Source organism: Erythrolamprus reginae, chromosome 1 (genome assembly GCF_031021105.1).
Source record: "Erythrolamprus reginae isolate rEryReg1 chromosome 1, rEryReg1.hap1, whole genome shotgun sequence".
NCBI lineage: Eukaryota > Metazoa > Chordata > Lepidosauria > Squamata > Dipsadidae > Erythrolamprus > Erythrolamprus reginae.
Genome location: NC_091950.1, coordinates 16,388,378 through 16,532,556, shown reverse-complemented (window position 1 = coordinate 16,532,556; position 144,179 = coordinate 16,388,378). Strand labels below are relative to the sequence as shown.

At 43.9% G+C, this 144,179-nt stretch overlaps 2 protein-coding genes across 5 annotated transcripts in view; both read right to left on the bottom strand.

Moving 5' to 3' along the window:
• The window catches only part of PWWP3A (PWWP domain containing 3A, DNA repair factor), a 63,796-nt gene extending 28,359 nt beyond the window's left edge, over positions 1–35,437 (bottom strand). The window contains exons 1-8 of one of the 4 annotated variants that reach the window (XM_070745480.1): positions 35,345–35,437; positions 31,095–31,211; positions 22,347–22,435; positions 18,037–18,107; positions 7,638–8,549; positions 5,606–5,719; positions 4,856–4,926; positions 1,724–1,803 (exon numbers count right to left, since the gene is read on the bottom strand). In XM_070745480.1, coding sequence (XP_070601581.1) covers positions 1,724–1,803; positions 4,856–4,926; positions 5,606–5,719; positions 7,638–8,549; positions 18,037–18,107; positions 22,347–22,435; positions 31,095–31,154 — 1,397 coding nt within the window. In that variant the 5' untranslated portion in view covers positions 31,155–31,211; positions 35,345–35,437. The remainder of the gene's footprint in view (positions 1–1,723; positions 1,804–4,855; positions 4,927–5,605; positions 5,720–7,637; positions 8,550–18,036; positions 18,108–22,346; positions 22,436–31,094; positions 31,212–35,344) is intronic. The other 3 variants (XM_070745491.1, XM_070745501.1, XM_070745510.1) reach the window with 3 other exon arrangements.
• Positions 35,438–47,811: 12,374 nt separating this feature from the next.
• On the bottom strand, positions 47,812–124,253 carry LOC139156546 (calcium/calmodulin-dependent protein kinase type IV-like). The gene is made up of 11 exons (XM_070732319.1): positions 124,002–124,253; positions 108,437–108,515; positions 98,932–98,994; positions 91,647–91,729; positions 84,542–84,614; positions 67,902–67,992; positions 66,593–66,667; positions 63,598–63,673; positions 59,761–59,887; positions 57,580–57,732; positions 47,812–48,396 (listed from the first exon to the last, which is right to left on the bottom strand). Exons 1-11 carry the CDS (start codon positions 124,100–124,102, stop codon positions 48,100–48,102), a joined length of 1,218 nt encoding a protein of 405 aa, XP_070588420.1. The 5' UTR covers positions 124,103–124,253; the 3' UTR covers positions 47,812–48,099.
• Positions 124,254–144,179: the final 19,926 nt, after the last annotated feature.

The following is a 144,179-nucleotide window of genomic DNA, read 5'->3' as shown; positions in this document are numbered from 1 at the left end:
GGGGCGCGTGGGGGGGGAAAAGGTAAAAAACGGAGGTTTTGGGCAAAAAATGGGGATGTTTTTCATGAAAACGGGGGTGTTTTTGCCCTTCCTAGCCCCCAGGAGCAATGTTCCCTCTAATTTTTTTTCGGTGTGGGCGGAAAAGTATAGTGTCTGAGCGGCAGTCCCTTTGGGACTGGGCGGCATAGAAGTATGTATAAATAAATAAATAATTTCCCTTTTTTATTAAAAGAAATTAATAATAAAACAAAACCAAAATCTATTACTATTATTACTATCTTCTCCTCTTTTTCCATCCCTATCTCCTCCCCTCTTGTGTGTATGTGTGTGTGTGTGAACTCTTGAACCATTTCCAATAACAGTTATTGGAAATGGTTCAAGAGTTCACACACACACACACACACACACACACACAAACGGCTGGGTTTTTTTTCTCTGTTATTATTTGGGTGCTTTTAAATATATGCTTTAAATCAAGAATCATTTCTCTCTCTTTCTCTCTCCCCCACTTGCTCTCTCTCTCTCTCTCTGTTTTCTTTCTCTCTATTGCTTTCTTTCACTCTTTCTTTCTCTATCTCCCCCCCTTTCTCTCTCTCTCTCTTTCTCACTTACTTTCACTCTCCCTCTCTCTTTCACTTGCTCTGTCTGTTGCTCTCTCTCTCTCTCTGTCAGCGAGGGGCCTACGAGAGCGCTTTCTCTGAGCGCTTCGGGAACGCCTGCCCTGCCTCTACTGCAGCCCCCTTGCTGAAAGTCTGGGACGAAAGTGCTCCCAGCGAAGGGGCTGCGAGAGGGGCGGGGCGGGCATTCCCGAATCGTGCGGAGAAAACCCACTCTCGCAGCCCCCTGGCTGGGAGTGTGGAGGAGGAGAAGCCGGAGCCACCCCCACAGGAGAAGTCGCGCCCCAAGGCAGGAGGCAGCAGAGGAGGAGAGGGGGCGGATCGGGCAGGTGGGGGGCAGGGCCGAGAGGCCAGGGACGCGAGGGGGCTGGAGGCAAGGGCGGCCGTGACTCCCTTTCCTTCTACTGCTGGTGCCTCCCCGCCCCCGCATCCCCCCCCGTGGGCTGGCAGGGGGATGGGGAGCGCGCGCCCATGGAAAAGGGTGCGTGGGGGGGTATTTTGGAGCGCTTTGATATCAGGACTCTGAACGTAAATCATAGTTAAACGTCTGAGTTAGACAACATCTGAAGGAGAGTAGCTGTGACAACTTCACAGCTACTTGTTAATTGCTTTGAGCTTTTTTGTTTGTTTGTTATTTCATTGCATTCAAGTCTGTTTGCTTTGAAAGTGAACCCTTTGACTACGAAACGGGGGTTTTGCTTCTATTTTTCTGTGGATAAAGAAAGTATTCTTGACTTTTCACGTGTGTTTTTTGGCTACCTTTGCATTTAATTAGAGGCTCGTGCAGAGAGCCGGCAGAGCACAAGGTAAGAGCTGGGAAGATCATTAGCAGCTAGTTATGGCTGGGGGGGGGGGGAAAGAGAGCTACATTCAGAGTATAAGATGCACCCAAATTATCAGCCTCTTTTAGGGAGGAAAAAGTTGCGTCTTATACTCCAAAAAATACGGTAATCTACAGAGCCCCAATTGTGGCCCTACGTCAAGGACTACCTGTAACTCAGCCATCAGGAGAAGGTGCCAGAAAAGGGCTTCTCAACAAATAAAAGCAGAAGGAAAGGAAAGGGAGAGGAGCTCTAACACCAGGGAACTAAAATAGCTTTACTTACCCCTTGGTTTTCCTGGCGTCCATACATTTTTCAATAAGGAGGACATTGGCTTTCTTAGCTTTCCGATTTACCTTTTTCACCTGCCAGGAGACAAGCAGAAACAGCTGAGCAGCTGGGAGGGTCACAGGTTTGCAATCAATGCATCCATTCAAAGGGACAAGTAACACAGACTGGTTGGCCCTGCCTACATCTCTGCAGCTGGCCCTTGGCAGCGCATTATGAGCTAAATCAGGAGGGCAACACATTATGAGCTGGACCAGGGGTGGGTAACTATGGCCCCTTTGTTACCTAAGCCAGGCAAAGTTGGCTCTTCTATGACATGTGGACTTCAACTCCCAGGATTCCTGACCTAGCTTGATTGGCTCAGGAATTCTGGGAGTTGAAGTCCACAAGTCATAGAAGAACTTTGCCTATCATTGACCTGGGCACTTCAACTCCCAGAATTCCCGAGGCAGCATGAAATTCTGGGGGTCAGAGTCTACAGGCGGTAAAAGGGCCATCACAGGAATGAAATCCAGGAGGTTCTGGAGAAGCAGTAGCAGAAATTTTGAGTAGTTCAGAGAAACAGAGTGGGGAGGGAATTGAGATTTTGCAGTATCCTTCCCCTGGAGTAGGGAGGGAATGGAGATTTCATTCATTCATTCATTCATTTATATACTGCCCCTCTCTGAGGACTCTTTTTTTTAAAAAAAATATATTTTATTGATTTTTAAGGAATTTTACAAAAAACAAAACAGAAAACATAAGTGTACCATCACTTATGAGGACTCAGGGCGGCTTACAACATATAACATATTTTGCAGTATCCTCCCCCCAGGAGTGGGGTTAGATTTGAGATTTAGCAGCATCCTTCCCCTGCCATGCCCACCAAGCCACGCCCACAGAACCGGTAGTAAAAAAAAATGGATCTCACCCCTGGGCCATCGTTACCTGTTGGTTATGACCTATAATGCCCTTCATGGCACTGGACCAGAATATCTTCGGGACCACCTTCTGCTGCACGAATCCCAGCGACCGGTTAGGTCCCACAGAGTGGGCCTTCTTCAGGTCCCGTCAACTAAACAATGTCTTTTGGCGGGACCCAGGGGAAGAGCCTTCTCTGTGGCGGCCCCGGCCCTCTGGAACCAGCTCCCCCCTGAGATTAGGATTGCCCCCACCCTCCCTGCCTTTCGTAAACTCCTTAAAACCCACCTCTGCCGTCAGGCATGGGGGAATTGAAACATCTCCCCCTTGCCCATGTTGTTTTGATGTTTGATTGATTGTGTGCTTTTTTTAAAATTTATATTGGGATTGCTTTTATGAATTTTTTAACCTAAAACTGTAATTAGATTGGTAAATATTAGATTTGTCACTATGTATTGTTTTTGCCATTGTTGTGAGCCGCCCCGAGTCTGCGGAGAGGGGCGGCATATAAATCCAATTAATCTAATCTAATCTAATCTACCTCCTCCCTCCCCTGCCCAGGTCATCCCATGTGAGCACAATTAATTAAAAGGAGACCAACACTTGTGAGTTGGTACTTGTGAGCCTCTGAAGAAGGGTGGCATACAAATCAAAGAAAGAAAGAAAGAAAGAAAGAAAGAAAGAAAGAAAGAAAGAAAGAAAGAAAGAAAGAATGAAGAAAGATCTTCAAAGAAAAAAAAACAAATCCCAACCACCTTTTGAAAAAGTACCTTTGGGACTATGTCTTCATCCCCCCTTTTTTTTGCTGATTAAAATGGAACAATTTTTAGATTCCAGGTGTAATTGTTGTACTGTTGTTAGATGTTTACTTTGAAAATTGAAGGGGTCATGTTGTTACTCTGAGCACTTCCTAGAGCAGAGGTGGGCAATTAATTTTGCCATGGGGCCGCATGAGAAATTGGGATGGTTTTAGAGGGCCGGACTAATATAATTAACTCAGTTCTACCCAATATTGTAAAGACCCAAACCCTGGCCTGACCTAAACACCCAGATGCCACTCTACAGACCCCTAATTGTTTGCTTTACTGCAACACGGTGCACCACAGTCACTGCGCTGGAGTGTTTGCGTGGTTTCTGTGCTTGGCCGCTATCGGTAGGAGTTCGGGGTCTGCTCCAGTGCGAGGATGAAAGAGCTCACCGCATCTGCCAGGACTCTTCCGGTTCCTGCTTTCCTTATGATTCATCAGGAAAGCAGGAACCGGAGGAGTCCCGGCAGACGCGGTGAGCTCTTTCATCCTCGCACTGGAGCAGACCCCGACCTCTGTGGACTGGCGGGCTGCCCCTTGCCCAGGTCTGTCCTAGAGTCACAGCTGCAAGATGGACAACTATATTTCTGCCGTACGAATCTCAGCGACCGATTAGGTCCCACAGAGTTGGCCTTCTCCGGGTCCCGTCGACTAAACAATGTCATTTGGCGGATCCCAGGGGAAGAGCCTTCTCTGTGGCGGCTCCGACTCTCTGGAACCAGCTCCCCCCGGAGATTAGAACTGCCCCCACCCTCCTTGCCTTCCGCAAACTCCTTAAAACCCACCTTTGCTGCCAGGCATGGGGGAATTGAGATATCTCCCCCAGGCCTATACAATTTATGTATGGTATGTTTGTATGTATGTATGTCTGATTTATAATGGTTTTTTTTAATGTTTTTAAATTATTAGATTTGTTATGAATTGTTCTATTGCTGTTGTGAGCCGCCCCGAGTCTACGGAGTGGGGCAGCATACAAATCAAATCAAATCAATCAATCAATCAATGAATCTGTATAGTCTGGAGGACAGAAGGAAAAGGGGGGACATGATCGAAACATTTAAATATGTTAAAGGGTTAAATAAGCTTCAGGAGGGAAGTGTTTTTAATAGGAAAGTGAACACAAGAACAAGGGAACACAATCTGAAGTTAGTTGGGGGAAAGATCAAAAGCAACGTGAGAAAATATTATTTCACTGAAAGAGTAGTAGATCCTTGGAACAAACTTCCAGCAGACGTGGTTGGTAAATCCACAGTAACTGAATTTAAACATGCCTGGGATAAACATATATCCATCCTAAGATAAAAATACAGGAAATAGTATAAGGGCAGACTACATGGACCATGAGGTCTTTTTCTGCAGTCAGACTTCTATGTTTCTATGTTTCAATGGCTTCAATAAGTAATTAAATAATTAATATTCTTACCACAGCTGGCCAGTAGGGATATCTTGGGACCTTGCACCAAGCCATCATCCCGACTTCAAAACAACGAGGTTCTACGATACACACAGTTTGGAGAAAAGGTTAAAACTGGAATAATTGTCTTGCAAGGAATTCCTAGTGAAACTTCTACTGTATTGTGCAGCCTTATATCAGAACAGAATGGAATGGAACAGAAATTATATTGAGAATGGAACAAAACAGTATTCTTTGTTGGCCAAGTGTGATTGGACACACAAGGAATTTGTCATTGGTGCATAAACTCTCAGTGTGTACGTAAAAGAGACATTTGTCAAGAATCATGAGGTACAACACTTAATGAGTGTCGTAGGGTTCAAATAAGCAATCATTTCATATGAATTGTCCCACAGTGAGTTGTCTGAGGCGAATTGGCCATGGTGAGTTGATTGTGGTGATTTGTCCCATTTCTTCCACAGCAGGCTTAAATGGGACATAAGGGCCACTGTATCCCAGGGATCAAAGTGACATACACACACACACACACTCATCTTTACTTAGGTTTCAACACCCTTGTAGCTGAGCAGAAGAGGCAGGGTCTTATTGGAGTGGGCCCAAGGCTTCGTCAACCATTGTCATGGAGGTTCACCCCCACCCACCCCCACAATACATTAGGCGCTATAAGGTTTAGTTCAACCACTGCATATTTTAAAGGGAAAATTACATTGATTCAATATTTTGAAGAAAGCCGCAGGGGAAAAAAAACCCAGTACGTACCTTGATGTAAGAAAATGCTGGGTAATTCCTCCTCTTCCTCATCCTTTGGCTCTGGGCTTGGGCTCACTTTCCTGACGGGGCTCAGCTGAAGTGAAAGATCAGATGCCTCATCTGCTAATGAAGGAATAACCGTGCCGATTTCAGTTTTACACATACAGCATTGGAATTCGCACCGACAAATCTCAAAAAAAACGGGCCAAGAGATACTGCAGGCAGTGATCAACTTATGACTGTGAGCAGAGCCCAGAATTATGATCTGAGTCAATGCTGGTTTTTAAGTGGATCACCATGTTAAGTGGATCATCATCAGCCTTCTCCAGGTCCTGTCAACTAGACAATGTCACTTGGCGGGACCTAGGGAAAGAGCCTTCTCTGTGGGGGCCCCACTCTCTGGAATAAGCTGGCCCCCCCAGGAGATTCGTATTGCCCCAACCCTCCTTGCCTTTTGTAAGAACTTGAAGACTTATTTATGCCGCCAGGCTTGGAGTCATTAGATCCCAGCCTCTGGCCACTGAACGCTTAGTATGCTTGGCTTCTGTTTGAGTGAATTATTTTTTTATATCTAACTTTTATAATGTTTTAGATTGACTATTTAATTAATTGGATCCAATTGTATTTGTATGCTGTTTATTGTTGCAATGTTGTGAGCCACTCCGAGTCCACAGAGAGGGGTGGCATACAACAGTGTTTCCCAACCTTGGCAACTTGAAGATATTTGGACTTCAACTCCCAGAATTCCCTAGCCAGCGAATGCTGGCTGGGGAATTCTGGGAGTTGAAGTCCAAATATCTTCAAGTTGCCAAGGTTGGGAAACACTGGCATACAAATCAAATCAAATCAAATCAAATCAATATAAAATAAAATAAATAAAAAATGTGACTGTGCCCATTTTTTAAAACCTTTTTTTATTGGCAATTGTTAAGCAAACCCATTGTCTGCATTTGCCTTTGCCCACGAATCCCATCGTAAATCACATTCCCATAACTCTGGGACGCTGCAAAAGGCTATAAATTTGGGCAGGTTGCTGAGTGCTCAACAAGTGATCATGTTGACTATAGACCCAAGGGGGAGGGCGACCATTGGGGTATCAATCCAAGTTGTGAGTAACCCCAGGGGCCATGAACCAACAACAACCATGGCCAAATTGTATGAATGTCAAGTATGCATGTTGGGTTAGCTTATTATGGCTTTTAATTATGGTTTTGTAATTCAGATTCTATATTTGACTTCTTTTTTTACTGTTTCTGTATTTTATACTGATATAAGCTGCCCTGAGTCCTTCTGCCCAAAGTTACAACATTTATGTTACCGTCTCCTGCCACATCCCTCTCCCAAAGGGCTATTAGATTGCACAGTCCTCATGGTCCATCTAGTCTGCCCTTATACTATTTCCTGTATTTTATCTTAGGATGGATATATGTTTATCCTGGGCATGTTACTGTGGATTTATCAACCATGTCTGCTGGAAGTTTTTTCCAAACATCTACTACTCTTTCAGTAAAATATTTTCTCAGGTTGCTTCTGAGCTTTCCCCCAACTAATCTGATTGTGCTCCCTTGTTCTTGTGTTCATTTTCCTATTAAAAACACTTCCCTCCTGGACCTTATTTAACCCTTTAACATATTTAAATGTTTCAATCATGTCCCCTCTTTTCCTTCCATCCTCCAGACTATACAGATTGAGTTCATGAAGTCTTCTCTGATACGTTTTATGCTGAAGACCTTCCACCATTCTTGTAGCCCGTCTTTGGACCTGTTCAATTTTATCCATATCTTTTTTGTAGGCGAGGTCTCCAGAACTGGACACAGTATTATTCCAAATGGGGTCTCACCAGCGCTCTATACAGGGGGATCACAATCTCCCTCTTCCTGCTTGTTATACCTCTAGCTATGCAGCCAAGCATTCTACTTGCTTTCCCTACCCCCTGACTGTATGGTTCACCCATTTTGAGACTGTCAGAAATCACTACCATGAATCATAGCAGAGCCCACTTTGCCTACATCATGTCTTTTGCAGAGGGACATCCTCTTACCTTCCTTATCCGCAAGCCAGCCTCCTCGGATTCCAGCTCTACATGAATCGGGCTCGCTATTCGGTTCCCAAGCTGCGCAATCCAGAGAAAGCTCCCTGACCGCCACGGGCTCACTCGCGGACTGTGTCTTTTCCAGGGAGAATTCCTGAGTAAACAGGGTCTGCTTTGAGTAAGAGGCTTCCAAGCGCGGTGAGCGCCTGGTGCCCCTGGAGGGCTGTTGCCATTTCTTCCGTTTGCGCGCCTCTCGCTGAGCCGGGAGAGCCTCCGCCGGCTGGGGTGAAAACCCTTCGAGGGTGGCGGGTCCCAGCAAATCCCTTCGCAGTTTCGAGGCAGCCTCGTCTCTCTCCTCGGCTGGCGGAAACCTGGGGCGGGACTTGCGAGACGCAAAATCTGGAGTGCTGGTTCTCATCGGCCGCTTTGAAGGCGCCTTCTTGCCGGATGGACTGCCAATTTGCTGATGCTCTCCGGAGATCCGGGGAGGGCTCTGGGCGAGTAGGGGTGGCGCGGTAAGACTAGGCGGGAGTTTTGGCTCCGGGCCTTTCAAAACTCTGCCAGCCTCCCAGGCTGACTTCCTGACACCTCTTGATGTAGATGAAGGAGGTTTGCAGGTAGACAGGTGGCTATTGTTGCTTCTCGACTCCAAAGGTCTCAACGATGTGGCTGGAGAATCGGAAAGGGTCCTGCTTGCCTCAGGCGTCTTTGCCCCACGGGGGCTTCTTCGGGGAGAAAAAGGTTCCTGGGCCGCCGAGGATTGTTCTTGCCGTCCTTTCCCAGTTGACGCCTCTTCGCTCCGTCGCCCAAAAGAGTCGCGGTCTTTCAGGGCGGCCTGTTCCTTCATGATCTCCAGCAATTCTCGCAAGGCCCGACGGTACGTTAATTCTTCTACCACCTTCTGGCCGTCATTGCTCGGACCTGAGAAGAGAGTCAAGAGTGATCAGCAGGATTGGTGGGTTATTATTTATTATTTGGGGGTTAATTTTTTTTTAAAAAAAATTCTCCACTCAAAAAACATGCACGGTATCATAAACCTTCCATCTGTATTACAATACAATTATTATTATTATTATTATTATTATTATTATTATTATTTAGGTTTGTATGCCGCCCCTCTCCGAAGACTCGGGGCGGCTAACAACAATAAAGAAAACAATGTAACAAATCTAATATTAAAAAGCAATCTAAAAAACCCCAATTTAAAGAACCAATCATACATACAAGCATATCATGTATAAATTCTATAAGCCTAGGGGGAAGGGGAAAAATTTCAATTCCCCCATGCCTGACGACAGAGGTGGGTTTTAAGGAGCTTGCGAAAGGCAAGGAGGGTGGGGGCAACTCTGATATCTGGGGGGAGCTGGTTCCAGAGGATTGGGGCCACCACAGAGGAGGGATAAATTATCCCTTTACTTTTGGTATTTATCTTCTCACAAATGCTGCCTCCCTTTCTTTTGTCACCTGAAAAATCAAATATAAAATTTTCCAACATCCTTATTGAAATTTGCAACGCCATCAGCTAATACATCTCATCAACTACTTTTACAAATCTGCTACATTTGGGCCAAAGAGACCTTTAACAAAGCTAATTTTCAATTTTCATATACAGTGGTACTTCTACCTAAGAATGCCTCTACCAAATAACTTTTCTAGATAAGAACTGGGTGTTCAAGATTTTTTCCCCTCTTCTCAAGAACCATTTTCCACTTACAAACTCAAAGCCTCTGAAACTGTAAGTGGAAAAAGCGAGGAGAAGCCTCTGTGAAGCCTTTCTAGGAATCTCCTGGGAGGAAACAGGGCTGGGAAAGGCGGGGAGAAGCCTCCGTGGGGCCTCTCTAGGAATCTCCTGGGAGGAAACAGGGCTGGGAAAGGCGGAGAGAAGCCTCCGTGGGGCCTCTCTAGCAATCTCCTGGGAGGAAACAGGGCTGGGAAAGGCGGGGAGACGCCTCCGTGGGGCCTCTCTAGCAATCTCCTGGGAGGAAACAGGGCTGGGAAAGGCGGGGAGAAGCCTCCGTGGGGCCTCTCTAGGAATCTCCTGGAAGGAAACAGGGCCTACACCCTCCCTGTGGTTTCCCCAATCGCACACATTATTTGCTTTTACATTGATTCCTATGGGAAAAATTGCTTCTTCTTATTAGATTTGTATGCTGCCCCGAGTCTACGGAAAGGGGCGGCATACAAATCTAATAAATAAACAAACAAACAAACAAACAAACAGGGCTGTGAAAGGCGGAGAGAAGCCTCCGTGAGGCCTCTCTAGGAATCTCCCGGGAGGAAACAGGGCTAGGAAAGGCAGGGAGAAGCCTCCGTGGGGCCTCTCTAGGAATCTCCTGGGAGGAAACAGGGCTGGGAAAGGCAGGGAGAAGCCTCCAGGGGGCCTCTCTAGGAATCTCCTGGGAGGAAACAGGGCCTCCACCCTCCCTGTGGTTTCCCCAATCGCACACATTATTTGCTTTTACATTGATTCCTATGGGAAAAATTGCTTCTTCTTACAAACTTTTCTACTTAAAACCCTGGTCACGGAAGGAATTATGTTCGTAAGTAGAGGCACCACTGTACATCTCTAAATCTTAGCTTAATTGCCCAGGTGATTTATTATTTATCCAATTTATAATCTCACGGCTATCCAACTCTAAACTCACAGTTGGATTATTGCAATGCACTCTATATTGGCCTACCCCCCAGAATGTTCCGAGATTACAGTTGGTCCAGAATGCACCTGCACAAGCTAAGGTACACCCACATTACACCAATCCTCTGCGGTCTGGACTGCCTTCCGATTGGTCTCCAGACACAATTCAAAGTGTTGGTCATCATTACCTTTAAAGCCCTACATGGTTTAGGGCCAGACTATCCTCAAGACCACCTTCTACCACATAGAAACATAGAAGACTGACGGCAGAAAAAGACCTCATGGTCCGTCTAGTCTGCCCTTATACTATTTCCTGTATTTTATCTTAGGATGGATCTATGTTTATCCCAGGCATGTTTAAATTCAGTTCCTGTGGATTTACCAACCACGTCTGCTGGAAGTTTGTTCCAAGGATCTACTACTCTTTCAGTGAAATAATATTTTCTCACATTGCTTTTGATCTTTGCCCCAACTAACTTCAGATTGTGTCCCCTTGTTCTTGTGTTCACTTTCCTATTAAAAACACTTCCCTCCTGAACATAACTCCCAGTGACCGGTAAGGGCCCACAGGGTTGGTCTTCTCTAGGTCCTGTCAGCTAAACATTGTCGGCTGGTGGGTCCGTGGGGGAGGGCCTTCTCTGTGGCTGCTCCAAATCTCCAGAACCAGCTATCTCCTGTAATCCAGACTACCTTCACCCTACTGGCCTTCCGGAAAGCGGTAAAGACCTGACATTCCCGCCAGGCCTGGGGCCATTGATCTGATGATGATAACCATCGAGATCCGGCCATATATGATATGCATGGGTTTCATTGTTCTATATAATACTACTACTACTACTACTACTACTACTACTAATAATAATAATAATAATATTGTGTTGTTTTGTTCTTATTGTTATATTATTATTATTATTATTATTATTATTATTATTATTATTATTATTTATTAGACTTTTATGCCACCCCTCTCCGAGGACCCGGAGCAGCTCACAACACGCAATACAAACAATATGTATAAAAATCTAATAGTTAAAAAACAGTAAACTAAAATCCCATTATATAAAAAACAGCCAGTCTACTCAATCACATCCACACATAAGATTTAATGGTCATAGAAGGCGGCATGATCTAGCTGCCCCATGCCTGGCGACATAGATGGGTCTTGCGGAAGGCGAGGAGGATGGGGGCAGTACAAATTTCTGGAGGGAGCTGATTCCAGAGGGCCGGAGCCACCACAGAGAAGGCTCTTCCCCTAGGCCCCGCCAGACAACATTGTCTGATCGATAGGACCTGGAGAAGGCCAACTCTATGGGAGCTAATCGGCCACTGGGATTTAATTGTTTTCAAACTCCTTTTATAGGGGTTTTAAAAAGTATTTTGGATGTTTATTTTTTGTTGCGAGCCACCCAGAGTCCCTGGGGAGTGGGCGGCATAAAAATTGAATGAATGAATGAATAGGCCACCATCTCACCTGGAGGTGAGTCTAGCTGGCTTACAACCCGTAAAAACCAATTAAAAACATTCATTAAAGCGATAAACGGTAACATTAGTTTAAAATTGAGAAAGGCGGGGAGGAAAGAGATCATCCAAGGGCATGGGGTGAGGTATCATCAATATGCGGATGATACCCAGCTTTACATCTCCACCCCATGTCCAGTCAACGAAGCAGTGGAAGTGATGTGCCGGTGCCTGGAGGCTGTTAGGGTCTGGATGGGTGTCAACAGACTCAAACTCAACCCGGATAAGACGGAGTGGCTGTGGGTTTTGCCTCCCAGGGACAATTCTAGCTGTCTGTCCATCATCCTGGGGGGGGGATCATTGTCCCCCTCAGAGAGGGTCAGCAACTTGGGCGTCCTCCTCGATCCACAGCTCACATTAGAGAAACATCTTTCAGCTGTGGCGAGGGGGGCGTTTGCCCAGGTTCGCCTGGTGCACCATGTATTTAACTATGTATTCTTTTTCTGTATTTGAATTTATACTTTCAAGATGAGCGGGGGAAATGTACCCCCACTATATGTTTAATGTTTGTATGTCTGTACGTCTATTTTAAGAAAATTAATAAAAATACTATTTAAAAAAAAAGAAAGAAAAGTGTTCGGAAACTTCCGATCGTGCAGAATGCAGCTGCGAGAGCAATCATGGGATTTCCTAAATATGCCCACGTCACACCAACACTCTGCAGTCTGCATTGGTTGCCGATCAGTTTCCGGTCACAATTCAAAGTGTTGGTTATGACCTATAAAGCCCTTCATGGCACCGGACCAGAATATCTCTGGGACCACCTTCTACCGCACGAATCCCAGCGACCAGTCAGGTCCCACAGAGTTGGCCTTCTCCGGGTCCCGTCGACTAAACAATGTCGTTTGGCGGGACCCAGGGGAAGAGCCTTCTCTGTGGCGGCCCCGACCCTTTGGAACCAAGTCCCCCCAGATATCAGAGTTGCCCCCACCCTCCTAGCCTTTCGTAAGCTCCTTAAAACCCACCTCTGTCATCAGGCATGGGGGAATTGACACTTTCCTTCCCCCTAGGCTTATAAAATTTATGCATGGTATGCTAGTATGTATGATTGGTTTCTAAATTGGGGTTTTTAAAATTAAGTTAAATATTAGATTTGTTTACATTGTATTATTATTGCTGTGAGCCGCCCCGAGTCTGCGGAGAGGGGCGGCATACAAATCTGATTAATAAATAAATAAATAATAAATAAAGAGCAAGACGCACACGGGGAGAGGGGAGGGCCTCATCCAGGGGTGGGTTCCACTTACCTTCACCACCAGTTCACCTCGCGATATTGCGCGCACATTCCCGCTTCCGCGCACGCTCACTAACCCCATAAGAGCCAAAACATAGCTGAGGAGCGGGTCAGCTGTGCTTCGGGCGAAGAAATAAAGCTCAGGATGAAACCCACGGGCAGGCAGCAGGGCTTTTTTCAAAGTCGAAGAAGAGGACAAGCCATCCGAAGACCGAAAAGTTTGAATGACTGAGCGCTGGAACTCCCCATCCAGGAGTTCAAATGGCGATGGAGGGAAAGAATTGGTCAAAAGAAGAGTTTCTATGTTTGGAGTGATTGACTTCTCCACTCCTTGAGGGCTTTAGATAAAGAAGTAATTAAATAAGATTCAAAGAATGTGTGTGCACACACACACGCACACACACAGAGGGAAATACACACACCACACATACAAGCACAGATTTCTTTAAATCCGATGGTTTACAACAGTCACAACTGCCTTGCAATCCATGTTGAGCAAAGTAAATGCTTTAAATAATGTGACTGGCTTAACTTTGGGAGATATTGTGAGCTCAGTTCTAGATCACAGTAAAAAAGTGACACAAACATTTTTTGTGTGTTTTGGGCAAATAAAGATTTATACAGTGGTACCTCTACCTAAGAAGGCCTCTACTTACGAACTTCTCTAGGTAAGAAGCGGGTGTTCGATATTTACAGTACTATATTGTTTTTATTACTGTTGTGAGCCGCCCCGAGTCTTCGGAGAGGAACGGCATACAAATCTAATAAATAATAATAATAATAATAATAATAATAATAATAATAATAATAATAATATTTTTGCCTCTTCTCAATAAACATTTCCCACTTTTATTTATTTATTTATTTATTTATTTGATTAGATTAGATTAGATTATTTTAGGATGGATCTATGTTTATCCCAGGCATGTCTAAATTCAGTTACTGTGGATTTGCCAACCACGTCTGCTAAACATAAATCCATCCTAAGATAAAATACAGGAAATAGTATAAGGGCAGACTAGATGGACCAGGAGGTCTTTTTCTGCCGTCAGTCTTCTATGTTTCTATTAATATGGATTTATTTATTGAAACACGTAAAAATTAAATAAAAGGTTTGAGGGATGTCTGGAAGAGGGAAGAGATATGATAGATTTGTTAATCACTGTGGAGGAGAAAAAAGGATTATATTTCACAACTTTATTTGTACTTTCTTGCCCTTCTTTCCCTTTTTTTGTTTTCCCTCTCTTTCTTCAGATTTATTTATTTTTTACTTTATGTAAAATTTTCAATAAGTACAAATAAATAAAAGCAATTTGGATGGCTATCCAAGAGGTAGAATGAATTTGTGGGGGAGGGCATTGCACGAGTCAAAAAGAGGGTGGTGAAAATATTTACTGACCCCTCACGTGCTGGACATAAATTGTTTCAACTATCCTCAAAACATTGCTACAGAGCACTGCACACCAAGACAACTAGACACAAGAACAGTTTTTCCCCAAATGCCATCACTCTGCTAAACAAATAATTCCCTCAACACTGTCAAATTATTTAGTAAGGCTGCACTACTATTATTCTTTTCATCATTCCCCGAGTCTACGGAGAGGGGCGGCATGCAAATCTAATTAATAATAATAATAATAATAATAATAATAATAATAATAATAATAATAATAATATAATTCCCATCACCCATCTCCTCCCACTTATGACTGCAGGACTGTAACTTTGTTGCTTGTATCCTTATGATTTATATTGACCGGTTCCTAATATAATTTGATTTCTTATTTGCACCCAGACTATCATTAAGTGCTGTACCTTGTGATTCTTGACAAACGTATATTTTATTTTATGTACACTGAGAGCATATGCACCAAGACAAATTCCTTCTGTGTCCAATCACACTTGGCCAATACAAAAAAATCTATTCTATAAATCTATCAAGAGATTAGAGTCAACTTGAAACAAGAGATGGGCAGTGAATATATTTGATGATGATGATGATGATAATAATGATAATGATGATGATGATGATGATAATAATAATAATAATAATAATAATAATAATAATAATAATAAGTTCCAATGGAGATTTCTACTGAAACTTGTGCCGGAACTACCATTTACCAGTGGCAAAGAACTAGTGGGATCATAAGCCCGAAAAAGTGGTCGAAAATGAGCAAGCAAAACTACTGTGGGACTTCCGACTTCAGACTGACCGAATTCTGAAGCATAACACACCAGACATTGTGATCGTGGAGAAAAAGAAAGTATGGATCATCGACATCGCAATCCCAGGAGACAGCAGAATTGAGGAGAAGCAGCTAGAGAAATTAGTGAAATACGAAGATCTAAAAATCGAGCTGCAACGACTCTGACATAAGCCCGTGAAAGTGGTCCCAGTGGTCCTTGGCACGCTGGGTGCAGTGCCAAAGGATCTCAGCGGACATTTGAAAAGCATTGGAATTGACAAAATCTCCATCTGTCAATTGCAAAAGGCCGCTTTACTGAGATCGGCAAGCATAATTCGCCGCTACATCACTCAGTCCTAGGTGCTTGGGAAGTGCCCGACTGGTGATGAAATACGAAATCCAGCATAGTGATCTCGTTTGCTGTGTTGTACTGACATAATAATAATAATAATAATAATAATAATAATAATAATAATAATGAAGAATTTAAATATGGTGTGGATTGATTGCAAGAAGGCATTTGACTCTTTACACCACAGCTAGATTACCAGCTGTCTGGAAAACTTTGGAATCAGCAAAAATATCTGTATAATTTTGAAAGAAAGTATGCAAAAATGGAAAAAAAGTTCTAACAGCAAATGAGGAGAACATTGGAGGAATCTCCCAGGGGGACTCACTTTCTCCATTACTGTTCAACATCGCCTTAATTCCACTGGAAATAATCCTACGAAACATAAAACTGGGATACCAAATATCAAGCCAATATGGCAAGTTAAACCATCTACTTTACTTGGATGACTTGAAAATGTGTGCAAAAAGCTCCACTCAACTTAATACTCAACACAGTTCAACTTTTCAGTAGTGACATCAAAAGGAACTCTGGACTTAAATGTGCTGTATTATCCATGCAGTGAGGAAAAATGAAAAAAAAAATAGAAGGAATAGAACTGTAAAACGGAAGTACTGTACAGTACAGTGATCCCCCGGGTATTGCGATCCCGATCATTGCGAAATGGCTATATGGCGATTTTGCAACCCGGAAGTAAAAACACCATCTGCGCATGCGCGCCCTTTTTTCTATGGGCACGCATGCGTAGATGGCGCCGGGCAGATCAGCTGCTGGGCGGCTTCCCTAGGTCTTCCCCCTCTTGCTGGCGTGAGGGCGAGCGGCGGGCATCAGCGAGGAGTTTCCCCACCGCCCACGCAAACTCCTCGCTGCCGCTCGCCCGCCCTTCGCCCGCCCACGCCGTTCATTCTCGCCGCTTCCCAGCTGAGTCCTGAAGCGAATTGGCTTCAGGACTCAGCTGGGAAGCGCGAGCGAGCGGCGCCAGCGAACGGCTTGTCCGCCGCCTGCCTGCCCGCTAGCGAGGAGCCGAAGATTGGGGGCCGCGCGGCTGTTTTAAAACGTCGCCGCCGGCATGGGGGGCTTGCCAGCACCCCCCGGACCCACAACCCGGGTTTGGGGGGCTGCTAGGAAGCCCCCCATGCCGGCGGCGACATTTTAAAACAGCTGCGCGGCTTCCCAATGAGTCCCGAAGACAAACGCAGAAGTTCGCCTTTGACGTTTGTCTTCGGGACTCAGTTGGGAAGCCGCGCGGCTGTTTTAAAACATCGCCGCCGGCATGGGGGGCTTCCTAGCAGCCCCCCAAACCCGGGTTGGGGGTCCGGGGGGTGCTGGCAAGCCCCCCATGCCGGCGGCGACGTTTTAAAACAGCTGCGCGGCCCCCAATCTTCGGCTCCTTGCTAGCACTGCGGAAGTAAAAACACCATCTGCGCATGCGCAGATGGTGTTTTTACTTCCGCAGCGCTACTTCGCTAAAACCCGATCATTGCTAGGGGTCCTGGAACGGAACCCTCGCAATGATCGGGGGATCACTGTATAATGAAAGTATAAGGTGTTGTGGTTAGCTCTGGCCCTGCTCCTGCCCCAAGGACTGTGGATGTGGGGGAGACATCCACGTGCTGCAGGCCTGTTTTGTCCCTGGTGGAATCTGCTGATGAAGGCTCCTCTGACCAAGAAGACATGAGTGACAGGAAGGAGGAGAGTGGGGCAGACAGCTCAGAAGGAGGTCAATTATCTAGCTCCTCCTTGGAATCGGAACAAGAGTTAATGATACAGCCACGCATGCGGAGAGCGATGCATAGGCAACAACAACTGAGAGATTATTATCAAAGAAAATGAGGCCACCTGTGGTTGGGTGGGGCTGTGGTCATTAGTGAGGCTGCTATAAATAGCAGCCTGTGGGTTTGGCCATTGTGGAGGATTATCTGATCCTTGTGTTTCGTGACTGCTTTACTGACTTTGACCTTTTGTGTGCTGATTTTTCCCTGCTTTGAAACTAAACCAGGGCAAAGTGTGTTTCACTTTGTGAAAGAAGGACTGTGAATTGCCTCACAGCTGAAAGCTAAGTATCTCAGAACTGATAAGGGACTTGTACAAATTACCAGTTTGTTTGGAGACGAGTGCTCTTTGCTATGCCAAAAGAGGGCTTAGGTTAAGTGACTTTTCATTATAAAGAACATTGTTTTGAATTTTCAAACGTGTGTATGTCTGAAATTTGTACCTGTGAATTTTTGGGAGGATTCTACCACAGAGCCCAACAGAACAAAGGCAAAGTATGATGGTTACAAATACCTAGGCATGTTGGAAGCAGATCACATTTTGAATCAAAGCAAAGGTCAAAGCAAAGCCGGCTTTAGCACTCTGTGAGTTGAAGTCCACAAGTGTTAAAGTTGCCAAGGTTGGACAGCCCTGATCTAGATGACTTAGGGAAACACAGACAACCTGCAAGATTTCATGGGCACAGCTGAACAAATAAAAGAAAAACCTACCCAATTCATCTGCGATATCTTCAATGCTTTGTATTGTCAGAGGCACAATATGGGCAACACGCATGGTAACCCTTGAAAAAGGGAGAATGAAAAGCATTAAACTTTTGGTTTTACGTAGTTAAGAATGTTTAGTTCAACAGCTGTGATATTTTTTAAATAAAGTAGACTTATAACCCTAACCCTCTGCAGCAAACCAACACCACTACATTCCTTTACCTGGGATTGTCTTTGATGGGATTACAACTCTAAGTTGGCTTGTCAACGTTTTGCCAGCCTGTAAATAGCTGTGACTATTCCTAATTATTCCAAATAATATTCCATAAGGAATGTATATGGAAACATAGAAACATAGATGTCTGACGGCAGAAAAAGACCTCATGGTCCATCTAGTCTGCGCTTATACTATTTTCTGTATTTTATCTTAGGATGGATATATGTTTATCCCAGGTGTGTTTAAATTCAGTTACTGTGGATTTATCTACGTCTGCTGGAAGTTTGTTCCAAGGATCTACTACTTTTTCAATAAAATAATATTTTCTCATGTTGCTTTTGATCTTTCCCCCAACTAACTTCAGATCGTTTCCCCTTGTTCTTGTGTTCACTTTCCTATTAAAAACACTTCCCTCCTGGACCTTATTTAACCCTTTAACATATTTAAATGTTTCGATCATGTCCCCCCTTTCCCTTCTGTCCTCCAGACTATACAGATTGAGTTCATGAAGTCTTTCCTGATACGTTTTATGCTTAAGACCTTCCACCATTCTTGTAGCCCGTCTTTGGACCCGTTCAATTTTGTCAATATCTTTTTGTAGGTGAGGTCTCCAGAACTGAACACAGTACTCCAATGTGGTCTCACCAGCGCTCTATATAAGGGGATCACAATCTCCCTCTTCCTGCTTGTTATACCTCTAGCTATGCAGCCAAGCATCCTACTTGCTTTTCCTACCGCCCAACCACACTGCTCACCCATTTCCCATTCGTAAAAACTAAATCTAGAATATTCTCCCCTCTAGTTGGTGTCTTAACCAGCTGTGCCAGAGCTGCTCCTGTAAAGGGCTCTACTATATTCTTACTTTTGCATGTAAGGGCAATGGGGATATTCCAGTCAACATCAGGCATGTTGAAATCACCCATAACCACAATACCTCCCTTAACTGCCATTTGGGTAATTTCATCCACCATCTTGTTGTCATGTTCCTCAGATTGCCCTGGAGGCCTATAGATCACCCCAATTCTAATGACAGAACCGTCTTTATTTTGCATGCAAATCCAGAGGGTCTCCAGATCTAAGGTCGGCCAACCTACTTGGCTGAAGAAGATTTCTTCAAACATGTTATGAAACCTGGCCTCGCCCTTCCATTTCCTAACAAACTTTCCTGTTGTTTTAGTTTTCTTGGACTCAGTCTTAAAACATTACGTGTTCTTTATTTTTTTTAAAAAAATGCTGCTTATTGAAAAAAAGAATCACTTTTACTGCCCTTGTGTCAAGGGTGCAGTGCAGAAATCACAGAGGACATTTTTTTCCAATCCTTATATGACGAGACTCCAAAATCAAAACAATATATTCTTAAAGAAGAGAATCTGTTCTTTCTAATGGTGCTAAATTGAAGAGGATTGAAGCTGTCCCACAGGATCAAACAGGGCATCAAAAATAGCCGAAATCTGACAAAATCCCATTAAATACCAACTTTGAACTCTTATATTTTTTCAACAACTTGAAGGAAAGTGCTGCAAATTGGAAGTCCTCATTGCAGTTGTGTACTGAGTACACCTGCCAAAACTCAACCTGAAAGGCCAAATAGTTTTGAAACTACAGCAGCCTGAAGATTGCTGTAAATTCATTTTTCAGAGGTTTTTTTTTTTGCAAAGTTTGAGCCTGAACCATGTAAAACAAGAGGACTAGGTACATGGGGTTTTGCCAGTTTATAAAGCCTTACAAGGCGTGCAGGTTCTCCAAATATCTCCAACATACTACTGAAACTGCCACATTTACAGCTTTTGGAAATTGGCCCAAAATGTCATTTTTGCTGATTCGCCATTATGCAACCCTTTACTTGAGGTCTCCTAGAACTCCCAGTTTTTAGTCTTTTGAACTAAAATTTTGCACAGCATAGTTTTATATCATAAAGTAACTATGTGCCAAATTTCATCAAAATCTGAGATCCTAAGGTGGGGACCACCGGTCCACTTGACACGGAATGACTCTAAAACATATATGTATGTATGCATATGTGTATATACATGTATGTATGCATATGTGTATATACTATATATGTAGCTCAAAAAAATAAAGGGAACACTCAAATAACACACCCTCGATCTGAATGAAATATTCTCATTGAATATTTCATTTGCACAACTATTCCATTTGCACAACAGCAGGTGAAATTGACTGTCAATCAGTGTTGCTTATTAAGTGGACAGTTGGATTTCACAGAAGTTTGATTTACTTGAAGTTATGAAGTTTTTAAAGTGTTCCCTTTATTTTTTTGAGCAGTGGCTATGTGCATGTGTGTGTGAGTGTGTGTATAAAACATACTTTTGCTGATAATGAAAAGGAAGGGAGACTACTATTGATCTATTTTGAGCTTATTTGCTCTTATCAGGTAGTCACATCCTTACTGGGATTTGAACCTGGGCCTGGGCCTTGTAAGGCAGTGGCCTTAGCCTCTAGACTACAGGCTGGCTTCCTTATCAGCTTATACCAGGGAAGGGTTATGTGTGATTTTTTGTCGAGTCACCCTGGTATATGGGAGGAGCATACCGCTTCCTTTTTGCCTCTCGGCCCCATATTCCAAGGCAGATAAACTTTTTTATAGCCTATAACTATAATCTATAACTATAATCTTATAAAAGGTTTATCCTATAAAACGTTTATTTATCACACCCACATGTAAGTATAACGGTTGATGCAAACCGATGTACAGTGATCCCTCGATCATCGCGAGGGTTCCGTTCCAGGACCCCACGCGATGATCGATTTTTAGCGAAGTAGCGGTGCGGAAGTAAAAACACCATCTGCGCATGCGCAGATGGTGTTTTTACTTCCACTGCCGCCCACCCTTCGCCCGCCCACCCCGTTGCTCGCGCCTGGGGTGCGCGCGCGCTTGGGGACACCCCAGCTCCGCTTCCCAGCTGGGAGGCGGAGGTGGGGTGTCCCCAAGCGTGCGCGCTTTCCCCAGCAACGCGCGCGCGGTGGGGACACCCTAGCTCCGCTTCCCAGCTGGGAGGCGGAGGTGGGGTGTCCCCAAGCGCGTGCGCTTTCCCCAGCAACGCACGCGCGCGTGGGGACACCCTAGCTCCGCTTCCCAGCTGGGAGGCGGAAGTGGGGTGTCTCCAAGCGCGCGCGCTTTCCCCAGCAACGCGCGCGCGGTGGGGACACCCTAGCTCCGCTTCCCAGCTGGGAGGCGGAGGTGGGGTGTCTCCAAGCGCGCGCGCTTTCCCCAGCAACGCGCGCGCGGTGGGGACACCCTAGCTCCGCTTCCCAGCTGGGAGGCGGAGGTGGGGTGTCTCCAAGCGCGCGCGCTTTCCCCAGCAACGCGCGCGCGGTGGGGACACCCTAGCTCCGCTTCCCAGCTGGGAGGCGGAGGTGGGGTGTCTCCAAGCGCGCGCGCTTTCCCCAGCAACGCGCGCGCGGTGGGGACACCCTAGCTCCGCTTCCCAGCTGGGAGGCGGAGGTGGGGTGTCTCCAAGCGCGCGCGCTTTCCCCAGCAACGCGCGCGCGGTGGGGACACCCTAGCTCCGCTTCCCAGCTGGGAGGCGGAGGTGGGGTGTCTCCAAGCGCGCGCGCTTTCCCCAGCAACGCGCGCGCGGTGGGGACACCCTAGCTCCGCTTCCCAGCTGGGAGGCGGAGGTGGGGTGTCGCCAAGCTCGCGCGCGCTGCCCGCCCGCCCACGCTGTTGCCGTCTCCGCTTCCCAGCTGGGAAGCGGAGCTGGGGTTTCCCGCGCGCGTGCCGCCCGCCAGCCCACGGCGTTGCTCGCGCCGCCGCTGGGGTCTTACCGGGGCAAGAGGGGGAAGACCCAGGGAAGCCTCTGCCCGGCGGGGAAACTCCACCATCTACGCATGCGTGGAAGGGCACGCATGCGCAGATGGTGGAGTTTACTTCCGGGTTGAAAACTCGCGATATAGCCCTTTCGCGATGCTCGAGGACGCGAAACTCGAGGGATCACTGTACGCTTATTGTATATGTGGGGAAATTGTACTCCTATTTGTTCGTTTGGTTTGTATACGTGTGTGTTTTATATGTATTTAATAAAAACCTTTTTTTAAAAAAGCAGCGTAAGAGGCTGCAAATCTTCAGAAACTTAACTGTTTATTTTCAGCAATAATTTTGAGCCGAATGGAACCAAGCCTCTCAGGAAGCAGACGCCCTCTGGAACTGTGGGTTGTAGACAATATCTGGAAGGTGGAAGAAAAAGTATGGATTTCTTTTTTCCTTTTAAAAAAAATAAGTCCAAATTCCAAGAAACAGAAAATCCAGAGAACGGCAGCAGAGAAATAGAAACGGACTTCTGTTGCGAGAAATGCACAATACACAGCACTGAAGTTGAGCTTTTGGGGTTTTTTGTTTTAAGGGTTCTTCAGAGCTCTCAAGGCCAAACCTTTTTCCTTCCCATGCAGGTATGGAAGAAAAAAAAGTTCCTGAAAATTGAAACCGCTGGTGAGAAAATAATTAAGAGGTGGGGAAAAGAATATCTCCGGGACCGCCTTCTGCCGCACGAATCCCAGCCAACAGTCAGGTCCCTTCTCCGGGTCCCGTCGACTAAACAATGTCGTCTGGCGGGACCGAGGGGAAGAGCCTTCTCTGTGGCGGCCCCAACCCTCTGGAACCAACTCCCCCCGGAGATTAGGATTGCCCCCACCCTCCTTGCCTTTCCCAAACTTCTTAAACCCACCTCTGCCGTCAGGCATGGGGGAACTGAGACATCTTCCCTAGGCCTATATAGTTTATGTATGGTATGCTGTGTGCATGTTTTTAAAATTATGGGTTTTTAACTTTGTAATATTAGATTTGTATTGTATATTGTTTTCTATTGTTGCTGTGAGCCGCCCCGAGTCTGCGGAGAGGGGCGGCATACAAATTTTATATATATATGTACATGTCACATGTTTTTTTGCTGAATTTGAAAATTAAGGGAGACTAGGATAGATCTATTTCGGCCTTATTCGGCCTTATTTTGGCCTCATCAGCTAGCCATACCCACTGGGACTTGAATCTGCAACCTTTGCCTTGTAAGGCAGAGAATTATCCTCTAGGTCAGTGTTTCCCAACCTTTTTTGAGCCGCGGCACATTATTCATATTTTCAAAATCCTGGGGAACACTGAACCGGGGCGGGGGGGGGGGGTATGGACAAAAAAAATATCTCTCTCTTCCTTCCTTGTGCTCTATTTCTCCCTCCCTCTTTCTCTCTCTTCCTTCCCCTCTTTCTCTCTCCATCCCTCTTTCTTTCTTTCTCTCTTTTTTGCTCTTTCTCTCTCCCTCCTTCCCTCCCTCTATGTCTTTCTCTCTCCCTTGCTCTCTCTCTCTCTTGCTATGTCTCTTTCTCTCTCTCTCTTTGTCTCTCTTGCTATGTCTCTCTTTCTTTCTCTCTCTCTCTCTCTGCCTCTCTTGCTATGTCTCTCTCTCTCTCTCTCTCTTTGTCTCTCTTGCTATGTCTCTCTCTCTCTCTCTCTCTCTTTGTCTCTCTTGCTATGTCTCTCTCTCTCTCCCTCTCTCTTGCTATGTCTCTTTCTCTCTCTCTCTTTGTCTCTCTTGCTATGTCTCTCTTTCTTTCTCTCTCTCTCTCTCTGCCTCTCTTGCTATGTCTCTCTCTCTCTCTCTCTCTCTCTTTGTCTCTCTTGCTATGTCTCTCTCTCTCTCTCTCTTTGTCTCTCTTGCTATGTCTCTCTCTCTCTCTCTCTCTCCCTCTTGCTATGTCTCTCTTTCTCTCTCTCTCTCTCTTTGTCTCTCTTGCTATGTCTCTCTCTCTCTCTCTCTCCCTCTCTCTTGCTATGTCTCTTTCTCTCTCTCTGCCTCTCTTGCTATGTCTCTTTCTCTCTCTCTCTCTGCCTCTCTTGCTATGTCTCTCTTTCTTTCTCTCTCTCTCTTTCGTCTCTCTGTCTCTCTTGCAGCATGTCCAACAGCCACTGTCGGTGCCTCCACCCTGGAGCTCCCTCTCGCCGCCGCCATCTCCCCGCAACTGTCTGGGGTCACTGCAGCCGGCACCTTCCCGCTCTCACTGCCAGTGCCCTCCCGCCGGTCCCCAAAGGTCATTGGTTGCTGCCCCTGCCAGGGAAGCTCCAGCTGGGCGGGGCGCTGCCGGTCCCTCTGTCCTGGAGCTCTTGCCACTGCCATCACCTGGCTACTACCTGGTGCCGCTGCTGATGGCACCCTCCTGCTCTCACTGCCGGTGCCCTCCCGCTGGGCTCCAAAGGACACTTGCCGCCAACGTCAGGGAAGCTCCAGCTGGGCGGGGCGCTGCCGGTGCCTCCGACCTGGAGCTCCCACTCGCAACTGTCCCCCGGCTACTGCCCGATGCTGCTGTTGCCGGTGCTCTCCTGCTGGGCCTCAAAGCAGGAAGGCGGGAAAAAGGAGGCGCGAAGAATGAAGCTCTCCTTTTCCCCGCCTTCCTTCTTTGGGGCCCAGCAGGAGAGCGCCGGCAACAGCGGCATCGGGCAGTAGCCGGGGGACAGTTGCAAGTGGGAGCTCCAGGTCGGAGGTACCGGCACCGGCAGCGCCCCACCCAGGTGGAGCTTCCCTAGGAGCTTCATGGCACACCTGACCGTGTCTCGCGGTACAGTATCCAATCCCTTCAGTGATTCGACACATATATATATATTTGTTTTCGTAGATTTTCACGGGTATATGTATGTAGATTGTTCTGAGTTCGGGTTTTGCCCTGTGTAATATTTTGCATGTCTATGCGACGTTTCGGGGAAATCACATTCACCATCATCAGGCTGAAGTTTCAAGCTTCATGCTGTTGTAAAAATGGATTTCCATTTTTACAACAGCACGAAGCTTGAAACTTCAGCCTGATGATGGTGAATGTGATTTCACCTATATGTATGTAGATTGTTCTGAGTTTGGGTTTTGCCCCGTGTAATATCATGTGTGTGATAATTTGTCCAATTTAGATCCCACAGTGTTGGCCTTCTCTGGGTCACATCATTGACTAAGCAATTCAGTAATCCCTCGCTACTTCACGGTTTATCTTTCACGGATTCGCTATTTCACGGGTTTTCAAAGGGGACTTAAATCCATTAAAAAATTTAAATCCATTAAAAATTCATAAAATTCTTCTACAGTACTACTGTAGTCTATTAAAGAAACTGGTAGGATATCCCATGTAGTTCCAGCTGAGAAACATTATAGAGTGACTGTTTAATGCAAAGGGTGGGTTTTGAAAGTCCAAAGACTCATTAAATATAGTGATCCCTCGTTTTTCGCTGGGGATGCGTTACAAGACCACCCGTGAAAAACGAATTTCCGTGAAGTAGAGGAAAGATATTTTTTAATGCAAGTCGTTCTATAATGCTTCTCAGTTGGAACTACATGTGATATCCTATCAGTTTTTTTAATAGACTACAGTAGTACTGTAGAAGAATTTTATGAATTTTTAATCTATTTAAGCCCCCTTTGAAAACCTGTGAAAGATGAACCGTGAAGTAGTGAGGTATTACTGTACGTTAAAAAATATCTTTCCTCTACTTCACTTCAAGGACCGCCTTCTGCCGCACGAATCCCAGCAACCGGTTAGGTCCCACAGAGTTGGCCTTTTCCGGGTCCCGTCAACAAAACAATTTCATCTGGCAGGACCCAGGGGAAGAGCCTTCTCTGTGGTGGCCCCGGCCTTCTGGAATCAACTTCCCCCCAGAGATTAGGACTCCCCCCAGCCTCCTTGTCTTTCACAAACTCCTGAAAACCCGCCTATATCGCCAGACATGGGGAAAATGATATACCCCTAGCTGTTCTGATTTATGTATTGCTTGTTTGGGTCGCATGATTGTTCTTTATAAGGGTTTTTAAATTGTTTTTAATATTGGATTTGTATATTATGCATTGTTGTTGTGAGCCGCCCTGAGTCTTCTGAGAGAGGTGGAATACAAATCTAATTATTTATAATAATAATAATAGTAGTAGTAGTAATAATAATAATAATAAGGAGGTTGCAGCCATTGTAAATACATGCCAATTGCCCAGGGCTTGAATTCTTATTGAGCTACTGTAGACTTGCTGCAATGGTCATACTATTATTATTATTATTATTATTATTATTATTATTATTATTATTATTATTATTATTATTATGTCAATACAACAGAGCAAACGAGATCACTATGCTGGATTTTGTATTTCATCACCAGTCGGGCGCTTCCCAAGCACCTAAGACTACGTGATGTAGCGGCGAATTATGTTTGCCGATCCCAGTAAAGCGGCCTTTTGCAATTGACAGGTGGAGATTTTGTCAATTCCGATGGTTTTCAAATGTCCGCTGAGATCCTTTGGCACTGCGCCCAGCGTGCCAAGTACAATTATTATTATTATTATTATTATTATTATTATTATTATTATTATTCCCAGAGCCTCTGTGTGAGCCAAAAATCAGCTGGCTGGCACACACATGCACGTTGGAGCTGAGCTAGGGCAACGGCTCGTTTGCCAGCAGATATGGCTCTGCGTGCCATCTGTGGCACCCATGCCATAGGTTTGCCATCACTGGTCTAGTGCAGAGGTCCCCAACCTTTTTTGCACCAGGGACCGGCTTTAAGCTAGACCAGTTTTCCATGGCCCGGTGGGGGGGGGGGGGAGCTAGCTGTCAGCGGCGCCGTAAAAGGGGCGATCAAGAGAGGAATAGGTGAATGAATGGACGGAGGGTGGGAAGGAAGGAAGGAAAGAGGGAAGGGACAGGAACAAAAGAAGGGTGCAAAGGAAGCAAGGAAAGGTGTGAAAGGGGAGAGTAAGAGAGGAAGGAGTGAAAGAAGGGAATGTGGGAGGAAAGAAGGGAGGAAGGAAAAGGAAAGCAAGAAATGGAGGGAGGAAAGGAAGGAAAGAAAGAAAGAAAGGGGGAAGGGACAGGAACAGAGGAAGGAAGCAAGGAAACTTATGAAAGGGGAGAGTAAGGGAAGAAGGTAGGAAGGAGAAAGAAAAAAAGAAATAGAGGAAGGGAAGGTAAAAGAGAGAAAGAAAAAGAGCAAGAAAGAAAGCAAGAAAGAGAAAGAAAGAAAGGCAACTTCAAAGAAAGGCTCACTGAGCATCTCTCACTCTCTCTCTCTTTCTATCCCTCTTTCTTTCTTTCTCTTCCTTTCTCTCTCTCCTCTTCCTTTATCTCCTCTCTCTCTCCCTCTCTCTTTCTCTCCCCCCTCTCTCCCCTTTCCCTCTCTCTTTCTCTCTCTCCCTCTCTTGCTATCTCTCCCCCCTTTCCCTCTCTCTTTCTCCCTCTCCCTCTCTTTCTCTCTCCCCCCTCTCTCTTTCTCTCTCTCTCCCCCTCTTTCTCTCTCTTCTTCTCACTTTCTCTCTCTTGTTTTCTTTCTGTCTCTTTTGCTTTCTCTCTCTCTCACTCTTTCTTGTTTTCTTTCTCACGCTCTTTCTCTCTCTTGTTCTCTCTCTTGCTATCTCTTTCTCTCCCCCCTTTCTCACTCTCTCTTTCTCTCTATCTTGCTGTCTGTTGCTCTCACTCACTCTCGTTCTCTCTCCGTTCTTCTCAGCGATGACGCGCGCACGCCCTGCCCGCCTCACCTTTGCGAGAGCACTTTCGCCCCGGGCTATCAGCAAGGGGGTTTGCAGGAGAGGCGGGGCCGGCGAAGGTGATATTCAATGTCGGGGGAGAACGGGCGGTTGCGCGCGCTCCCTATCCCCCTGCTAGCCCACTCGGAATATTCAAAATAAGAAAAGCCTTCGCCGGCAAAGGTTTTTCTTATTTTGAATATTCCGAGTGGGCTAGCAGGGAGATAGGGAGCGCGCGCAACCGCCCGTTCTCCCCCGACATTCAATATCACCTTCGCCGGCCTCCGCTGAGGAAAGCCTTTGCCGGCATTTCCTCTCGGCGTCAAGGAGGCGCAGCGGCGGGCGGAGAGAGGGAAGGGGGGGCAGCGGCGTCCCTCCTGGCCTTGGCGGGCCGCCCAACCCTCCCCACCTCCTGCAAACGCGGCAGGCGGTGGGGGGAGAGCGAGGAGCCGGTTCCGGCGGGCGCGGGGCTTGGCTGGCTGGCGGGGGGAGCGCCGCTGGTGGTGCGGAAAGGCCGAGGGGGCCCTGGCGCCGCGGACCGGCTGAAAAGCCCCAACGGCCCGGTCCCGGTCCGCGGACCGGCGGTTGGGGACCTCTGGTCTAGTGGTTAAGGCAGTGTTTCCCAATCTTGGCAACTTGAAGATATCTGGACTTCAACTCCTAGAAGTCCCCAGCCAGCATTTGCTGGCTGGGGAATTCTGGGAGTTGAAGTCCAAATATCTTCAAGTTGCTAAGTTTGGGAAACACTGGGTTAAGGTACCAGGGTAGAAATCAGGAGACTGTGAATTTGAAACTAGCGCTGCTTCAGGTACAAAAGCCAGCTGGGTGACTGAGCCAATCACCGGGCGATAAGTACTAGTCCTACCTTAGGCAAGAAAACTGGCTTGGTGACTTTGGCCAGTCTCTCCCAAAGTGAGGTGGGTCGTTGTTGTTGTGAAGAAAATAAGATGAGGAAGGAATATTAATTACATTCTCTGCTTTGGGTTAAGGGCAGGGTAACTGCAGAAACAACAATTACCGCCAACCTGCTTTCTATGGAGCCGGGGTGGCGCAGCAGGTAGAGTGCGGTACTGCAGGCCACTGAAGCTGACTGTAGATCTGTAGGTCAGCGGTTCAAATCTCATCACGGGCTCAAGGTTGACTCAGCCTTCCTTCCTTCCGAGGTGGGTAAAATGAGGACCCGGATTGTGGGGGCAATAGGCTGGCTCTGTTAAAAAGGTGCTATTGCTAACATGTTGTAAGCCGCCCTGAGTCTAAGGAGAAGGGCGGCATAAAAATTGAATTAATAAATAAAATAAATTCTGCATGAGTCAAAAAGAGGGGCGTGAAAATATTTACTGACCCCTCATATCCTGGACAAAAATTGTTTCAACTCCTACCCTCAAAACGACACTATAGAGCACGGCACATCAAGACAACTAGACCCAAGAAGAGAAGAGAATTCTTTATTGGGCCAAGTGTGATTGGACACACGAGGAATTTGTCTTTGGTGCATAACCTCTCAGTGTGCATAAAAGAAAAAAGACATTTGCCAAGAATCATGTGGTACAACACTTAATGATTGTCATAGGAGTCAAATAAGCAACCAGGAAGCAATCAATATTAATGTAAATCATAAGGATACAAACAACAAGTTACAGTCATAAGTGGGAGGAAATGGGTGATAGGAACAATGAGAAAACTAATAGTAATAGTAATGCAGTGAATAGTTTGACAGTGGTGAGTGAATTATTTGTTTAGCAGAGTGATGGCATTCGGGGGGAAAACTGTTCTATTCTATTCTATTATATTCTATTCATAAAAATCAAATAAATACAGTGGCATTGTATAACACCCATACTTTGGCCAGTAGCATAGCTGGTTGACCCTTGCAGAATTCTAAACAGAGTCAGGCCTGGTTCATTCTTGAGATAGGAGACCACAGTGAAATCCTAAATCTGTAATCTGGATTTGAAAGCCCAACAAATATATATAGGTAGATAAATAAATGAAACTGTGGCCTAGAAAGCAGAGCCACAGACCACTTGCATGATTGCCAAAGAGATCCATGAAACCTCCAAGAATCACATCTGGCTCAAGGGGATTCCCCCCCCCCTTTGTATTAAGCTATCTTTGTATTAAACTATATGTTTGTGTCTACTACATCCCACTGTTAGTTGCCACTCTGAAATTATGGGCAATTGTGAGCCGCCCCGAATCTTTGGAGAAGGGCAGCATACAAGTCTAATAAATAATAATAATAATAATAATAATTATTATTATTATTATTATTATTATTGACCCCCTCAGAGGGTCTGCAACTTGGGCGTCCTCCTCGATCCACAGCTCACATTAGAGAAACATCTTTCAGCTGTGGCGAGGGGGGCGTTTGCCCAGGTTCGCCTGGTGCACCAGTTGTGGCCCTATCTGGACCGGGACTCACTGCTCACAGTCACTCATGTCCTCATCACCTCGAGGTTCGACTACTGTAATGCTCTCTACATGGGGCTACCTTTGAAGAGTGTTCGGAAACTTCAGATCGTGCAGAATGCAACTGCGAGAGCAATCATGGGCTTCCCAAGGCATGCCCATGTTACACCAACACTCCACAGTCTGCATTGGTTGCCGATCAATTTCCGGTCACAATTCAAAGTGTTGGTTATGACCTATAAAGCCCTTCATAGCATCGGACCAGAATATCTCAGGGACCGCCTTCTGCCGCACGAATCCCAGCAACCGATTAGGTCCCACAGAGTTGGCCTTCTCCGGGTCCCGTCGACTAAACAATGTCGTTTGGCGGGACCCAGAAGAGCCTTTTCTGTGGCAGCCCCGACCCTCTGGAACCAGCTCCCCCCAGATATCAGAGTTGCCCCCACCCTCCTTGCCTTTTTCAAGCTCTTTAAAACCCACCTCTGTCGTCAGGCATGGGGGAATTGAAATTTTTCCCTTCCCCCTAGGCTTATAGAATTTATACATGGTATGCTTGTATGTATGATTGGTTTTTAAATTGGGTTTTTTTAGATTATTTTTAATATTAGATTTGTTTACATTGCCTTTTTTATTGTTGTTAGCCGCCCCGAGTCTTCGGAGAGGAGCGGCATACAAATCTAATAAATAAATAAATAAATAAATATGATAATAATGATGATAATAATAATAATAATAATAACAACAACAACAACAATAACAGGGTTGGAAACGACACCCTTTGCCTTTGGTTAAACATAGTTTGCAACCAGAAGCAACAAAACCCAAAGCCAAATACAGTTGAATTGCCATCTGAGCTCCAAATGGGTAAAGTAATTTTTTTAGCCAATCTGGATAGGACTCCTCCCCAAATCAGAAATAACCAGGCCTGGCCCATTACATACCTGTGCTGGCCATAGCCGCTTTTTCCACCTGCATAAGACATATTCTCCTTCACTCATCATCCTCCTCGTTGGATGTCAGCTGGGGATCCAGGTTAAAGCCTTGCTCGCAGAGATGATCTAGAAACATAGAAACATTGAAGATTGACGGCAAAAAAGACCTCATGGTCCATCTAGTCTGCCCTTATACTATTTCCTGTACTTTATCTTAGGATGGATCTGTGTTTATCCCAGGCATATTTAAATTCAGTTCCTGTGGATTTACCAACCACGTCTGCTGGAAGTTTGTTCCAAGCATCTACTTCTCTTTCAATAAAATATTATTTTCTCACGTTGCTTCTGACCTTTCCCCCAACTAACCTCAGATTGTGTCCCCTTGTTCTTGTGTTCACTTTCCTATTATTTTTACTTCCCTCCTGAACCTTATTTAACCCTTTAACTAAGAGGTCTTCAAACTTGACAACTTTAAGACTTGTGGACTTCAATTCCCAGAATTCTCCAGCCAGCTATACTGGCTGGAGAATTCTGGGAGTTGAAGTCCACAGGTCTTAAAGTTGTCAAGTTTGGGGACCTCTGCTTTAACATATTTAAATGTTTCGATCCTGTCCCCCCTTTTCCTTCTGTCCTCCAGACTATACAGATTGAATTCATTAAGTCTTTCCTGATAAGTTTGATGCTTAAGACCTTCCACCATTTTTGTCGCCCGTCGTTGGACCCGTTCAATTTTGTCAATATCTTTTTGTAGGTGAGCTCTCCAGAACTGAACACAGTTCAGTTCGAAGTCACTAAACAAGGACAGACCGCACTAGTCCACATGAAGTTGGCGAAAGAGGTGCAGCGTGAGTTGAGGGGGGATGCTAAGCATCTAACAAATACTTTTTGTTTTCTTTTAAAATCTCATTCTGCCCAGTCCCCTAAACAAAAATGATTAGGGGACTGGAGGCTAAAACAGATAAAGTTGCAGGAACTGGGTATGTTTATTTCAGGGGCAGGCAAAGTTGGCTCTTCTGTGATATTATTATTATTATTATTATTATTATTATTATTATTATTAATTAGATTTGTATGCCGCTCCTTTCTGAGGACTCGGAGCGGCTCACAACAAGAACAATACAAATCCAACCTTTAAAACAATTTAAAACCCTTAATATAAAAACAATCATACATCTCATACAGACTATACATAAAGCGGAAACGGCCCAGGGGACTCAATTTCCCCATGCCTGATAACAGAGGTGAGTTTTGAGGAGTTTGCGAAAGGCAAGGAGGGTGGGGGCAGTCCTGATCTCAGGGGGGAGTTGATTCCAGAGGTTCGGGGCCACCACAGAGAAGCCTCTTCCCCTGGGTTCCGCCAGACAAATTGTTTTGTAAATGGGACCCGGAGAAGGCCAACTCTGTGGGACCTAACCAGTCGCTGGGATTCGTGCGGCAGAAGGTTCCAGATATGTGGACTTCAACTCCCAGAATTCCTGAGCTAGCATGAATGGCTCAGGAATTCTGGGAGTTGAAGTCCACAAGTCATAGAAGAGCTAACTTTGCCTGCCCTGGTCTAGTTCAGTTAAAAGAAAGACCAGAGGAGACATGACAGCAGTATTCCAATATCTCAGGGGTTGCCACAAAGAACAGGGAGTCAAACTATTCTCCAAAGCACCTGAGAATAGAACAAGAAGCAATGGATGGAAACTAATCAAGGAGAGAAGTAACTTAGAACTAAGGAGAAATTTCCTGACAGTTTTATTTATTTTTTATTTATTTGACTTCTCTGCCGCCCAATCCCATGGGACGCAGGACAATTAGAATAATCCAGGATGAAAAAATCTAATAAATAACGGTACTTTAATGAAGCCATACAGTTAGGATACAGTTAGAACTCCTGTTGGTGCTTCTTTTCTGAACTACCTCCCAGGGCAAACAGACTTCCAGCCCTGCTCCAAAATAGGGCAAACAAGAGGGGAGTCTCCTCTCCAACTTTTAAGAAAAATTTTGTCTGTCTTTGGAAGGAGTTGTGTTTTTGCCAGGGAGGGTCCAGATCTCAGACGTTGGTTGCAGGGGGCCATGATCGGAAATTGTCTGCTTTTCCTCCTAACTGGTCGCTGGGATTCGTGCGGCAGAAGGCGGTCCCTTGTACTCTGTGGGATCTAATCGGCCGCTTAAAGTTTTTCTACTAAAATTAATTGGATTGTTAGACTTGTACATTGTACAAGGGACCGCCTTCTGCCGCACGAATCCCAGCGACCAGTTAGGTCCCACAGAGTGGGTCTTCTCCGGGTCCCGTCAACTAAACAATGCCGCTTGGCGGGACCTAGGGGAAGAGCCTTCTCTGTGGCGGCCCCGGCCCTCTGGAACCAACTCCCCCCAGAGATTATAATTGCCCCCACCCTCCTTGCCTTTTGTAAGCTTCTTAAAACCCACCTCTGCCATCAGGCATGGGGGAATTAAGATTCCTTCTCCCCCTAGGCCTTTACAATTGTATGCATGGTATGTGTGTATGTATGTTTGGTTTTTTATATTAAGGGGTTTTTAATTCGCTTTTAGTATTGGATTATTATTGTATACTGTTTATGATTGCTGTTAGCCGCCCCGAGTCCTAGGAGAGGGGCGGCATACAAATCCAATCAATCAATTAATCATCAAATAAATAAATAAATAAATAAGACATCTCCCCTTGCCTATGTAGTTTTATGTATGACATGTTTGTGTGTATACTTTTTAAATAATGGGGTTTTTAGGCTTTAAATGTTAAATCGTTATTTAGACTTTTAATATTAGATTTGTTATTGTATATTGTTTTATCCCTGTTGTGAGCCGCCCCGAGTATTCGGAGAGGGGCGGCATACAAATCCAATCAATCAATCAATCAATCAATCAATCAATCAATCATTGAATAAATAAATAAATAAATAAATAAATAAGACATCTCCCCTTGCCTATGTAGTTTTATGTATGGTATGTTTGTGTGTATGCTTTTTAAATAATGGGGGTTTTAGGCTTTTAATGTTAAATTGTTATTTAGGCTTTTAATATTAGATTTGTTATTGTATATTGTTTTATCACTGTTGTGAGCCGCCCCGAGTCTTCGGAGAGGGGCGGCATACAAATCTAATTAATAATAATAATAATAATAATAATGCAGAATGCAGCTGCGAGAGCAATCATGGGCTTCCCAATATATGCCCATGTTACACCAACACTCCGCAGTCTGCATTGGTTGCCGATCAATTTCCGGTCACTATTCAAAGTGTTGGTTATGACCTATAAAGCCCTTCATGGCATTGGACCAGAATATCTCTGGGACCGCCTTCTGCCGCACGAATCCCAGCGACCGATTATGTCCCAGAGTTGGCCTTCTCCGGGTCCTGTCTATTAAACAATGTCGTCTGGCGGGTCCCAGGGGAAGAGCCTTCTCTGTGGCGGCCCTGACCCTCTGGAACCAGCTCCCCCTGAGATTAAAATTGCCCCCACCCTCCTTGCCTTTCGTAAACTCCTTAAAACCCACCTCTGCCATTCAGGCATGGGGGAACTGAGACATCTCCCCTTGCCTATGTAGTTTTATGTATGGTATGTTTGTGTGTATTTTAAATTATGGGTTTTTAGTTTAAATTATTAGATTTGTATTACATATTGTTTTGCTACTATTGTTGTGAGCCGCCCCGAGTCTACGGAGAGGGGCAGCATACAAATTTAATTAATAATAATAATAATAATAATAATAATAATAATATAAGCTTGGCAACTTTGAGGCCCCTTCCAAATTTGGGGATTCTGTTCTGCTCTAACATCCACAGAGGAAGCTGAGAGAAAGGAGACCCACCAGTGTTTCTCCCCCTGGGACCATTAAAGAGGGGTGGACCTCAACCCCCCACAATCCCCCCACCCCAGATTGAGAAACGGGTACAAAGGGGGGCCACTACCCCTCAACCCCTGAAGGCCTTGTGAACTCCAACTCCCAGAATCCCTGAGCCAGCATGGAAAAGAGGGCCATAGATCCCCAATCATAGACCCCCTTAGTCACAGGGCCAAACTGCCCAAGTTACTGCGGAAGGCTGGAGAACCTGAAGTAAGGCAACCCACCTCCATGGAGTAGAGGAGGAAAGGGAAATAGCCACCGTTAGCCATATTTAGGGGAGAGGGAATCTTCCCCGCTACCCATGGAAGCAGCCCCTTCCCCAGGACAGTCACCGGACCCCCTTTTTCCCCCCCTTCTGTCTTTTTCACCCTACCACCAAATTGGGGAGAGCGGGACTCGAACTTACCACACCCAAATCTTCGTCCTTCCCTTCTCGGTCGCACTTGAAAACTGTAAGGCGCAGCTCCACCCCTTCCTCTCCGCTCCGCCCTCCTTCTCCAAACTGGGGCTGACCACACCCCTCCGTGGAGCCCCGCCTCTTTGAACCTCAAACGGGCTCTGCATTGGGCGCCCGTTGCCTTCCATCTCGGGCATTTCCGGATTCTTCCGCCCTTTCCTCAGTTGTTGCTGGAGTCTCCGCCCACTCATTAGAGCAGGGCCAATCGTCTCGAAGGATTGGGTTCCCTTCTTTCTTTCCCCCCTCCTTCCCCCAAACCCTTGATGTCAACTCAAGATAACGAAAAAGGGGCGGGGCTAGCGCGAGACACAGCACGTGGCTCATTTAAGAGGGCAGAAGCGCGAGTTCGGTAACTGAAGAATAAGTCACTCCGATCTGAGGGTTGTCCTGCCTTCTTCCTTCCTTACCACCAATCAGAATGGAAAGCCGAATGTCAATCTCGCACTCAATGTTGCCCTCCCTTCGCTTCTCTAAGGCCCTCCCGAGCTTTGCGCGAGACACAGCTGTCACGCGCTCTTTGCGGAGGCGGTCTCGAGACAAAAGCAGCCAATCGCAGAAGAGCTTCGGTTATGCGTTGCCTCCTGAATGGACGCTGTATTCCCGCCCTACCAAGTCACACAAACGCACGCACGCCCCGTCAGCCTTTCTTATCTCATTTATTTACTCAGGGTGAATGTTTAGTTAGGATACCCCGGCCCTCTGGAACCAACTCCCCCCAGAGATTAGAACTGCCCCCACCCTCCTTGCCTTTCGTAAACAACTTAAAACCCACCTCTGCCGCCAGGCATGGGGGAATTGAGATCCTCTTTCCCCCAAGGCCTTTACAATTCTATGCATGGTATGTATGTATGTATGTTTGGTTTTTAATATTAATTGATTTTTAATCATCAATACCAAATTACTATTGTACACTGTTTTATTGTTGCTGTTAGCCGCCCCGAGTCTCTGGAGAGGGGCGGCATACAAATCCAATAAATAAATAAATAAATAAATAAATAAATAAATAAATACCACGCAACACAATGATAGCACAATTAAAGCCATAGTGGCTGCAACGCACACGATGATTACTCATGTTTTTGCAAGTTGTGGGAAGCTAATTCATTTAGTGACGGTTAAAAGTTAACAAGCACACTGAAAAAAGTGTGACTGTTTTCACACTTAAGGTATGATCAAAATTCAGATGCTTGGCAACTGACTGGTATTTACGACGGTTGCCAGAGTCCCATGGTCATGTGATCACCTTTGGCGACCTGACAACAGCAGAATCAATGGGAAAGCCAGATTCACAAGGACTGTGATTCATTTAACAACAGAAGTGGTTTTTTAAACAAGGGTAGCAAAAAAAAGGTCATAAAATCAGGTGCCACTTGCGTAATAACTAGCTTGCTTGGGAACATAAGTTCTGGTGAGCAGGGCAGGGGAAAGATACTGTAAAATCTCCATTCCCTCCTCATTTGGGCCAGCCAGATTACCTCAGGGACCGCCTTCTGCTGCACGAATCCCAGCGACCAGTTAGGTCCCACAGAGTGGGTCTTCTCCGGGTCCCGTCAACAAAACAATGCCGCTTGGCGGGACCCAGGGGAAGAACCTTCTCTTTGGCGGCCCCGACCCTCTGGAACCAACTCCCCCCAGAGATTAGAATTGCCCCCACCCTCCTTGCCTTTCGTAAGGTGCTTAAAACCCACCTCTGCCGCCAGGCATGGGGGAATTGAGACACTCTTTCCCCCTAGGCCCTTACAATTTTATGCATGGTATGTCTGTATGTATGTTTGGTTTTTTATAATAATGGGTTTTTAATTGTTTTTAGTACTGTATTGGATTATTATTGTATGCTGTCTTGTTATTGCTGTCAGCCACCCCGAGTCTTCGGAGAGGGGCGGCATACAAATCCAATAAATAAATAAATAAAATAAATAAGAGAGAGAAAAGGGGAGCGAGAGAGAGAGAAAGGGAGGGAGGAAGAGATGGAGGAAAGGAAGGAGGGAGGGAGAGAAAGAAAAAGGAAGGAAGGGAGAAAGAGAAAAAAGGAGAGGAAGGAAGAGAGAAAGAAAGGGAGGGAGAGAGAGAGAGAGAAAAAGAAAGGTAAGGAGGAAGAGTGAGGGAGGGAAGGAGACAGAAAGAGAAAGAAAGAGAAAGATAAAAGGAGAGGAAGGGAGAAAGAGTGAGAGGGAGGGAGAAATAGGGAGGAAGAAAGAAAAAAGAGGAAGGAAGGGAGAGAAAGAGATGAAGGAAGAGAGAAAGAGGGAGGGAGAAAGAGAGAAATAGAAAGGGAGGAACAAAGAGAGAGAAAAATATATATATTTTTTTGCTCCATATAGACCAAATTTTTAACCAAGAAACCTCCACTCCCATCAATGGTGTCCCTCTTTACCAATGTTAAAATCTGGTCACTTTAGGCTAATGTGTACTCCAAATGAAGCAAGTTAGGAACAACAAAAACAATTTAATATAAAGCACTACACAAACCCACCTGGTGTCCTTAAAAATCACTTCCACAATTTTAATCCGATAGGGTTACTTGGATTAATGTATTTATTTTTAACACGTCACACGAAACAGTATCTTGGTTAATTGAAAACATAATTGTATTCACAAGCCCTTTAGGATTATGGTCGTTGTGGGAAGCATACAATTTTTCAGTGATGTATTTTCCCCAACCTTTTATTAACCCATGTAAATAAGCAGGTAAAATCTTTCATTGACATTTGTGCCCCACTTTTCTTCCAGTTGTAACCCAAGTTTAAAAAAAGGTTGTGCAGTGGTACTGTTGAGAATGCCTAGCCTAATCTCACTAAATGAGCCTTGAGCTGGATGGAAAATACAGGCAGTTTTCAAGTTATGACCATCCCTTTAAGAACCATTCAAAATTATGATGGCGATGAAAAAAAGTGACTGACTGGTCTTCATGGATGACCACGGCTGCATACCTGTCATCATGTGACCAAAATTCAGAGCAACTGCCATCTATTTTACATTGCCATTTGCAATCCTCTCGGGGTTTTTCCAACAAGCCAAGTCAATGGTGGAAGCTGGATTTGTTTAACGTCTGTGCGACTTAATGACCCTGGCAAAACAAGGTTATAAATTGGGCATGGCTCACTTAACAACAACATTGCTTAGCAATGGACAGCCTGATCCCAACTGTGGTCATAAGCAGTGTTCCCTCTAATTTTTTTGGGGGTGGGCGGAAAAGTATAGTGTCTGAGCGGCAGTCCCTTCGGGACTGGGCGGCACAGAAATAATAAATTAATTAATTAATCAATAAATTAATAAATAAATAAACAAACAAACAAACAAATAAAAAACCCACCCTGTTTTGCCTCAGAGAATTTCAAAATAAAATACTGTACTGTGTGTCTATAACAGTGAGGTCATAATAGGGCAACTCTATCAATATCAAAATGCCACTTAAACAGTTGAGCTAGTTTCAAACTAGATTTTGATTTTCTTTCTCTCTTCCTTACTCCCATTCTTTTTCTTTCTCTTTTCCTTCCTCTCTTTTTTATCTGTTTCTCTCTCTTCCTCTCTCCTTCCCTCTCACTCTTTCCCTCTCAGTTTCTGGGCAGGTTTGGAAAACTCTGAGTTGATGATGATTTTTAAGTGAGCGATTGCTCACTGCTCAGCTTAGAGGGAACTATGATCATAAGTTGAGGTCTACCTGTATAGCGCTCCCTAGATCCAATCGAATATTTTTTTCCTTGTTCAACATATCATACACTGCTCAAATAAAATAAAGGGAACACTCAAAGAATACACCCTAGATCTGAATGAATGAAATATTCCCATTGAATACTTTGTTCTGTATAAAGTTGAATGTGCTGACCACATGTGAAATTGTCAATCAGTGTTGTTTCCTAAGCTGCCGCATGAATCCCAGCGATCGGTTAAGTCCCACAGAGTTGGCCTTCTCCGGGTCCCGTCGACTAAACAATGTCGCTTGGCGGGACCCAGGAGAAGAGCCTTCTCTGTGGCAGCCCCGACTCTCTGGAACCAGCTCCCCCCGGAGATCAGAACTGCCCCCACCCTCCTTGCCTTTTGTAAAGTTCTTAAGACCCATCTCTGCCGTCAGACATGGGGGAACTGAGACATCTCCCCCGGGCCTATACAGTTTATACATGGTATGTTTGTGTGCATGCTTGCTTTTAATAATGGGGTTTTTAGTGTTTTTTAAATTATTAGATTTGTTCTTACATTGTCTTTGTTATTGTTGTGAGCCGCCCCGAGTCTATGGAGAGGGGCGGCATACAAATCTAATAAATAATAATAAATAATAAGTGGACAGCTTGATTTCACAGAAGTTTGATTTACTTGGAGTTATATTGTGTTGTTTAAGTGTTCCTTTTATTATTTTTTTGAGCAGTGTATTTCTTAGAGCATCCCAGTTAACAATCTGGAAATATCCTATCTTTCAGAGTATAAGACACAACTTTTTCCTCCATAAAAAGAGGCTGAAAATTTCGGCGCACCTTATACTCGAATGTAGCTTTTTCGAAGCTCCCCCCAGCCCTAACTAGGTGTTAACTATCTTCCTGGCTTCCTACAAAGAGGTTTTTTTTCCAGCCCTAAGTCTTTGCAGACTTATTTTCATTTCTACTCCTTCTGCAAAGGTTTTTTTCAGCCCCAATGGGGTGCTAAGTATCTTCCTGGCTTGCAGCATTTAAAAAAAATGGCTACTCCCTCCAAAGCAGTTTTTCCTGCCCTAAGTCTTTGCAGGCTTGTTTTCATTACTACTCCCTCTGAAAAAAGGCTTTTTCAGCCCTAATGTGCTGAAGCTGGACAGACTAAGGATGCTAGCAGATGAATATCTGACAGACCCCCACCCCATTTTCCTCCCCCAAAACTAAGGTGTGTCTTATACTCTGGTGAGTCTTATCCCAGCAAGGTAACATGGACAAATATTTCAAGATCAATGACAGCACCACTGCTGGGTTTTTTGGGATGGGTTTTTCCACCCTCTAAGTTCTGGATAGCCGTCTCATGTCCTTGTTTGAAATTAAGTCCAACGTTGAGCGACGGACTCGAACTAGAGCGTAGCCCTTAAATGTCTGGCAATATTTCAGTTGAAAATATTGTCTCGTTAGTGCTTATTATTAAAAACCGAGGAAAAGTTCAAAACAAAACATGCCCCTGCTAGTTCATAGGGTTACACCGAAGGCAATCGCCATCCAAACTGGAGCGTCACCCATCTGTTAATAATAGATGTTTTTCATACCAGCAAATTAATTCGAAAAGAGTTGCAATTTAACAAGAATACAGTGATACCTCGTCTTACAAACACCTTGTCATACAAACTTTTCGAGATACAAGCCCGGGGTTTAAGATTTTTTTGCCTCTTCTTACAAACTATTTTCACCTTACAAACCCACCGCCGCCGCTGGGATGACCCGCCTCTGGACTTCTGTTGCCAGCGAAGCGCCCGTTTTTGCGCTGCTGGGATTCCCCTGAGGCTCCCCTCCATGGGAAACCCCACCTCCGGACTTCCGTTGACAGCGAAGCACTTGTTTCTGCGGTGCTGGGATTCCCCTGCTGGGATTCCCCCGCAGCATTGCAAAAACACAGAAGTCCAGAGATGGGATTTCCTATGGAGGGGAACCTCAAGGGAATCCCAGCAGCGCAAAGACGGGCGCTTCGGCTGGCAAAAGGGGTGAATTTTGGGCTTGCACGCATTAATCGCTTTTCCATTGATTCCTATGGGAAACATTGTTTCGTCTTACAAACTTTTCACCTTAAGAACCTTGTCCCGGAACCAATTAAGTTTGTAAGACAAGGTATCACTGTACTTCCAACACACTTATTTCTGACAGTCGGTGGGTGAAAGGAACGCCAGCCTGTTTCTCAGGTCACCTTTGTCCATCGGGCAACTGGGCACGTAGTTTTCAATGTCTCTTTTCATGAAGGGTGTTTCACAAGGTGGAGAGTTTTAACAAAGTCCACGGAGAGGGGCGACATAGAAGTCCAATAAATAAATAAATAAATCCAAAATGATCCGCGGTCTTAGTGTCGTGGTGGCATCAGGTTCGCAGGCTCACCGCCACGTACAACCTACTCCCAATCCAGGCCAAGTCGCCCCCTTCGTGAAAGTTCTTCCTTATGCAGTTGGAGCCATTTGTCCGTCGCCAGAGTCCCTTTCAACACTTGGCCTATATTTCCTGTTACCTGTTCTTTGGGGATTTTTTTGTTGCCTTGCTGATGTGGCTATTTGTGTCCGCATGACGCACAGACTTCCAAATGTGTAACAAGCACAAGTAACTTGCCTCTTCGGAAATGAGAAGGCCACATCCCATTAGCCTCAGTGAAGGTTTGATGTCCTGGTGTTTTGCCACCTACATCCCAATTTTCAAATGCTTTTCGCAAAATTGTGGGGTCTGGCGAGACAATAACCTAGTCCAACCTTGGCAACTTTAAGACGCATGGACTGGCTGATGAATTCTGGGAGTTGAAGTCCACAAGTCTTAAAGTTGCCAAGGTTGGAGACCCCTGACCTAGTCACTTGTTCGGCCATTTCTGACTTTTGCAGAACATTGCTTGGAAGTTACTACAGTTGTTACTGCAGAGCCTCTCAACAAACCTTGTTCTGTTCTGTTTGTTGCTCCAATAAAAGAACTGTAAAGCAACGGCAAGGAGAAGAAATGAAGGTTTTCTGCAGAACAGTAGAGAAGAACAGCTATCTTGTCCACAAACCCTGTTTAATTCTTCCAGTTTCAGATTTGGTTTTGGCCCCTATCAGCTAACAAAAATACTATTTATCACTTTGGCCCTTGGCTTCTATCAAACCAGCATCGTTGATCCTTGTATTTTAAGCTCCTTGAGGAGATGAACACTCTTTTGAGGACCCCCTTATCAAGTGCCCTGCACAGTTGTGTATAAAGTCAGAAAAACCACTTCCAAAACTCGAGTCCATTTTGGGGCGAGATATTTTAAGAAGGATGTAGCAAATTGGGAACATAATAATAGAGTTGGAAGGGACTTTGGAGGTCTTCTAGTCCAACCCCCTGCTCAGGCGGGAAACCATACCGAAGAGATTGTCCTCTCTTCTTAAAAACCTTCCAGGGTTGGAGCATCCACAACTTCTGGTGGCAGGGCATTCCACTGATTAACTGTTCTCACTGAGATGAAATTTCTCCTCTGTTCTAGGTTGGTTCCCTCCTTGATTAGTTTCTCTCCATTGCTTTGTGTCCTGCCTTCAGGACAAGAGAACAGGTTCATCCCCACTTCTTTCTGGCAGCCCCAGATCAAATGGAGGGCAAAAGAGTCGAGATGAAGTATAGAAATAGGTCCCATAAGGAACAGTAGAAAGAAATGTGCATGTTGAGCTTGGAGAAGAAGATAGGGTGGACAAAAACCGATTGGAGAGCATTCAAATCAGATCCCTCAAGAAGGCAAATACAGTAGTACCCCTAGATACAAGCATAATTGGTTCCATAAGGGAGCTTGTATCTCGAGGCAACTCGTATTCTGGAACAAATAACTTTTTCCCCCTCCGAGATAACCAAAAGCAAGGATTCTTGCGCCACCTAGTGGACGCTCGGCTCGTATCCCGAATTTCAGCTCGGGAGTAGAACAGAAATGTCTCTCCCCTCCTAGCTCGTATCTTGAAATACTCGCATGTAGAGCGGCTCGTATCTAGAGGTACTACTGTACTCACTCTCCAAGTTAAATCCAGAAGACAAGACTTAACTTAAGGAGTTAAAAGTTACACTGGAGAGCCTCCGTGGAATAGTAGTTGAATGCATCGGGTTGGAACTACCGTGCTTCCCCGAAAATAAGACACTGTCTTATATTAATTTTTGCTCCAAAAGTTGTGCTACGTCTTATTTTCAGGGGGGGGGGGCTTATATTTCTCAAATAAGACAAATTCACAAGCAGAAAAGCTGACACCAAAGAAAGTGAACCGTACGGTACACTGATTACGGTACGGTACCTGTCAGTATGGCACCCACCCACACAAACGACGGCACTTATACGGTACAACAGTATACTCCCGCTATTGCAGCTTCCAGCCACCAGAGGAACTACAGTCTACGCACTGTAGTGGAGACTGTAATGGCGGTGAGACAGCAGCAGACTGTGTCTGCTGTACTGGACGGTACAAAGTGATGGAAGGGGCCAGCAGGGGACGCAACATTATTACGGTACCGCTATGAACAGCTTTGAATGGTACCTAATGTTTTTCCACCGTACTGTATGTAAACTTGACTACGCCTTATTTTCGGGGGGTGTCTTATATTAGCAAATTCTGCAAAACCTCTGACATGCCTTACTTTCAGGGTACGTCTTATTTTCAGGGAAACAGGGTAGGAGACTGGTAGTTCTAGTTCTGCTTTAGGCAAGAAACTAGTTGAGTCACTCTAAAATAGACATTTTCTTTTTTTAAGAATTGGGGGGGGGGGATCACGTATGCGTAATGTTCAGATGAGTAAAGGCAATTCCTTCTGGAATAAGGGCATGAAGTGGAGGATCCCGGAGGACAGCCTGGCAGAATCAAAATATTCTTATTTTTTGGGAAGCATTTTCCCCTCCCTGCTTATATCTGATGAGATTGTCTGCTTCACAGTAACTGGAAACGGTGGGACCAATTTTTGATCCTGGGGAAATCATATAGGTCGAATGCACTCTGCGGAGTGGGGACAAGTCCAGAGTTATTTTGTATGGAGAAATCACTTTTTCCTCTGTGGGCGGGTAATTTTGCTGCAGTCTTTTGCTCTTGGAAGGAGACAAAATTTGGGCCTAGCAGCTAAAACATAATTCGGAGAAGTAACGGTGGCGGCACCTATTTATTGGCTGCAGGGTGCCTCTGGGGGCAGCTCTTCCTTTAATGCAGTTTCCCAACCTTGGCAACTTGAAGATACAGTAGTACCTCTAGATAGGAGTTTAATTCGTTCCAGAAGGGAGCTTGTATGTCGAACAACTTGTATCTGGAACAAATGGCTTTAGACTTTGTTTTTCCCCTCCGAGATAACCAGAAGCAAGAATTCTTGCGCCACCTAGTGGACGCTCAGCTCGTATCCTGAATTTGAGCTCGGGTCTCGAAAAGAAATTTCTCTCCCCTCGTGGCTCGTATCTTGGAATACTCGCATGTGGAGCAGCTCGAATCTAGAGGTACTACTGTACCTGGACTTCAACTCCCAGAATTCCCCAGCCAGCATTCGCTGGCTGGGGAATTCTGGGAGTTGAAGTCCAAATATCTTCAAGTTGCCAAGGTTGGGAAACACTGCTTTAATGTATTCCATCTGGCTCACAAAGAGTTGGGAAAAATCACAGAATAGGTAGGAAAGCACCTTATGCTTCTGGGTAGACACGGCTGAAAGGTATTCGTTGAATGAAAAGACGGCAGTGGCTTGAGTGAAGAAGGCCTCAGATACAAAGATGGCGCCTGCAGTTAAAAGGACCTTATGTAGCAATGGAAGGAAAGTTCTTTTCTCCCGCTTCTCCGTGAATTATTACTATGGGGTTTCAAATAGAAAAGAAATAAACTTGCTTGTCTTCTGATGGTTTTGCCATTTAGGGAGCCATTGAGAATATTTATACAATAAAAATTGGAAAATATTACACACACATATACAGGGGGTGGACATAAAAATGGAAACACTTGGCTTTTGGGCATCATCATGTTTGAACATGTTCAAATCAATCAAAACTTGACAGAGTGGGCCTTCTCCGGGTCCCGTCAACTAAACAATGTCATTTGGCGGGGCCCAGAGGAAGAGCCTTCTCTGTGGCGGCCCCGGCCCTCTGGAACCAACTCCCCCCAGAGATTAGAATTGCCCCCCCCCCCTCCTCGCCTTTCGTAAGTTCCTTAAAACCCACCTCTGTCGTCAGGGATGGGGGAACTGAGATACTCTTTCCCCCTAGTCCTTTACAATTTATGCATGGTATGTTTGTATGTATGTTTGGTTTTATAATGTTTTTTTAAAAGTTGTTTTAATATTTGATTGTTACATGCTGTTTTTTATCACTGTTGTTAGCCGCCCCGAGTCTACGGAGAGGGGCGGCATACAAATCCAATAAATAAATAAATAAATAAAATATTTGAATGCTTTTTAAAAATTCTGTTATTTGATATGTTTTTTTTAAACTACCTTTTTTTTTAACAGAAATTTAAGGAAATTGGTTATAACCTTCTAGAAATGGCAGACCTCTCAGACTTTCAAAGAGGCCAAATTGTTGTTACTCAAAAGAGAGGCGCTAGTGTAACAGAAAGTGCCCGAATGTTTGGCATTTCAAGAGATAATGTCTCAAAAGTAATGACTGCTTTTGAAAGAGAAGGGAAAACGTCCTCAGCCAAGCACAGGTCTGGTCAAAAGTCGAAGTTGTCTGAGAGAGACTGTCCGACTCTAAAGCGAATTGTTAGAGCGGATTGCAAGACTGCAGCTCCTAAAATCACTGCAGAGCTCAATAGACACGTACAGAACCCAGTTTCCACAAAAACTGTTCGACGGGAGCTTCACAAATCTGGATTCCACAGATAGAGCAGCAAGGTGTTTCCATTTTTTTTGTCCAGCCCCTGTATATGTATGCATGTGTGTGTGTTTGCGTGTATGGATGTATATGTATATATAAACACATACATGTGTGTGTGTGTGTATGTATACATATGTATGTATTTGTTTTCGTAGATTATCACGGATACAGGTATGAAGATCTGGGCAAATTTGGGTTTCTTCCCCTGTAAGTTTCAGAGATTCCTGGTGACGTTTTGACGAGGTCCCACTTGTCATCTTCAGGCTGGTGCTTCTATCCTTGTGCTATAGAGCGAGCAAAGCAAAACCCTGGATGTTACACCACAGACATACATTACAAAACAGCCGATTAGTCCGCAGATTCCAACTACTCAGGCTATCACCCCTAATCCACAAACATCATCTAATCAGCATACATCAATTGCATCAAATACTCAAGGTGTTACTTCACCAACTAACCAGGAAGTTTCAACACAGCTCGCAGCAGCTGAGCCAGCACTCCACACCCACTCCACCAGTATTTATCGAGGTAAGGCAGCTCAGACCATGCTATGTTTACCCTAGCACAAAGCCAAATGATGACGAGTGGGACCTCGTTGAAACGTCACCAGGAATCTCTGAAACTTACATGGGAAGAAAACATGCCAAGACCTTCATGTGTATGTATGTATGTATGTATGTATGTATGTATGTATATATATATATATATATATATATATATTTGTTTTCGTAGATTTTCACGGGTACAGGTATGACGGTCTTGGCATATTCGGGTTTATTCCCGTGTAGGATTTGGAAATTTCTGTCAACGTTTCGACGAGGTCCCACTCGTCATCTTCAGGCTGGTGCTTCTGTCCTTGTTCTAGGGTGAACACAGCGAGACCTGAGCTGCCTTCCTTCTATAAATATGATGGCTGGATGTGGTTTGATGGCTCAGCAATTGCCTGCTGCGTAGAAACTTCCTGGTGAGTCAGTGAGGTAACACCTGGGGTCGTTGATGTAACTGAGGTCTGCTGATTAGTTAATGATTGTGGATTAGGCGTGATATCCTGAGTAGATGCACGTGTTGCAGAACATAAGAATGCATTAGGGAAAAAACCTCCTCCCTTTTCCAACACTTCAAAACTACAGGAGATGAAATTGATTTTGACAGTACTAAATTAATTTCCAAAACAGAACACTACAGCAAAAGAATAATCATGGAAGCCATCGAGATAGAAAAACATCCCCAAAATATGAACAAGCGGGCTGATACTTCCCGCCTACCAGACATCTGGAAACCAGCCCTCATTAACAAACGTATCCCAGCCATAGAAACTGAAACCAGACTCAGAACACACATTGCAAAACAACCAAGTAGCCTACAAGCTCCAACTACTCAGGATGTCACGCCTAATCCACAATCATTAACTAATCAGCATACCTCAATTACATCAACGACCCCAGGTGTTACCCCACAGACTCACCAGGAAGTTTCTACACAGCAGGCAATTGCTGAGCCATCAAACCACACCCAGCCACCAGTATTTATAGAAGGAAGGCAGCTCAGGTCTCGCTGTGTTCGCCCTAGAACAAGGACAGAAGCACCAGCCTGAAGATGACGAGTGGGACCTAGTCGAAACGTCGCCAGAAATTTCCAAATCCTACACGGGAAGAAACCCGAATATGCCAAGACCATCATACCTGTACCCGTGAAAATCTACGAAAACACACACACACACACACACACATATGATTTCTAAGCTACCTGGGTGGAAACAAATGCATATATTCTTCTCCATTTACTGTATGCTTGTGTGTACAAAGACATACACACACTCGCACACGCATATACACAAAAAGAGAGAGAGAGAAAGAGGGAGAGAGAAAGGATATTAAAGAACATGGATTTCTCTGTAAAACAAGACTAACGGCTCTTCAGCCCAGAGCTGCCTATCCTTAGCGTTGTCCCTAATCTGGTGCTCTCCCCAATAAATTGTATTACAGTTCTTATCATCCCTGGATGAAGACGACAGGAGCAGGAATCCCACATAACCAAAAGATGCCAGTTTGCAGAAGATGTCCCCGTAGCATTTTCTCATCATTTCAACCAGCTTTCGGTCTTCCTCCAATCTGAATTGCTCTCTCAATCCGGCTGGTGGCCTTGGATGGTCATTGTTAGAATTTGGTCTATCGGCGGTGGTGATGGACTTTATAACCTTTGAGTTGGTGACAAGAGCAACGCGCTGGTGTGCCGTAGGGTTAAGTGTTGCAGCTGGAACCGTTAAGTATCATCACTGGGGTCACGGGACTCTCGTTCTGGAAACCTTCGAGCTTCTCGACCTTGGCTAAAGGGGTGTTTAGGGTCATGGCTTCTTCTGGGTCAGTCTCCATCGCCTTCTCCTTGTAGAGGGCTTCTTCTTGGAGAAAGAGGCCACTGTCGGCTGACGGAGCGGCGCCATCCTCTTTGGTAGCATCCTGATGGCGCTCACTTCTGCATCCCTCATGGTGGCTGTGGTTGCCGAGACGGCTGGATGCCACCACGGCTTTCACAGCAGCCTGTGTGTAGTAGACATGACAAGACAAAGAGTGACTTTGGTTTTAATGTACATATATCATGTACAACACACTCAAAACCGTAGAAATGGTGGTAGATTTTAGGGGAGACCCTTCCATCCTTCCACCTCCCACAATACTAGACAACACAGTATCAACAGTAGAGACCTTCAAATTTTTAGGATCTATCATATACCTAAAATGGTCACCTAACATCAACAACATCATCAAAAAAGCACGATAAAGAATGTTCTTTCAGCACCAACTTAGGATAATCAGAACTGCAGAAAAAACAATGGCTGCCAACCTTCCTTTCATTGAGGACCTGTATACTGCACGAGTCAAAAAGAGGGCCGTGAAAATATTTACTGACCCCTCACATCCTGGATATAAATTGTTTCAACTCCTACCCTCAAAACGTCGCTACAGAGCACTGCACACCAAGACAACTAGACACAAGAACAGTTTTTTCCTGAACGCCATCACTCTGCTAAACAAATAATTCCCTCAACACTGTCAAACTATTTACTAAGTCTGCACTATTATTACTACTAGTTTTTTCTCATCATTCCTTTCACCCATTTCCTCCCACTTAGGACTGTATGACTGTAACCTGATGCTTGTATCCTTAAGATTTGCATTAATATCGATTGTTTCTTCATTGCTTATTTGACTCCTATAATCATTAAGTGTTGTGCCTCACGATTCTTGACAAATGTATCTTTTCTTTTATGTACACTGAGAGCATATGCACCAAGATAAATTCTTTGTGTGTCCAATCACACTTGGTCAATAAAGAATTCTATTCTATTCTATTCTGTTCTATTCTATAAAAACATCGCTACAGAGCACTGCCCACCAAGACAACTAGACACAAGAACAGTTTTTCTCCAAATGCCTTTACTCTGCTAAACAAATTCTCTCAACACTGTCAAACTATTTACTAAGTCTGCACTACTATTACTAGTTTTTCTCATCATTCCTATCACCCATTTCCTCCCACTAATAACTGTAACCTGTTGCTTGTATTCTTAAGATTTGTATTAATATTGTTTCTTCATTGCTTATTTGACTCTTATAATCATTAAGTGTTGTGCCTCATGATTCTTGCAAATGTATCTTTTCTTTTATGTACACTGAGAGGTTATGCACCAAAGACAAATTCCTTGTGTGTCCAATCACACTTGGCCAATAAAGAATTCTATTCTATTCTATTCTATTCTTATTTTAAAGGAGCCATAATACGGATATTGCTGGCAGCGATTGTTAAGTCTCCTTGTCTGCCATTGTTTATACTGTATATGTTTATTATTATTTGTAGTTTGGTCTAATGCCGTGATGGTGAACCTATAGCACAAAGCCACGTCACCTGGCATGCCCGGCTTCGTACCATTCCTCTTCCTGGTTTCCGGTGCACATTCACACATGATGATCAGCTTGCTTTCATGTGCGCGGCAGTGCCGGAAACTGGAAGAGCTGAGCATCATGTGTGCATGCGCACCAGTAACCATAAGATTAGCTGGCTCATGTGAATGCATGTGCTAGAAATTGGAAGTTTATTTCCCACCACGCACGTGCCCCCTGGGCAGCTCCTCTTCCTGTTGCGGTCCAGACGAGTACGCACACTCAGTGCTGAAATGGTTAGCCATCACTGATCGTAGTGGTTAAGGCGTCAGCCTAGGAACTGAGAGACTGTGAGTTCTAGTCCCATCTTAATCATGAAAGCTGGCGGGGGGACTTTGGGCAGGGTGTCCAGCAAACCTGGAAAACAGGGAAATCAGGGAATCCCTGCCTTTTGTAAACTCCTTAAAACCCACCTCTGTCGTCAGGCGTGGGGGAACTGAAACATCTCCCCCTGCCTATGTAGTTTTCTGTGTATGATATGACTGTATGTATGTTTTTTTAATATATATTGGGGTTTCTTGTTTTTTAGACTTTTTAAATGTATTATTGTTATTTTAGATTCTAACTATTAGATTTGTTATTATATATTGCTTTTATCATTGCTGGAAGCCGCCCCGAGTCTACGGAGAGGGGCGGCATACAAATCTAATAAATAATAATAATAATTTATTTATTTATTTATTTATTTATTTATTGGATTTGTATGCCGCCCCGGGGCGGCTAACAGCAACAATAAAACAGTGTACAATAGTAATCCAATACTAAAAACGATTAAAAACCCATTAATATGAAAACCAGACATACATACAGCCATACCATGCATAGAATTGTAAAGGCCTAGAGGGAAAGAGGATCTCAATTCCCCCATGCCTGATGGCAGAGGTGGGTTTTAAGTAGCTTACGAAAGGCAAGGAGGGTGGGGGCAATTCTAATCTCTGGGGGGAGTTGGTTCCAGAGGGCCAGAGCCGCCACAGAGAAGGCTCTTCCCCTGGGTCCCGCCAAGCGACATTGTTTAGTTGACGGGACCCGGAGAAGATCCACTCTGTGGGACCTAACAGGTCACTGGATTCAGGGAAATTGGCGGCTCAGGAAATATCAGGGAATTATCAGTGAATTAGTGAAAAAAACAGAATAAATCAGGGAAAAAACCCAACCTGTATTAAAATGTTTAAAGGTCAGGGAAAAATCATGTTAAAAACAACAACGGACTGTGCTGCTTGGCAGTCAAGCAAAAATGAGCATAACTGTGGCAACAACTTGCTTCTTCAGCTACCGATATTTCTCCATGGCTTAGCCGTTTGGTATGACATTATCTACAACTGTGCTTTAACTAGATCTAAAGCTACAGGGAAATATCAGGGAATTTCAAAATACTTCCTCCCTGAACACCCTGTTTGAGCCAATTGCCAAGAGACTGTGAGTTCTAGTCTCACTTTAGGTATGAAAGCTGTCTGGGGGACTTTGGGCCAGTCACTGTCTCTCTCTGCCCAACCTTCCTCACACAGTTTTTGTGGGGAAAATAGGATGGAGAAGAAGTATTATTAGATACAGAGGGTGGACAGAAAAATGGAAACGGTTGACTTTTCGGCATCATTTTTGAACATGTTCAAATCAATCAAAACTTAACATATTTTAATGTTTTTTAAATTATGTTATTTGATATGTATTTTTAAACTACCTTTTTTTTTTTACAGAAATTTAAGGAAATTGGTTATAACCTTCTAGAAATGGCAGACCTCTCAAACTTTCAAAGAAGCCAAATTGTTGGTGCTCGAATGGCAGGCGCTAGTGTAACAGAAAGTGCCCGAACGTTTGGCATTTCAAGAGATAATGTCTCAAAAGTAATGACTGTTTTTGAAAGAGAAGGGAATACGTCCTGAGCCAAGCACAGGTCTGGTCGAAAGTCGAAGTTGTCTGAGAGAGACCGTCAAACTCTAAAGCGAATTGTTAGAGCGAATCGCAAGACCACAGCTCCTAAAATCACTGCAGAGCTCAATAGACACGTACAGAACCCAGTTTCCACAAAAACTGTTCGACGGGAGCTTCACAAATCTGGATTCCATGGAAGAGCTGCAAGGTGTTTCCATCTTTTTGTCTATCCCCTGTATCTCTGCCATTTTAAATTGTTTGTAAAAATAACAAAAGCAATGAATAAATGAAATCAGTAAATAACCTTGGTTGTTTTTGACTGAATTTTAATTCTATGCTAGCCACCTGCGAGATACAGGACAGTCCTGATTTCAGCTGCTATTTAAAGTTATGATGGTGTTGAATGAGGGATAAAAGGGTCCTTCTAGCTGTGGTTGCAGCATCTTCATGGTGACATATTCACTATTTGGACACTTGGCAACTGGCTCACAATTATGACATCACAGCATCCCACAGTCATGTGATCACCCTTTGCAGCCTGCCCTGCCAGCTTTTGATAAACAAAGTCAAAGCCATCAGGAAGTTGAAAAGGGCAGTTTTTGTGACTGTGAGTAAAGGTTCATGGGAATGATTTTTTAAAATGTGTAATAGATTTTATTGATTTTCTGTTGTTTACATTTTGTTAGTGCTTTAATAATCATCGTATTGTCTGGATTATTTAATTTGGGTTATTTAACAATACAGATTACATTCTTTAATCTTCTCCTTTTGGTTTTTCTGATGTTATACCTAATAAAAACAGTATATTTTCCTATCGTCTTTTCTAACTTTTTGGTTGCATTTCTTTGGGTTGCATTTCCAACATTTGCTAGACAAATTTGTAAACATTTTAGGTAACATTTTAGCAGGTGGTAAGTAGCATCTATAGAATATTTTATATATTTAAAAAAAAATAAGTTGCCATTGTCAATTTATAGTTCTTTTTCTTAATTATTTTTTTTATCAGAGTTCAACACTATCTTATCAAAGACTATTTGTCCTTTATAAAATACCTACTTTTTCATGTCTTTGTCATATCTAGATTAATACTAATACTACTAATAATAATTTATTAGATTTGTATGCCACCCCTCTCCGAAGACTCTCCGAAGACTCGGGGTGGCTTTGCATCTCCAATTGAGGCCACCACGATAATATAATGGCCTGGTCATGGGAATGATCTTGAGGGATAAGAGGAGGAGATTTGTATTTTCAGGCTTGCAAAATTGATGTCAACCCTTTCAGGTAAAGCCGATCAGGAGAGATCACCTAATTCTACTGAATTGTAAGGTTACATTGCCATATTAATCTTGCAAGTCTGAAATTTGCAAATCTGAAAAAAAAAAGCCAAGAGTTCTAGGCTGCATTAACAGAGGGATAGAATCAAAATCATGTGGTTAATAGCACTTTGTAACGCTTTGGTAAGGCCACACTCTGAATACTGCATTCAATTTTGGTCGACACGATGCAGAAAGAATATTGAGTCTCTAGAAAAAGTGCAGAGAAGAGCAACAGAGATTATTCGGGGACTGGAGGCTGAAACATACGAAGAAGGGTTGCAGGAACTGGGTAGGTCTAGATTAATGAAAAGAAGGAACAGGGGAGACCTGGTAGCAGTCTTCCAATATCTCAGAAGTTGCCAGAAAGACAAATACAAATCTAATAAATAAATAAAATAATAAATAAAGAGGGAGTCAAACTATTCTCCAACACTCCTGAGGGTAGAACAAGAAGCAATTGGTGGAAACTAAACAAGGAGAAAAGCAACATTATCTCAGGGACTGCCTTCTGCTGCACGAATCCCAGAGACCAGTTAGGTCCCACAGAGTGGGTCTTCTCCGGGTCCCGTCAACTAAACAATGTTCCTAGCCGGGACCCAGGGGAAGAGCCTTCTCTATGGCGGCCCCGGCCCTCTGGAACCAACTCCCCCCAGAGATTAGAATTGCCCCCACCCTCCTTGCCTTTCGTAAGCTTCTTAAAACCCACCTCTGCCGCCAGGCATGGGGGAAATGAGATACTCTTTCCCCCTAGGCCTTTACAATTTTATGCATGGCATGTCTGTATGTATGTTTGGTTTTATAATAAGGGTTTTTAACTGTTTTAATATTGGATTGTTATATGCTGTTTTTATTACTGTTGTTAGCCGCCCCGAGTCTACGGAGAGGGGCGGCATACAAATCCAATAACTAATAATAATAATAATAATAATAATAATAATAATAATAATAGCAACAACAACAACAACAACATAGAACTAAGGAGAAATTTCCTGACAGTTAGAAGAATTAATCCGTGGAACAGCTTGCCTCCAGAAGCTGTGAATGTTCCAACACTGGAAGGTTTTAAGAAGATGTTGGATAACCATTTGTCTGAATGGTTTCCTGCCTAAGCAGGGGGTTGGACTAGAAGACCTCCAAAGTCCTTTCCAACTCTGTTATTGTTGTTGCTGTTATTGTTAATTATTATTATTATTAACAAACCTCCTGCCACCACTTTTAATAGCCTACTCAATTAGGGTGAGTCCTGCCTGAGTTTCTTTCTCTGATCACTAAGCAAAAAGATATGGACAAAATTGAACGGGTCCAAAGACGGGCTACAAGAATGGTGGAAGGTCTTAAGGATAAAACGTACCAGGAAAGACTTCATGAACTCAATCTGTATAATCTGGAGGACAGAAGGAAAAGGGGGACATGATCGAAACATTTAAATATGTTAAAGGGTTAAATAAGGTCCAGGAGGGAAGTGTTTTTAATAGGAAAGTGAACACAAGAACAAGGGGACACAATCTGGTTAGTTGGGGGAAAGATCAAAAGCAACATGAGAAAATATTATTTTACTGAAAGAGTAGTAGATCTTTGGAACAAACTTCCAGCGGACGTGGTAGATAAATCCACAGTAACTGAATTTAAACATGCCTGGGATAAACATATATCCATTGTAAGATAAAATGCAGAAAATAGTATAAGGGCAGACTAGATGGACTAGGAGGTCTTTTTCTGCCGTCAGTCTTCTATGTTCCTATGTTTCTAGGAGGACTCCCATCTCTTTTACCTGATTGTTTCCTAGACAGCATCCCCCTCCTCCCTCAAGGTCATATACCCTGAGATGCTGGGTCTGTATGGGATTTACCTAACGACAGCACTGGGATTGCCGGAACTGCCATTGTTAAGTTGGCATGGTAACGTGATATCATGCTTTATGATTGCATCGCTTAGCAATGGAGTTCCTGGTTCCAATTACTGTTGGTCACTGAGGACTGCTTGTATACATTTATTTTAATTAATGACACTAATTAATTCTCATCGGCACCATGTTCACTACCACTAAACCCAGGTGGCTGAGTGCCAATGGAACAAAAATGTGAAAAAAGGGAAGTAATAGTTGTAATTGGATCACTGCTACAAACATCCACCGGGCCCGTATAAGGCTTCAGGTGCAAGGGAGCCAATCCACCAAAGGCTGCAGGTGCTCTTGTTACATTTTAGAGTTCCCTTTTACAGTCTTAGAAGAATCACACACTTAACGTGTTCTGCACAAGGGGGAAATTTCAGGCACTCTATTTAACACCCCGTCCCCAAGAATTTCCCTAGGCTTAAAAATCCCGCAAAGAGGAAATCACAGTAAATGTATATCTTCGGGACCGCCATCTGCCGCACGAATCCCAGCGGCCGATTAGGCCCCACAGAGTAGGCCTTCTCCGGGTTCCGTCGACAAAACAATGTCGTCTGGCGGGACCTAGGGGAAGAGCCTTCTCTGTGGCAGCCCCGACCCTCTGGAATCAACTCATCCCGGAGATTAGGACTGCCCCCACCCTCCTCGCCTTTCGTAAACTCTTGAAAACCTACCTATGTCACCAGGCATGGGGAAATTGATCTACCCCTCGGCTGTTCCGCGTTATGTTTGATTTGTTTGGATTGCACAATTGTTTCTTAATAAGGGTTTTAAATATTGGGTTTATTTATTTATTTATTTATTTATTTATTATTATTATTATTATTATTATTATTATTATTATTATTGATTAATTAGATTTGTATGCCGCCCCTCTCCGTAGACTTTTTAATATTGGATTTGTATTATGTATTGTCTATTGTGAGCTGCTCCAAGTCTTCGGAGAGGGGCGGCATACAAATCTTATTACAACACAGCAAACGAGATCACTATGCTGGATTTCGTATTTCATCACCAGTCGGGAGCTTCCCAAGCACCTAGGACTGCGTGATGTAGCGGCGAATTATGTTTGCCGATCCCAGTAAAGCGGCCTTTTGCAATTGACGGATGGAGATTTTGTCAATTCCGATGGTTTTCAAATGTCCGCTGAGATCCTTTGACACTGCGCCCAGCGTGCCAAGTACCACTGGGACCACTTTCACGGGCTTATGCCAGAGTCGTTGCAGCTCGATTTTTAGATCTTCGCATTTCACTAATTTCTCTAGCTGCTTCTCCTCAATTCTGCTGTCCCCTGGGATTGCGATGTCGATGATCCATACTTTCTTTTTCTCCACAATCACAATGTCTGGTGTGTTATGCTTCAGAATTCAGTCAGTCTGAAGTCCCACAGTAGTTTTGCTTGCTCATTTTCAACCACTTTTTTGGGCTTATGATCCCACCAGTTCTTTGCCACTGGGAAATGGTAGTTCTGGTACAAGTTCCAGTGGCCGGAACTACCATTTCCCAGTGGCAAAGATTATTATTATTATTATTATTATTATTAATAACAAAAAAAATGTGGTCATGTTGCCAAGGGTCTGAAATTGTCATGTGACCATGGGGTGGGGTAGGGTGTCATTCTAAGAACTTTGAATTTAAGTAGCCCAAATGTAGGTCCATCATAACTTTGACCAAACGTTTGTTAGTCAAGGTCTACTTGTACTGGATTTTGACCTCCCCACCAGTGTTCTCTCTAAATTTTTTTTGGGGTGGGCGGAAAAGTATAGTGTATGAGCGGCAGTCCCTTCGGGACTGGGCGACACAGAAATAATAATAAAATTTCCCTCTCGGCTTCTGGGCAGGTTTGGAAAACTCTGAGTTGATGATGATTTTTAAGTGAGCGATTGCTCACCTGCTCAGCTTAGAGGGAACTATGCTCCCCACTCCCACGCAGGCACCTGTCCTATGCTTTTGGGTGGCTTGCCTGGGTGGCTACCTTTGAAATGTGTTCGGAAACTTCAGATCGTGCAGAACGCGGCCACGAGAGCTATCGTGGGGGTTCCTAGATTCGCCCACGTTTCTACAACACTCCGTGGCCTGCACTGGCTGCCGATCAGTTTCCGGTCACAATTCAAAGTGTTGGTAATGACTTTTAAAGCCCTTCATGGCATTGGACCAGAATACCTCCGGAACCGCCTTCTACCGCATGAATACCAGCAGCCGATAAGGTCCCACAGAGTTGGCCTTCTCCGGGTCCCGTCGACCAAAAATGTCGTTTGGCGGGCCCCAGGGGAAGAGCCTTCTCTGTGGCGGCCCCGGCCCTCTGGAATCAACTCCCCCTGGAGATTAGAACGGCCCCCACCCTTCTTGTCTTTCGCAAGTTACTCAGGACCCACCTATATCACCAGGCATTGGGGAATTAAGACATCTCCCCCAGGCTTTCTTATATTTTATGTTTGGTATGTATGTGTGGTATGGTTTTTAAATTGTTGGGGTTTTTTAATATAATTTTATTATTAGATTTGTTCCATTATTATACTGTTTTTATTATTGTTATGAGCCGCCCTGAGTCTTCGGAGAGGGGCGGCATACAAATCTAATAAATTGAATTGAATTGAATTGAATTGAATCCTGATTCTAAGCTTCTGCCACTGAGGTTGGGCCCCTCGTTACCAGCCTCCATGTGGGACCCCAGAGAGGAGTGCGGGATCCCCAGAATCTTACCTTTAGTTTCCTCCTTGCATTAAACTCCTGCAGCTTCTTCTGGGTGCTGTCCATGTGAGCAAATTTAGCTGCTTTGCCAGTCACCCAAGGGTGCTCTAGGGCTTGATGAACTGTCAGCCTCTTCTGGGGATCCAGCACAATCAGCTTCTGCACCTACAAAAGTCAGAGACAGGTCTACTGTCACCACTCCAGTGTCATATCATGTGGGATCTACCTAGAGCAGTGATGGCAAAACTTTTTTTCCTCGGGTGCCGAAAGAGTCTGTGCGTGCACTATCGTGCATGTGTGAGTGCCCAAACCCATAATTCAATGCCTGGAAGCGAAAACAGTTTCTCCCACCCTCCGGAGGCTCTTTGGAGGCTAGAAATGGCCTGTTTCCCAACTTCTGGTGGGCCCAGCAGGCTCGTGTTTCACCCTCCCCAGGCTCCGAAGGCTTCCTTGGATTTATTTATTTTTATTTATTTATTAATCAGATTCATATGCCGCCCCTCTCCGTAGACTCGGGGCGGCTAACAGCAATAATAATACAATGTAAACAAATCTAATATTTAAGATAATTTAAAAAACCCCAATTTAAGAAACCAATCATACATACTGACATACCATGCATAAATTTTATAAGCCTAGGGGGAAGGGAAAGTCTCAATTCCCCCATGCCTGGCGACAGAGGTGGGTTTTAAGGAGCTTACGAAAGGCAAGGAGGGTGGGGGCAACTCTGATATCTGGGGGGAGTTGGTTCCAAAGCATCGGGGCCGCCACAGAGAAGGCTCTTCCCCTGGGTCCCGCCAATGCCATCCCGCATCCCCCTGGAGGCTCTCTGGAAGCCAAAAACGCCCTCCCAGAGCCTCTGTGCAATCCAAAAATCAGCTGGCTGGCACACACATGCACATTGGAGCTGAGCTAGGGCAACGGCTCGTGTGCCAGCAGATATGGCTCCGCATGTCACCTGTGCAGTATTGCAGAGTTAGCCTGCAATACTGCACATTAATCACTGTGCCAACAGGGCTCCTTAATGTATACCAGAACAAGCAGATGCCGCACAAATCCCAGAGGGCGATTAGGTCTGACAGAGCTGGCCTTCTCCAGGTCCCATCGATCAGACAATGTCGTCTGGCGGGGCCCAGGGGAAGAGCCTTCTCTGTGGCAGCCCCAGCCCTCTGGAACCAGCTCCCTCCAGAGATTCGCACTGCCCTCACCCTCCTCGCCTTTTGCAAGTCTTAAGACTCACTTATGTTGCCAGGCGTGGGGTGATTAGATCAACCCCCCCTCCCCTGACTATTAAATGTGATGTGTGGTTGTGACTGAGTTGATTGACTATTTTTAACATAGGGGGATCTTAGCTTATACAGTGATACCTCGTCTTACAAACCCCTTGTCATACAAACTTTTTGAGATACAGACCCGGTGTTTAAGATTTTTTCCCCCTTCTTCCAAACTATTTTCACCTTACAAACCCAAGCCGACGCCACTGGGATGCCCCACCTCCGGACTTCTGTTCCCAGCAGCGCAAAAACAGGTGCTTCGCTGGCAACAGAAGTCCGGAGGTGGGGTTTCCCAGCAAGGGGAATCTCAGCGAAATTGCAGCATCACAAAAACACGGAAGTCTGGAGTGAGGTTTTGAGGTCTTCCATGTTTTTGTGATGCTGCAATTTCGCTGAGGCTCCCCTCGCTGGGAAATCCCACCTCCGGACTTCCATTGCCAGCGAAGCACCCGTTTTTGCGCTGCTGGGATTCCCCTGCAGCATCACAAAAACACAGAAGTCCGGAGGTGGGGTTTCCCATGGAGGGGAGCCTCAGGTGAATCCCAGCAGCGCAAAAACAGGCGCTTCGGCTGGCAAAAGGGGTGAGTTTTGGGCTTGCACGCATTAATCGCTTTTCCATTGATTCCTATGGGAAACATTGGTTTGTCTTACAAACTTTTCACCTTACAAACCTCATCCCGGAACCAATTAAGTTTGTAAGACAAGATATCACTGTAGTTTTAATTAATTAGATTTGTATACACATTGTTTTTGTACCCTGTGAGCCTCCCCGAGTCTTTAGAGAAGGGTGGCACACGTCTAATTAATAATAATAATAATAATAACAACAACAACAACAACAACAACAACAACAACAACAACAACATGCAGAAAGGGGCCAGTCATCCGGCAAGGCAGTGCTCAAAATGCAGGGACTTACCAGGTCCTTGGCATTGAGGGAGACTTCATCCCACCACGGGGAGACAAACTCATAGTCACAATTTAGGATTCGGCTGTACATGTACTGATCTCCCCTTGGGTCAAAGAAGGGCTCAAAACCGCACAGCCTAGAATGGAAAGAAAAAGAAGAAACAGGTGCCTATTAATTTGGGGGTTTGATTTATTTTTGTACCTCCCATCTTTATTATTTTTAGAAATAACTTAAGGTGGAGAACATATCCAACATGCTTTTCTCCTCCTAATTTTTTCTGCCTCAACAACCCTGCAAGGTGGGTTAGGCTGAGAGAAAGTGACTGGGTCTGGCTTTCATGCCTTAAACATGATCTAAGTATTGCCCACAAGATCATATGTTGCAATGCCCTCCCTGTCAACGACTACTGCAGCTTCAACCAAAGCAACACAAGAGCACACAACAGATTCAAACTTATTATTAACAACTCCAAACTAGACTGTAAAAAATATGACTTTAGTAATCGAGTTGTCGCATGGAACTCATTACCAGACTCCTTGGTGTCATCCCCTAACCCCCAACATTTTACCCTTAGACTATCCATGGTTGACCTCTGCAGATTCCTAAGAGGTCAGTAAGGGGCGTGCATAAGTGCACCAGCGTGCCCTCCATCCCGTCCTATTGTCTCTCCTAAATTTCTTTATATATCTTTTTTTCTAGTCCTGTATCTTTTCCTCTATTCTCTCATTGATATATTTTACTCCTATATCTTTTCTCATATTCTTTGATAGATATATTTTACTATGAGTATATCCTCTGTAAACCTCATTATTGTTGTGAGCCGCTCCGAGTCTCCAGAGAGGGGCGGCATATAAATCTAATTAATAATAATAATAATAATAATAATAATAATAATAATAATATATTATGTTTTGGACAAAATAAATAAATAATGTATTTATTTATTTAGTCCAAAACATAATAATTATTATTTATTTTTATTTTTATTTTTATGATGATGATGATGATGATGACAAGGGATGGAAGGCACTCTGGTGCACTTATGCACACCCCTTACTAACCTCTTAGGAATCAGGTGAGGTCAACAGTGGACAGTCTAAGGGTAAAGTTTTTGGGGTTAGGTGATAAAACCACAGAGTCAGGTAGTGAGTTCTGTTGCTAAAGTCGTATTTTCTACAGCCAGGTTTGGGGCGATTATCTGTTGTGTGCTTGTGTATCGTTGTGGTTGAAGTCGAAGTAGCCGTTGACAGGTAGGACGTTAAACACAGAAACGCAGATCGGGTGTTCTTTCAATAAATTGCATTTTAAAAGACGTCTGGCAGAGCTCTGATTCAATATGCTTAATAGGAAACGAGGTTGAGGTTAATTTAGCTTCTCATTAGGGAGAAACATTTCCTGTCGGCCTCAGTGCCCCTAACTCCAGGGTATTGCAGAACTACAAAGCATTTTTTCCTCGGAAATGTTCTTATTGCGCTATCGATTCTTAGCTGGAGGAGGTGAGCCTCAGGGCCTCTCAGTAACGAGACGACTACAGTTTTATAGGTTAGAAAAAAACAACAGCACTTTAACTAGAAACCTCTTAGCAACAGATTTATTAGCCTCATGCAGCGGTTATGATGTGAGGATGTTCTCCAAGGCTCCGGGCTGCTTATCAGTCTTTCTGCTGGCAAAAACAGGAGGCATAAAATCGTATCGCCAATCTGCCAGCAGAGGGTGCTCTCCATATTTCCTTTCTGCAGGGCAGATTAAGGAAAGAGCAGGTGTATCGGAGGTGGATCCCTCCCGGGTCACATGGATTCTACAGGACCAGGAGTAAAACGGTGGTGACGTCACGGAGCCGGTTCTGTGGACGCCATCTTTTGGGGGGCAATTTTTTATTTTTAGGGGGAAATATTATTTTTTTTGCTGTTCTGCATTTGCAGAAACTGAGTTTTTGGCATTGCACATGTGCCGCTATCTTGTTTTAGGGTGGGGGTTTTTTGGGGCTATTTTTGGCTTGTTTTTCAGCACTGTGTATGCGTGCATGTGTGGCGTGGCCACCCAGCACGCAATGTGTGTGCAGCCACGCAGCATGCAACCCACCTCTGCCGTCAGGCATGGGGGAACTGAGATACTCTTTCTCCCTAGGCCTTTACAATTTATGTATGGTATGTTTGTTTGTAGGTATGATTGGTTTTAAAATAAGGTTTTTTTTAGTTGTTTTAGTATTGGATTTACATGCTGTTTTTTATTATTGTTGTTAGTCTCCCCGTGTCTACGGAGAGGGGCGGCATACAAATCCAATAAATAAATAAATGTGCAGCCACGCAGCACGAAATGTGTGCACAGCCACACAGAATGCAATGGACGCACAGCCATGCAGCATGAAATGTGTGTGCGCAGCCACGCAGCACGCAATGAGTAGCCACGCAGCATGAAATGTGTGTACACAGCCATGCAGCATGCAATGAGTGTTCAGCCACGCAGCACGCAATGCATGCGCAGCCATGCAACATGCAATGTGTGCGCGCAGCCATGCAACATGCAATCTGTGTGCGCAGCCATGCAACATCCAATGTATGCACAGCCATGCAGCATGCAATGAGTGAGCAGCCACGCAGCAAAGGAAAGGAACCAGCAACAAGGTAAGTTAGAACCCTCCCCTGGCATGTATAGTAAGTCCTCGACTTATGACCATAATGGAGCCCCAATATTATCACTGTTGCTCACCAAGGGAGAGTTAGGTCCATTTTACAAGCTTTTTTGGCCACCGTTGTTAACTGAATCACTCCAATTGTTCAGTGAATCATGTAGTCGTTCAGCGACTTCCTCCATTCATTTTGCAGATCAGAAGGCCAGCTTGCAAAAGTTACAAGCCGTAACTTTTTAACTCCCCCTGGCCTATATAATTGAGACATCTCCCCCTGGCTTATATAATTTATGCATGGTATGTTTGTGTGTGTGTCTGGCTTTTTAAATAAGGGGCTTTTAGAGAGTTTTTAATATTAGATTTGTGATACATTGTTTTTTTATTATTGTTGTGAGCCGCCCCTAGTCTGCGGAGAGGGGCGGCATACAAACAAACAAACAAACAAATAAATAAATAATAAACAAACAAACACACACACACACACACAAATAAATACACAAACAAATAAAACAAATAAAACAAATAAAACAAATAAAATAAATAAATAAAATAAATAAATAAAATAAAGAAAGAAAGAAACTCGGGGACAACCCGTCAGAAATACATGTCAGTTGCTAAGTGCCTGAATTTTGATCTCATAACCATGGGGATGCGGCAACAGTCATAAATCACTTGTTTTGAGCACTGTTGTCAACTTTAAATGGTCACTAAACCAATGATTGTAAGCTAAGGATTACCTGTGCTCTTTTAGTTTGAAGCTTTGTGGACCAGAACAGGATCGGTGATCCAAACCAAGATCCTGACATTTTTACACTTTTGCCTATTCCTTTTTTTTTTTTTAATAATACACCAAAATCAAATAAGAAAGAAAACAGCAGGCCTGTCAGTGTGTGTTTATGTGTGTGTGGGAGAAGTCAGAAAAAATTCATGATTTTTGGAAATAAACAAGAGAGAGTGGGAGGCAAAAAGAGATGGTGGCTGAAAGGATCTAATTTATTTTCAAGTCGAAAGCCAGAGAACAGCAGAAATTATGGGTGGGCGAGAATCACCCCCTCCTCACAACATCCCCCCCCCCAAAACCCCCCCCAAACCAACCATAGAATAAGAGGCATATTTTACATCCTACTTGTTTGCTGGGCCATGCTTGAAAGGAACAGTGCGAGTGAGCAAAGCACACCAACAGGAATTTCGTGTCAAAGTATTTTAGCATAACTCACAAAATGTATGTTATGACGCCTACGGACCACATATCCACTTCAGGGCCATATGGTGAGCCGTGGAGAATTTCGGGTGCTGAAGGCATTTGAAAAATAAACAAAAGACAGAGAGAGAGAGAAGAGTTGGCAGACATATCTTGGCTTCCGTCTCCCTCACCCTCTCCAGCTACGATTCTCTTCCCTGCTCATTCCCCTGGGCATAAACGGTGAAAGCTCACACTCCTTCATGGACGATGGGCAATTTCCTTGGATGTCTTCCAACCTGACACTTGCTATCACTTCCACTTTTGCAAACTCACGAGGAAGGAGAAGAGAGTGGCATGTTATTATTTGCCCGTTCCTCCTTGGGGGCCCTTTGAAACCGAAGGGATGGGAAGCCTAAAGATACCTGCGGCCTAAATTATTTGCCCCACAGCCGCCATCTTTGAGTCAGGAGAGGTGGTAAAACGAGGATGCTAAAACCAGATGGCCAGTAGATGGTAGAAAAGCTCCATTAAACTCTCTCTGTTGCCATCTGGTGGTTGACTGAATGTCTGCAGTTCAGATCCTTTACGCCAGTGTTTCCCAACTTTGGCCACTTGGAGATATCTGGACTTCAACTCCCAGAATTCCCCAGCATTTGCTGGTTGGGGAATTCTGGGAGTTGAAGTCCAAATGTCTTCAAGTTGCCAAGGTTGGGAAACACTTCTTTACGCCAGGCAGCCATTATCTAGTTTAACTAAGACTGTGATGGTGAACCTATGGCATATGTGCCAGAGGTGGCATGCAGAGGCATCTCGGTGGGCACATGTGCCGTCGCCAGCTGCTCTTCTGGTTTCCACTGTGCGCATTCATGCCAGCCAGATGATCTTGCATGTGCTGGTGTGTGCCAGCCACCTGGTATTTTAGGTTTCTGACACTCGGGCACGCGCAAAGACCAGCTGCCTGGTATGCAGGTACATGCCAGAAACCCAAATACCAGCTAGTGATGTAACTCTGAACAGTCAATAAATGAATCATTATCATGTCATTGTGGTTCTCTCTCTGTGTGTGCTGTTAAGTTAGTCAACTCCTACCCTCAAAACGTCTGCTGGAACTTTGTTCCAAGGATCTACTACTCTTTCAGTAAAATAATATTTTCTCATGTTGCTTTTGATCTTTCCCCCAACTAACTTCAGATTGTGTCCCCTTGTTCTTGTGTTCACTTTCCTATTCTATTCTATTCTATTCTATTCAGCCATTTGCATGTGCTGGTGCACGCCAGCCACCACGTACGCAGGTACATGCCAGAAACCCAAAAACCAGCTAGCTTTCACATTTCTGGCACTCCGGCACCCACGAAGACCAGCTGGCCAGTGCCCATGTACACATTGGAAACCTGAAGACCAGGTGACCATTGCGCTGTAGTTTCTGGGGCTCTGATGCACATGTGCTCCGGTTTGAGCACTATATGCCGAAAAGAATTCAAAGGCATAGTGGCTCAAAGATACACACACACACATTGGCGGGACCCAGGAGAAGAGCCTTCTTTGTGGCGGCCCTGACCCTCTGGAACCAGCTCCCCCCAGATATCAGAGTTGCCACCACCCTCCTTGCCTTTCGCAAGCTCCTTAAAACCCACCTCTGTCGTCAGGCATGGGGGAATTGAAATTATCCCTTCCCCCTAGGCTTATAGAATTTATACATGGTATGCTTGTATGTATGAGTGGTTCTTTAAATTGGGGGGGGTTTAGATTATTTTTAATATTAGATTTGTTTACATTGTCTTTTTATATTGTTGTTAGCCGCCCCGAGTCTTCGGAGAGGAGCAGCATACAAATCTAATAAGTAAGTAAGTAAGTAAGTAAGTAAGTAGTAAATAAATAAATAAATATGTAGCTAGCTCTCGCGCATTTACACACACATAAAAAGAACTGCTAAAGGGAAAAAAATTCTCCTATGAAACTAAGTTCCTATAGAGAACTAGCTGAATTCAGAAGATCAGTGGGTAAAGCTAAATTTAAAAATTCCATAAGCAACATGATATTATCGTCATCTTTCTGTAATGGGTGCTTGGAAGCAGAAAATCCACACCCTTTCTCTGTGTAAAAAGAGACCCGATAACTCGGTTCAGGAATTCTACCTCATTCTACCGCCCCAAAGACTGATTGTGGCAAGTATGGTTTTATAATACATGTGATTTTAGTGATAGTTTTTTAATTGGTTTTTTTACTTATATTGTATTTATACCTGTTATTAGCCGCTCAGAGTCCGTTTGGAGTGAGCAGCATATAAATGCAATAAATAAAATAAAATAAAGGTTACAAAGGTTTGATTTAACTTTTAAAAGGATAAAGAGGCTTTCCTTTAGGGAACATTTGACAGAACAATTATTAGGTAGGGCCCAGGTTTAAAAAGGCAACAAGAGATAAAATGAAATACTTTATACTGGTGGTGTTTCTCAACCTCAGAAACTTTAAGGTGGATGGACTTCAACTCCCAGAATTCAACATGTTGGCTGGGGAATTCTGGGGGTTGAAGTCCACCCATCTTAACTTTGCTGATATTGAGAAAAATGCTGCTTTATAGAATAAAATAATTTCTGAATCAGATGACCCCATCATTTACAATTTACACATTGGTTTGGGAACAGTAGCAAGAAAGAGGTTTTAGGTGGAATAACACTGCCTACTACTAAGCTGGGGGGAAAACCCCCACCAGAGCTGAGTTGCAAATCTTGACATGACCACTAGGGAGCAGTAGAAAGAAAGTTTAACATTTTGCTGGCCTCTAGTGGACATCTGGATTTTCACACCCCAGATATAGTACTGCAAAAAATCTTTACTTAAAGAGCACAATTGCTTATAAAGCAGTGCACTTTCTACTTTCGACTTACGAGTCTACGGAGAGGGGCAGCATACAAATCTAATAAATAATAATAATTAGGGCCCATAGTAGTAATGAATGAGCTTCCCTTTCTCTTGTACTTGTACTTAACCTGGATAGAGTTCCCCGTTACTCTTCATCACATACTCACCACAGTATCCTGGTGTGCCACATACAGTTTTCATCGTATCTTGCTCATCCACAATTTTAGATAATCCGAAATCACCTGGGAGAAAACAGAGATTGTTGTGTGTAAAAGAGAATAATATCTATAGCTCTGGGTTAAACTGTGTGATTCTTGGTGCTGTCTGAGCTTCGTTCAGAGGAGGGTTTCAGCAGGTTCTGACCAGTTCTGGAGAACCAATAGCGTAAATGTTGAGTAGTGCGGAGAACCGGTAAATACCACTTCTGGCTGGCCCCACCCCATCTATTTTCATATTTTATAGTTCATGAAGTCTTTCCTGATACGTTTTATGCTTAAGACCTTCCACCATTCTTGTAGCCCGTCTTTGGACCCGTTCAATTTTATCCATATCTTTTTGTAGGTGAGGTCTCCAGAACTGAACACAGTATTCCAAATGGGGTCTCACCAGCGCTCTATACAGCGGGATCACAATCGCCCTCTTCCTGCTTGTTATATCTTTAGCTATGCAGCCAAGTATCCTACTTGCTTTTCCTACCGCCCGACACACTGCTCACCCATTTTGAGACTGTCAGAAATCACTACGCCTAAATCCTTCTCTTCTGAAGTTTTTGCAAACTAAGTTTTTACTACTAGATTTTTTTCATCATTCCTATGACCCTTTTCCTCTCACTTATGACTGTATGACTGTAACTTGTTGCTTGTATCCTTAAGATTTTTATTAATATAGATTGTTTCCTCATTGCTTATTTGACCCCTATGACAATGATTAAGTGTTGTACTTCATGATTCTTAACAAATGTCTCTTTTTCTTTTATGTATGCTGAGAGCAGCTGCACCAAAGACAAATTCCTTGTGTGTCGAATCACACTTGGCTAATAAAGAATTATATTCTATTCAACCCTTAATTTAATGTATAATCTGATGGAAAGAACATCCATTTCTCCCCAAAATCTGTTAAATTCAAAATCCTGTCATTTGTATAAGTTGCATAATGACATGATAATGCAAGCCGTGTAAATTTATTCAAATGTCACATTAGATAACATATTACAAAATGTATCATAAATTCTTTCCCCCCCCCTCGTTTTGGATCAAATTTCTATGATTTATATCCTTTATGACGTGAATTGACGCAAAGGACATAATTTGCAACACCTGCAAAACGACACCATCACACAATTGATGTCAAATGCCAGAATGATGCATTTTCCCACCTAGTGGATATTTGCGAACAATGGATACCGCTCTCCCACCATTAGTCTGTTAAAATAATTTCACTATATAATATGTTCTCTTTACTTCATCCCACACATACCAATTTTGAGAGGAGCATCGGGGGAGAGATCTGCGTAGAGAAGGTTTTCTGGTTTGAGGTCACGGTGGACGACTCCATTGGAATGCAGATACTAAAAGAGACAAAGAGAGAAAAATCACACGACTTTTCTGTAGTAAAAAGTCCACTACCTCTACATGCTATCAAAAAGGATTCCTTTGACACAAGCCAAGGAATCATTTCTTATTTATTTAATGTATTTAATCAAGTTATTCGCCACCTCAAATGACAAAGTAACTTTAGGTGGCATTTCAAATTTTCCCAACTTGTGGCATTTTTCAGTGGTTCTCAACCTTTCTAATGCTGCGACCCCTTAATACAGTTTCTCATGTTGTGGTGACCCCCAACCATAACTCTAGCGCCAATTCTCCCAACAGAGCTTTAAGCTGATTGGCAGGAAGGTCAGAGGGACACCCCCACTGTAACTGTAAATGTTTCCAAATGTAAAATAATGCACCTGGGGAAAAGGAACCCTCAATCTGAGTATTGTATTGGCAGTTCTGTGTTAGCAAAAACTTCAGAAGAGAAGGATTTAGAGGTCGTGATTTCTGACAGTCTCAAAATGGGTGAGCAGTGTCGTCGGGCGGTAGGAAAAGCAAGTAGGATGCTTGGCTGCATAGCTAGAGGTATAACAAGAAGGAAGAAGGAGATTGTAATCCCTTTATATAGAGCGCTGGTGAGACCACATTTGGAGTATTGTGTTCAGTTCTGGAGACCTCATCTACAAAAAGATATTGACAAAATTGAACGGGTCCAAAGACGGGCTACAAGAATGGTGGAAGGTCTTAAGCATAAAACATATCAGGAAAGACTTAATGAACTCAATCTGTATAGTCTGGAGGACAGAAGGAAAAGGGGGGACATGATCGAAACATTTAAATATGTTAAAGGGTTAAATAAGGTTCAGGAGGGAAGTGTTTTTAATAGGAAAGTGAACACAAGAACAAGGGGACACAATCTGAAGTTAGTTGGGGGAAAGATCAAAAGCAACATGAGAAAATATTATTTGACTGAAAGAGTAGTAGATCTTTGGAACAAACTTCCAGCAGACGTGGTTGGTAAATCCACAGTAACTGAATTTAAACATGCCTGGGATAAACATATATCCATTGTAAGATAAAATACAGGAAATAGTATAAGGGCAGATTAGATGGACCATGAGGTCTTTTTCTGCCGTCAGTCTTCTATGTTTCTATGTTTCTATGTAACTGCCTGACTGGTTGGATTATAAAAATATGTTCCAAGACGCCCTCAGACCAGTAGTGGGTTGCTATCGGTATGGGCCACACCATAACAATGTCATCTGGCAGGACCCTAGGGGAAGAGCCTTCTCTGTGGTGGCCCCGACCCTCTGGAACCAGCTCACCCCGGAGATTAGGATTGCCCCCACCCTCCTTGCCTTTCGTAAACTCCTTAAAACCCACCTCTGCCGTCAGGCATGGTGGAATTGAGACATCTCCCCCAGGCCTATATACAGTAGTTTATATATGGTATGTTGTGTGTATGTTTTTTAAATTATGGGTTTTTAGTTTTTAAATATTAAATATTAGATTTGTATTGTACATTGTTTTCTATTACTGCTGTGAGCCGCCCCGAGTCTACAGAGAGGGGCGGCATACAAATTTAATTAATAATAATAATAATAATAATAATAATAATAATAATAATAATAATAATAATAGCTCTGGTGGTGAAAATCGAGCTGCGTGCACAGCTCTGGGTTATCGGCAGCCACGCGGGTCAGAGGACGTTTTTGTTTCTGCACATGCGCAGAAGCAAAATCCCGCTCGGGCGCACACACCAGTCACCCATAGCTACACATGGAGTGCACCAGCACCAGCGGTAAGTAACAACCCCCACCTGCCTCCGACATATGTGCTAGTTGTTTCTGAATCTGGGGCAGTGATGGCGAAACTACGGCATGGGTGCCATAGGTGGTGCATGGAGCCATAACTGCTGGCATGCAAGCCGTTGCCCTAGCTCAGCTCCAATGTGCATGTGTGGGCCAGCCAGCTCATTTTTGGCTCACACAGAGGCTCTGGGAGGGCGTTTTTGGCTTCCAGAGAGCCTCCGGGGGGATGGAGGAGGGAGTTTTTACCCTCCCCTGGCTCCAGGGAAGCCTTTGGAGTCTGGGGAGGGCAAAACACAAGCCTACTGGGCTCACCGGAAGTTGGGAAACAGGCCGTTTCCAGCCTGCAGGGGGCCTCCGGGGAGCGGGGAAGCTGCTTTCACCCTCCATAGGCATTGAATTGTGGGTATGTACCTCCGTTCCCTCTAAGCTGTGCGCGTCTGTGTGCGCGCACCCCAAAACACCCCCCCACGCACCCTTTTCTAAGGGCGCGCAAGGAGCTGCGTTTGCCCCCCCTGCGCCTCCGGCCCCCTCGCGCCCCTGGCTTCTCACCACTGGCCCCCGCCCGCCCGATCCGCCTCTCTTTATCCAACGCCGCTTCTTGTCTTGGGGCGCGGCTCCTCCCGCAGCGGGAACGCCTGCCCCGCCCCTCTCCAGTCCCTTCACTGAGAGCGCCTTCGTCCCGGGCTGTCAGCGAGGAGGCTGCAGGAGAGGCGGGGCAGGCGTTCTCACAGTGGAGGCCGGCGAAGGTGATTTTCAATGTCGGGCGCGCGGACGTACGTGCTCCCCATCCCCCTGCCAGCCCGCCCGGGACATTCAAAATAAGAAAAACCTTTCTTTCTTTCTTTCTTTCTTTCTTTCTTTCTTTCTTTCTTTCTTCCTTCCTTCATTCATTCATTCATTTTTTCTTTCTATGCCGCCCAGTCCCAAGGGGACTGCCGCTCAGACACTATACTTTTCCGCCCACACCGAAAAAAAATTAGAGGGAACATTGGAACATTAGAGGGAACTGAATTTAAACATGCCTGGGATAAACATATATCCATCCTAAGATAAAATACAGAAAATAGTATAAGGGCAGACTAGATGGACCATGAGGTCTTTTTCTGCCGTCAGACTTCTATGTTTCTATGTTTCTATGTATGTACATGTACTCTTTTGTCATCTGAAGAAAAAAAAAAGGTCGCCATCTCTGCTCTAGGGGGTGGTGTTCATCTCCATTACAAACCTGAAGAGCCAGCGCAGAGCCGGGACTTCAGGAAAATTCCCTGAACTCTCTGGAGTCCAAAAAACACTCTATGGCAAACCGGAAGTGCATTTCCCCAAACTTCCGGTTTGTTGAGCGGGGTTTTTTTTTGCACTCCAGGGCTTCAGGGGAGCTTCCTTGAAGCGCCTGGAGGGTGAAACAGCCTTTCCCAAGGCTGTGACTCAGCTGGCCAGCCCATGCATGAGTGGCAAATGTCTCGCGTGCCCTCCGATATGGTTCCGCGTGCCACAGGTTCACCACCATGTATATAGGGTTGTATGTTTCAGAAGGGGGCTGGACTAGAAGACCTCCAAGGTCCCTTCTAATTTTGACAATATTCTGTTTAGTTCTATTCCAAATGTATCGGCCTGCATCAACTCTATCTGCATTCTGTGCAGGGCAGTTACAGCCTTGTTTTCTGAATGAATAAGATGTCCAAATAAGAGTTTAAGTCAGGGGTAGGCAAAGTTGACTCTTCTAGGACACGTGGACTTCAGCTCCCAGAATTCCTGAGCCAATCATGCTAGCTCAGGAATTGTGGGAGTTGAAGTCCACATGTCACATAAGAGCCAACTTTGCCTACCCCTGGTCTAAGTTCCCAAGCACAATACTATTTACTTCAATTGCTAATTTCTTTTTATTTTATTGCTTTCTCCCAAATCATTAATCAGTTCACAGATTACACAGCAACCACAAACTGACCAGATGGTACACAATTCTGCACTCATGCTGTGAACAAATATAGGCACAATTATAGGCACAAAAACAAATTACAGGAACAAATTATATTCTCTCCTATTGAAATATGATAGGCAGAAAATGCAAAGAAGCTGCTTCTGCTTAAAAAAAAGCAGAGAGCCTTGGTTGGATTATTTCCAAATAATTCTGAATAATTATATCAAGAGTTTAGGCACAGCAAAAGCACATTATACCGCTGTTTGGCTGACTAGGGGATTGTGGGAGTTGGAGTCCACAAGTCTTAAAGTGGCAAAAAGATATGGATAAAATTGAACGGGTACAAAGACGGGCTACAAAAATGGTGGGAGGTCTTCAGCATAAAATTTATCAGGAAAAACTTCATGAACTCAATCTGTCTAGTCTGGAGGACAGAGGGAAAGAGGGGACATGATCGAAACATTTTAATATGTTCAAGGGTTAAATAGAGTTGAGGAGGGAAGTGTTTTTAATAGGAAAGTGAACAGAAGAACAAGAGGGCACAATCTGACGTTAGTTGGAGGAAAGATTAGAAGCAACGTGAGAAAATATTATTTTACTGAAAGAGTAGTAGATGCTTGGAACAAACTTCCAGCAGACGTGGCTGGTAAATCCACAGGAACTGAATTTAAACATGTCTGGGATAAACATAGGTCCATCCTAAGATAAAGTACAGGAAATAGTATAAGGCTAGACTAGATGGGATCATGAGTACTTTTTCTGCTGTCAATCTTCTATGTTTCTATGGCCCTGTCTTGCATTGGAAAAAAAAAATCCCAATTGTTCTTTTCATTCACTTGTTCATCTCTATTCACTTGATAGCATTTCTTTCATACCCAAAAGTGATGGAGCCAAATTCTCCCTTTTGCACAAAGCTAACAATGGATTACTTTTATATATGAATTCCTCCCATATTTTAATCCCCCCCTGGTTGCCTTGGAAACCAGCTTCTCTGACCTTTAGTACCGAGAAACAGTGGCCTACTAATATTCCCTCTAAGTGTTATAGATTTCTTCTTGTTCTTTTATGCTGGGCTGAAATTTAGAGCGCAGGAAAGAGCTTAATGCCAAATAACTGCTGCTGCTATTCCCACCCCCTGGTTGTCCTGTTTTTTTTAAGCTGGCTTCTCTTGAGGGGCCAATTCCTCAGAGGCCGTGCCGAAGGGGGCTGAATGCCAGATATGGAACTGTTTGCATTTCAAAGGATTCGGGGAACGTTATTTATGAAATTCGTGCTGAATAAAATTACACCTTAAGAGCAAGGAAGAACGTCCCTTAAGGGGGTGTCACTGCAAACCAAGATTAATGTATGATTTGCAAGGTGAAACCAGCCACCTCTCCTCTCTACTTGTGAATTATCCTCTCTAATCTGCATTGCTAGCAGGTCCCACATTCAAATAATAATAATAATAATAATAATAATAATAATAATAATAATAATGATAATAATAATAATAATAGAAATAGTAATGATAATGATAATGATAATGATAATGAACGGTTGGTGTTGTGGTTAGCTCTGGCCCAGCTCCTGCCCCAAGGACTGTGGATGTGGGGGAGACATCCACATGCTGCAGGCCTGTTTTGCCCCCGGTGGAATCTGCTGATGAAGGCTCCTCTGACCAAGAAGACATGAGTGACAGGGAGGAGGAGAGTGTGGCAGACAGCTCAGAAGGAGATCAATTATCTAGCTCCTCCTTGGATTCAGAACAAGAGTTAATGATACAGCCACGCATGAGGAGAGCAATGCATAGGCAACAACAACTGGGAGATTATTATCAAAGAAAATGAGGCCACTTGTGGTTGGGTGGGGCTGTGGTAATTAGTGAGGCTGCTATAAAGAGCAGCTTGTGGGTTTGGCCATTGTGGAGGATTATCTGATCCTTGTATTTCGTGACTGCTTTACTGACTTTGACCTTTTGTGTGCTGATTTTTCCCCCCTTTGAAACTAAACCAGAGCAAAGTGTGTTTCACTTTGTGAAAGAAGAAGGACTGTGAATTGCCTCACAGCTGCAAGCTAAGTATCACAGAACTGATAAGGGACTTGTACCAATTACCAGTTTGTTTGGAGATGAGTGCTCTTTGCTATATCAAAAGAGGGCTTGGTTTAAGTGAATTTTCATTATAAAGAACATTGTTTTGAATTTTCAAACGTGTGTGTGTCTGAAATTTGTACCTGTGAATTTTTGGGAGGATTCTACCAGAGAGCCCGACAGAACAGTTGGTGTGCATCTGAAGTATGGCTATGAGACTGTGGAGATGGAGCCCTGGCCATCAGAACTATAAATTGTAGTGATATGTTATAATATCAAGCAGTCACTAAGCACTTGGCCATAACAAGGGGATTACCAGCACTCCTTGAGTTACGACCAGTTGAGCCCTAAGTAAAACATTTTATTAACTTGCCAAAGTTGTTAAGTGAATTGCTGCATTTATTAAATTAGGAGCATGGTTGTAAGTGAATCCGGATTCCCCACTGACTGCTTGTCAGAAGATCCCAAAAGGGGATCATATGACCCTGGGATGGTGCAACTCTCATAAATATGAACCCCTTTGCCAAGCATCTGAAATTGTGGAAAGCTCACTTTTATCATTCGTTCTTTTCAGTGCCATTGTAACTCTGAACGGCCAACTACTGGTAAAATGGACTGTTTGTAAGTCGAAGACTCCCTGTACTCATTCATTATATTTAAAATCATGTTAATCCAAATAAGTGGGGTCATGTGATTTTTTAAATCTGTTCTAGTACAGTGGTACCTCTACATACAAACTTAATTTGTTCCGTGACCAGGTTCTTAAGTAGAAAAGTTTGTAAGAAGCAATTTTTCCCATAGGAATCAATGTAAAAGCAAATAATGCATGAGATTGGGGAAACCACAGGGAGGGTGGAGGCCCTGTTTTCTCCCAGGAGATTCATAGAGAGGCCCCACGGAGGCTTCTCCCTGCCTTTTCCAGCTCTCTTTCCTCTCAGGAGATTCCTAGAGAGGCCCCACGGAGGCTTCTCCCTGCCTTTTCCAGCTCTCTTTCCTCCCAGGAGATTCCTAGAGAGGCCCCATGGAGGCTTCTCCCCATCTTTTCTGGGCCTGTTTCCTCCCAGGAGATTCCTAGAGGCCCCACAGAGGCTTCTCCCTGCCTTTTCCGCCCCTGTTTCCTCCCAGGAGATTCCTAGAGAGGCCCCACGGAGGCTTCTCCCCATCTTTTCCGGGCCTGTTTCCTCCAAGGAGATTCCTAGAGAGGCCCCACAGAGGCTTCTCCCTGCCTTTTCTGGCTGTTTCCTCCCAGGAGATTCCTAGAGAGGCCCCATAGAGACTTCTCTACTCCTTTTCTGGCCCTGTTTCTTCCCAGGAGATTCCTAGAGAGGCCCCACGGAGGCTTCTCCCTGCCCTTTCCAGTTACAGTTTTGGAGGCTCGGGTTTGTAAGTGGAAAATGGTTCTTGAGAAGAGGCAAAAAAATCTTGAACACCCAGTTCTTATCTAGAAAAGTTTGTAAGTAGAGGCATTCTTAGGTAGAGGTTCCACTGTACAGTACCTCTTTTCTGTTCCAATTTTTCCCTCATCTGTTCTTTAGCCGGGAATTGCAATGGCAAACCTTATGGTACGCACACCACAGGTGGCATGCAGAGCCATCTATGTGGGCATGCGAGCTGTCACCCAGTGCAGTACCACCATAAATGTCTATGTGCGTCCCACCAGCCAGCTGATTTTCGGGCCTCTGCCGGGAGATGCGCACAGGGCTGAGTGCGACATGCGCATGTGTACAGCGGGTGCAGTGATGCCCCCCCCGGCAGCCCATTTTTAGTTCCAGGACACTTCAGGAAGGCCTGCAAGCTCAAAAATGGGGTTTGGGGGGTCCTCCACTCCTCCTCCTCAGCCCGTTTTTAATTCCAGAAGACTTCAGGGAGGCCTGCCAGCACCAAAATGGGGGGGGGGGGGGGGTTGCGCATGCATAGGGAGCAGGGGGGGTCTCCTGGGAGAGTCACGTGGGGGGATCATGGGTGTATGTATAGGGAGGGCCAATGTGGGGGCATTGCTGATGAATGTTATGTATGATTGTTGTTTGAGTGGGTATGATTGGTTTTTTAATAATACAGGTTAATTCAGGAGGGAGGTGTTTTTAATAGGAAAGTGAACACAAGAACAAGGGGGCACAATCTGAGGTTAGTTGGGGCAAAGATCAAAAGCAACATGAGAAAATATTATTTTACTGAAAGAGTAGTAGATGCTTGGAACAAACTTCCAGCAGACATGGTTGGTAAATCCACAGTAACTGAATTTAAACATGCCTGGGATAAACATATATCCATCCTAAGATAAAATACAGGAAATAGTATAAGGGCAGACTAGATGGACCATGAGGTCTTTTTCTGCCGTCAGTCTTGTTTCTATGTTTCTGCAGTGGTACCTCTACCTAGGAATGCCTCTACTTAAGAACTTTTCTAGATAAGAATCGGGTGTTCAAGATTTTTTTGCCTCTTCTTAAGAACCATTTTCTACTTAAGAACCCAAGCACGGAAAAAATTCCCAGGAAATTTGAGAGCAGTACGAAGGCCTGACCAGTTTCCTGCCATTCCCCCTGGGTTTCTCTCTCTGGCGCAGTATATGGGAAGCAGCTTCGCACCGGATGTATGTGAGTCGCGTGCTCCTCCTCGCCGTCTCAGAGTCACTTTTTTTTTTTAAGCCTTAAAGTTTTAGATTTTTTTTATTCCCCTCACCTCACCTTCTTCCTTCGGCAGCGACTGTCCTCCTTCTCCTCTTCCTCTTCCTCCTCCCACCCAAATTCCGAGCTTTTATTTCTTTCCTAATGGGTTTTCACGCATTATTTGCTTTTACATTGATTCCTATGGGAAAAATTGCTTCTACTTACAAACTTTTCTACTTAAGAACCTGTTCACGGATCAAATTAAGTTCTTAAGTAGAGGTACCACTGTACTGGGTTTTATAGATTAGTACACTTAGTTTTAAATTAATTGAATTTAGACGATTATATACTTCTTTTTACATGTTGTAAGCCGCCCCAAGTCTTCCGACAGGGGCTGCATATAAATCCAATTAAATAAATAAATTGCATTATGGGTGTTGGCAGGAGCACATGCGCTGTCGCCCACCCAAGGGAAAAAAGGTTTGCCACCACTGCCCTAGAAAGAGTTTGCCTGTGGCACATTGGATCTGTCGTTGCCATCCCTCAAATATTCTGTTTGATGCTGCAAAGCAGAGGAACGATCACCTACTTTCCATCTCAATTCTACTGCAGTGATGTAGGTGAAAGAGAGTTAGGGCTGAAATAGCCATAGGGCACTCTGTTACCCTCCATGTTAATAATTTTATTTATTTATTTATTTTATTTTTATGTATTTATTTTGTCCAATACATAATACACATTGAAGAAAATAGATATGTAATAATATAAGTAAAGAAAAGAATAGAAGAAAAGAAAGTATAGGTGAACATATTTGAAAGGAAGAAAAGATAAATGAGATAAGGAGAGGCAATTGGACAGGGGACGGAAGGCACACTGGTGCACTTATGCACGCCCCTTACTGACCTCTAAGGAACCTGGAGAGGTCAATCGTGGATAGTCTAAGGGAAAAACACAAGAGCACGCAACAGATTCAAACGTAATATTAATCGCTCCAAACTTGACTGTAAAAAACATGACTTTAACAATCGAGTTATCGAAGCGTGGAACTCATTACTGGACTCAATAGTGTCAACCCCCAACCCCCAACATTTGTCCCTTAGACTCTCCACGATTGACCTCTCAAAGTTCCTAAGAGGCCAGTAAGGGGCGTACATAAGTGCACTGATGTGCCTATCGTCCCCTGTCCAATTGTCTTTCCTTATCACATGTATCATATATATTCTCTCCTTCCCATCTACTTCTCTTCTTTTTTACTTCCTATCTTTATATATATTACTTAATGAATAAAGAATAAATAAAATAAAATAAAAATGTTGGGGGTTAGGGGTTGACACTACTGAGTCAGGTAATGAGTTCCACGCTTCGACAACTCGGCTGCTGAAGTCATATTTTTTACAGTCAAGTTTGGAGCGGTTAATATTAAGTTTGAATCTGTTGCGTGCTCTTGTGTTGTTGCAATTGAAGCTGAAGTTGACAGGTAGAACGTTGACAGGTAGAACGTTGCAGCATATGATCATGTGGGCAATACTTAGATCGTGTTTTAGGCGACGTAGTTCTAAGCTTTCTAGACCAAGGATTGATAGTCTGCTTTCGTAGGCTATTCTGTTTCGAGTGGAGGAGTGAAGGGCTCTTCTGGTGAAGTATCTTTGGACATTTTCAAGGGTGTTGATGTCCGAGATGTGGTATGGGTTCCAGACAGATTACCCCCAGGACTATTAACATTGGCTCAGGAAATTTAAATTTATTTCGAGGTCAGTCCTTGTTCATCTCTCTCTCACGCTCACTGATTTGCCTGCATTTTATCTTTTGTGGGTTAATTTTTAAAAAAGAAATCTTTGCCGATGTTTTATAAATAACCCTCAAGCTCTATTTTGGCTCACTGAACTGAGCGCGCATGTGCTCGCTGTGATCTGAATGTAGAAATCGACTGCATGCATGTGCCGGGGGCAAACTAAATTGGAAATCACCGATAGAAATTTTCCGAGACAGCACTCAGCCACAGCCAAATCCCAGAGGAAATTATACAGCCAAGTATTCTCCTAGATTGGGTGCACTAGCTTTAACTTGGAGCAAAACAGTCAGCCCTCGACTTACGACCACATAGAAACATAGAAACATAGAAGTCTGACGGCAGAAAAAGACCCCATGGTCCATCTAGTCTGCCCTTATACTATTTTCTGTATTTTATCTTAGGATGGATATATGTTTATCCCAGGCATGTTTAAATTCAGTTACTGTGGATTTATCTACCACGTCTGCTGGAAGTTTGTTCCAAGGATCTACTACTCTTTCAGTAAAATAATATTTTCTCATGTTGCTTTTGATCTTTCCCCCAACTAACCTCAGATTGTGTCCCCTTGTTCTTGTGTTCACTTTCCTATTAAAAACACTTCCCTCCTGGACCTTATTTAACCCTTTAATATATTTAAATGTTTCGATCATGTCCCCCCAATTGGGATTGTAATTACTGAGCGGAGTGGTAATTCCATTTAACGTGTGGTTGAGTTGCATTAAAATAAAATAAGGTACGAAATAGAAAAATAAATTGGGAAACAGTGGGGGTGGAAGACAAGTGAGCAAGAGTTGAGAAAAAGAAAAGGAAACCTTGACTTCCCACTCTCTCCGTTGCAATAAAATAAAGCATTTAACATCAAATCCCAAGTTTTTATTTTTCTCATGATAATCTACATTGGGCTACCTTTGAAAAGTGTTCGGAAACTTCAGATCGTGCAGAATGCAGCTGCGAGAGCAATAATGGGTTTTCCCAAAAATGCCCATTTAACACCAACACTCCGCAGTCTGCATTGGTTGCCGATCAATTTCCGGTCACAATTCAAAGTGTTGGTCATCACCTATAAAGCCCTTCATGGCACCGGACCAGGGTATCTACGAGACTGCCTTCTGCCACACGAATCCCAGCGACCGGTTAGGTCCCACAGAGTGGGCCTTCTCCGGATCCCGTCAACAAAACAATGTTGTTTGGCGGGGCCCGGGGGAAGAGCCTTCTCTGTGGCGGCCCCGGCCCTCTGGAACCAACTCCCCCCGGAGATTAGAATTGCCCCCACCCTCCTCGCCTTTTGTAAGCTCCTTAAAACCCACCTCTGCCGTCAGGCATGGGGGAACTGAGATATTCTTTCCCCATAGGCCTTTACAATTTATGCATGGTATGTTTGTTTGTGTGTATGTTTGGTTTTACAAATAAGGGTTTTTTAGCTGTTTTAGTATTGGATTTACATGCTGTTTTGTACTACTGTTGTTTTCCGCCCCGAGTCTACCGAGAGGGGCGGCATACAAATCCAATAAATAATAATAACAATAACAACAACAACAACAACAACAATAATAATAATAATAATAATAATAATTATTATTATTATAAACTAGCCATTTCTATAAAGATCTATCAAACTAATCAGTAAAGCAGAGTGATTGTTAAGTGAATTGAGTCCAATTGTTATGACCTTTTTTTGTCACAGTTGCTAAGCATATTCCTGCAGTTGTTAAGTGAATTATGAGGTCATTAAGCGAATCCAGCTTTTTCCATTAACTTTACCTTTCAGAAGCTGGCTTCACGTAACTCTGGGATGCTGCAATCCTCGTAAAGGCATGCTGGTTGCCAAGCACCCAAATTTTGATCATTTGACTTTGGGGATTGCTGCGACGGTCATGACTTGGTCTTGGAGTCTTAGTGGATAACCAGCTAAACATGGGCCAGCAATGTGCAGCAGTGGCTAAAAAAGCCAACACAATCCTAAGCTGCATGAACAGGGGGATACACTCCAAGACCAGAGAGGTAATAATACCACTCTATAAGGTCCTGGTCAGACTGCACCTGGAGTATTGCATCCAGTTCTGGTCACCACACTTCAAAAAAGATATAGAGACTCTTGAGAGGGTGCAGAAAAGAGCAACTAAAATGATAAAGGGACTAGGGACCAGGTCATACGAGGAAAGGCTGCTGGAACTGGGCATGGATAGTCTAGTAAAAACAAGGGCTAGGGGGGACATGATAGCTGTATACAGGTACTTGAGGGCTTGCCACAGAGAGGAGGGGGACACACTGTTTTCCAGGGCACCAGAGGGCCGGACGAGGAACAACGGTTGGAAACTGACCAAGGAAAGATTCAACCTGGAGATAAGAAAGAATTTCCTGACAGTGAGAGCGATCAACCAGTGGAACGGCCTGCCAGCGGAGGTTGTGGACTCCCCAACTTTGGACACTTTCAAGAGGAGATTGGACTGCCATTTGGCTGGGGTGATGTAGGATTTCCTGCTCAGGCAGGAACTCAAATAAATAAATGAATGAATGAATGAATGAATGAATGGAATGAATGAATGGAATGAATCAATGAATGAATGAATGAATCAATCAATAAACAAACAAACAAACAAACAAACAAATGACTGCCTCATGCATCCCAGCAGCCGGTTAGGTCCCACAGAGTCAGCCTTCTCCAGGTCCCATCAGCCAGACAATGTCATCTGGTGGGGCCTAGGGGAAGAGCCTTCTCTGTGGCAGCCCCAGCCCTCTGCAGATGCGTACTGCCCCCTCCCTCCTGGTCTTCCGTAAAGCTCTGCCCCTGGTTTCATTTCATTTCATTTCATTGGATTTGTATGCCGCCCCTCTCCGCAGACTCGGGGCGGCTAACAACAGTAATAAAAACAATGTGCGACAATCCAATACTGAAAAACTAAAAGCCCTTATTTTAAAAACCAATCATACATACAACGTACCATACATAAATTGTGGAAGCCGAGGGGGAAAGAATATCTTAATTCCCCCAAGCCTGACAACACAGGTGAGTTTTAAGAAGCTTGCGAAAGGCAAGAAGGGTGGGAGCTATTCTAATCTCTGGGGGGAGTTGGTTCCAGAGGGTCGGGGCCACCACAGAGAAGGCTCTTCCCCTGGGTCCCGCCAAACGACATTGTTTAGTTGACGGGACCCGGAGGAGGCCAACTCTGTGGGACCTAATTGGTCGCTGGGATACGTGCGGCAGAAGGCGGTCCCGGAGATAACCTGGTCCGATGCCATGAAGGGCTTTATAGGTCATAACCAACACTTTGAATTGTGACCAGAAACTGATCGGCAACCAATGGTTCCAGAAATGGGAGCCGCGAGCGACGAGATTGTCTCCTGCCGATGTTGTGAATGAGCTCATTGCCCAAAGCTGGGAAACTACGAACTGAAGCGAGGTGGTGAAGATGAAGGGCGCCGGAGATGGCTTTTGAGGCTTGAGCCGCCTATGGAAACGGAGGACCTCGGCCGCTTGTTGGGATCCCCGCGCTGGGGACACGCGAGAAAGGGGAGCCAGTTGGGGAAAGCGGAGGCTGTTTGAATGCAAACCTCCTTCGATCTGTCACATGGCTCCTGTTTCTCCTCCCACCCAAATTCCGAGCTTTTATTTCCTATGGGAAAAATAGCTTCTTCTTATGAACGTTTCTACTTAACCTGGTCACGGAACGAGTTAAGTTCGTATGTAGAGGTACCACTGTATTTCTTTTAAAATAATTATATTTCTACAAATATATTGTTTGTATTTACTATGTTGTACGCTGCCCTGAGTCGCTTTAAGAGACCTTCAAATTTCTAGGTTCTATCATATCTCAAGACCTAAAATGGTCACCTAATATCAAAAACATCACAAAAAAAGCACAACAAAGAATGTTCTTTCTGCGTCAGACTTCAAAGAATAATCAGAACAGCAGAAAAACCAATTGCTGCCAACCTGCCTTCCATTGAGGACCTGTATACTGCACGAGCCAAAAAGAGGGCTGCGAAAATATTTACTGAGCCTTCACATCCTGGACTTAAACTGTTTCAACTCTTACCCTCAAAACGTCGATACAGAGCACTGCACACCAAGACAACTAGACACAAGAACATTTTTTTCTCCGAACGCCATCACTCTGCTAAACAAATAATTCCCTCAACACTGTCAGATTTTCACTAAATCTGCACTTCTATTTCTACTAGTTTTTCTCATCATTCCTATCATCCTTTTCCTCCCATTTAGGACTGTGTGACTGTAACGTGTTGCTTGTATCCTAAGATTTTTATTAATATTGATTGTTTCCTGATTGCTTATTTGACCCCTATGACAATCATTAAGTGTTGTACCACATGATTCTTGACAAATGTGTCTCTGCACCAAGACAAATTCCTTGGCCAATAAAATTCTATTCTATTCTATTCTATTCTATTCTACCTCTTGTAGAAGAGAATTTCTTAACCTCATCTATTTTAAGATATGTGGACTTCTGTGGAATTTTGATAGTTTTAATGATAGTGGGTTTTTAGCTATAGTTTTTAAGCATTAGATTTGTATTGCATTGCATTGTTTATTGTTATTGTGAGCCACCCCGAGTCTTCGGAGAGTTGCGCCATACAAGTCTAATAAATAATAATAATAATAATAATAATAATAATTATTATTATTATTATTATTATTATTATTATTATTATTATTCAATTCCCATAATTCTCCACTAGGAGGAATTGTAGTCCACACATCTTTAAAGTTTCTGAGGCTGAGAAACACTGATGTAGAGGACTCCCAGCTGCCTCTTTCATCTTTACTTCTTTTTCCCTGCATCTCTCCCTTTCTTTCAGCGCCAATTATTATTGAGACTATCTTTGTTTTCTTTTGCCCCCGTTGTTCTACTTTTCTTTGCAAGTCTATAAAAAAAGTCTATTTTGTGATTTGCTTTAGTTCTTTCTCCTCTATTCTGCTATCCCCAGCTAGTGTAATACAGTGGTACCTCATGATACGAACCCCTTGTGATACGAATCCGGGGTTCGGAAATTTTTTGCCTCTTCTTACGAACTTTTTTCGGCTTACGAACCCACTGCAGATCGCAAAATGGCACTCTGCTGGGCGCCGCTGCCCAGCTGTCACATTTTAAAACAGCCGGGGGACTTCTCAGCGTTCTCCCGAACCCGAACTTTTCAGGTTCGGGTTCGGGAGGCCGCCGAGAAGCGCCGCCGCCCGGCTGTCACCTTCTGAAACAGCCGGGGGGCTTCTCGGCGTTCTCCAGAGGCCGCCAAGAAGGCCGGGCTGTTTCAGAAGGTTACAGCCGGGTGGCGGCGCTCAGCGGAGCGCCGTTTTTGCGATCGGCGGTGGCGTTTTCGGCCGATCTGGAGGCTAGAAAGGAGGTGGGGAATCCCAATAGGGAATTCCATGGGTGGAGCTTTGACATCACGAAGACGTCCGACCGGATTCCGGAGGCCGCCGAGAAGCGCCCGGCTGTTTCAGAAGGTGACAGCTGGGCGGCGGCGCTTCTCGACGGCCTCCCGAACCCGAACCCGAAAAGTTCGGGTTCGGGAGAACGCCGAGAAACCCCCCGGCTGTTTTAAAAGGTGACAGCTGGGCAGCGGCGCCCAGCAGAGCGCCATTTTGCAATTTTTTTTCTTTTCTTCTTTTTGCACGGATTAATTGTTTCGTCTTACGAACATTTCGCCTTACGAACCTACTTCTGGAACCAATTAGGTTTGTAAGATGAGGTATTACTGTATATACTCCAGCTAGTGTAATATACACTCCAGCTAGTGTAATATACACTCCAGCTAGTGTAATATACACCCCAGCTAGTGTGCTATACACAGAAAAATATATATGTTGCACAGAATATGACGTACATATGGAAATGTATGACTAGTCCCCCACCAACTACTTGTATAAGCATTATTCTTTGTATTATTCATGTTGTCTTGTATTCTTGTATGCACTCCACCAGTAAAGGCTAAACCAATTTTGTTGTGTAAGTGATGTACAATGACAATAAAGGCTTTGAACTTTAGTGCAAATGTCCACCATTTATTATTATTACTGCCAACGTAGGGAAGCTACTGGTGCCCATGAGTTGCTGATTTCAGAGTTTTCTGCAGGAGAGCTTTCAAAGATAATATTGATTGAACATTGAAAAAAAATAACTTCAAAAAATGAAGTACACAACACACAAGCCGCCCACCATCAGAGAGGCACTTTTGCATACATCCATGAAAAGCAGAGACCTCGAGTCTGTGCCGGCCTACGAAATTCTAGTGAACAGAAAAGGTGCCTTTGAAAGGTGGCAAAATTTATATTTCCGTTTCCTTGGCAACCAAATTTCTACCCTCCAAAACAAATTCAAGGACACGGAACCCAGGAAAAGGAAGGAAACATTCAAATGGCTTACGGAGACAGCTTCCAGGATCTGTTTCACCACGTGAGCTGCATCCCTTTCGCTGTAAAATCCCCTCTCCACAATCCTGCAGAGAAGAAACAGCATGCAGATTATATATGTATGTAATTTTCAAAATCAGCAAAAACATGTTACACACACACACATATATGTATCACATGTTTTTGCTGAAATTTTTTAAAATAAAGGGAGACTAGGATAGCACTATTTTGGCCTTATATATTTAATTTGACTTCTAAGCTAATCCCGAAGGACCCAGGGCGTCTTACTACAATAAAAGTATTACAAAAACCATAGAAGAAGTCAAAAGTATTACAGTACTTAATCTCTAAAATCCTAATAAAACTAGTAAAAAATGAACATAGCAACATACATACACACTAATCCAACACATTCATATATGTGGCCAGGGACATTGTTAATATCAGGAACCCCATGCCTACTGGCATAATCAGGTCTTCGTGGCCTTATGAAAAGCCATCTGGGTGGGGGCGGTGTGGATGTCAGAGGGGAATTGATTCCATAGAGCCGGGGCAGCAACAGAGAAGGCTCTTCCCTGTGGTTCTGCCAACCTGCATTACTTAGTTGATGAGACCTGGAGGAGGCCGACTCGGCTCTATGGGAGGTTTGTGGCATATATATATATGTACAGTATATGTATATGTATATATATGTATATATATATTCATATATGTACAGTATATGAATATATATATTCAGCAAAAAACATGTGATACACACATACACATATATATGTCACATGTTTTTTTGCTGAATTTGAAAATTAAGGGAGATTAGGATAGATCTATATATATGACGGTTTTGGTATATTCGGGTTTCTTCCCATGTAGGATTTAGAGCTTTCTGTATATAAATGGTTTGTCGTGAAATAAATAAACAAGGGGATAGATGGGGAGCAGAAGGATCTTGAGTAACTTGAACATTGGGCACTATCTAAAAAAATGAAATTCAATGGTGGGAAAAGTAGTTATAGTTTAGTTTATAGTTTATTAGATTTGTATGCCGCCCCTCTCCGAAGACTTCGAAGTAAGGTTCTACATTTAAGCAAGAAAAACAAAATGCACGGGTACAGTATAGGTGGCATATTGCTGAACAGTAGTAGTAACTGTGAGAGGGATCTTGGAGTCCTAGTGGACAACTATTTAAATATGAGCCAGCAGTGTGCAACAGCTGCTGAAAAAGCCAACACAGTTCTAGGCTGCATTAACAGAGGGATAGAATCAAAATCATGTGGTTAATACCACTTTGTAACGTTTTGGTAAGGCCACACTCAGAATACTGCATTTAGTTTTGGCCACCACGATGCAAAAACGATGTTGAGACTCTAGAAAGAATGCAGAGAAGAGCAACAAAGAGGATTATGGGACTGGAGGCTAAAACATATGAAGAACAGTTGCAAGAACTGGCTATGTCTAGTTTAATGAAAAGAAGGACAAGGGGAGACATGATAGCAGTCTTCCAATATCTCAGGGGTTGCCACAAAGAAGAGGGAGTCAAACTATTCTCCAAAGTGCCTGAGGATAGAACAAGAAGCAATGGGTGGAAATTAAACAAGGAGAGAGGCAACTTAGAACTAAGGAAAAAATTCCTGACAATTAGAACAATTAACCAGTGGAACAGCTTGCCTCCAGATGTTGTGAATGTTCCAACACTGGAAGTTTTAAAGAAGATGTTGGCTAACCATCTGTCTGAAGGAATTTAGGGTCCCCTGCCTAACCTGTTTTGTTAGATAGCGCCCAATGTTCAAGTTTCTCAAGATCTTTCTTGCGCCTATCTTAGGGGGTCGGATTAGAATACCTCCAAGGTCCCTTCCAACTCTGTTATTGCTGTTGTTATTGTTGTTATTAAATATAAATAAATATAGATATAGATTATATATATATATATATATAAATAAATAAATAAATAAATAAATAAATAAATATAAAAACATTAATATAAAAAGAATTGTCCTAAAATGTGAGTTCCAGGTGTAGTTATAGAGGAAGAAATGATAGACATATAGTTACACATATACAATATACGTACGCCTGATTGCCACTTTGTAAATCTGCTTTGGGGGGAAAATACTTAAAAATAAAATAAGCTGGTGGGTGTACTGCTTTCTTTTCTGCTGCTTTAATGTATGATACAAGGAGGAGGAAGCTGGGATGCTTTGCAGCAGAGGGCAGGAATGGCAGGTTGCTAAGCAACCAGCACATTCCTCTTCCTGTAGATGCAAAAGGAGGAACGCTGCAGGGGTTGCTAGGCTACCATTCACACATTGCCTCCCCCTGGTTCTCTGTCCCAGGACTGCATAGAGCAACCTGTTCAATTCAATTTTTTTAAAAAAAATATGCTGATGAACATTATTTTGAAAGAAGTGATTCTCTTTATTTCTTAATCCTGTCTGAAGGAGAACTTCCATAGGCCTAGGCCGGGGCAGGCAAAGTTGGCTCTTCTATAACTTGTGGACTTCAACTCCCAGAATTCCTGAGCCAATCATGCTAGCTCAGGAATTCTGGGAGTTGAAGTCCACATGTCATAGAAGAGCCAACTTTGCCTACCCCTGGGCCTAGGAAATGGAAGCAAAAACCTTGGGAGAGAGAAGAGAAGATCTTGGGGGGGAGGAGGGGGAGGATCCAGTTTTGATCACCATGATGTTAAAAAGATTTTATTTATTTATTTATTTCATTTATTTATTTTGTCCAATACACAATGAGGGTTTTAGTGGGTATATATCTATATACACATAGTAAAATACATGATGAAGGTTATAGAGGAGATACTCATAGTAAAATATATCTAAGAAAGAATAGAAAAGAAGGTATAGTAATAGAACATATCAATGAAAGAATAGAAGAAGAGATATAATGTGTTTACAAAGAGTGCAGGGAAGAGCAACAAAGTAAACCAGAAGCTAAAACATATGAAGAACGGTTGCAGGAACTGAGTAGGTCTAGTTTAATAAAAAGAAGGACGAGGGGAGACATGATAGCAGTATTCTAATTTATTAGGGGTTGCCACAAAGAAGAAAGAGTCAACCTATTCTCCAAAGCACCTGATAGTAGAACAAGAAACAATGGGTGGAAACTAATCAAGTAGAGAAGCAACTTAGAACTAAGGGAGAAATTTCTGGACAGTTAGTACAATTAATCCATGGAACAGCCTGCCTCTAGAACTTGTGAAGGGCTCCAACACTGGAAGTTTTTAAGAAGATGTTGGATAACCATTTGTCTGCAGTGGTATAGAGCAGTGATGGTGAACCTTTTTTGGTTCATGTGCCAAAAGGATGTGCTAGCATGCGTGTACATTCCCACATTCATTTCCTCCCCACACTCGTGCGCACCCCTCCGTGCTGTCACCACACATGCGCACAATATGCGTCCACACGCCTGTCCACAGGCCTTACTGAAGCCTGGGACATGAAAAAATGGGCAAACAGGCAAACCGGAAGTTTGGAAAAATGGACTTCCGGTTTGCCCGTTGTGCTGATTTTTGCATTCTGGAATGTTCAGAGAAGCTTTCTGAAGCCTTTGTGCAAAAAACAGCAATAGGCAAACCGGAAGTGCGTCTTCCAAACTTCTGGTTTGTCTGTTGGATGGTTTTTTGTACACCAGGGCTTAAGGGAAGCTTCCCTGAAGCATCCAGAGGGCGAAACGGCTTTTCGCAAGGCCAAAATTGCATTGGCTGCCGATCAGTTTCTGGTCACAATTCAAAGTGTTGGTCATGACCTTTAAAGCCCTACATGGCATGGGACCAGATTACCTCCGGAACCGCCTGCTACCGCACGAATCTCAGCGACCGATAAGGTCCCACAGAGTTGGCCTTCTCCGGGTCCTGTCGACTAAACAATGTCGTTTGGCGGGCCCCAGGGGAAGAGCCTTCTCTGTGGCGGCCCCGGCCCTCTGAAACAAACTCCCCCCAGAGATTAGAACTGCCCCCACCCTCCCTGTCTTTCGTAAACTACTCAAGACTCATTTATGCCGCCAGGCATGGGGGAGTTAAGATATTCCTTCCCCCTAGGCCATTACAATTTATGCATGGTATGTTTGTGTGTATGTTTGGTTTTATTATAAGGGTTTTTAGTTGTTTTATTAATTGGATTTCTACATGCTGTCTTTATCATTGTTGTTAGCCGCCCCGAGTCTGCGGAGAGGGGCGGCATACAAATCCAATAAATAAAATAAAAAAATAAAATTCAGCTGGCCAGAGCACACATGTGCATCGGAGCTGCCATAGTGCAACATCTCACATGCCCTCTGATATGGCTCCAGGTGCCCCCTGTGGCATGAATGCCATAGGTTCGCCATCACAGGTATAGAATTTCCTGCCTCAGTGAGGGGTTGGACTAGAAGACCTCCAAGGTCCCTTCCAGCCTTAATCTGATTCTGATCAGTTGCAAGTTACCTTTTGTAGTTGTAAGGAAAAGGCCTTGGGAGACAGAAGGAAGTCTGCAGCCTAGACAATAAGCAAAGACTTCAGAGGAGAATCAGAACTACCGAAAAAACAATGGCTGCCAATCTGCCTTCCATTGAGGACCTTTATACTGCATGAGTCAAAAAGAGGGCAGGGAAAATATTTACTGACCTCTTGCATCCTGGACATAAACTGTTTTAACTCCTCCCCTCGCTACAGAGCACTGCACACCAAGACAACGAGACACAAGAACAGTTTTCCCCCGATGCCATCACTCTGCTAAACAAATAATTCCCTCAACACTGTCAAACTTTTTACTAAGTCTGCACTTCTATTTCTACTAGTTTTTTCTCATCATTCCTATCACCCTTTTCCTCCCACTTAGGATTGTATGACTGTAACTTGTTGCTTGTATCCTAAGATTTTATTGTTTCTTCATTGCTTATTTGACTATCATTAAGTGTTGTACCTCATATTCTTGACAAATCTATATTTTCTTTTATGTACAATGAGGGCATATTCACCAAGACAAATTCCTTGTGTGTCCAATCACACTTGGCCAATAAAGAATTCTATTCTATTCTATTCTATCTCAACCCACAGATAGAGGGAGGGCTTGGAAAGCTTCTCAAAAGGGAACCTCCCTAGATATTTTTTTAAGTAAAAGGAAAGGAATGGAGAAATATTTTTACTTTTGCAAGATTCTCTTAAAATAACCTTACAACAAAGGTAAAGTTGATATTTATTGTTGTGCTTCTTGTCTGGACTGCTTCAAAGGGCTAACAGCGTCACACATTTAAAAAGGAGTTGGGGGCTTTAGTTGTGTCTTGATTTTTTAATGCCATCTTCCCCCCCTTTCCCCCCACTAAATATTCACAAAAAATGGGGGGGGGGCAGGGAACTTATTTGGAAAAGAGAGGAAGCATTTTCTTTGCAGGATATTTTTTTTCAAATTTCCAGTCTATGCTAGAACCTTGGTTTCCTGGTGGTCTCCTATCCATAACTAATCAGGCTTGATCCTGATTAGCTTTTCAAAATCAGCCAAAATCAGGCATGAAGTGAAAAAAACCCTATTTACATATATCCTAGGGATTGTTATCACTAGTTACTCTTAATCTCTACTAATGAATAGATATATTCATGGAAATTTATCTGGCTTCTTATAGAATTACTTTGTGACTTGGCTTTTATCTCCCTCCACATCACTGGCTAATTCTATTCCTCTTGCTTCCATCCATTTCATATTTTCATTTCATGCCTGGCTTGCAATGGCCATTCTCAAACATCATGATTAATTCCCTGTCCCGATGGGTCACGGCCACCCATCGTATTTATTATCCAAGGAGGACTTAACGTTGTAGGTGAAGCTATAAGCTATTTCTTTTGGGGGAGGAAGCCAGATAATACTAGAATCTCTCATTGCTAAAGCCCACTGCAACAATATCGCCAAAAAGGCTTCCAGAGTTGTTAACCTGATCCTACGTAGCTTCTGCTCTGGCAATCTCACACTACTGACTAGAGCCTACAAAACCTATGCCAGACCCATTCTCGAATACAGATCATCTGTCTGGAACCCACACCACATCTCAGACATCAACACTCTCGAAAACGTCCAAAGATATTTCACCAGAAGAGACCTTCACTCCTCCACTCGAAACAGAATACCCTACGAAAATAGACTAACAATCCTGGGTCTAGAAAGCTTAGAACTGCAGCGCCTAAAACACAATTTAAGTATCGCCCACAAGATCATATGCTGCAACGTCCTTCCGGTCAACGACTACTTCAGCTTCAACCGCAACAACACAAGAGCACTCAACAGATTCAAACTTAATATTAACTGCTCCAAACTTGACTGTAAAAAATATGACTTTAACAATCGAGTTGTCGAAGAGTGGAAGTCATTACCGGACTCAATAGTGTCAACTCCCAACCCCCAACATTTCTCCCTTAGACTCTCCACAATTGACCTCTCCAGGTTCCTAAGAGGCCAGTAAGGGGTGTATATAAGTGCACTGATGTGCCTATCGTCCCCTGTCCAATTGTCTTCCCTTATCTTATATATCATATATATTCTCTCCCTATCTATCTATCTATCTATCTATCTATCTATCTATCTATCTATCTATCTATATCATATATATTCTCTCCTTTTCTCTTATATCATATATATGATCTCCCTCCCATCTACTTCTCTTCTTTTTTACTTTCTATCTTTATATATATTACTTAATGTCTATTCTCTTCCATATGTATTGTATATTGGACAAAGAATAAATAAATAAATAAAATAAAAATTTCCCTTTGCAACTGGTCATTTCCCCTTTATCTAGCTCTGCAGGTAAAAAACTAACAAAAAATAAATAATCTTAAACAACTTAAAGTAAGATCAATTAAGGAAGTCTGTCTGGTGCAGGCACATTTAGGCCCATCCATTCTATATATAAAGCAATTAACAATAAGCAATTTTCAGCAAGAGCTGAAGCCAGATAGAAACAGGGTAGAAGGCAAGCTAAGGAAATTAGAGCTTAGAAACTGGTTGTGAATTAAACCAAGCACCTTTCCTGCGTCCCAAACACATCTTTTTCCCCATGGTAACAAATTGCTCTTCTTTCCTTTGTTCAATTAGTCACCCTTAATTAAGAATCTGCCAATTAAGCCAAGGTTTCTCCTGTGTTACCTGTCAAACAGCTCACCACCTGTCACCAACTCAAGGATGAGCGTGATCTCTGTGGGAGTTTCGAAGATGTCTTTGAGTTTGATCTAAAAGCAAGTGGGAAGAAACAGAGGAGGATGAATAACTTTGATCTAAAAGCTTTGCAGAAACGAAGAAAAAAGCAATGGAAATTCCGAATATTTACATTTTTGCATGCACAGATACCATTGAAAACTGTCCATTTGAACATATCACATAGAAAGAAACTTCAATCTGCTTTATTTTTTATGACTTTATAGGTACCATTAACGTTAGAGGTTGGCAAATCTTTTAATTGAGGGTAATCAATTCCACAAATTTATTATGCCCTTTGGGTTGAAACTAAAAATATTTTCAAAATGGTACTAAAACCTCTATCCATATTACATGTCAGCCTCAACTTAATCAGATCGTGCAGAATGCAGCTGCGAGAGCAATCATGGGCTTCCCAAGGTATGCCCATGTTACACCAATACTCCACAGTCTGCATTGGTTGCTGATCAATTTCCGGTCACAATTCAAAGTGTTGGTTATGACCTATAAAGCCCTTCATGGCATTGGACCAGAATATCTCCGGGACCACCTTCTGCCACACGAATCCTAGCGACCGGTTAGGTCCCACAGAGTTGGCCTTCTCCAGGTCCCGTCGACTAAGCAATGTCGTTTGGCGGGACCCAGGAGAAGAGCCTTCTCTGTGGCGGCCCTGGCCCTCTGGAACCAGCTGCCCCCAGATATCAGAGTTGCCCCCACCCTCCTTGCCTTTCGCAAGCTCCTTAAAACCCCTCCTCTGTCATCAGGCATGGGGGAATTGAAATTTCCCTTCCCCCTAGGCTTATAGAATTTATACATGGTATGCTTGTATGTATGAGTGGTTCTTTAAATTGGGGTTTTTTAGATTATTTTTAATATTAGATTTGTTTACATTGTCTTTTTGTACTGTTGTTAGCCTCCCTAAGTCTTCGGAGAGGGGCGACATACAAATCTAATAAATAAATAAATAAATCACAATGGGGACCATATTTTCCATGGTTAAGCAAGTTGGTTGTTAAGTGAGTCACACCTGCTTTTTCAATCTTTTTGGCCATGGGCGTTAAGCAAACTACTGCTTTTGTTAAGTGAAACATGCAATTGTACACAAATCCAGGTTTCCCCATTGGCTTTGCTTGTTGAAAGCCTGCTGGGAAGTGTTGTGGTTGGATCTGGCCCAGCTCCTGCCCCAAGGAATGTGGAGGTGGAGGCAGGGGAAACATCAACATGTCATAGGCCTGTTTTATTACCAACAGAGTCAGGTAGTGCAGTTTCCTAGGACAAAGAAGAAGGTGGGAGTGACTTGGAAGAGGGGGGCTTGGCACACAGCCCAGAAAGCCAATCTCCATTATCTTCAGTCGATTCGGATGCAGAAGTCTTGGACCCACGCAGGCGCAGAGTTATGCATCAAAGAGACCAATTGAGGACATATTACAGGAGATAAGAGAGGCCACCTGTGTTTGGGTGGGGCTCTAGTAATTAGAGCTGCTGATACAAATAGCAGCGTGTTGGTTTGGCCGTTGTGGAAGATTATCTGATCGCAGTTCTTCAGGATTGTGCCTTGCTGTTTTCCGGACTTTGTTGATTTTTCACGCCTTTGAAACCAAAGCAGAGTAAAGTATGTGTGTGTTTCACTTCGTGGGAAAAAAGAGGGCTGTGACGTTTCTTCACAGCTACTAGCTAAGTACTTAAGGACTGATTAAGGGAATTGTACAGCCTACAAGGCTGTTTTGGGACGAATGCTCTTTGCAATACAAAAAGGGTGCTTTGTTTCTTTTGAATTTTGCGATAAAGAACATTGTTTTGAATTTTCAAACGTGTGTGTGTCTGAAATTTGTACCCTTGAATTTTCGGGAGACTCTTACCATAGAACCCGGCAGAACAGGAAGATTGTAAATAGTGATTTCATGACCTCAGTAATAAATACAGTTGCCAAGCACCTGAATTTTAATCATGTCTACGAGGACTGGTCAGAAGCCAATTTTTTCAGTGCCATGGAACTTCAAGCAGTCAATATAAATGTTTGTAAGTAAAGAGCTATATGAAATACACTTTCTCTAAATACAAGATAAATAGGATGTATTTTATTTATTTTATTTATTTATTTTATTTATTGGATTTTTATTTCGCCCCTCTCCGGAGACTCAGGGCGGCTAACAGCAATAATAAAACAATGTACAATAATAATCCAATAAATACTAAAAATGATTACAAACCCATTAATATGAAAAACCAAACATACATACAGACATACCATACATGAAATTGTAAAGGCTCAGGGGGAAAGAGCATCTCAATTCCCCCATGCCTGGTGGCAGAGGTGGGTTTTAAGTAGCTTACGAAAGGCAAGGAGGGTGGGGGCAATTCTAATCTCTGGGGGGAGTTGGTTCCAGAGGGCCGGGGCCACCACAGAGAAGGCTCTTCCCCTGGGTCCCGCCAAGCGGCATTGTTTAGTTGACGGGACCCGGAGAAGACCCACTCTGTGGGATTTTTATGATTATAATCATGATTTATCACTTGTGGCTTGTATGTGCACTGAAAGCTTATGCACCAGAGACAAATTCCTTGTGTGTCCAATCACACTTGGCCAATAAAATTCTATTCTGTTCTATTCTTTTTTGTTCAGTTCCATTCCATTCTATTAGCTGTATACACATTTTATTTGCCTTTTTTTTTTTTGCAAACAATTTCCCCTAAACGGCTCTTTTTCCTTTTCTCTCAAATAACCTGGCACACTTGGAGAACTGGGAATTTAAAATGATGATTCAGTTTTATTTTGGGAATTTTGCTGCCAAAAAAGCTGGTATTAGATCAGTTTTTATTCAGTTGCAAATTGCATAATTTTCTCACCAATAATGATTCAGACACATAAGCTGTTCGGATTTTGATTTTTTTAAAAAGAAAGTGCTAATTTATATTTAAAAAGTCCAAACTGAATTGCCAGCTGGGTCCTTCCATCGGGAGGTCTCAAATAATATGTCCTTCGGTGGAATCTCTGTTCTGATCCAGAACAATAGTGGGTCAGAAACACTGCAAGAAATAAAGTTGAGGACACTATGGAAAACCAAGTGAAGGTCTAGATGCTATAGCCAGACCAGGTAGTCCTCAACATAGAATGGAATGGAATAGAAGAATAGAATAGGATAGAATAGGATAGGATAGGATAGAATAGAGGTTTAGTCTTCTGTCTGTGGATCATTGCAAGGCGTTGGTGGGAAAGAGCAATACTGTACAGTGATTTTATTTTTATTATTTGGATTTGTATGCCTCCCCTCTCCGAAGACTCTTACAAACTTAATTGGTTCTGGGACGAGGTTCTTAAGGTGAAAAGTTTGTAAGACGAAACAATGTTTCCCATAGGAATCAATGGAAAAGCGATTAATGCGTGCAAGCCCAAAATTCACTCCTTTTGCCAGCCGAAGTGCCCATTTTTGCACTGCTGAGATTTCCCTGAGGCTCCCCACCAGGGGAAACCCCACCTCCAGACTTCAGGGGAATCCCAGCAGGATAATCCCAGCACCGCAAAAACAAGCGCTTCGCTGGCAACGGAAGTCTGGAGGTGGGGTTTCCCAGCGAAGGGAGCATCAGTGAAATCGCAGCATCGCAAAAACACCAAAGTCCTCGAAACCCCACCTCCAGACCTTTGTGTTTTTGCGATGCTGTTATTTCACTGAGGCTCCCTTCGCTGGGAAGCCCCACCTCCAGACTTCCGTTGCCAGCGAAGCGCCTGTTTTTGCGCTGGGATTCCCCTGCAGCATCACAAAAACACGGAAGTCCGGAGGTGGGGTTTCCCATGGTGGGAAGCCTCAGGGGAATCCCAGCAGCGCAAAAACAGGCGCTTCGCTGGCAACGGAAGTCCGGAGGCGGGGCATCCCAGCAGCGGCGGGGGGGGGTTTGTAAGGTGAAAATAGTTTGGAAGAAGAGGCAAAAAAATCTTAAACCCCATGTTTGTATCTCGAAAAGTTTGTATGATGAGCCATTTGTAAGATGAGGTATCACTGTATACTGTATAATGAGAAAAACACACACAATACAATTGAAACCAACAACCACACACAAATATAGGAAGCGTTATACACATTGCATAACTGCAATTCAAAAATCAATGGAAGGCACAAACTATTTTAAAAAAATGTTGCCTGGAACCAATTTTGATGAGTTTTTAGACAGCAAATATATCGTAATTTTTTATATTTATTATAAATATACATGGATGTTATATTTGATCTAAATATACTAAACAGACGTCAAAGGGTTTAATTTTATTTTTTTTTGAGGCTTAGGCTTAGCAACAAAGGAAGTAAATCACAAGATTATTGAAAGATTCCCAGCTGTCAAGGCAACCTGAAATCACAGCTTTTTGTATTCTTTATGACAATACAATGAAGCTAAACCCCAGAGCCTATTAGGGCAGAGGGAAATATTTGCAACCGCCCTTCAAATTTTCTCTTCCTAGCTACCCCTTCCTCCCTCCCAGAAAATTGTTCCATAATAGTTTCTTAAGATGTTAGTGACACTGTGAATTTCATACCACTTTAATCATTACTTCCCCAGCTCAGGGTGCTTCGTTCAGTGATCCTACAATACCAGTCACACCAGGAAGAGGCTTAATGCTTCCTTCTAAATAGACGGCTCTGCAATCTTTTTCTTATTAACTTCAAAAGTTTGCAATCCTATTATCACTTCTTATCAGCTGAACGCGGGCAGGAGAAGGGAAGATTACACCTCGCAAGGGTAAACATTGAGATGAAAATTCTCATCTTCTCTCTCTCTTTTTTTTAATGGAACTTTGAACAAAGAAATTTGTACAAAGAAAAAACAACCTTGATTTTAAAAATACAAAAAAAAACCCCACCAAAGAAAATCTGAGATTTTTATTGTTCGTTCAAGAAACCAGATCAGTAACTATGTAGAAGAAAGAAATTCATAGTGTTTGGTATATTCTCAGGGGCCCTGCATAGAATCAATCATTTTGTTAAGGAAGAGGGAGAGAGAAAGAAATAAGGGTATAGGGGACAGATGGATAAGAAGAAGACAGAAGATAAATGATTGTTAAAGAGATAGATGATGGATTTGTCTGATGATACATTAATACGTGGATAGAAGATGGGCAAGCACATAGAATCAATGATGGATAGAATCGATGATAGCTAACTAGTAGATAGATAGATAAATAGATAGATAGATAGATAGGTAGGTAGGTAGGTAGATAGGTAGGTAGGTAGATAGGTAGATGGGTAGATGGGTTGGTAAGTAGGTAGATAGGTAGATAGATAGATAGATAGATATATAGATAGATAGATAGATAGATAGATAGGTAGATAGATAGATAGATAGATGGGTAGATGGTAGATAGGTTGGTAAGTAGGTAGATAGGTAGATAGATAGATAGATAGATAGATAGATAGATAGATAGATAGATAAATAGATATATAGAAGGATAGATAGATAGATAGATAGATAGATAGATAGATAGATAGATCGATAGGTAGATGGTAGATAGGTTGGTAAGTAGGTAGATAGGTAGGTAGGTAGATAGATAGATAGATAGATAGATAGATGATAGATAGATAGATAGATAGATAGATAGATAGATAGATAGATAGATAGATGGGTAGATAGGTAGATAGGTTGGTAGGTAGGTAGGTAGATAGATAGATAGATAGATAAAGACAAACAGACAAATAGCAGGCAGACAGACTGTGGAGTTAGAGAATTCAGCCTGACACAGACAGACAGACAGACAGACAGACAGACTGATCATGATCTTGGTGTCATAGTGGATATCTCAATGAAAATCCAGACTGCAACAGCTATCATTTATTTATTGACTGAAATGATTTGCTGTCCATCTTGCTGTCATTCCTGGGTGGCTTACAATCTATTAAAAAGAATTCCATGCTCGGAACCATTAAGAAGGAATTGATAATAGAAATATAGGAATATATAATATAGGAAGGGTAGGGTCTGTTAGACCGAAGAGGAATATTTTAGAGCTGGAAGTGATTTTATTTATCTATCTTCTGTCTGTCTGTCTCTTTGTCTGTCAGTCTATCAGGGGATGTCTTATTTTGGGGAAAATAGCAGATAGGTAGGTAGGTAGGTAGGTAGGTAGGTAGGTAGGTAGGTAGATAGATAGATAGATAGATATAGATAGATAAAGATAGTGTATGTGTGTGTGTGTGAGAGAGAGAGAGAGAGGGAGAGGGAGAGAGTAGGTATGTATTCATATGTATGGGTTTGTAGGCATATACAGTGGCACATCTACTTAGAAACGCCTCTACTTACGAACTTTTCTAGATCAGATTTACCTCTTCTCAAGAACCATTTTCCACTTACAAACCCGAGCCTCCAAAACTGTAACCGAAAAAGGCAGGGAGAAGCTTCCGTAGGGCCTCTTTAGGAATCTCCTGGGAGGAAACAGGGCCGGAAAAGGCAGGGAGAAGCCTCTATGGGGCCTCTCTAGGAATCTCATGGGAGGAAACAGGGCCGGAAAAGGCAGGGAGAAGCCTCTATGGGGCCTCTCTAGGAATCTCCTGGGAGGAAACAGGGCCTCTACCCTGCTTGTAGTTTCCCCAAACGCACACATTATTTGCTTTTACATTGATTCCTATGGGAAAAATTGCTTCTACTTACAAACTTTTCTACTTAAGAACCTGGTCACGGAACAAATTAAGTTCGTAAGTAGAGGTACCACTGTATGTATGAATGTATATAGCATGTACATATGTATTATGTATGTATACACTTTTGAAAAGCAGGCAACAAAATTTCATTTTTAATGTGTACCAGTGAGCCCACAGTAAAACTTGACCATAAAGGTTATCTAAAAGAGACTTTGGCTGAAGCAGCTGCCTGTGAGAAAAGAATCAAACAATTGTGGGGCTACAGCTTAGTGGCCATTCAGAGTTGTGACAAACTACACCAGGATTACTTACGACCCAGGTTTGAAGTTCTCACAGCTGGACTTTCCAATAGTCACATGACTGTATTTTGGACACTTAGGAAATAGGAAAAAAGGAGGCAGAGGGGGGAAAAACCTCAGTGTGTCATGAAAATAAATAAAATATGATTACCGGAGAAGGGCGGCATACAAATCTAAATAATAATAATAATAATAATAATAACAACAACAACAATAAAAACAACAAAACAACAACAAATATAATAATAACAACAAATATAATAATACTAATACTAATAATAACAATAATAATAAATATTACAGAGATCAGTTACTTACAATATTTGGATGAGAGAGCCTCAGCAAAACTCCAATTTCCGTCCTGACAATTTTCTTGTCAATCTGCAAAGCATAACAATCACAATAATGTTGCTATACAGGTGGTCCTCAAGTTACGACCATCTAAAAAACCCATCATTTAAAAACCATGCAACACATGCATACCATACCCCCACGCCTGGCGATATAGGTGGGTCTTAAGTAATTTGCGAAAGTGTGGAGGCAGTTCTGATCTCTGGGGGGAGTTGATTCCAGAGGGCCGGGGCCGCCACAGAGAAGGCTCTTCCTCTGGGGCCCGCCAGACGACATTGTTTAGTCGACGGGACCCGGAGAAGGCCAACTCTGTGGGACCTTACCGGCCACTGGGATTCATGAGGCATAAGACGGTTCCAGAGGTATTCTGGTCCGATGCCATGTAGGGCTTTAAAGGTCATGACCAACACTTTGAATTGCGACAGGAAAGTAATCGGCAGCCAATGCAAGCCACGGAGTGTAGGATAGACATGGGCGAACCTAGGTAACCCCACAATAGCTCTCGTGGCCACATTCTACTTATCATACTGAACCTTGAGGGTTCAGTACAAAACCTTAAAATGTTCCTGTGCTCCTCAACAAATAATGCTGTCTATCATTTGTCCTTTTTGGGGCATTAGAACTGAACCTTTATAGCAATTAAAGAAAACAGAGCTACTTGCCTAATCTGTTATCATACTGAACCTTGCGTGTTCAATATAAAACGTTAAAATGTGACTGTGCTCCTCAACAAATAATGCTGTCTGTCATTTGTCCTTTTTGTGGCTATTCAAATAATGTGACTTAAATCAACTGAAAAAGAGTCCAAACACCTATTTGAAAACTTATCTTGGTCGATAATCCACTCCCACCCAGTCACATGACCTTTAAGCCATCCCCTGTCACATGATTGTCAAGCCACACCCACAAAATAAGCCATGCCCCACAGTGTGGCAATAAAAATTTTGGCAGCCCATCACTGGTCGTAAGTATGACAAATGGTGATAAGTCCCTTTTTTTCCAGGGACGCCGTAACTTCAAACGGTCACTAAATGAACTGTTGTAATTCGAGGACTACCTGTACTGAGTGATGCCAGGGTTGAGGAAAAGCTATTTGGATAAGTCCCTGCATTTTTTTTTAAAGGTTTCTCAGAAATGATTTTACCATTGGCTTCTTCCTAGGGCTCCTCTTCTTGACAGACACCACCAAGCCCAGCTGGCTTCCCCAATGACTTTTTTTGGAAAGCCAGCAGAAAATATTGCAAATAGGGATCATGTGATTGCGGAGTGCTTGCCAATTGGTTGTAAGTGTGAACAACATAGAAACATGGAAGATTGACGGCAGAAAAAGACCTCATTTATTTATTTATTTTATTCATTCATTCATTTGTCCAATACATAATACATATGGAAGAGAATAGACATGAAGTAATATATATAAAGATAATATGTAAAAATAGAGGAGAAGATACGTATATGAAAGGAAGAAAATATATATGATATATTAGATAAAGGAAAAACAATTGGACAGGGGACGGAAGGCACACGGGTGCACTTATGTACGCCCCTTACTCATGGTCCATCTAGTCTGTCCTTATATTATTTCCTGTATTTTATCTTAGGATGGATATATGTTTATCCCAGGCATGTTTAAATTCATTTACTATGGATTTACCAACCACGTCTGCTGGAAGTTTGTTCCAAGCATCTACTACTCTTTCAGTAAAATAATATTTTCTCATGTTGCTTTTGATCTTTCCCCCAACTAACTTCAGATTGTGTCCCCTTGTTCTTGTGTTCACTTTCCTATTAAAAACACTTCCCTCCTGGACCTTATTTAACCCTTTGACATATTTAAATGTTTCGATCATGTCCCCCCTTTCCCTTCCGTTCTCCATACTATACAGATTGAGTTCATTAAGTCTTTCCTGATCAGTTTTATGCTTAAGACATTCCACCCATTTTTGTAGCCCGTCTTTGGACCCGTTCAATTTTATCCATATCTTTTTGTAGCTGAGGTCTCCAGAACTGGACACAGTATTCCAAATGGGGTCTCACCAGTGCTCTATACAGCGGGATCACAATCTCCCTGCTTGTTATACCTCTCGCTATGCAGCCAAGCATTCTACTTGCTTTCTAGGGTTCCGCCTTTTTCAGGGTTGCGTGACACCCTGATTGCGACCACATGACTGCAGGCGGGGTGGTGGTGTCTGCAACATTCTGCAAAAAGCCACAAGTGCTTTAAAGAAGGGCAACTAATCAAATTTGCAGATGACACCAAGCTGGCGGGGGTAGCCAACACCCTTGAAAACAGGCTCAAATTACAGAAAGACCTGGACAGACTAACACAGTGGGCCCACACCAACAAAATGATGTTCAACATCGACAAGAGCAAAGTCCTTCACCTAGGTAAAAAAAAACCTGGACACACATACAACCTGGGAGAAACCCCTCTCAGCAGCAGCGATGGCGAAAGAGACCTCGGAGTCTTGGTGGACAATCAACTAAACATCAACCAACAATGTGCAGCAGCAGCCAAAAAAGCCAACACAATCCTAAGCTGCATCAACAGGGGAATACACTCCAAGACCAGGGAAGTCTTAATACCACTCTACTACACCCTGGTCAGACCACACCTGGAGTACTGTATTCAGTTCTGGTCACCGCACTTCAAAAGAGACATTGAAACTCTGGAGAAGGTGCAGAAAAGAGCAACCAAAATGATCAGGGGTCTAGAAACCAAGACTTATGAAGAGAGACTGCGGGAACTGGGCATGGACAGCCTAGAGAAAAGGAGGGCCAGAGCGGACATGATAGCAGTCTGCAGGTATATGAGGGGTTGCCACAGAGAAGAGGGGATCACTTTATTCTCCAGGGCAATGGAGGGCCGGATGAGGAACAACGGCTGGAAGCTGACCAAGGAGAGATTCAACCTGGAAATAAGGAAGAACTTCCTGACGGTCAGAACGATCAACCAGTGGAACAACCTACCAGCGGACGTTGTGCATTCCAATACTCTGGACATTTTAAAGAGGAAATTGGACTGCCATTTGGCTGGGATGCTATAGGGTTCCTGCTTAGGCAGGGGGTTGGACTTGATGACCCGCATGGTCCCTTCCAACTCTAACAATAAATAAAATAAAAATAATGGCACCCTTTTCAAGTAATTTCAAACGGTCATTAAGTGATCGGTTGTTAAATGAGGACTCTCGGTCATAACCAAATTTTGCAAGACTGGCAGGATTTCCACTCCCTTCCCTCCTTCTACAAGGTTAAGGCAGAGTCACTTTAAATTTGTTTCTAATGTTCTATTTCTGTCCTGGGATTAAATCATGTACCGCTATCATGTACATTTTCCAAGGTCACTCTATAATACTATATTTCCATTATTTGTAATTTAATAAGATACCGAGAACTCCAGATTTTGGAAGCCGAAAGGTTGGATGACTCACCTGCAGACACTGGAAGGAATGAAAAAAAATAAATCAAAAAATAATTTACAGAATGGATTGCTGCCTTATCAACATGTGAATTAAGCTTCTCTATCCAATAAGAGGGATAGAAAGAAGATTTTTGAGCAAGATAAACAACATTCGGGCAATTATTCTGTTCCAAATATAATCTGCCAGGCTCTTTGAAGTTGTTTTTTTTAAAGGTATTAAGTTTGAAATTATTCCATTAACAGAATATATAATTCTGTTATTTCTGCTGTAAGCATGTGTACTTCTCTTGTGCTAATTAATTTAGTGTAAATAAGATTTGTTTGCTTTAAAATGACCTTTGAAACCAGATTGTCCTAAGGAACTTACACAGAGCCTCGGGGCATCTGTAGTAGTAATAATAATATAGAAATTGGCAGTTCTATGTTAGCAAAAACTTCAAAAGAGAAGGGTTTAGGGGTAGTGATTTCTAACAGTTTCAAAATGGGTGAACAGTGCGGTCAGACGGTAGGGAAAGCAAGTAGGATGCTTGGCTGCATAGATAGAGGTATAACAAGCAGGAAGAGGGAGATTGTGATCCCGCTATATAGAGTGCTGGTGAGACCCCATTTGGAATCCTGTGTTCAATTCTGGAGACCTCACCTACAAAAAGATATGGATAAAATTGAACGGGTCCAAAGACGGGCTACAAGAATGGTGGAAGGTCTTAAGCACAAAACGTATCAGGAAAGACTCCACCTGTATAGTCTGGAGGAGAGAAGGGAAAGGGGGGGACATGATCAAAACATTTAAATATGTTAAAGGCTCAGAAGGGAAGTGTTTTTAATGGGAAAGTGAACACAAGAACAAGGGGTCACAATCTGAGGTTAGTTGGGGGAAAGATCAGAAGCAATGTGAAAAAATATTATTTTACTGAAAGAATAGTAGATAATTGGAACAAACTTCACAACAAACTGTTGTGAGCCGCCCCAAGTCCTCGGAGAGGGGCGGCATACAAATCAAATAAATTATTATTATTAACTATTATTATTCCAGCAGACGTGGTTGTTAAATCCACAGTAGCTGGATTTAAACATGCCTGGGATAAACATATATCCATCCTAAGATGAAATACGGGAAATAGTAAAAGGGCAGACTAGATGGACCATGAGGTCTTTTTCTGCCGTCAATCTTCTGTTTCTATGTTTCTAATAACAACAGAGTTGGAAGGGACCTTGGAGGTCTTCTAATCCAACCTCCTGTAGTGGATGGGTGTGAGTCAAAATGATAGTTGTGATTGTGTGGTTATGAATTCCAGCCCCTTGCCTGTCCACATATGCTGCTGCAGCCACTGTGTTCCCAAACTCACCTATAGAGACTTGCAATGAATTACCATTAGGGTGCTGATGATATACAATTACAGTGATCCCCCGGGTATTGCGACCCCGATCATTGCGAAATGGCTATATGGCGATTTTTAAACCCGGAAGTAAAAACACCATCTGCGCATGCGCGCCCTGTTTTCTATGGGCACGCATGCGTAGATGGCGCCGGGCAGATCAGCTGCTGGGCGGCTTCCCTGGGTCTTCCCCCTCTTGCTGGCGGGAGGGCGAGCGGCGGGCATCAGCGAGGAGTTTCCCCACCGCCCACGCAAACTCCTCGCTGCCGCTCGCCCGCCCTTCGCCCGCCCACACCGTTCGCTCGCGCCGCTTACCAGCTGGGAAGCGGCGCTGGGGGTGTTACCAGCCGCTTGTCCGCCGCCTGCCTGCCCGCGCGCCCGCCCTTCGCCCGCCCACGCCGTTCGCTTGCGCCGCTTCCCAGCTGAGTCCTGAAGCGAACGGCGTGGACGGGCGAAGGGCGGGCGCGCGGGCAGGCAGGCGGCGGACAAGCGGCCGGTAACACCCCCAGCGCCGCTTCCCAGCTGGGAAGCGGTGCAAGCGAACGGTGAGCGGCGGGGAAACCCCAATCTTCGGCTCCTCGCTGCTGCGGCGATAGTAAAAACACCATCTGCACATGCGCAGATGGTGTTTTTACTTCCGCAGCGCTACTTCGCGAAAAACCGGTCATTGCGAGGGGTCCTGGAACGGAACCCTCGCAATGATCGGGGGATCACTGTACAGAATAAAAGTAGTCCTCAATTTACAACTATAATTAAAATCAGAATTCCCACTGGGTAGGTCAATTTATTTTATTTAGTGTGTGGTGCATTTTCATCATTATATGCTGTAATCACCCAGAATGTTGCAACTGGGTCCCGTCAGCTAGACAATGTTGTCTGGCGGTGCCTGGGGGAAGAGCCTTCTCTGTGGCGGCCCTGGCCCTCTGGAATCAGCTCGCTCCAGAGATTTGCACTGCCCCCACCCTCCTCGCCTTTTGCAAGAGCCTCAAAACTCATTTATGTCACCAGGCATAGGGCAATTAGATCAAGCCCCCTTCCCCTGTTTACGAGATGTAATGTGTGGTTGTGAATGAGTTGGCTGACTGATTTTAATATATAATGTATAATGAATGGGATTTTAGTAGTAATTTTTAATTAATTAGATTTGTTTTCGGTTTCCTGTGAGCTGCCCTGAGAAGGAGAAGGGCAGCATACAAATCTAATAATAATAATAATAATAATAATAATAATAATAATAATAATAACAACAACAATAATAACAATAATAATAATAATATGTAAAGAAACAGATGAAACAATTGATAACATATTCAGCTGCTGCAAAAAGATCGCACAGACTACAAGCATAGACATGATGCTGTGGCACAGATGATCCACTGGAACCTGTGTCGGAACTACCATTTTCCAGTGGCAAAGAACTGGTGCGATCATAAGCCCGAAAAAGTGGTCGAAAATGAGCAAGCAAAACTACTGTGGGACCTCCGACTTCAGACTGACCGAATTCTGAAACATAACACACCAGACATTGTGATCGTGGAGAAAAAGAAAGCATGGATCATAGACATCGTAATCCCAGGAGACAGCAGAATTGAGGAGAAGCAGCTGGAGAAATTAGTGAAATACGAAGATCTAAAAATCGAGCTGCAACGACTCTGGCATAAGCCAGTGAAAATGGTCCCAGTGGTACTTGGCACGCTGGGCGCAGTACCAAAGGATCTCAGCAGACATTTGAAAACCATCGGAATTGACAAAATCTCCATCTGTCAATTGCAAAAGGCCGCTTTACTGGGATGGGCAAACATAATTCGCCGCTACATCACGCAGTCCTAGGTGCTTGGGAAGCGCCCAACTGGCGATGAAACACGAAATCCAGCATAGTGATCTCGTTTGCTGTGTTGTACTGACATAATAACAATAACAACAACAACAACAATAATAATAATACAGTAATAATAATAATAATAATAATAATAATAATAATAATAATAATAATCTGGCGTGTAATGAATATATGTATAAAATATATGTATGTACTGTATATAGAGATGTACTGTACATTAAAAATTGACGTATCCGTGGACCCTGAGGCTTAGATGGTTTCTTTTTAAATCCTAGGCTTTAAAGACGATGTAAATGTTTACAGCTTCCCATCTCTCACTGAATGCATTTCTGAGAGATAGGTAATTGCCATGTCTGGAAATTGCGTTTGCGTATGATGCAATTTTCAAGCAAAAAATTATCTCCAGAATGGAGTAGATGAACAATTCTGTTGCGGTCAGATGAAAATTAAATTCGGTGGTGATTTTGATAATGATTTTGTAGTTCAGTTTATCTGATGATGCGCTTATCCACCAGAATACGGTAACAGAAATTCAGTGTTTCTTAACTTTGACAGATGCCTGGGGAATTCTGGGAGTTGAAATCCATACATTTGAAAATTGACAAGGCTGAGAAACCTTGAATCAGATGTGGATCCCTCCCATTCAGACCAGTTCTATAGAATAGGTAGAAACCTGGCGGCCTGTGTTCTGTGAACGACCCTCGGAGCTGTTGTGGTTAGCTCTGGCCCAGCTCCTGCCCCAAGGACTGTGGATGTGGGGGAGACATCCACATGCTGCAGGCCTGTTTCGCCCCCGGTGGAATCTGATGATGAAGGCTCCTCTGACCAAGAAGACATGAGTGACAGGGAGGAGGAGAGTGTGGCAGACAGCTCAGAAGAAGATCAATTATCTAGCTCCTCCTTGGATTCAGAACAAGAGTTCATGATACAGCCACACATGTGGAGAGCGATGCATAGGCAACAAAAAACTGAGAGATTATTATCAAAGAAAATGAGGCCACCTGTGGTTGGGTGGGGCTGTGGTCATCAGTGAGGCTGCTATAAAGAGCAGCCTGTGGGTTTGGCCATTGTGGAGGTTTATCTGATCGTTGTGTTTCGTGACTGCTTTGCTGACTTTGACCTTTTGTATGCTGATTTTCCCCCGCTTGGAAACTAAACCAGAGCAAAGTGTGTTTCACTTTGTGAAAGAAGAAGGACTGTGAATTGCCTCACAGCTGCAAGCTAAGTATCACTGAACTGATAAGGGACTTGTACAAATTACCAGTTTGGTTGGAGACGAGTGCTCTTTGCTATACCAAAAGAGGGCTTAGTTTATGTAAATTTTCATTATAAAGAACATTGTTTTGAATTTTCAAACATGTGTGTCTGAAATTTGTACCTGTGAATTTTTGGGAGGATTCTACCAGAGAGCCTGACAGAACAGGAGCGAACCCACCAACTCAAAAGCCCTTATTTTATGATAAAATCAAACTCTTTATTGAGAAAAGCACACATAATAAAAAGCAGATTTTCAACGGCAAGGGAAAGGGAGTTTTTCCTCTCTTTGGAGCTAAACATAAACAATATCTGGGAAAGGCACCAAACTCGACCTTATCAGCATTCCTTAGATCAGTGTTTCCCAACCTTGGCCACTTGAAGATATTTGGACTTCAACTCCCAGAATTCCCCAGCCAGCAAATGCTGGCTGGGGAATTCTGGGAGTTGAAGTCCAGATATCTTCAAGTGGCCAAGGTTGGGAAACACTGCCTTAGATAACGCAGTCCATTTATCATTCAAGAATATAAATCAGCTCACTGAAATCCTGGGCAAAAATCATACAGCAAACAATGTCTTTTATTGAGGCGGAAACCGTGGTTTTCTAAGCCTTTTTCAAGCACCCCCCCAGTCTAATATGAACGATGTTGAAACCCCACACCCAATTACCCCAAATTTTATACATCTCATCTGTTTGGAACCCATATCGCATCTCAGACATTAACACTCTTGAAAATGTCCAAAGATATTTCACCAGAAGAGCCCTTCACTCCCCCACTCGAAACAGAATACCCTACGAGACTAGACTTTCAATCCTGGGCCTAGAAAGCCTAGAACTAAGACGCCTTAAACAAGATCTAAGTATTGCCCACAAGATCATATGCTGCAACGTCCTGCCTGTCAGCGACTACTTCAGCTTCAACCACAACAACACAAGAGCACACAACAGATTTCAACTTAGTATTAACCGCTCCAAACTTGACTGTAAAAAATATTACTTCAGTAACCGAGTTGTCGAAGCGTGGAACTCATTACCGGACTCCATAGTGTCATCCCCAAACCCCCAACACTTTACCCTTAGATTATCTACGGTTGACCTATCCAGATTCCTAAGAGGTCAGTAAGGGGCGAGTACAAATGCACTAGAGTGCCTTCCGTCCCCTGTCCTATTGCTCTCCTATATCTCCTATACCTTTCTTCTATTCCTATATCTCTTCTTCTATTCTTTCATTGATATCTTTTACCATGAGTATCTCCTCTATAACCTTCATCATGTATTTTACTATGTGTATATAGATATATACCCACTAAAACCCTCATTGTGTATTGGACAAAATAAATAAATAAAAATAAATAAATAAATCCTTTGCCTTTATATTCCCTGGAAGTGACATCATACCCCAAACAGGCTAAGGCTGTAAATAATACCTTTTAATATGCAACTACTGTCGCCTTCTCAGCAATCTTCTATCCACTGAGTTTTCACTCTAATGTCATCCTCATCCTCATTGTCAGGTGGCAGGCAGGGTACAAAACTAGTAAAAACAACGTGTATGATGAATGTAAGAGATTTGCACTTACCGTTTTCTTCAATATTTTGGCAGCATACTGGACTTGAGATCCTTTCTCTTCACAGCTATAAACCACAGAGGTGGCCCCCCTAAAAAAGACAAGGATCAGAAATATTGTTCCCAAAACAGACTAGAATCACACACATGTACGCGCACAAAACACATTAGGGCTGATTATAGTTATAAACTATGACTCCCCAAATAAAGGAAATTATAAATCCATCATAATTGTGCATGGAAGGGGAGGGTTGTAAAGTTTTCTATTTTTTCTCCACCTAAAGAAGATAAAATGTACAGTAGCACCTCGTGATACGAACCCCTCGTCATACGAACTTTTCGAGATACGAACCCGGGGTTCAGAAATTTTTTTGCCTCTTCTTATGAACTTTTTTCGCCTTATGAACCCGCCGCCGCTACCGGGATGCCCCACCTCCAGACTTCTGTTTCTTTCTTTCTTTCTTTTATTTATTTATTAGATTTGTATGCCGCCCCTCTCCGAAGACTCGGGGCGGCTAGCGAAGCGCCCGTTTTTGCGATCCTGGGATTCCCCTGAGGCTCCCCTCCATGGGAAACCCACCTCCCATGATCGCAAAAACGGGCGCTCAGCTGGGCACCGCCGTCCGGCTGTCACCTTCCGAAACAGCTGGTGGGAGACCTCCTTCTTGGCCAGCCTAAACATGGACTCTAGGAAGGACATCTTTGTGATGTCAAAACTCCGCCCCTGGAATTCCCTATTGGGATTCCCCACCTCCGTTTGAACCTCCCGATCGGCCGACAGCTCCACGGCTCTTCTGCAAAGGTGACAGCTGGTTGCCGATCAGTTTCCAGTCACAATTCAAAGTGTTGATTATGACCTATAAAGCCCTTCATGGCATCGGACCAGAATACCTTCGGGACCGCCTTCTGCCGCACGAATTCCAGCGACCGGTTAGGTCCCACAGAGTTGGCCTAATCTGGGTCCCATCGACAAAACAATGCCATCTGGTGGGACCCAGGGGAAGAGCCTTCTCTGTGGTGGCCCCGACCCTCTGGAATCAACTCCCCCCAGAGATTAGGACTGCCCCCACCCTCCTTGCCTTTCGCAAACTCCTAAAAACCCACCTCTGCTGTCAGGCATGGGGGAATTCATTCCCCTCGGCCGTCCCATTTTATGTATGGTTTGTTTGGGTTGTATGAGTGTTTTGAAATCAAGGGTTTTTAACTGTTTTGCTGTTTTAATCATTGGATTTGTATTTTGTATTCTTGCTGTGAGTCGCTCCAAGTCTTCGGAGAGGGGCAGCATACAAATCTAATTATTATTATTATTATTATTAATAATAATAATAATAATAATAATAATAATAATAATAATAATAATATTTATTTATTTATTGGATTTGTATGCGGCCCCTCTCCGCAGACTCGGGGTGGCTAACAAGAGCAATAAAATAGCATATAATAATAATCCAATGCTAAAGCAGTTAAAAAGCCTTATTATAAAACCAAACATACGTACAGACATACCATGCATAAAATTGTAAAGGCCTAGGGCAGTGATGGCGAACCTATGACACGCGTGTCAGCACTGACACGCGTAGCCACTTTCAGTGACACGCGGCTGAAGGAAGAAAAGCCACGCCGGCACCTCAGCTCTCCTCGCAGCCCTGGCATTTTATTTGCACGGGCACCAACTGGCTGAAGAGGCTCTCCGCGCCATCTTGCGCTTTGAGTTTGGCACCCTGCTCCCGCAGGGGGCGGAGAGCAGGGGGGCGGGGGAGAGCCAGGAAAGAGCAAGAGCCGGAAGGGCGGGGAAGGAGCAAGCAAAGCGCCGTCCAGTGGGAGGCGGGGCGGGGTAGGGGTGAATGGGAGAGGAGGAGGAGGAGAAAGGGGGAGGAGCCACGACAATGACACCTATAGATAAGATGGCGGTGCATGCCGTTGAGGTGGCGTCTCTTCCTCAGCCGGGGCGATGCGCCTATTTCGTGGAGAGGAAGAAGCGCTTTTGCAAGATGGTCCCGGCCATAGGCAGGCGCTTCTGTGGTGAGCACAGTGCTGAAGAGGTAGCAGTAGGGGGGAGAGCTAGGCAAACTCACTGGGCTGGACGGAACGAGCCGTTTTGTTTGTAAAATAAGGCTCCACTGGGTTTGGTTTCAAGGAGCTTCCAGTATATTTTTTTCCGACACAGGCAGAGGGAGGGAGGAAACGCACCCTGATCAGATCGCCAACATTTCATATATGAAGAATGCACACACGCCGAGAGAGAGAGAGAGAGAGAAACAAGCATGCACACAAGTGTGCACACACGCTTTGTGAAAAAATACACTGGTAAAAAAAAATAAAGGGAACACTCAAAAAATATATCCTAAATCTGAATGAATGACATATTCTCATTGAATACTTTGTTCTGTACAAAGTTGAATGTGCTGACAACATGTGAAATTGATTGTCAATCAGTGTGGCTTCCTAAGTGGACAGTTTGATTTCACAGAAGTTTAATTTACTTGGAGTTATATTGTGTTGTTTAAGTGTTCCCTTTATTTTTTTGAGCAGTATATTTGAGTTTCTGGTTCATCCCGTTTCACCTCGTATTTCCCATCCTAGTGTAATCCAGTGTCAGAAACTATCGTGATTATGAATGTCATTAGGTAGTCCTTGAATTGCAATTACACTTGAGCCCCAAATTTAGGTCGCTTTGAAACTTAGGTCGCAGTTGAAACCAACTAACAGATTAACAAAGAAGTCACTAAGCAGGTAAGTTAAATAATTATACATATTTGTTATTTAAACTATAAATATCACAAAATTATGTTTTTTTTCTCAAGGTGACACACCACCCGAGTTATGCTCGGTTTTTTGGCGAATTTTGACACACCAAGCTCAAAAGGTTGCCCATCACTGGCCTAGGGGGAAAGAGTATCTCAGTTCCCCCATGCCTGGCGGCAGAGGTGGGTTTTAAGCAGTTTACGAAAGGCAAGGAGGGTGGGGGCAATTCTAATCTCTGGGGGGAGTTGGTTCCAGAGGGCCGGGGCCGCCACAGAGAAGGCTCTTCCCCTGGGTCCCACCAAGCGACATTGTTTAGTTGACAGGACCTGGAGAAGACCCACTCTGTGGGACCTAACTGGTCACTGGGATTATAATAATGATGATGATGATGATTGTAAGTGTGAAAAGCAGGCATTGTTGCTTTTTTTCTGTGGGGTGTTGTAGTTGAAACAGTCACTAAGCGAACAGCAGTATGTCAAGGACTTTGTATATATTGCTCATTGACGGGAAATTGAATTCTTAGAATCCTATTCCTTTTTAATAAACCTTGCTAAGAGGACTCCGAGGTTTTGCCTGGTAAACCAAATTACTTTGGGTTTTATTCAGAGGCCGCGTCAGATTGGAGCATTTTAAAGCACTTTTTTGGAGATCAAACCCGCTACACAGCTTCGGGGCACAGAAAGCCATATTAATTGTGTACCTAAGTGGTGTTTGCTAGATCCAAGCATCCTGCAAGTACAGAAGGACATGAAACCCCCCTCCTCTTTTCCCCACTGAAGGGTTTTTATCCCCCCCCCCCCAGCTTCCTTTGGTAAAAGTCTTCTAATTAAAATTGAAACGCTCAAGAGCTTTAAACGGTTAGGCAGCTTTCAAGACCAAAGGAGCTACTACTACGACAGGGCTGTAACCTCTGTCAAATACAGCCGTTCCCAGAGAAATAAACCTGGTAAATTTATATCTACATAGACATGATGTATCCCAGATGGGATACCCAGGGTGACCTGATGGAAAAAACTCTCGGAGGCCCCAACCTAGCTTTTATATTTGTTTCCTTTAATGCCGGTCCCAGCAGGATATGGTACATGAAGCACTCATAAATCATTTCTGCTTTGTGTTAGTGGGGTGGGTTTTCTTTAAAAAAAAAAATCTGTACTCCATTTCAATAGAAAATGGAGCCATTGGATTCGTTTTAAAGATCTTCACATAGGTAGGTATCAATTGAGCCCCAAATTTCTTTTGCCAAGGGAGACAGGTTTTAAGTGGGTTTTGCCCCATTTAATGATTTTTCTTACCACAGTTATTAAAGGAGTTGTTAAGTTAGTACAGTACAGTGGTACCTCTACTTATGAACTTAACTAGTTCCGCGACCAGGTTCTTAAGTAGAAACATTTGTAAGAAGAAGCAATTTTTCCCATAAGAATCGATGTAAAAGCAAATAATGCATGAGATTGGGGGAACAACAGGGAGGGTGGAGGGAGACCCTGTTTCCTCCCAGGAGATTCCTAGAGAGGCCCCATGGAGGCTTCTACCCACCTTTTCCAGCCCTGTTTCCTCCCAGGAGATTCCTAGAGAGGCCCCGCAGATGCTTCTCCTCACCTTTTCCAGCCCTGTTTCCTCCCAGGAGATTCCTAGAGAGGCCCCACAGAGGTTTCTCCCCACCTTTTCTGGTACTGTTTCCTCCCAGGATATTCCTAGAGAGGCCCTACAGAGGCTTCTCCCCACCTTTTCTGGTCCTGTTTCCTCCCAGGAGATTCATAGAGAGCCCCACAGAGGCTTCTCCCCACCTTTTCCGGTCCTGTTTCCTCCCAGGAGATTCCTAGAGAGGTCCCACGGAGGCTTCTCCCCGCCATTTCTGGTCCTGTTTCCTCCCAGGAGATTCCTAGAGAGGCCCCATGGAGGCTTCTCCCCGCCTTTTCTGGTCCTGTTTCCTCCCAGGAGATTCCTAGAGAGGCCCCACAGAGGCTTCTCCCCACCTTTTCCGGTCCTGTTTCCTCCCAGGAGATTCCTAGAGAGACCCCCACGGAGGCTTCTCCCTGCCTTTTCCGGTTACAGTTTCGGAGGCTCAGATTTGTAAGCGGAAAATGGTTCTTGAGAAGAGGCAAAAAAATCTTGAACACCCAGTTCTTATCTAGAAAAGTTCGTAAGTAGAGGCGTTCTTGGGTAAAGGTACCACTGTACTTATCAATTATTTCCTGTTACGCCCCCACTAGGAAGAAATAAAAAATTTAAAGTTGCCAAGTTTGAAGACCTCTGCAATAGAGTAATAATAATCATAATATGAGAAGGACAATTTACAGCAATATCATATGGGCAAATAGACTTAAGAAAGTACTGTGGGAATTAGGTGTTCACCAGACTGATGACAGGAGGGGAAAAAACTGTCCCTATGGTTGATTGTTTTGGCAAAGTCCTGTAACGGCATTTATGTCCAGAATGTGAGGAGTCTGTAGATACCCTGTTTCCCCCAAAATAAGACATCCCCTGATAATAAGCCCAAACTTTCCTGTTAAAAACACTTCCCTCCTGAACCTTATTTAACCCTTTAACATATTTAAATGTTTCAATCATGTCCCCCCTTTTCCTTCTGTCCTCCAGACTATACAGATTGAGTTCATGAAGTCTTTCCTGATACGTTTTATGCTTAAGACCTTCCACCATTCTTGTAGCCCGTCTTTGGACCCGTTCAGTTTTGTCAATATCTTTTTGTAGGTGAGGTCTCCAGAACAGAAATTAAATCCCCCCCCCCTGTACATACATGCCTGTATGTACCTTCACAGCCCTCTTGGGTTGGTCCTTTATTACAGTCCCAGTTTTTCATGTGACCCCTTGGAAAAATTTGTGTGCATGGCAATAAGGCCAAGGGCTTATTTCAGGGTTCAAACTTTTTTAAGACAGGGTCTTATTTTCAGGGAAACACTGTATTTACTCAGCCCACCTTTTGACCTATGCAACATATATTTTCTCAATGGAAGGTAGGTTGGTTGCAATTGTTTTTTCGTCAGTCTTACCTATTCTTTGAAGTCTGTACCTGTCCTCTTTGGTTGCTGGACCAAACCAGACAGTTATAGAACTACAAAAAATATAAGCCTAAGTGCTATTGCTATTGCTATTACTACAGTTGTTGAAATTACAACCCATCTCTTCTGCTTCAGAAATAAGATCAGGTAAATTAGAATTCCAAATTTCAGAAGCACTCCTTTCCCCACACCAGTGAAGGCCTGCAAAAATTTTTACTACCACACTGTGGGCGTGGGTTATTGTGTGGGTGTGACCAGGTGGGAGTGGCTTGAGATCATGTGACCGGGGTGGCTTAAAGCAGTGTTTCCCAACCTTGGGCACTTGAAGATATTTGGACTTCAACTCCCAGAATTCCCCAGCCAGCAAATACTGGCTGGGGAATTCTGGGAGTTGAAGTATAAATATCTTCAAGTGCCCAAGGTTGGGAAACACTGGCTTAAAGGACATATGACTGGGTGGGAATGGCTTACTGACCAAGATAAGTTTTCAAATAGGTGCTTGGACTCTTTTTCAGTTGATTAAGTCCCATTCTTTGAATAGCCACAAAAAAGGACAAATGATTGACAGCATTATTTCTTGAGGAGCACAGGAACATTTTAAGGTTTTGTACTGAACCAACAGGGGTCAGTATGATAACAGATTAGGCAAGTAGCTCCATTTTCTTTAATTGCTATAAAAGTTGAGTTCTAAATAATGATTAAAATGATTAAAGCGTTTATGGGTAAAAACATACTATTTAATTATTTTCTATTTTAAAAGTAATTAAGGATCATACGAAGGTACTACTCTGTTTCCCCGATAGTAAGACACCCCCAATTGTAAGACGTATCGGGGGTTTCAGGGGGGTCGGCTAATATAAGCCGTACCCCGAAAGTAAGACATATGTCTTACTTTCGGGGAAACACGGGGGTATTGCTGCCTCCCTCTCATCTAGCTGTGCGCCGCCTCCTGCCCACGTCCGCACCGTCCCTCTCTCCATACGTCGCCGCATCTGCCACCTCCCTCTGATCTTAATGAGTGCCGCCTCCTGCCCACTTCCGCGCCGCCCCCCCTCCATACGTCACCGCGTCTGCCGCCTCCGTCTGATCCAAATGAGCGCCGCCTCCTGCCCACGCCATACTGTTCAGGTTGTTAATAAATGTTAATTTTATGGTTAAAACAAAAAAATCGACAATTTTTTTCCAATATAAGACATACCCCGAAAGTAAGACATAGTGGGGCTTTTGGGGATAAAAAGAAAGTAAGACACTGTCTTACTTTCGGGGAAACACGGTAGAGAAGGAAGGACAATAAAACAACTATTAAGTATTCAATAAATAGTGCATAAACCTACTACCCCCACTGTGTTTCCCCCTTGGGGGCAGCAGCACCCCATCACTGCCCCACACCCGACACCATGCAAGATATCAGTTGCATGAATATACCTATATGTGTATTTTTACTCTGAAAGAATCCCTCAATTCAAAGGTCGCTCTTGACAATTTAGCCGAGATAAACTTGAGTTTTCTTGGCAACAGGTAAAAGGTGTTTGGCTCTTCGCACATGTACGGGGGATGTTTGCTCAACGTGAATCTTGCTGCTTTATTCTACTGTTTCCCCAAGCAACTGATCAGATCTGACTCAGCTCTGGTTTTTGAGATTAGCTAGGATTGGCTAGCTGGGTGCTTTCACTGACCAGGACTGAAAACAGGGTGTAAATCAAATTTGTAAAGGAACCCCAAATCTTCATTATGGATTTATATAGCTGCTTATCTCACTGACGTGCCTATGGGCAGCGCACACATTTAAAATAACGCAAACTAAAAAGAATCAAAACAATGAGGACAAAGCCATTAAAACAATTAAAAACTATAAATGCTAAACCAAGAAACAAAGAGAGCGTATCCAGTCATAATCTCACCATCCCTCTCACGGGGTCCATACAGGGGGTCCTTGTCTTGGGACAAGGCTTAGCAACCCAACAGGGTTACCACTGAGTTTCCTGGGAGTTCTTATCATCCCAGCAACCTCCCGAACTGAACCCGGGGTTCAGAAAAATTTTGCCTCTTCTTACGAACTTTTTTCGAGTTACGAACCGGCGTTCGGGAGGCTTCTGGGAAGCCCCGCCGCCCGGCTGTCACCTTTTAAAACAGCCGCGCGGCTTCCCAGCAGTCTCCGAACGCTGGTTCGTAACTCGAAAAAAGTTCGTAAGAAGAGGCAAAATTTTTCTGAACCCCGGGTTCGTATCACGAGTTGTTCATAAGACGAGGGGTTCGTATCTTGTACTGTGGATTTACCAACCACGTCTGCTGGAAGTTTGTTCCAAGGATCTACTACTCTTTCAGTAAAATAATATTTTCTCATGTTCCTTTTGATCTTTCCCCCAACTAACTTCAGATTGTGTCCCCTTGTTCTTGTGTTCACTTTTCTATTAAAAACACTTCCCTCCTGAACCTTATTTAACCCTTTGACATATTTAAATGTTTCGATCATGTCCCCCCTTTTCCTTCTGTCCTCCAGACTATACAGATTGAGTTCATGAAGTCTTTCCTGATACATTTTATGCTTAAGACCTTCCACCATTCTTGCAGCCCGTCTTTGGACCCGTTCAATTTTGTCAATATCTTTTTGTAGGCGAGGTCTCCAGAACTGAACACAGTACTCCAAATGGGGTCTCACCAGCGCTCTCTATCCGTTTCTGCATACTGCCCATTGTTTTGTTAATATAACATATGTTTGTGTGGGGGGAGAATCCATTTATGGAAACCATGTCCTAGATTTTATTTTATTTTATTTTCCTTTTGACGTAAGACGGCTAGAAATCTGCAAAATCCAGAAAGCTCCGCCGAGGATAAAGATCGTGGATATCTTTCATTGGATTAAATAGATGAAGCCGTGGGGAGGGTGATAAATGAGAAAAATACACCGATTTTCATGGCTTAGGAAGAGGCAGGAGTGAGGCTGAGAGAAAGTTGGACCAAAACAGAAAGACGGATGCCATAAGAACATAAGAACCTAAGAGGAGCCATGCTGAATCAGGCCAAACCCCATCAAAAGGGATTTTCTGGTACACGCAAGGCACAGGTTAAATGCAATCCAATTTCTCACCCAGTAACTGGGAAATTGAGTCCAAATTCCAAAGTCCAGAAAGTCCAAGCACAGTCTTGAACAACAAAACCAGCTGTCTCCCGAAGCCGAACGCGGAAGTCCAGGTTTGGCGTTCGGCTTCGGGAGACAGCTGGGAAGCCGCGCGGCTGTTTTAAAAGGTGACAGCCCCGCTGGTGGGCTTCCCAGCACCCCCCGAACCCCGAACTTTTGCCGAACTTTCGGGTTCGGGGTTCGGGGGGTGCTGGGAAGCCCCCCAGCGCGGCTGTCACCTTTTAAAACAGCCGCGCGGCTTCCCAGCAGTCGCCAAACGCCGTTTTTTTGCGGGGGGGGGGTTTTGGTTGCACGGATTAATTGACTTTACATTGTTTCCTATGGGAAACAATGTTTCGTCTTACGAACCTTTCGTCTTACGAACCTCCTCCTTGCACCAATTAAGTTCGTATCATGAGGTATTACTTAACTGAATTTAAACATGCTTGGGATAAACATAGATCCATTGTAAGATAAAATACAGGAAATAGTATAAGGGCAGACTAGATGGACCATGAGGTCTTTTTCTGCCGCCAGTCTTCTATGTTTCTATGTTTCTATGTGGGGTTGCAATAAATTTCATGACGGAGGGATTTATCTAATTCTGCATTCCCCTCTGATCCAGATAGGGCTGCTTTTAATGAAGTTTGGAGGATGCAAAGGTAAAAAAGAACAACTATTCTTAGCAGGCGAAACCAGAACATATGTTGCGTGGATGCTGCTGTTCCATAATGCTGCTATTTTGGTCTTCCTGTGGGGGTTTCTTTTAAGGTGCTGCCAAAAAAATCTGTTCTTAGATTAAAGTGGCTAATTTTCTCCCAATCCTCTGGTCTGGTTTCGGTGCTTTTTTAACGCTGGAAACCAAAAAGAATAAATCAAGTTCCTCAGAGTGGAAGATGAAGTGAAAAACAAAACAAAACAGGGGTTAGAATTCTTCTATGTTTCTATGACTGGGAGAGTGATGACGAACCTTTTGTGCACGAGCGAGATTTTGCCGATTTTCGGCAATATTTTTGCTTCCGGTCATGTGCAGAAGCAAAAAACAGCAAAAATTGCCAAAATCTCACTCACGTGCACATACTCATGCACGATTTCGCTTGCTGCGCATGCGTGTGTCGGGAACACGCAACGGCATTCGCATCCCGAAAATCGCTACTGGACCGTAGACCATTTCGCAAGTGGTCCATCACTGGACCACAGGTATTAGGAGCAGGGGGGCGAACAAAGTTGATTCACCAAAGGAATGCTAGGAAACTCCTTGACCGACTGGAGGAGATGTTGGGAATGGCGCCAAGAAAGCAAATGGGACGGACTCCAAAATATCCCTAATATCCATTCTTCACTATCAGCAGCTATTCTATATCAGTGGTGGGATTTAGCCAGTTTGGAGCAGTTCGGACAAACTGGTAGTTGCAACCTGTGGGTGGTCCACTGGTCAGCTACGTGCCATGCACAATTCCTATATCGCTGTTTTTTACATGGCCTTAATAATAATAATAATAATAATAATAATAATAATAATAATAATAATAATAATAATAATAATTATTATTATTATTATTATTATTATTATTATTATTATTATTATTATTTATTAGATTTGTATGCCGCCCCTCTCCGAGGACTCGGAGCGGATCACAACAATAAAACACCATATACAAATCCAATGTTAAAAACAGTTTTAAAAGACCCCTATTAAAAACAGTCATACAACCCAAACATAAAGTCAAGGCAGCTAAGGATATATCAATTCCTCCATGCCTGGCGACATAGATGAGTTTTCAAAAGTTTGCGAAAAGCAAGGAGGGTGGGGGCAGTCCTAATCCCCGGGGGGAGCTGATTCCAGAGAGCCGGGGCCGCCACAGAGAAGGCTCTTCCCCTGGGTCCCGCCAGACGGCATTGTTTAGTCGACGGGACCCGGAGAAGGCCAACTCTGTGGGACCTAACCGGTCGCTGGGATTCGTGCGGCAGCAGGCGGTCCCAGAGATATTCTGGTCCGATGCCATGTAGGGCTTTATAGGTCATAACCAACACTTTGAATTGTGACCGGAAACTGATCGGCAGCCAGTGCAGGCTGCGGAGTGATGACAAAACTTGGGCATATCTGGGAATACCCATGATAGCTCTCTTCATGCATGGACGGCCTGCACGAGTGAATTGCTGAGTTGTTTGACATCACACACGAGCAAATTACCACGTTTTGTGTTGCTGCATGTGTGCGCACACACACTCACATTTCCAGTACTCGGCAAACTGATTGTTCCAGTATGTGCAGCCCACCCCTGGATTAGAAGCATTTGAAATGTGGGTTTGGTTGAACATCTACTTGCAAGTAAGCTGAATATAGCCGATGTAAAGTTCCTGTATATAGAAGACTGAATATATTTTTCACTGAAGAGTAAACTACTGTTTTATACAACATTTATCTGGTTCATTAAATTGCCACAATAGATTCCAGTATCTTATCTAGTCCTTCTGTGTTACACTGCATATACATAAATGGACAGGTTATGAGCATGCATGGGGGGTAAGGAATGAGTGTGGACACATGGGTGCTAGCAATTTTTCCCATAGGAATCAATGTAAAAGCAAATAATGTGTGCGATTGGGGAAACACAAGGAGGCTGGAGGCCCTGTTTCCTCTCAGAAGATTCCTAGAGAGGCCCCACGGAGGCTTCTCCCCACCTTTTCCGGCCCTGTTTCCTCCCAGGAGATTCCTAGAGAGGCCCCACGGAGGCTTCTCCCTACATTTTCTAGCCATTTCCTTCCAGGAGATTCCTAGAGAGGCCCCATGGAGGCTTCTCCCTGCCTTTTCTAGCCATTTCCTTCCAGGAGATTCCTAGAGAGACCCCACGGAGGCTTCTCCCCACCTTTTCTAGCCGTTTCCTCCCAGGAGATTCCTAGAGAGGCCCCATGGAGGCTTCTCCCTGCCTTTTCTAGCCATTTCCTTCCAGGAGATTCCTAGAGAGGCCCCATGGAGGCTTCTCCCTGCCTTTTCTAGCCATTTCCTTCCAGGAGATTCCTAGAGAGACCCCACGGAGGCTTCTCCCCACCTTTTCTAGCCGTTTCCTCCCAGGAGATTCCTAGAGAGGCCCCATGGAGGCTTCTCCCTGCCTTTTCTAGCCATTTCCTTCCAGGAGATTCCTAGAGAGGCCCCACGGAGGCTTCCCCCTGCCTTTTACAGTTTCGGAGGCTTGGGTTTATAAGTGGAAAATGGTTCTTGAGAAGAGGCAAAAAAATCTTGAACACCCAGTTCTTATCTAGAAAAGTTTGTAAGTAGAGGCTTTCTTATGTAGAGGTACCAGTGTATATCACAAAGAGCACTTAGCCTGCAGACCGATAGAGCTTCAGGGCTTTTTCCACATTGAATGGCCCTGGGAAATCAGCACCTTTTTTCCCACAGTGTCTTATACCATTGGCCTGTCACACTCACTTGCGTTTCTTCATTGAAGACCAGGCCCAGCTGCGGGAGCAAGTGGGCCAGCTCAAAACAGCCAAACAGCTCCAAATACAGTCATACCTCGTCTTACAAACTTAATTGGTTCAGGGACGAGGTTTGTAAGGTGAAAAGTTTGTAAGACAATGTTTCCCGTAGGAATCAATGGAAAAGCGATTAATGATTGCAAGCCCAAAACTCACTCCCTTTTGCCAGCCAAGGTGCCTGTTTTTGCACTGCTGGGATTCCCCTGAGGCTCCCCTTAGGCTCCCCTTGCTGGGAAACCCCACCTCTGAACTTCCGTGTTTTTGTGATGCTGCAGGGGAATCCCAGTAGGGGAATCCCAACAGTGCAAAAACGGGTGCTTTGCTGGCAACGGAAGTCCGGAGGTGGGGTTTCACAGTGAGGGGACCCTCAGCGAAATTGCAGCATCGCAAAAACATGGAAGTCCTCGAAACCCCACCTCCGGACTTCCGTGTTTTTGTGATGCTGCGATTTCGCTGAGGCTCCCCTCGCTGGGATTCCCCTGCAGCATCGCAAAAACACGGAAGTCTGGAGGTGGTGTTTCCCATGGAGGGGACCCTCAGGGGTATCCCAGCAGAGCAAAAACAGGCGCTTCACTGGCAACAGAAGTCCAGAGGCGGAGCAATTCCAGTGGCAGCGGCTTGGGTTTGTAAGGTGAAAATAGTTTGGAAGAAGAGGCAAAAAAATCTTAAACCCCGGGTTTGTATCTCGAAAAGTTTGTATGACGAGGGTTTTATTAGACAAGGTATCACTGTATTATATTTTCATGGATGGGCAGCCTTGTCAACTGTCCCATTGGCATGTACAGCAAAAAAGAATTCTATTTTAGCAATAGTGTAACTTTACTAATCGATCCTTACATGGCACAGAAGAAGGTGGTCAAGCTAGTTATGAGGCTTTCGCGTGCAAAACAGAATAATAATAATAATAATAATAATAATAATAATAATAATAATAATAATTCACTTCCCCTTTCCCCCATTTGGGCCATCCTTTATCCATTGTCCAGTAACCCAGCAATTTAAAAAAAATTTTTTTTTTTAAAACAGGCTGCATCTTTGGAAGGTCCCCATTGCACTCTCGGGATTTTCTCAGGATCACATGCATGAAGAAGTAAAGATTTGATTATTTCAAATATCAAGTCACAGACAGAAGCTGAAGTGGGTGTTTTACAGCCCCTGGGCTACATTTGCCTCTTTGGCTGTTCCTGTCCAGTCCACCTGAATTGCTTTTGTTTTGAAAGCAACTTCCAGAAGTCCGGAAGGAGTTGGGCAGTTTATAAATCTATTAAATTAAATTAAATTAAATTCTTTTTAATTTAAAAGGACCAACACAGACTTCAGAGGATGACCAGAACTTCAGAAAAAACAATTGCTGCCAACCTGCCTTCCATGGAGGGCCTGTATACTGCACGAGTCAAAAAGAGGGTGGGGAAAATATTTACTGACCCCTCGCATACTGGACACAAACTGTTTCAACTCCTCCCCTCAAAACGTTGCTGCAGAGCACTGCACACCAAGACAACTAGACACAAGAACAGTTTTTTCCCGAACGCCATCACTCTGCTAAACAAATAATTCCCTCAACACTGTCAGACTTTCTACTAAATCTGCATTACTATTACTACTAGTTTTTTCCTCATCATTCCTATCCCTCTTTTCCTCCGACTTAGGACTGTATGACTGTAAGTTGTTGCTTATATCCTAAGATTTTTATTAATATTGATTGTTTCTTCATTGCTTATTTGACCCCTATGACAATCATTAAGTGTTGTACCACATGATTCTTGACAAATATATCTTTTTCTTTTATGTACACTGACAGCATTTGCACCAAGACAGCTGGCAAGCTGTTCCACTGATCAACAGTTCTGTCAGGTATTTTCTCCTTAGTTCTAAGTTGCTTCTCTCCTTGATTAGTTTCCACCCATTGCTTCTTGTTCTACCCTCTGGTGCAGAGGTCTTCAAACTTGGCAACTTTAAGACTTGTGGACTTCAAGTCCCAGAATTCTCCAGCCAGCAATGACCAAGTTCTTAAGTAGAAAAGTTTGTAAGAAGAAGCAATTTTCCCCATAGGAATCAATGTAAAAGCTAATAATGTGTGTGATTGAGGAAACCACAGGGAAGGTGGAAGCCCTGTTTTCCCCCAGGAGATTCCTAGAGAGGCCCCACGGAGGTTTCTCCCCCCCCTCTTTGTGGCCCTGTTCCCAGGAGATTCCTAGAGAGGCCCCATGGAGGCTTCTCCCTGCCTTTTCTGGCCCTGTTTCCTCCCAGGAGATTGCTAGAGAAGCCCCACAGAGGCTTCTCCCCCCCCCTTTTCGGCCCTGTTTCCTCCCAGGAGATTCCTAGAGAGGCCCCACGGAGGCTTCTCCCTGCCTTTTCCGGTTACAGTTTCGGAGGCTCGGGTTTGTAAGTGGAAAATGGTTCTTGAGAAGAGGCAAAAAAATCTTGTACACCCGGTTCTGATCTAGAAAAGTCCGTAAGTAGAGACGTTCTTAAGTAGAGGTACCATTGCACCAGATCAAAAATAAACAAAGAAGCACAAACTCAGGCAGCTGCACCTATTTCAACAATATTTAAAATTCCCTTTCTTTTGCACGGGGGCTGCTTTGGCACAACTCCACCTGCCATTGCTAGCAGTACAGTGTAGGTACCTCTTGACTCACGAACATTCAGTGACCGTTCAAAAGTTAGAATGGCAATGAAAAAAAAAAGAATGACTTTTTAACACTTATGACCGTGACAGCATCATGTGATCAAAATTCCAAAGCTTGGCAATTGGTTCATATTTATGACGGTTGCAGTGTCCTGGGATCATGTGATCAACCTTTGTAACCTTCTAACAAGCAAAGTCAATGGGGGGGAGCCGGATCCACTTAACCACCCCGTGACCAACTGAACTGCAGTGATCCATTTAAAAACAGTACATGTAAAATGAGCAAACTCACTTAACTGTCTCGCTTAACGACAGAAACCTGGGACTCAATTATGATCACAAGTCAAGGACTTCCTGTATACCTTGCCAGGAAATATAATTTAGAGTCGAATTCTGCAGATGGGAGCCAGAGAGAGAAGGGAGAGATCCTAAGCCTTATGTTTTCTTCAGCAGAAAAAAAATATATCACAATTTTAAAAGATCATTTATTTGGGGCTTTTGCGACCCTCCTTTTTTCCCCCACTGGGTAAAACCTCCTACAGCATCACAAGGCACCAACGAGATTTTAAATGCCCAGCCTCACCTGCCCAGCTCCGGTCCCATGTGATAGAAATCCTGCAGAGCCGATTGCCTCCGGGATCCTTCGATCCAATATTCCTCCACCAGAGGTCTAGAAGTGAGCATCCTGCTTTCTTTCTTTCTTTCTTTCTCCCCTTCACCTCTTTCCTTCTTCTTTCTCCTCTTCCTCTGATCACATTGCAGATGGAGAAATTAAAATAAAAAAGGGAGCGAGCGAGAGAAGGGGGCGGGATAGGGAGGGCTCCGGAGAAGCAATTTCAAGGATTATCCAGGAGGATTCATAACAGCATGTCCAATTTTTTTTTCTTCCGCTAGAATATATACATACGGTGGGTGAAGATTAATTGGCAGCTTCAGGCTGGAGGTGCTGGCATCATCATAGCCACAATGTCCCTCCAGTTTCCTTTAAAAAAGGGGGGGATTTTAAAATCCTCAGGGGTAAGGATCAGCCCTTGCAGTGGAAGATGGCACCAGATGTTCACCTATCTTTTTTATTATTATTATTATTATTATTATTATTATTATTTCTCTGCAAATGGATTTCTTCCTTCCTCCACCTTTTAACACTTGGAAACTTGCCTTGGAAAACCAACCCTGCAGAGTGGGTCAACTTTCCACCTGCTTCTGTAGAGTCATAATCAATCCACTGTCTTTCTAGCACAGTCTTCCTAATGGGAAGATTGGAGTTATTTCAGGAAAACCTTCCTTCCTTCCTTCCTTCCTTCCTTCCTTCCTTCCTTCCTTCCTTCCTTCCTTCCTTCCTTCCTTCCTCTTCCTTTTGACACTTGGAAACTTGCCTTGGAAAACCAACCCTGCAGAGTGGGTCAACTTTCCACCTGCTTCTGTAGAGTCATAATCAATCCACTCTCTTTCCAGCACTGTCTTCCTGATGGGAAGATTGGAGTTATTTCAGGAAAATCTTCCTTCCTTCCTGCCTTCCTCCTCTTTTTGACACTTGGAAACGTGCCTTGGAAAACCAACCCTGCAGAGTAGGTCAACTTTCCACCTGCTTGTGTAGAAGCACACAATAGTCTTCCTGATGGGAGGATGGGAATTATTTCATGAAAATCTCCTTTCCTTCCTTCCTTCCTCTTTCAGTCCTTGCAGGAAGATGCTGAAGTGGAGAGAAGTTGGGGATCCACTCGGAGGATCCTCTTCGCTCGGCTGCAGCCCAGGAGTAATCCTTGTTTAAAGCGACACTCGCAGATCTCGGGATCCGAAGGATCTAGCAGAGGCATCGGGGGGTGGGGGTGGCGGCGTATGCAAGGCAGGCCGGGCCGTCAAGAGAAGTCTCCCCGGTCACGGCTGGGAATCTTTTCCCCGGGAGGCTCCTCCATTCCGCTGCTGGGGGATGCTCCGGCGGCGCAGGCGGCGCCACGCCCGACCGATGCGGGATCCCGTGACCTCTATTGGAGGGAACCCGGTGGCTTTTCTGCTCCGCCTTGCTAATCCAGCTCTGTCCTGCCCCCTAGCGGATCCTGCTTTTCACTTCAAGGACGGTGGACCGGTTGGCAGGAATTGAGTGTTACAGACAGGGCTGTGTGTCTAATTAGTTTCAGCGAAAAGAAGCACTAAGTGGGGAAGGTGACATAGTAGAATTGCTACAATATTTGAGGGGTCTGCCACTCAGAAAGGGGGGGGGGGCTTCAATCTATTCTCCAAAGCGCCCGAAGGCAGAATGGAATGGAATGGAATAGATATAGAATATAGAATGGATATAGAATATGGAATATGGAATATGGAATATGGAATATGGAATATAGAATATAGAATATAGAATGGAATAGATGTAGAATGTAGAATGTAGAATGTAGAATGTAGAATGTGGAATGGAATGGAATGGAATAGATATAGAATATAGAATGGATATAGAATATGGAATATGGAATATGGAATATAGAATATAGAATATAGAATGGAATAGATGTAGAATGTAGAATGTAGAATGTAGAATGTGGAATGGAATGGAATGGAATGGAATTCTGTGAGTTCTAGTGCCACTTTAGGCACAAAAGATGGCTCTGTGACTTTGATCCAATCACTAGGATTCTGTGAGTTCTGATCCCGCCTTAGGCACCAAAGATGGCTGGATGGCTTTGATCCAATCATAGGATTCTGTGAGTTCTGGTCCCGCCTTAGGCACCAAAGATGGCTGGGTGGCTTTGATCCAATCACTAGGATTCTGTGAGTTCTGGTCCCGCCTTAGGCACAAAAGATGGCTGGGTGGCTTTGATCCAATCACTAGGATTCTGTGAGTTCTAGTCCTGCCTTAGGCACCAAAGATGGCTGGATGGCTTTGATCCAATCACTAGGATTCTGTGAGTTCTGGTCCCGCCTTAGGCACCAAAGATGGCTGGGTGGCTTTGATCCAATCACTAGGATTCTGTGAGTTCTGGTCCCGCCTTAGGCACCAAAGATGGCTGGGTGGCTTTGATCCAATCACTAGGATTCTGTGAGTTCTGGTCCCGCCTTAGGCACAAAAGATGGCTGGGTGGCTTTGATCCAATCACTAGGATTCTGTGAGTTCTAGTCCCGCCTTAGGCACCAAAGATGGCTGGATGGCTTTGATCCAATCATAGGATTCTGTGAGTTCTGGTCCCGCCTTAGGCACCAAAGATGGCTGGGTGGCTTTGATCCAATCACTAGGATTCTGTGAGTTCTGGTCCCGCCTTAGGCACAAAAGATGGCTGGGTGGCTTTGATCCAATCACTAGGATTCTGTGAGTTCTAGTCCTGCCTTAGGCACCAAAGATGGCTGGATGGCTTTGATCCAATCACTAGGATTCTGTGAGTTCTAGTCCCGCCTTAGGCACAAAAGATGGCTGGGTGACTTTGATCCAATCACCAGGATTCTGCTGCCTTTTGGTACTGGTTGTGTGACCAACCATCGACAGTGAGATTCAACTTGGCTTTTGTGCTGTTCTAATTTTTGTAGTAACCCACATCTGGATCCTTTTCACAATTGGTCTGTGATCTCTCCACCTACCTTGCAAGTCCTCTCGTCAGCCTAAATGACATCTGCATGCACCCAGACGCCCAATCCTAAAGCAACTTTTAGATGTGCTTTGGGGTTCAAGAAGAAAGGAAGGAGAGGACACAGAGGACATCCTTGTTGCTACCTGAAGATTGAAATAAAACTACAACTTATCCAGTGCAATGACCAAGTGGAGCTCACTTATTGTATCAAATTATATCTCCATGGCTTAGTCAACCAATAATCAGTCACCACAGCAGCCACACATGAAGGAGAATGGCCTAGGCATTCATTCATTCATTCATTCATTCATTCATTCATTCATTCATTCATTCATTCATTCATTCATTCTGTTGTGGTTTAGCTTTACTAGAGAAATGGTCAAAGCAATGGAAACTGCAGTTTAATGTTTCCAAATGTAAAATAATGCACTTGGGGAAAAGGAATCTGAGTATTTTATTGGCAGTTCTGTGTTAGCAAAAAACTCAGAAGAAAAGTATTTAGGGGTAGTGATTTCTGACAGTCTCAAAATGGGTGAACAGTGCAGTCAGGCGGTAGGGAAAGGAAGTAGGATGCTTGGCTGCATAGCTAGAGGTATAACAAGCAGGAAGAGGGAGATTATGATCCCGCTATATAGAGTGCTGGTGAGACCACATTTGGAATACTGTGTTCAGTTCTGGAGACCTCACCTACAAAAAGATATTGACAAAATTGAACGGGTCCAAAGACGGGCTACAAGAATGGTGGAAGGTGTTAAGCATAAAACGTATCAGCAAAGACTTAATGAACTCAATCTGTATAGTCTGGAGGACAGAAGGAAAAGGGGGGACATGATCGAAATATTTAAATATGTTAAAGGGTTAAATAAGGTCCAGGAGGGAAGAGTTTTTAATAGGAAAGTGAACACAAGAACAAGGGGACACAATCTGAAGTTAGTTGGGGGAAAGATCAAAAGCAACATGAGAAAATATTATTTTACTGAAAGAGTAGTAGATCCTTGGAACAAACTTCCAGCAGACATGGTGGATAAATCCACAGTAACTGAATTTAAACATGCCTCGGATAAACATATATCCATCCTAAAATAGAATACGGAAAATAGTATAAGGGCAGACTAGATGGACCATGAGGTCTTTTTCTGCCGTCAGACTTCTATGTTTCTATGTTTCTATGGTTAGCTCTGGCCCAGCTCCTGCCCCAAGAACTGTGGATGTGGGGGAGACATCCACATGCCGCAGGCCTGTTTTGCTCCCAGTGGAATCTGCTGATGAAGGCTCCTCTGACCAAGAAGACATGAGTGACAGGGAGGAGGAGAGTGTGGCAGACAGCTCAGAAGGAGATCAATTATCTAGCTCCTCCTTAGATTCGGAACAAGAGTTAATGATACAGCCACACATGTGGAGAGCGATGCATAGGCAGCAACAACTGAGACATTTCTATGTTTCTATGTTTCTACATTATTATCAAAGAAAATGAGGCCACCTGTGGTTGGGTGGGGCTGTGGTCATTAGTGAGGCTGCTATAAAGAGCAGCGTGTGGGTTTGGCCATTGTGAAGGATTATCTGATCGTTGTGTTTCGTGCCTGCCTTGCTGACTTTGACCTTGGTGTGTTGCTTTTCCCCCCGCTTTGAAACTAAAGCAGAGAAAAGTTTGTTTCACTTTGTGAAAGAAGAAGGACTGTGAATTGCCTCACAGCTGCAAGCTAAGTATCTCAGAACTGATAAGGGACTTGTACAAATTACCAGGTTGTTTGGAGACGAGTGCTCTTTGCTATACAAAAAGATTGATTGATCTATCTATCTATCTATCTATCTATCTATCTATCTATCTATCTATCTATCTATCTTTATTTGATTTGTATGCCGTCCCTCTCCGTAGACTCGGGGCGGCTCACAGCAACAATAAAACAATGTACACACAAACATACCATGCATAAACTGTATAGGCCCAGGGGGGGCGATGTCTCAATTCCCCCATGCCTGATGGCAGAGGTGGGTTTTAAGGAGTTTACGAAAGGCAAGGAGGGTGGGGGCAGTTCTAATCTCCAGGGGGAGCTGGTTCCACAGGATCGGGGCTGCCACAGAGAAGGCTCTTCCCCTGGGTCCCGCCAAACGACATTGTTTAGTCGACGGGACCCAGAGAAGCCAACTCTGTGGGACCTTGAGCCTCAGATTGCCAATGAGGAGAAGAGCCCACTCGGAGCAGGGATTCCGAATCTGGCTCTGACAGAATTGCCCAATTGGCTCTCTCGGTATCCCCGTGAGGAGAAACAGCACGGAAGCAAACCTCTCCCAGCGCCTCCCAGCTGATCTTTAAAGTGGAATATAGCTCGCCCAGGGCTGTGGCTGCCCTTTATTATTCTCACCGTCTACCTAAAAGGAAAGTCCAAGCACTTTTCTCTCTTGCTAATGAATTGGGTTAAAAGGAGAAGGAAATTATATGTCCCATTAGCTAGACTGAATTAAAAGAACTGACCCAGATTGAAGCCGGTGGAACAGAAGAGGTGTGACCATGTCTATTTTTAACTCAGTCCCTTAGCAACCGACAGAAGTTGCTCTCCCATGCTTGGACTCTCCAAGCAGCACACAGGAGAAGGGTCCCCTCAAGATAGCAGGCCATGGTTAGGGCTTTTTAAAAGGACTAAATAGGATTTAGTATCTTAAAGCAGGTTTCCTGAAAATCTTTGAAGACTAGGGCCTGCGTTTCTCAGTTTTGGCTACTTTCAAATGTGTGGACTTCAACCGCCAGAATCCACTAGGCCCGTGATGGGGAACCAGCCACAGATGGCACACCGAGCCATATCGGAGGGCACACGAGGCATTGCTCTATGTCAGCTCCAGCCATCTAATATTTGGCTTTGGGGAAGGCTGTTTTGCCCTCCGAAGGCTTCATGGAAGCTTCCTGAAGCCCTGGCGTGCAAAAAAACTGCTCAACGGGCAAACAGGAAGTTCAAAAAAATGGATTTCCTATTTGCCCCATTGTGCTGTTTTTTGCAATCTGGGGCTTCAGTAAGCTTCCCTGAAGGCCCCGCAGTGCGAAAACCAGCACAATGGGCAAACCAGAAGTCCTTTTTCTGAACTTCCAAGTTTGCACGTTGGGCCATTTTTTTCACCATTCCAGGTTTCAAGTGAGGCCTTTGCGAGGACGGTGCAATTGTGCACACACACAGTTGGGGGGGGGTGCACATGCATGTGGGGGAGAGCAAGGGTGGGCAGCAGGTAGGACGGGGTGGAAGGCAGTTCCACTGATGGAAATGAAGATGCATGTGCAGCTCCAGCTGATCGGCGGCTGTCACTTCCTGGATTACTGGTCTCATCTTGGCTCTCCTTTTCCCCCCTGTTGCTGCTGCTGCATTTCCACTCTTTGCTTTTTTCCTCTTTCCTCCTTCCTGGGTTCGGATGAGCTTCGGATGAGCTTGTATGCCGCCCCGAGTCTTCAGAGAAGGGCGGCATATAAATCTAATAAATTATTACTATTACTATTACTATTACTATTACTATTACTACTATTACTACTATTACTACTATTACTACTATTACTATTATTACTACTACTATTACTACTACTACTACTACTATTACTATTACTATTACTATTACTATTATGTCAGTACAACACAGCAAATGAGATCACTATGCTGGATTTCATATTTCATCACCAGTCGGATGCTTCCCAAGCACCTAGGACTGCGTGATGTAGCGGCGAATTATGTTTGCCGATCCCAGTAAAGCGGCCTTTTGCAATTGACAGATGGAGATTTTGTCAATTCCGATGGTTTTCAAATGTCCGCTGAGATCCTTTGGCACTGCGCCCAGCGTGCCAAGTACAATTATTATTATTATTATTATTATTATTATTATTATTATTATTATTATTATTATTCCCTCTCTCCTGCCCGGCTCCCCTCCAGCCTGACGCAGCCACCTTCCACCTGAGGTGCAAGCAGAAGGCCGGGTGGAAGAGGTGCTGGCAGCATTTATGCTTCTGGCAGCACCCGTTCGCCTAGCTACCCAGTCTGGGGGGGGCACTCAGGAAGGAGAGCGCGGGAAACACGAAGCAAATTGTCACCCCAGTGAGCGACACTGGTAAGATTGTAAGTCGAGGATTTAACAGTTCACTTGAATGATGATGATCACTCAAGCCACTCCCAACTGGTCACATGGCCAGCAAGCCTCTCCTACACAGTCACATGACCATTAAGCCACACCCTACAAAATAAGCCACACCCACAGTGTGGCAGTAAAAATTTTGGCAGCCCGTTACTGAGGGAGAGGGAATGGATGTTAGCCCATGCACATACAAAAATAGTTCGCCATCACTGCCCTAGACTGAGGAATTCTGGGAGTTGAAGTCATCTCAAAGTTGCCAAAATCAAGAAACATGGATCTACTGCAAATTTATTTATTTATTTTTTGATTTGATTTGATTTGATTTTATTTGATTTGTATGCCGCCCCTCTCCGTAGACTCGGAACGTCTAACAACAATAATAAAAACAGCATGTAACAATCCAACAACTAAAAACCCTTATTATAAAACCAAACATACACACAGACATACCATGCATAACTTGTAATGGCCTAGGGGGAAGGAATATCTCAACTCCCCCATGCCTGGCAGTATAAGTGAGTCTTGAGTAGTTTACGAAAGACAGGGAGGGTGGGGGCAGTTCTAATCTCCGGGGGGGAGTTGGTTCCAGAAGGCCAGGGCCACCACAGAGAAGGCTCTTCCCCTGGGGCCCACCAAACGACATTGTTTAGTCGATGGGACCTGGAGAAGGCCAACTCAGTGGGACCTTATCGGTCGCTGGGATTTGTGCGGTAGCAGGCAGTTCCGGAGGTAATCTGGTCCAATGCCGTGTAGGGCTTTAAAGGTCATGACCAACACTTTTAATTGTGACCGGAAACTGATCGGCAGCCAATGCAGGCCACGGAGTGTTGAAGAAACGTGGGCGAATCTTGGAAGCCCCACGATGGCTCTCGCGGCTGCGTTCTGCACGATCTGAAGTTTCCGAACAGTTTTCAAAGGTAGCCCCATGTAATTCTATATAATTCTATATACGTTCAGTAGCTTCTCTATGGTGGAGCACAAGAGGCCTTTCTTCCCAAGGACTGGGGACTCTATAGGCTTCTGGTGGTTACTAAACTACAACTCCCAGCATTCCTCAACCATTTAATAGCCTGCTGCTGTTGCAGGTTCTATCCACAAACTGGGGCTGTTGCTCTCCCTTTAAGCAACTCCGCAGCTTTTTGGTGGACCAGTAGAATTTAGTTGGGTTAATGTATGATTTATAGCCGGCTTTATCAGCAGCAAACGGTGAAGAAGCAGCATCACAAAAACATGCATCTTTAAAAAAAATAAAACCGTGGAAATCGAAAACACAGGAGACACCATTAACCTTTCAAAGCTGCCCTTGTTAGAAACAGAGCAAAGCAAATCAGTATTGAAATAGTGTCTTCTAACCTGGCTTTATATAAATAAATGAACAGCCTGACCTCCAGAGGCTCAGAGATCTCTCTGAGGTGGGCAAGGTATTAATTCAGCTTTTTCAGGATGCTGTAATTTTATTCGGTTCATTGTTTTTGCAATGCAAAACCAGAATGCAGTTATTTCGTTCCTTTTATGCACTTTGTAATTTTGTTCCTTTTATGCACTTTGTAATTTTATTTTTTTGCCATTAATAAATAAATAAATAAATAAATAAATAAATAAATGCCATTTCAAATATCAGTTACTCTGTGAAACCTTATCAACAACAACAACAAACCCCCTCCACATTTCCTAAAATGCATAAGTAAAAAATCGGTGCATATTAACTAATATTAATAATCTGGTTTTTTTTTAAAAAAATTATATTGTGAAACGGAAGAAAACCGTCTTAAGGTTGTGAAAATGAGAAAACGGACAAGGCTCATTTGCACGTAGGAAGCGTGAACAAACCAGTAATTATCACTGTAGTACAAATCTCACTGTAGAAAAATGACACAAATCATTTGATGACTTTGTTTTGCTAATTGTATGCTAAATGCTGTTCATTTTCTGTAGCCCCATTTACAACATTAATTAAAATGCATTTTGAAAACCGAGTGGTAATTAAACGGTCAAAAAGGCACGGGGGCTAACCGTGCAATGTGATAAATGCCCGATATGAAATAGATTATATCCAAATCACCGAGGATTTATTCCTACCCCTGGACAAGAAGTTTGCAGCCTAAATTCCAAACGTGAGTAATTTTGAAGAAAAAAGGTGAGAGAAGGACAATTTGGGGTTCATTCCCGAGCCAGGGCTACCTAAGAATAAATAAAAATTAGATCCAGACATCTGTGAGGAAAGAAGAAATATTTATTCCCAAAAACAAAACAGCTTGCAATTAGGGATAGACTGCAAAGAAAAGGGGTACAGCTGTAGATTTTTACAAGGGGGGAGGCTTGTCTGGGGTGTGACCTACAGATATACCGCTACCTAAGAACGCTTCTACTTACGAACATTTCTAGATAAGAACCGGGTGTTCAAGAGTCTGCGGAGAGGGGCGGCATACAAATCTAATAAAATAATAATAATAATAATAATAATAATAATAATAATAATAATAATAATAATTTTGCCTCTTCTCAAGAACCATTTTCCACTTACAAACCTGAGCCTCCGAAACTGTAACCGGAAAAGGCAGGGAGAAGCCTCCTTAGGGCCTCTCTAGGAATCTTCTGGGAGGAAACAGGGTGGAAAAAGCAGCAAGAAGCCTCTCTAGGAATCTCCTGGGAGGAAACAGGACCAAAAAAGGTGGGTAGGAGCCTCTGTGGGGCCTCTCTAGGAATCTCCTGGGAGGAAATAGGGCCAAAAAAGGTGGGGAGGAGCCTCCGTGGGGCCTCCCTGGGAATCTCCTGGGAGGAAACAGGGCCAGAAAAGGTGGGGAGAAGCCTATGTGGGGCCTCTCTAGGAATCTTCTGGGAGGAAACAGGGCCAGAAAAGGCGGGGAGAAGCCTCCGTGGGGCCTCTCTAGGAATCTCCTGGGAGGAAACAGGGCTTCCACCCTCCCTGTGGTTTCCCCAATCGCACGCATTATTTGCTTTTACATTGATTCCTATGGGGAAAATTGCTTCTTCTTACAAACTTTTCTACTTAAGAACCTGGTCATGGAACAAATTAAGTTCGTAAGTAGAGGTACCACTGTACTGATTCTAGGGTGACGCTTGAGGGATATGTGTCAGGGGTGAGTTCATAAGTATCTCGCTACCAGTTTGCTTCCTCCCATGCCATGTAGGCGCACACATGCGCAGTGGCAAAAAATAATTTAAAAAAAGCCAAGATGGCGGCCACATGCACAGTGCCGGAAACTTGCTTTACTGCACATGCTCAGAAGAATTTTTTTTAAAAAAAAGATGGTGGCACCCACGGACCAGCCCTGACTGAACCAGGTCAATGATGTCCCTTGTGATCTCACCAGTGGGTCGCTACCTGTTCCCCCAAACTGGACTGAACCGAGAGGCCACATGCCGTGCGTGTGTGTATGTGTAGGTATTGTGAACATGCAGGCCCTCTGGGAGACATAATTTAATTAACTCTGTTTATGTTTGCAGACCTTATCCTTTGATATGTGGATTAGGTCCGGGTAACTTATAGAATAGAATTTGTGGCTTGCATTGGCTGCCGATCAGTTTCTGGTCACAATTCAAAGTGTTGGTAATGACCTATAAAGCCCTACATGGCATCGGACCAGAATACCTCCGGGACCGTCTTCTGCCACATGAATCCCAGCAGCCTATAAGGTCCCACAGAGTTGGCCTTCTCCGGGTCCTGTCAACTAAACAATGTCATCTGGCGGGCCCTAGGGGAAGAGCCTTCTCTGTAGTGGCCCCGGCCCTCTAGAATGAACTCCCCCCCAGAGATTAGAACTACCCCCACCCTCCTTGTCTTTCGTAAATTGCTTAAGACCCAGCTATATTGCCAGGCATGGGGGAATTGAGACATCTCCCCCAGGCTTATATAGTTTTATGTATGGTATGCTTGGGTTGCATGGTTTTTAAATGTTGGGTTTTTAATGTGTTTTCTTTTAAACATTAGATTTGTCACATTGTACATTGTTTTATTACTGTTGTGAGCCGCCCCGAGTCTGCGGAGAGGGGCGGCATACAAATCTAATTACATAGAAACATAGAAACATAGAAGACTGATGGCAGAAAAAGACCTCATGGTCCATCTAGTCTGTCCTTATACTATTTCCTGTATTTTATCTTAGGATGGATATATATTTATCCCAGGCATGTTTAAATTCAGTTACTGTGGATTTATCTACCACCTCTGCTGGAAGTTTGTTCCAAGGATCTACTACTCTTTCAGTAAAATAATATTTTCTCATGTTGCTTTTGATCTTTCCCCCAACTAACTTCAGATTGTGTCCCCTTGTTCTTGTGTTCACTTTCCTATTAAAAACACTTCCCTCCTGGACCTTATTTAATCCTTTAACATATTTAAATGTTTCGATCATGTCCCCCCTTTTCCTTCTGTCCTCCAGACTATAGAGATTGAGTTCATGAAGTCTTTCCTGATAGGTTTTATGCTTAAGACCTTCCACTATTCTTGTAGCCCGTCTTTGGACCCGTTCAATTTTGTCCATATCTTTTTGTAGGTGAGGTCTCCAGAACTGAACACAGTATTCCAAATGTGGTCTCACCAGCATTCTATATAGCGGGATCATAATCTCCCTCTTCCTGCTTGTTATACCTCTAGCTATGCAGCCAAGCATCCTACTTGCTTTCCCTACCGCCTGACTGCACTGTTCACCCATTTTGAGACTGTCAGAAATCACGACCCCTAAATCCTTTTCTTCTGAAGTATTTGCTAACACAGAACTGCCAATACAATACTCAGATTGAGGATTCCTTTTCCCCAAGTGCATTATTTTACATTTGGAAACATTAAACTGCAGTTTCCATTGCTTTGACCATTTATCTAGTAAAGCTAAATCATTTACCATATTGCAGACGCCTCCAGGAATATCAACCCTATTGCACACTTTAGAGTCATCGGCAAATAGGACAATTAATAATAATAATAATTATTAATTGTCTGTGATTGGAACCACAAGGAATTTGTCTTTGGTGCATATGCACTCAGTGTACATAAAAGAAAATATTATTTGGGGGGTTTGAGGATGGTTGAGAAAAGGCTTTCCCCCTATTCGCTATTTTTTACTTGATTAATTTAGTTTCAGCCCAACTGTCAATTATCTAGTGGAGACGCTGATTCTCATACCATTCTGGATTCGGTTAATATTTTAAGGGAAGATGGAAACAGCATAGAGAGTAAAATATATTTTGATATAAAACTTCTCACAAGGGGTTCTCTTTAAAAGCATTATCTAGAATAGTGTTTCCAAAGCCTAGCATCTTTCAGATACAATATGTGGATTTCAATTCCCAAAAGGGCCCCAGCTAGTAAAAGCAAAAATCTGTGAACAATTGGTTCCCAATGCAGTACGAAACTGTTTGCCACACCAATAGCCGGTAGCCCTTGCAGAAAAATGCTTAGACTGTCCAATGTTGACCTCTCCCGATTCCTAAGAGGTCAGTAAGATGCGTGCATAAGTGCACCAGAGTGCCTTCTGTCCCCTGTCCTAATATTTCTCTTCTACTAGTATCACGTATATGGCATATACCCAGTAATGTGCAGCCAACATTTTTACTGTGGATGTGGCTTATTTTGTGGGTGTGGCTTGATGGCCATATGACTGGGTAGGAGTGGCTTCCCAGCGATGTGACCAGGTGGGAGTGGCTTGAACGATCATCATCGTTCAAGTGAGTTGTTAAGTCCTTGACTTTCAACCTGTTCTGCCGGCGTGTCTCAACCGCCATAATTACAGGGTAATTAGTCCAGGAAGACACACACCACACGATAAAAGAAAAACCCAAAAGTTTTTATAAACAGAAAAACAGAAACAGCTCCCTTTTTAAATGTCAAAGGGATTTTCTGGTACACACAAGGCACAGGTTAAATGCAGTCCAATTGCTCACCCAATAACGGGGAAATTGAGTCCAATTCTAAAGTCCAGAGAGTCCACACACACAATCCTGAAGAGCAAAAAACACGATCTTGACGAAACAATGAATCAGATAAACTGCCATGAGGCTAAAACACCAGGCTGCACTTTTATCTGTAGCACTAATTACAGCAGCCTCATCCAACCACAGGTGGCCTCATTTTCTCTTGTAATAATCCTTCAGTTGTTGTCTCCTATGCATCACTCTACGCATGCGTGGATGTGTCATTAATTCTTGTTCAGAATCCAGGGATTCTGAACAAGTCACTTCCCTGTCACTCACACTTCCTTGGTCAGAGGAGACTTCGTCGGCAGATTCTACTGGGAGCAAAACAGGCCTGCGGCATGTGGATGTCTCCCCCACATTCACCTCCACATTCCTTGGGGCAGGAGCTTGGCCAGAGGCAACCACAACACAACCTCACCAGTGTCGCTCTCTGGGGTGATAATTTGCTTCGCGTTTCCCGTGCTCTCCTTCCTGGGTCGCCCCCCCACCTTAGTCTGGGTAGCTAGGCAAACGGGTGCCGATCAGCTGTTGAAAAAAAGAGGGGGGAGGAAATGGGCCCTTTGCAAGTCCTGCTGGTGCTGGTCTCCCTGCTGCTTTCCGAGGAGGAGGAGGAGGATGGGAGGGGGGATAGTCAGCTGGAGCTGGGCACGCGGCTTCATTTCCGCCAGTGGAACTGCATTCCACCCCGTCCTGCCTGCTGCGTATCCCTGCATATACCCCATGGCAATTCAGTGAAGCAGTGGATGTGATCCCACTATATACAGTGCTGGTGAGACCCCATTTGGAATACTGTGTTCAGTTCTGGAGACCTCACCTACAAAAAGATATTGACAAAATTGAACGGGTCCAAAGACGGGCTACAAGAATGGTGGAAGGTCTTAAGCATAAAACGTATCAGGAAAGACTTCATGAACTCAATCTGTATAGTCTGGAGGACAGAAGGGAAAGGGGGGACATGATCGAAACATTTAAATATGTTAAAGGGTTAAATAAGATTCAGGAGGTGTTGTGGTTAGCTCTGGCCCAGCTCCTGCCCCAAGGACTGTGGATGTGGGGGAGCCATCCACATGCTGCAGGCCTGTTTTGCCCCCGGTGCAATGTGCTGATGAAGGCTCCTCTGACCAAGAGGACATGAGTGACAGGGAGGAGGAGAGTGGGGCAGACAGCTCAGAAGGAGATCAATTATCTAGCTCCTCCTTGGATTCAGAACCAGAGTTAATGATACAGCCACGCATGGGGAGAGCGATGCATAGGCAGCAACAACTGAGAGATTATTATCAAAGAAAATGAGGCCACCTGTGGTTGGGTGGGGCTGTGGTCATTAGTGAGGTTGCTATAAAGAGCAGCCTGTGCGTTTGGCCATTGTGGAGGATTATCTGATGGTTGTGTTTTGTGACTGCTTTACTGACTTTGACCTTTTGTGTGCTGATTTTTCCCCGCTTTGAAACTAAACCAGGGCAAAGTGTGTTTCACTTTGTGAAAGAAGAAGGACTGTGAATTGCCTCACAGCTGCAAGCTAGGTATCACAGAACTGATAAGGGACTTGTACAAATTACCAGTTTGTTTGGAGACGAGTGCTCTTTGCTATACCAAAAGAGGGCTTAGGTTAAGGGAATTTTCATTATAAAGAACATTGTTTTGAATTTTCAAGTGTGTGTGTGTCTGAAATTTGTACCTGTGAATTTTTGGGAGGAATGTACCAGAGAGCCCGACAGAACAGGAGAAAATATTATTTTACTTAAAGAGTAGTAGATCCTTGGAACAAACTTCCAGCAAACGTGGTTGATAAATCCACAGTAACTGAATTTAAACATGCCTGGGATAAACATATATCCATCCTAAGATAAAATACAGAAAATAGTATAAGGGCAGACTAGATGGACCATGAGGTCTTTTTCTGCCGTCAGTCTTCTATGTTTCTATGTTTCTATGTCCTGGTGCCGGGAAGCTGTAAGGATCTGGATGGGGGCCAACAGTCTCAAGCTCAGCCCAGACAAGACTAAGTGGCTATGGGCATTTCCTCCCCAGGACACCATGACCTGTCCGTCCATTGTTCTGGGACGGGGGACACTGACCCCCTCAGATAGGGTCCACAACTTGAGTGTCCTCCTGGACCTACAGCTGAGCCTTGACCACCATCTTTCGTCTGTGGCCAGGGGGACCTTTGCCCAGGTTCGCCTGGTTTACCAGTTGCGGCCCTACTTGGACCAGGAGGGTCTACACACAGTCACTCGGGCCCTCATCACTTCCCGTCTTGATTATTGCAACACGCTCTACATCGGGCTACCCTTGAAGATTGTTTGGAGACTGCAAATAGTCCAGAATGCAGCCGCGAGAGCTGTCATGGGAATGCCTCGGTATGTCCATATAACACCTATGCTCCGTGAGCTGCACGGGCTTCCTATTAGTCTTGGGACACAACTCAAGGTGTTGGTTGTTACCTATAAAGCCCTCCATGGCTCAGGACAAAACTATTTACGGGACCGCCTCTTGCCACATACCTCCTGTTCTGTCGAGCTCTCTGGTAGAATCCTCCCAAAAATGCACAGACACAATTTCAGACACACACACACAGTCCTTCTTCTTTCACAAAGTGAAACACACTTTGCTCTGGTTTAGTTTCAAAGCGGGGGAAAATTAGCACACAAAAGGTCAAAGTCAGTAAAGCAGTCATGAAACACAACGATCAGATAATCCTCCACAATGGCCAAACCCACAGGCTGCTATTTATAGCAGCCTCACTAATGACCACAGCCCCACCCAACCACAGATGGCCTCATTTTCTTTGATAATAATCTCTCAGTTGTTGTTGCCTGTGCATCGCTCTCCGCATGCGTGGCTGTATCATTAACTCTTGTTCTGAATCCAAGGAGGAGCTAGATAATTGATCTCCTTCTGAGCTGTCTGCCACACTCTCCTCCTCCCTGTCACTCATGTCTTCTTGGTCAGAGGAGCCTTCATCAGCAGATTCCACCAGGGGCAAAACAGGCTTGCGGCATGTGGATGTCTCCCCCACATCCACAGTCCTTGGGGCAGGAGCAGGGCCAGAGCTAACCACGACACTTCTATTCTTTCATTGATATGTTCTATTCCTATATCTTCTTTTCTATTCTTTCATAGATATATTTTACTATGAGTATCTCCTCTATAACCTTCATCATGTATTTTACTATGTGTGTGTATATATATAAACTCTCATTGTGTATTGGACAAAATAAATAAATAAATAAAATAAATAAATGGACAAACCGGAACTTCAGGAAACGCACTTCCGGTTTGCCAGTTGTGCTGTTTTTTGCACTCTGAAAAGTTCAGGGAAGCTTCCTAAAGTGCGTTTTCTGAACTTCCAGTGTGTCTGTTGGGCTGTTTTTTGCACTGCGGGGTTTCAGGAAGCTTCCCTGAACCCCCTGGAGTGCAAAAAACAGCACAACAGGCAAAACGGAAGTCTGTTTTTCCGAACTTCTGGTTTACCCATTTGGCCCAGTTACAGCAATCTCTCTTCATAAGTCTTGTTTTCTAGACCCCTAGGATAAGTCTTTAAACTCTTTCAGAAGGCGAGGAGGGTGAGGGCAGTGCGAATCACCCGGGGGGAGCTGATTCCAGAGGGCCGGGGCCTCCACACAGAAGGCTCTTCCCTAGGTCCCTTCAACAGACATTGTCTGGTTGATGGTACCCTGAGGAGGCCAACTCTGTGGGGCCTGACCGGACGCTGGGATTCGTGCGGCAGAAGACGGTCTCGGAAGTAATCTGGTCCGATGCCATGTAGGGCTTTGTAGGTCATGACCAACACTTTGAATTGACTAAACATTCCCAATTCCTGCATCCGCTCTTCTTATGTTTTAGGCTCCAGCCCCCTAATCATTCTTCGTTGCTCTTCTCTGCCCTCTCTCTAGAGTCTCAACACCCTTTTTTATATTGTGGTCACCAGAACTGGATGCAGTATTCCAAGTGTAGTCTTAACCTTGTGGGGTGCCTCAGGGGTCAGTCTTCTCCCCCCTGCTATTCAATATGTACATGAAACCGCTGGGTGAGGTATCATCAATATGCCAATGATACCCATTTATACATCTCCACCCCATGTCCAGTCAACGAAGCAGTGGAAGTGATGTGCCGGTGCCTGGAGGCTGTTGGGGCCTGGATGGGTGTCAACAGGCTCAAACTCAACCCAGACAAGACGGAGTGGCTGTGGGTCTTGCCTCCCAAGGACAATTCCATCTGTCCGTCCATCACCCTGGGGGGGAACTATTGATCCCCTCAGAGAGGGTTCGCAAGTTGGGCATCCTCCTCGATCCACAGCTGACATTGGAACGTCATCTTTCAGCTGTGGCAAGGAGGGGGTTTGCCCAGGTTCGCCTGGTGCACCAGTTGCGGCCCTATTTGGACAGGGAGTCATTGCTCACAGTCGCTCATGCCCTCATCACCTCGAGGTTCGATTACTGCAACGCTCTCTACATGGGGCTACCTTTGAAAAGTGTTCGGAAACTTCAGATCGTGCAGAACGCGGCCGTGAGAGCCATTGTGGGACTTCCTAGATTCGCCCACGTCTCTACAACACTGCATTGGCTGCCGATCAGTTTCCGGTCACAATTCAAAGTATTGGTTATGACCTTTAAAGCCCTACATGGCATTGGACCTGAGTACCTCCGGAACCGCCTGCTACCGCACAAATCCCAGCGACCGATATGGTCCCACAGAGTTGGCCTTCTCCGGATCCCATCGACTAAACAATGTTGTTTGGCGGGCCCCGGGGGAAGAGCCTTCTCTGTGGCAGCCCCGGCCCTCTGGAACCAACTCCCCCCGAAGATTACAACTGCCCCCACCCTCCTTGTCTTTCGTAAATTACTCAAGACCCATCTATACCGCCAGGCACGGGGGAGTTGAGACACCTTTCCCCCAGGCTTTTTTATATTTATGTTTGGATATGTATGTGTTGTTTGCTTTTTAAATATGATAGGGTTTTTATGTGCTTTTTAATATTAGATTTGTTTTTCGCTAGAATATTGTTTTTATTGTTGTTGTGAGCCGCCCCGAGTCTTCGGAGAGGGGCGGCATACAAATCTAATAAATTGAATTGAATTAACTGCTGGCTGGGGAATTCTGGAAGTTGAAATTCACCCATCTTAAAGCAGCCAAGTTTTGAAAAACACTGTTTTCCCCCCAGGACTTCTTGTACAAACCTCAGCCTTCAAACTCCAAAATGGGAAAGACAAGTGAGGCCCCAATTTTTTGATCACTCATAAGGCAATGAAAATCGAGATGTTTCCCCAAGGCATTTGAGCTGGGGATTTTAAGCAACCATGCGGGTGGATTTTTATTGATTTGTTCTGGATGGTTTGAAATTGAGTAGAATTTTAGACCCGAGCATATGCTATTTTCTATCATTATGCTTTTATCTGATATATTCGATTTTGCTCGAATCTATTGTGTGACCCCCGTCCCCCGATTCCATGCTGTGGCTATTTAAGTAAATAAGTAAAGGTTGTGATGTCATCATATATCGCTTTTAATCTTCTCAATTGTTCCCATCACCAATCTTCTCCCAAAAATGGCTGTATGACTGTAACTTTGTTGCTTGTATCCTTACAATTTATATTGACTGATTTCTAATGCAGTGGTACCTCTACTTAAGAACTTAATTCATTCCGTGACTGTTGTGGTTAGCTCTGGCCTAGCTCCTGCCCCAAGGACTGTGGGTGTGGGGGAGACATCCACATGCTGCAGGCCTGTTTTGCCCCCGATGGAATCTGCTGATGAAGGCTCCTCTGACCAAGAAGACATGAGTGACAGGGAGGAGGAGAGTGTGGCAAACAGCTCAGAAGGAGATCACTAATCCAGCTCCTCCTTGGATTCAGAACAAGAGTTAATGATACAGCCACGCATGAGGAGAGTGATGCATAGGCAACAACAACTGAGAGATTATTATCAAAGAAAATGAGGCCACATGTGGTTGGGTGGGGTTGTGGTGATTAGTAAGGCTGCTATAAAGAGCAGCCTGTGGGTTTGGCCATTGTGGAGGATTATCTGATCCTTGTGTTTCGTGACTGCTTTACTGACTTTGACCTTTTGTGTGCTGATTTTTCCCCGCTTTGAAACTAAACCAGGGCAAAGTGTGTTTCACTTTGTGAAAGAAGAAGGACTGTGAATTGCCTCACAGCTGCAAGCTAAGTATCACAGAACTGATAAGGGATGTGCACAAATTACCAGTTTGTTTGGAGACGAGTGCTCTTTGCTATACCAAAAGAGGGCTTGGTTTAAGTTTATTTTCATTATAAAGAACATTGTTTTGAATTTTCAAACGTGTGTGTGTCTGAAATTTGTACCTGTGAATTTTTGGGAGAAGTCTACCAGAGAGCCCGACAGAACAGTGACCAGGTTCTTAAGTAGAAAAGTTTGTAAATAGAAGCAATTTTTTCCCACAGGAATCAATGTAAAAGCAAATAATGCGTGCCAACCCATTAGGAAAGAAATAAAAGCTTGGAATTTTGGTGGGAGGAGGAGGAAGAAGAAGAGAAGGAGGACAGTCGCTGCCGAAGGAAGAAGGTGAGGTGAGGGGAATAAAAAAAAATCCAAAACTTTAAGGCTTAAAAAAAAAAAAGAGGGACTCTTAGGCGGCGAGGGGGAGCATGCGCCTCTAATACACCCAATGAGAGGCTGCCTCCCGTACACTGCGCCAGAGAGAGAAACCCAGGGGGAATGGCGGGAAATTGGCCAGGCCTTCAAATTTCCTGGGAAACTTTTACGGGCTCAGGTTCTTAAGTAGAAAATGGTTCTAAAGAAGAGGCAAAAAAATCTTGAACACCCGGTTCTTATCTAGAAAAGTTCTTAAGTAGAGGCGTTCTTAGGTAGAGGTACCACTGTATATTTGGATTGCTTATTTGTACCCAGACTATCATTAAGTTTTGTGCCTTATGATTCTTGACGAATGTCTCTTTTCTCTTATGCACACTGAGAGCATATGCACCAAACCCAAATTCTTTGTGCATCACTTGGCCAATAAAATATTCTGTTCTGCTCTGCTCTGTTCTATATGGGACAAATAGTCATGTCACTTTTTTCAATGCTGATGTGCCTTCCAATGGTCACTAAATGAATAGTTATAAGCCAAGACAGAGAAGCATCTTTTGTGAGCCGCCCCGAGTCCTCGGAGAGGAGTGGCATTCAAATCT

Bases quoted from the DNA above. Each gene is read 5' to 3' on its own strand.
- LOC139156546 (XM_070732319.1), bottom strand. From the start codon at position 124,102: ATGCTCACTTCTAGACCTCTGGTGGAGGAATATTGGATCGAAGGATCC. The intron at 84,615-91,646 runs GTAACACAGGAG...TCTTCTCTGCAG, and splicing joins GGTGGTGAGCTGTTTGACAG to GATTGTGGAGAGGGGATTTT. The intron at 67,993-84,541 runs GTAAGCCATTTG...TGTCTCTTTTAG, and splicing joins AGATCCTGGAAGCTGTCTCC to TATCTGCATTCCAATGGAGT.